Source organism: Coenobita brevimanus, chromosome 61 (assembly GCF_032717465.1).
Source record: "Coenobita brevimanus isolate Jiangsu-jjx chromosome 61, ASM3271746v2, whole genome shotgun sequence".
NCBI classification, from domain to species: domain Eukaryota; kingdom Metazoa; phylum Arthropoda; class Malacostraca; order Decapoda; family Coenobitidae; genus Coenobita; species Coenobita brevimanus.
The window spans coordinates 7358395-7502573 of record NC_137014.1 but is presented as its reverse complement, the minus strand read 5'-3'; the positions used below and the strand labels follow the sequence as shown (position 1 = coordinate 7502573).

Below are 144179 nucleotides of genomic sequence, written 5' to 3'. Positions count from 1 at the left end.
TCGTGGGACGGGGTGAGATGGGGCTCGAACCTGTGCTAGAGGGTACAAGGCATTGCGGTTCCCAGGCTGCCACTTCCGCCCAATAGAGAGGGGCCCGAACCTGAGAGTAGTGCCCCCGGAGGCTGCCCTGTCAATGGGTGTATAATGGAGGGACAGTTACAGTGCCAAGGCAGGCTTGGAGGGTGTCACTGTAGCTGTCCTGGCAGGGTGTCCCGAGGCCACTGTCACAGCCACTGGTCAAGGCTGGTGGGCTAGGGGTCCCAGATCCATTACCTGGACCTGGGACTGTGCAGTGAGTGAGGCCTATGCCATGTCTCTCCTCTTTATTATTTTTGCTGATAATGACCAAGTTAAAGAATGAAATTCAAGGCAAGCCTGAGGACACTAAATCACCCTGGGGGATCAGAGAGGCATCGTGGGATGTTGAAAGTTTGAGGGGTAGAGCGGGGGAAGTGGTTGAGACATTGAGTAGGAGGTGGGTAGATGTGAGATGTGTGCGAGAAGTCCGGTTTAGGAGTGGATCAGCCAGAAAGATTGCTGGGAGAGATTGTTACTATAAGTTGTTCTGGCAGGATAGGACAGACGAACATGGTGGTGTGGGTGTCTTGGCTGGGGAAAAATGGGTGGAAGATGTCATGAATGTTATGAGAGTAAGTGATAGGATAATAGTAGTGAAACTTTTGCTGGGTGGGAAAATGGTTGTATTTATATCAGCGTATGCCTCATAGGCAGGCTTGGATAGATTTTGGGATGACTTAGTACGTGTAGTAAGTGGTATGGAGGATGATGAGATTGTAGTTTTGGAAGGGGACTTAAGTGGTCATATAGGTGAAGCAACTCAAGGATATGAAGGAGTACATGGGGGATGTGCATATGGCACAAGAAATGAGGGAGGGGAAAGGATACTCGAGTTTGGGGAGGCAATGAACAAGATTGTGTGCAACACACATTTTAGGAAAAGAGAGAGTAGGTTGATTAAATACGAGTCAGGGGAAAATGGCAGCCAGATAGACTATTTCCTGGTCAGGGGGGCTGATAGGATGTTAGTGAGGGATATTAAAGTTATAGGGAGCGAGGATTGTGTGCAGCAACACAAGCTAATGATATGTGATATGGTGCTTATGGAGCGGGTGATGAAAAAGAGAACCTAGGCACGTAGGAAGATAATACGGAGGCAGAAAAACTAAGCAGTAAGGGATGCCTTCTATAGCGGGATGAGGAGAGTGGTGGATGAACAGGGAGGCGTTGATATAAGTGTTGATGAACGGAACAGATCCCTCAACAGCAACCTCTTGAGAGTTACTGATTCAGTACGTCGATGGACAAGAGGCCCACCAAGACATAAAGGAACTTGGTGATGGGATGAGGGCGTAGAAGCTGCAGTTAAGGAGAAAAGAAGACTCCTCCGGGAATGGAAGAAGGATGGTAAATGAGAAGAATACTTGGTTGCCATGCGTAGGGCTAGGAAAGAGGTTTACAGGGCCAAGTCTGAGTCCCAAGGACTTTTAATTGATAACTTAAATCGAGTGGAAAGGAACACTATGATATTTAAGTTAGCAAATCAGCTAAAGAGGGAGAATACGGATATCATAGGTGAGCAGTGTGTGAAGAATGATGAAGGAAGGGTAGTGGTGAACAGTGGGAATATGAAAGACGTAGGGAGAGAGCATTGCAGCTGGTTGATGAATCAGGAGTTTGACTGGGACGTGGAAGGTTTGGAGCCAGCAGATCCAGTGTTTGGCCCTTGACCTTTGATTGACGCTGCTACTGTGAGCAGGGCAATAGGCAGGATGGAGGTGGGGAAGGCAGCGGCTGTGTCTGGTTTGAGTGCTGAAATGTTGAAAGCCTCAGTAAATATAGGAGCCAGGTTAGTCGCTGACATGATAAATACGATTGTTGGAACTTAGTAGTCACCATTTATATATATGTAACTCGTTAATCTTGTAATAGGTGAGTCTTGAGTTTTGGTTAAAGTTATTTTGGTAATTGAAGAGCAGGAGGAGTTAAAGATGAATACAGGGAGTTGATCTTGATTTATTATCTTCAAAGAAAGTCTAAGTTGAGCAGCGTATGTATTACAAGGGACTTAATATACTAACTAAGTCTAGTTGGACCCCTCTTCTTATTCACTCTCTCCACTACCTGCCGGTTCTGTGGCCAGTCCCTGTCTGAGCTCTGATTCCTACATTCTCGTTTAGCAGGGGCCGCGTCACGTGTGCTATACTGTTGTTGAAATGTTCTAAAAGCCTGTGTTTGTGTATGTGTGTATATGTGTGTGTGGTCGCGAGGCGCTGTTTGTGGGCTATTGTGCTGATGAGAGGCATTCTGGAGAGGTGCTAACGTCATTTCCTTTTGGCCCCTAGGTTTGACATTGACCTAACCTCTAGACTATATATGTATGTTGCTAGCTATTATGTATTAAGATATTTTAGAGTCCTGATACTAGAATATATGAACATGTCATCCCAGATGATTGGCCGAAGAGTATAAATGTGAATGCGTACAAGGGGAAGGGTGATGCCCTGGAAAGAGGAAATTATAAAGGGATAAAACTTTTAGACCCGATAATGGAGGTATTGGAGAGAGTTCTAAAAGGTATGATTAGAGATGAGATGCAGTTTGGATTTATGCCAAGCAAATAGACCACTGATGCCATATTCATTGTTCGACTGCGTCAGGAAAAATATACAGGAAAGAAAAGGGAACTGTACTTTGGTTTTGTTGATCTGGAGAAGACCTTTGACAGAGTCCCTAGAGAGGTGGTGAAGTGGGCAATGAGAAAGTTTGGGACTGAGGGGTGACTGGCTAGGGTGGTTATGGCCATGTATGTGGGTGATCACACCCAGGCAAGGATGAATGGAGATTTGAGTGATGAGTTTTCCGTGAATGTTGGTGTGCATCAGGGGTCAGTTTTGAGCCCTTTGTTGTTTATCATGATACTTGAAGTCCTCTCACGTGACTTTAAAAAGGGACTCCCATGGGAGATGTTGTATGCTGATGATTTAGTGCTGACTGCAGAGAATGAAAGGGAGGCGTAAGAAAGATTTAGGAAGTGGAAAGATGGTATGGGGCACAAGAGTTTAAGAGTAAATGCAGATAATATAAAAGTGATGGTACCTAGGGCTGGGGGTGGTACTGTCAAAGAAGATGGAGAGTGGCCATGTGCAATTTGCCATAAGGGCGTGGGAAGTATTTCTATCTTGTGCAGCGTCCGTGATAAGTGGGTGCATAAGATGTGCAGTGGTATTAAAGGTAGACTGTTAGATAATGATGATTTCATGTGTGCAGTGTGTCGGGGAGAGCATGTGGATATTGCCAGACGTGAAAGGATTGAGCTTGCTGGTGAGTCTCTTCGTGTTTGGATGAGGAATGTTATCTGGAAGACATGTTATGTGCTGGAGGTGGGGATGGAGCTAGCTCTGTGGCTAGAGTGAGGAGTGGTTGGAAGAAGTTCAGGGAGCTGTTGCCTCACCTGACAGTGAGAGGGCTCCCCCTCCGTGCTTGGGATCTTTCTACGCGGCATGTGTTAGGAGTGCAATGCTGTATGGTAGTGAGACCTGGGCAGTAAAGGAAGAGGATATTCGCAGGCTCAAATGTACAGAAATGACAATGATTAGGTGGATGTGAAGTGTGTCCCTGAGTGTGAGGCCTGGGGGGGTTAGGTTTATGATAGAAAAGTTGAGGGGTAGGATGGGACTGGAGTGTATTGATGTGATGAGGAGAGGTAGATTGAGATTGTTTGGGTATGTGGAGAGGATGGGGGATGATAATTGGGCGCATTAAATGAGAATTGTTAATGTTGGGGGCAGGGATGCGAGAGGTAGACCGACAGACCTGGGACAAGGTCATTGAGTGTGACCGCAGGGATAAGGGACTGAATAAGGAAGCTGCCAGAGATCGTGCAGCATGGAAAGCCGCCATTAGGTGACCAAGACCGACGCATGCAAGCATGTGGGAGCCTCCAAAAACGAAACGATCTTTAAAATGTTCTTGTGCAACATAAGGCAGTGTTCAGAATTTTGTGTATCAAATAAACAAACTGTACTTGCCATGACAAATAGACATATTAATCTTACGATGACGGAAACACTCGTTGTGGGAAAACAAGACATTTGTGCATGGTTCATTCTGTATCTTCTAATAATAGCAGTTAATTGGCTGCCTTAATCACTATATAGCTAACAATGTACTTTTAGCTTACTTATGTGACAGCCTCCTGTGGTGCTGCACCCAAGTTTGGGCCCCTGTACCATATTATATACAAATGGGAGCAGCAACCGGTCAGCTGCATGTCTTGTACCCTCTAGCACTGGAGGGACAACCAGACCAGCAGACTGCTAAGGTCCCTCAGTGAAAGAGGGACTACAACTCTCCTCCCATCAGGCGTTGCCACCTATTAATGTTGAGAGAGCCTGTGTCTTTACTGATGCACCAGGTTATAAGGTCAACCACCCTGGCGTGGCAAATGGTTTCCTAGACTACAAGAAAACATTTGGCTGGTCACTCAGTATTATGAGTCACCTGAAAGTTGTACTACATTTGGTGGCCACACTCACATACCGTATGTGTGCTCCTGTGGGATAATAACTTCGATGGATGATGGCAGCTAACCATGTACTACTTTTAATACCTCAGATAATAGTAAGCATTCATTCACACAAGGGTATGGTGCTATATGGAGGTGAGCAATGCCATCTATTGTGCACAAGTTGACTGCTGGTTCTCAGGGAACAGACTATCTAGTCTATGCCTAAATTCAGAAAATAAAATGACAGGTAGATGCTTTAGGTAAGTTATGATTATATGTATTGCTGCAGAGGTTTGCTGAGGTGTAGCAGAGGCTTATCAACTTGACGAAGTGTAACCTGAAAGTCTGAGCTAATTACAAAAAAAGGGAAGACTAAAATATCATTGCTAAAGTTTAGCATTATTGTGTGAGTTGGGACAGAGACTGTCAGGTGTGAAAGGATTGTTCTTGCTGGCGAGTCTCGTGAATGTGTGGAAGAACCTTGATATCTGGGGGACATGTTGCGTTGGAGGTGGGGCTGGAGTTAGCTCTACGGCTAGGGTAAAGAGTGGTTGGAGGAAGTTCAGGGAGCTGTTGCCATTCCTGACAGCGCACAGGCCCTCCCTTCATGCTAAGGGATCTTTATACGAGTATGCTGCATGCGTTAGGAGTGTAATGTTGTGTGGTAGTGACACCTGGGTTGTACAGTAAAGGAACAGGATATTCATAAGCTCAAACGTAAGGAAATGACAATGATTAGACAAATGTGTAGTGTGTCCTTGATTGCGTTGCTTGGGGGAGGGGGCTAGGTTTTTGATTGAATGGTTGAGAGCAAGGATGAGACTGGAATGTAGCAGTGCTGTGATGAGGAGGGGCAGATTGAGATTGTCTGCACATGAAGAGAGAATGGAGGATGACAACTAAGTGTGGAAAGCGAGAAGTGTGAACGGCGGGGGTGGGCCTACGAGAGGCAGACCGAAAAATGAGTGTGACCTCAATGATATGGGACTGAACAGGGAGGCTACCAAAGACTAAGCTGCGTGGGAAGCCGCCATTAGGTGACCAAGGCTGACGTATGCAAGCATGTTTCAGCCTTTATGAACGATAAGAAACAATACGATCATCTGTTGTATGATTGTGCTACACATTCTAGAGTTTAAGTGTTTCATTTTTCTAACTGCCTAGCTAACCTGTTATGTACAGAAAAATAATCGAGACACAAGCATTCTCTTCCAAATTATTATAATAAACTTCAATATACAGTAGTCTCTCAATTATCTCTTGTCACAATATCCAGCCCAACGCAATAACCAGCGAAATTAGGCAATATCCGGCTCAGAAATGAGAAGCCATTGGCTGTACAACGCATTTTTCAGCGGTGACACGAGACCCAATTGGCAGGCGGGCAGACTCTGTGACACGCCAGCCAATCACAATGCGCAGCTGGAGTGGCCCACCCAACACGCCAAGCTTACCACAGCTATCTCATTCTCTCCCATGGACGCCATATAGAGGACATATCGTGCGTTGTGCATTTGTGACCCACATGGTGGCTACCCCTAGTGCTGTGACTTAGCCTGTGGCCCCCTGCGGAAGAGGAATAATCCCCGAGCTAGACCTCATTAGATCATAAATTATAGCCCTGCTAGGGTGACATGAGAGTGCTACCCCTGTAAAGGACCAAACCGAAACTTAACAAATTAATCACTGGTCTGACCAGGATTTGAACTCAGGCCCTGGTGCCTCATACGCGTGCACGTTACCACTGAGCCAAAGAGAGGATCCACGCTTTGCCTCCAAGCAACGCGGACTTTCATATACCCCATTAGATCACTCTTTTTTACCTCTGGTGATTAATTTGGTCAGTTTCAAACACACGTGGTAGCATAGCACACTGGAGGCCACCACTGGGGGGAGCTCGCGAACCACACACAGACAGCTCATCCCCAGGATGTGGACTAGAATGCTGCCAGCTAACCAACAACACGTCATTGTCCTCTGAGCCTTGCCTCACATCCCACACTGCTGCCAACCAATGTAAAGGACCAAACCGAAACTTAACAAATTAATATTGGTCTGGCCGGGAATTGAACTCGGCCCTCGCGCCTCATACGCGCGCACGTTACACTGAGCCAAAGAGAGCATTCCTGCTTTGCCTCAAGGCAACGCGGGCTTTAATATACCCCATTACACCCCTTCCAGCACGGCAGCCACCCGGGCGAGGCTCGAACTCTTGACCACACAGTTTTGAGCCTGACACCCAACCACTGAGCCACTGTCCTCCCCTGTGGTCCCCTGAGCCTCATTCGTTGCTGTAGTGCTGTGACTTTCCTTGTGGCCCTTCAGTGCTCAGTGCCCTAGGGCTCTGACTACTGTTTAGTGAGGACATACCTGTGCATTGTGCATTTGTGACCCAGACAGTGGGTACCTCCCCACCCCCGTGTTGTGACTTTGCCTGTGCCTGAGGTGGAGCTGGAATGATCTTTGTGGAAGCAATTTGCCATGGGACTATGTGCACTGTAATACTCTACCCTCCATCAATACCAGCACTAGGTGAGTACAGTATAATTATGATTATATGATGTACTGTATTACTGTACTATATGTATTGTATCAGTATTGTCTTTTATGCTTGATTTTAATCTTTTAATCATGGGTTATATTGTTGGAAGGTTTTTAGGACTGAGGATCAAGACGGATAGCTTAGGGTAGCGGCATATTATCCTGCTCAATGCCGAATGGATAGCCGACTGGGGGTACCGACGGAATACCCGGCATTTTGCAATATCTGGCCCGAGGAGGGGGGAGGGGATGATTTACGCCGGATACCTGAGAGATTACTGTACCTTCTTACATACTTATCTGAAATAACATTCATCACATGTACCTTAATGTTGTGTATATAGATCTCTAAATAATTATAAAAAATATGTAGCACTCTCCAATATAGGTCTGCAACGGCATGCAGGTACTGTTGCTCTGGCATGTGATCTAGGCTGTTTTTCACACTCAGATAATTGGAAAGCTGCATCATGCTGGTTGGTCAATAATCAGCTGACCTCCAGTATACAACAAAATGAAATAATATTACTGAGGGAAAATTCTGAAGCCAAGGTGTTGCAGTAGTAGTAAGGTGGATGAAGAATATATGAGATAGAGTCAAAGTTTCTTCCTGACTAGTTTCGCTGTAAAGTTTAATCAGAGGAATGATGGATTAGGTTCGTTCGAAGATTTTCCTCCCCTATAGATGGGACCAGGCCATATATTAGCCCAGTTGGTGGGTTATGGGCTGAGAGTAGTTGTTTGTTGTCTTTTTTTTTTTTTTTTTTTTAAGTTGGAGGGGGAGTGCTACGCACGACTTCAATGAGAGTGGGAAGGTGGGAGGTGGCAACAACTGTGGCGGCAGTGTTTCTAAAGCCCCGTCCACACGAGCGGGCAATGCCCGCGGTCACAAGCGAGCAGTTTGCCTGTTGACGGGCTCACTGCTTGTGCCCGCGGGCACAAGCGGTGAGCCTGTCAACAGGCAAACTGCTCGCTTGTGCCCGCGGGCATTGCCCGCTTGTGTGGACGGGGCTTTAGTGTGCTTTCAGGTTTGGCTGCAGTGTGGGACCGAGGGATGTCGGGGTTTGGGTATAGGGAGCTTGTTCTGATGCGGGAAGTGGCTGGACAGCGGAGGAGGTAATGTAGGAGTGGGTAGGGTGTGATCATTTTGCAGTGTGTGCATTCAGTGGTGGGGTCGTCATCTGTGGTGATAAGGTTACTTCGGCACATGTATCCCAGGCCAAGACGGTGTAGGCGCGTAAGTGTTTTGTTGTCAGTGAATCTGGTAATTTTTAGTGGCTTGTATTGTGTGGCCATGGCAAACCACGTGGCAGAAGGTGAGCCCAGTTGTACAGGCAATTGGTGATCTTCGCGGTTGAGAGCGAGCGCCTTCTGTTTTATGGTGCACTTGATATGGCTTAGACTAATTGAAATGTTGATGATGATGTGAGGGTGTTCAATGGCGCTCTTTGCGATCTTGTCGGCTTTTTCATTTCCAGCAATACCAACATGGCTGGGGACCCAGTGACTGGTGATTGATCCTCCAGTGTCATGGATTTTTTTGGGCGGTGACTAGGATGTCAGAGATTAATTGGATGTTGTCGGTATGGTGGGATCGTCATAGCGTGTGGATAGCAGTTGCAGAGTCTGTGTGGATGATGACTGTGGATGCAGGGGCGTTGGCAAGGGCATCTGAAAGGGCGGCTGAGATGGCAGTCAGTTCGGCCTGTAGAGTGGAGGCTCCGTTGGTGATGCTAAAGCCGCATGTTCTGTCTCCGCATACGAAGGCAGCACTGGCTCTCGATGCAGCAACGGAGCCGTCAGTGTAGTAGGTGGTGGAGTTCAGTGGAGTGAGTAGGGCTATACGCTGGAGGCCCTCCTGACGGAGCTGTTGGGTGGGAGTTTGGGCTTTGGTTGGTGAGTGAGGGAGAAGGAGATTTAACAATGGGGTGTTCCACGGTGGTTGTGGATGGTAGGACGAGTTGGGTGTGTCGGAGGCTTGTGTAATGAACGGGTTGAGTTCAAAGATGTGAATGGCACGTGCAGCAGAGTGTACCCAGTTGTTGGATAGTACCTCGGGGTGAAGGTTGGATGCGGCTCTGAGCCGTGCCAGGAGAGGAAGAGGGGATGAGATGTAGGCAAGTTTGGCAGCGAGGCCTGCGACTTTTGCTTGTATGCGGAGGTGTAGGGATCATGGATTAGGTGAAATCTGGCATTTTTATATCCTAGCCCAGGATCCAGGTCCCGGGTTAGGTGACAAGGCTGCTCACTGATTGGTCCCTGTCTTGATACCCTGAAGGTTTCATGTTGATAGCTCAAGCCGTTCATGAGATATAATGGGAACACACACACACACACACACACACACACACACACACACACAGAAAGGCAGGCAAAAACATTATCGTTCCGCCTTCTAAAGGCAGACTATAATAAGTGGCTGAATGGCACAATTTTAAATTGTGTTGGGGTCAGTCTGACCTCACATGGCTTACAAAGGGTTAAATAAAGCCGATAAAGTTCACCTAGCGAGGCTCGGATCAGGACATCACCAGCCGTCTTCAATTACCAGCTTTGATTTGGATCAGGTAATAACACAGATGACGCTTGCACCTCTTGCAGAATAGGTCCATGCAACATAACCTGCATTATGAAGCACTGCATACCACATGCCACGCTCAACTGCAAACACAGCATCATTAGTGTACGGAACCAATGAGATGACTCCACAGGGGTAGCTGCTTACCTGCTGTCAATGGATCTACTGGGCCAGGCATGACGGGGGTTGAACAACAATTAAAAACAACAACAACAACAACAACAACAACATACACCACATGTCACGTACCAGTTCTCCTTACCACGTTACAGACTCAACCAACCTGTTTTGTCATGCCCATCCCCCTGTTTGTGGGTTCCTAGAAGGGAACAAGGCATCAGAGTTGATGATGATGATGAATCTCATCACATCCAAGAACACAGAGGCTTTCTCAACGACTGAGTTCGATCTTTAAATGAGAGGCGGAAGCTGGGCAGAGCAGGCAGAAGTTAAGAAAGAACTCAAGTCCAAAGGAGAAACTCATATTTAAGGAGAAAATGTATGCCCTGGAAATTCAAGGGGCAAAGACAACGAAGTGGCGATTGTGGTGCAGTGTCAGAAGTGTATTTCAGTGTTGTGCGCTGTGGTTGCCCGTTTTTCCATGAATTACAGAGTTGGAGTGGATTAATAATACACTGAAAGCAATGATGGTTGCCTACCAAACAATCACAATGCCATCATGAAACAGCATTCAATGGCACTAGGGACTGATTCCACCTACATACTGAGTTGCAAGCTGCCAGCCAACAGAGATGACATAGACAATGTCCCTAATGAGGTATCACATGCAAGGAAGTACATAGATCCCTTAGTTATCATGCCAAATTGTTATCAAACATGGTGCGTGATAATGAAACTGCATGATAACTAATACACAGAATCTATGGGATTTATCCTAAATGGTACCAGACACCCCAAGTACAAGCCCAAATTGTTCCTTTTACGACAGCTTAGACCCACTAAATACATAAATACTGTTAAGTACCAGAAAAACACACAGGCATGGTTTCGTTCACAGAAAGTGATGAAAACGGCACAATAAGGAAGAAACACATATTATCACAGAGAGACCTGAGGTTGCTTGAGGTATGGGTACAGAGTTAGTGGCCTTCATCACCTGGGATTAATTCCTCAAGTCGGGCCTCATCTATGAATCCCTCAAAACCATCAGAAACCACACACACTGCATCGTCATTGTCAGCAAAGTGTGCGGTAACATTTTTTTTTTTTCCAAAAAATGCGCAATAATGGTAGGAATGCAGATTTTTGCTGACACTGATTGCAAAATTCGCTATGGCCAAGGGATCACTGTACATCAAAACTGCCATTCTATCGTCTATTGCTGGCTCAGTTGAGCACTTGGTCATTTTCACTAGGCATTCTGTAGACAACAGCCCAGTCTTTGCTAGCTAAACACTTCATGTTCACCATGCATTCTGTAAACAACAGCCCAGTCTTGGCTAGTTGAGCACCTGGTCATGTTCACTATATATGCATTCTCTAGACCACAGCCCAGCCTTTGTCAGCCCCAGAAAACTCTCGAATACAGCAAATGGCAGTCCTTGGGGAAAATTCTGGAGAGAGAGTGAATTTTGGGTGATGGACAAGTGCCACGTTTTCATCTCGTGAAAGTCAGTCCTTAGCCTGAGATTCTTACCTCCCTCGAGGACTGGCCAATTTTTGAGGGCTACCTCTTCTGTCTCCGGTAATTTTCCTTTGGAAAGATCCGTTTTGTGTCTCGGCTTCAAAGACAATGAAATTTTTCCCCAGCTCTGCTACCTGAGGCAGTGCTTCTCCTAGATGGTGGAGGTCTTCTGCCTCTCCTCCCAGCTCCTGCAGGGTTAAACTGTGGTCAAATCTCAGGTTATATGCATGAAATTCAGGGGATCCCTGCGTAAGAAAATGATCCTAGATCAATCGTGTTACCTGATGGGCACATTATGTCATTCCCATTCTCTACTGCTTCACTTACCAACAGTTTGGGTGTGATGCCCTAACCTGTAGGAACATGGTCTAATGTTCCTGCTGCAATCGGTTCCACCCATTTCATCCCTCCTCTGGTGGAGAGTCTAATGGGGACCTCTACTGTTCTGCAGTGGCACCCATACCGTTACTTCCTGCTCTTGCCTCAGCTATCGTGAAGCTTATGCCATCTAGTATACTATAGCACTAGCCGTGTGTGTGTGTGTGTGTGTGTGTGTGTGTGTGTGTGTGTGTGTGTGTGTGTGTTTTGGGCAGCCGAAACTATACATTCAAATCGCACCAAAATTGGCACAAAAATCGCAAAAAATCGCTGATGTAAAAAAAAACTTTGTCCCATCACGATTGAAAAACTTTTACTATATTTAATGAGCAATCACATTCTGACCAAAAAACGCCGCTCCAGGCGCCCGGCATAGGATCTCCGTTGAATTTTTTGCCCATAGGTATAACTAAAATAAACTACAGCAGCACGAGAGCCCTCTGCAGGAGCAAGTGCGAGGGGCCCAAAGGGCCCACGAGCACTTGTCTAATATACTATAGCACTAGTCGTGTGTGTGTGTGTGTGTGTGTGTGTGTGTGTGTGTGTGTGTATATTTTGGGCAGCCGAAACTACACATTCAAATCGCACCAAAATTGGCACAAAAATCGCGAAATATGCGCTGATGTGAAAAAACTTGGTCCCATCATGATTGAAAAACTTTTACTATATTTAATGAGCGATCACATTTTGACCAAAAACACCGCTCCCGGCGCCCGTCATAGGATCACCGTAGAATTTTTTGACACAGCTATAACTAAAATATATTATAGCAGCACGAGAGCCCTCTGCAGGAGCAAGTGCGAAGGGCCCGAAGGGCCCACGAGCACTTGTCCACACTGTGGTCATGGATGACCCCATCTCCCTGGACATGTCAACATCAAGTTAAAATATCTCAACGCAATATCCCTTGCAGTCTCCCCCCACCCCTCCCACAACATCAGTACCTCAGCATTTTCTGGTTCTCCCCTTTAATAAGGTCACCCAGTGCATGATGCATGAGGGATTCACCTTCACTGATGTTACTTTCAACCAGTTTTCTGGTCTGCAAGATCTAGTGGACATGAAAGACGGTAAGACTAACTACATCATATATACTGTAATATCTCCAGCCTGTCCTCTCCTTCGTTTGTGGTACTCCACCCTGAACCTGTTCCCAAGCATCTTCATATTTCAAATCCTCACTCCTGGCCCTCTCACCATGCCAGTCAACTTTTCTCTCTCTTACTGGTTCCACCACCTCATGGTTCCCTTCTCGGCACCTGCTTCTGGTGCAGATTGCCATCCCTTTTCTCACTTGTCTGTGTTGTCCTCTCACAGTGCCTGGTAGAGCTCTCTCAGCTCCAGAGTTTGTCTCAGTTCTTTGCATCTTGGAGGATACCTTGTCACAGTATCTGAGTGGTTTGCCACTCCTAGACAGCTGCACTTGCCTCTTTCCGTTCTTGCTTTCTGTCTTCTCCTGGGAGTAATGGCTTGTCTACCCTTCAACCAATTCATGTTTTAGAATACAGTACTCGCTCCATCTTGTGTAGGATGCATGAGTTACAACTTGCAATTAAAGACCTCTTTTCCTACGGTTGTTAGTCACTGTGAGACCTGACCTTCCCCCGACCTATACCTCTCCGTCCAAGGATATCACATCTTCCATGTATACTGTTTAGGCAGTGGGGTGGCCTGGTGATTGTGGTTTCGAATAACATTCCTTGCTCCTAATTTTGACTTATCAGCCCTCAAAATTGTCATGAACTTTCTAGTTGTCTACTTCTGTTTTTTGGCAGGCGGAATCATAGGGGCAATGGGTTACAACTCTTATTAAGATGCGACCCTGGAGGCATTCCTCCACTACCAGGACTATCTGCAGCCCCTTTGGCTCCTCACTGAGACTCTGGTGTTTCTTGTGGGTCCATGATTCACCCAGGTCAGTCAGTCTTCCACATCCTCCTGGAGAGTTCCTGTTTCACCCTCCTCACCCCTGCTGGCTTGCAATCTTGTTCGGATCCTCACACTGGTCATCCTTCCACTCTCAACCTCTGTATGGAGGATCCTCCCTTGCAGGATGCAGCTGTAGTACCGTAACAGGGTCAAACCTTGAGCATGACCACTAACTCCCCAGGCCTGTCGCCTCCTCTGCCTTTTCCCAGGCCTTGTGACCCTGCTGATGGCCTGTTCTGGATTAATGGTGGCTTGTTCTGCAGCCCTTGGCTGCCTTCTCAACCAGTCAATGATGCCTCTGGATGATCAGGCAACTGTCTTTTCCGGCTCCCTCGTAAAGGTTGGTCAGTAAATTTTCAGGCTCTAATTGGGATGCTGTGTAGACCACCTCCATCCCATGGTGGCCTGACAGTTGCACCTGCGTTCGAGTCAGGCCCTCTCCCTGGAGCAATGGGTAATGCAACCCCTGTCTCCTCTTCAAGGTCCACCATCAACATCAGGAGGCTAAGTACAGTATAAGTAGACTACTATTTCCACAAGATACTCTGCCTAATCAGTAGCCCTTTACCCTTCGCTGTCCTTTTCCAGCTCTACTGTACATCTTGAATCTGAAGCTATGTCACCTCTATGAGTTGGCGCTCCACTTTTCACTTGTATTCCCTGTTGAGAGATGTATTACACTTCTTTCAATGCATGGAAGAAGGACCCAAACGCAAGGAGCCCGCAAACCATTCCTTCCAAGAAGAAAAAACAAAAACAATACAAAAGAGCTAAATTCAATATCCTTTCATTTCGAGATACGTGGACACACTGCATTTGAAAGGCTGGAGATCATAGGAAGCAGGAAATACAAACCGAGGGAGATAGTTCCAGAGTTGACCTGTTGCATAAATGAAGGATTGGGAGTAACGGTTAACTCTTGCATTAGAGAGTTGGACAGAAAAGGGATGAGAGTTTGCTGCTGGACGGGTGCTACGTGCCCGTCGTAGAAGTGGAGGAAGGCAAGCAGACAGTTCAGAGTAGCAGTGACCATTGAAGCAGCAATAGAAGAGAGACGAAGATGCAACAATGCGACAAAGAGACAGAGGTTGAAGGGAGCCAGTAAGAGGAAGAGAGTTAATGAGACGAGAAGCCTTTGACTCAACCCTATTGAGAAGAGCCGTATGTGGGGAGCCTCCCGACACATGAGAGTTGTACTCTACACAGGGGTGAATAAAACCTGTGTATAAAGTCAACAACTGCGCAGGGGTAAAGACGGTACTGAGTTGGCTTAGCACACCTAATCTCATGGAAGTAGATTTTACAAGAGATGTAATATGATCTTTCCAAGATAAATCCCGAGAGAATGAAGCCCCAAGTATGATTAAGGATGATGCAGGATTGAGCTGGATATTAATAAACATCAGTGGGTACTCCTGTGGAAGATTCTGTTGGGTTGATAGGTGTAAGTCTTTGATGCATTAAAAGCAAGATTAATTTTACCCAGTCAGAGATACGGGCCAAGTCAGACATTGGGTGTGCCATAGCCTCATCCCTTCTTTGTTGAAGTAACTGCTGGGATGGAAGTTGCAGGAACTGAATGGAAAGGTGAAGGGTGGAATCATCAGTGTATGAGTGGATAGGGTTAGATGTACAGTTTAGAAGGTCACTGATGAGTAACAGGAAGAGAGTTGGTGATAAGACTGAGCCCTGAGGAACCGCACTGTTGATGGATCTAGGAGAAGAATGGTGGCCATCTACAACAGCAGCTATAGAACTACCAGAAAGGAAGCTATAGATGAAGGCACAGATAGAAGTATAGAAACCGTAAGAGGGCAGTTTGGAAATTAAAGATTTATGTCAGACTCGATCAAAAGCCTTTGAGATGTCAAGTGCAATGGCAAAGCTTTCGCCAAAGTCCCAAAAGGAGGATGACCAGGAGTCTGAAACGCAGGTGAGAAGACTGGCAGTGAAGCGTCCCTAAAGGAATCCATACTGACGATCAGAAAGAAGGTTGTAATAGGAAAAGTGCTTTAAAATTTTTCTGTTAAGAATAGACTTGAAAACTTTTGAGACATTGGATGTTAAAGCAATTGGACGATAGTTAGAGGGTTGGGAATGGTCACCCTTCTCTGAGACTGGCTGAATGAGGGCACACTTCCAGCAAGGAAAGGTGCAAGCTGACAGACAAAGGCAAAAGAGTGTACCTAGGCAGGGTGTAAGCACAGATGCACAGTTCTTGAGGACAACAGGAGGGGCCCCACCAGGCCCGTGTGCTTTGTTAGTACTGAGGCCAATGATGGCAGAAATACATCAACTGAAGAAATTTTAATGTCAGCCATGAGGAAGTCAGAGGGGTGGAAGTGATGGAGGAACAGCACCGGAATCGTCTAAGGTGTAATTGGAGAAGAAAGTCTGAGCAAAGAGATCTGCCAAATCAGTAGGAGAAATAGCTACAGAGCCATCAGAGTAGAAAAGAGGAGGGAAGGATGATGAAGTAAAGTCGTTAGAAAAGTTTTGGCAAGGGGCCACAAGGAGCGGGAAGAATTCAAATTGGAGAGTTGAGAGCATTTAGTACGGATGAAATTATTTTTAGCATAGCGAAATGGGAGAAATGGCGTTCCCCCGAGCTAGACCCTGTATTGGATCATATAGCCCCGCTAGGTTGCAGGAGCGTGCTACCACTCCCGGCATGGCAGTCCCGGGCGAGGCTCGAACTCGCAATCCCCGATTACGAGCTTGATGCTCTACCACTGAGCCACCGGGCTCCCTTAGCATAGCGAAGAACAGACTTAGCATGATTCCGGGCAGAAATAAAAAAAAAGATGTGATTCAAGGATGGGTTGGCTCTGGTCCCTTTTATAGGTCCTCTCCTTGTTGTGGACAGCATTAGAATTAAGTGTGATTAAGCCAAGGCTTTCTTGCATTAGTGAAAGGATATAAGAAATGAATGTATGTTTCCATGCCCGAGAGAATAAATTCTGTAATGTGCGAGGCACACTCAGATGGCTCCCGGCCATGGAAGCAATAATCATTCCAGGGAAAATAAAAGTACTGCCTGGGGGCCTCCCAATCAGCAACTCCAAAGTGCCACAACTGATGTTTCTTTGGAAGGTCCATAGGCCATACTGGAGCGATAGGATAGATTAAGCTAATAAGGTTGTGACCAGAGCAGCGCAACGCAACGGAGAGGGAAGATTAACAGTGTATAAGCAGAAGGTTTAATTGTAAGGAAGAGGTGAAGTATGTTGGAACTCTCTCCAAGATGGTCAGGGATACAGGTAAGGTGCTGTACAAGCTGCACTAGGTCATTATATAAAAGATGTAGGCTTGTTCACCAGGTGGATCAGTGAAAGACGAGGAGAGTCAAAGGTGGTACTTAACACTGAAATCTCCTAGAATGGGTATTTCAGAGAAAGAAGAAACCGGTAAGATGTATTCCATCGTAGATGTAAGATAGTCGAAAGAATTTTTCATAATCAGTAGAATTAGGGGATAAGTAAACAGCATGGATATATTTAGTCAGAGATTGAGATGAGAGCCGATCCCAGAGAGTAGAGAATTCAGAAGAATACTTGCTGCCCTTCAGAACAAGGTTGACGACCTTGGCCTATTCTTCCAGTCACAGCTCCCTGTTCCTCTCGCTGTGTCTAGTCATCTCCAGCAGGTCATCCTGGAGGAAATCTGTTCTTTTCCACAGGAGGGATTGTTCTCCCCGTCCTCTTCTGGGTTTGGCTGTACGCCGTGTTCAGTCCAGAGAGGAAAAAGTACTGACTTGGACCTGGTCCCAAAAGAGTTCCTCACACACCTTCCCCCATCCTTTCAACTGTTTATCAACAATAATCTCTGTAGGAGTTTCTTGCTCCTTGGAAGGAGTACCTCCTCCTCCCATGCCTAGAAAAGACTCTTCCTTACCCCCTCCCACAAAACCGTTGTGTTCCTGTCTCCTGTGGAGAAGGTGCTCAAACATGTGGTCTATTGATGCCAAATGTGGTGGCTCTAATGTTTTGGCCACCTGAAGGAGGATCAGTGTAGGTTCAAGCCTGGTCAGTGAACTACAGATGCCCTCCTCCAGCATGAAAACCAAATTAGTCTCTCTTCCTACCACCACTGTTTCCTTCTGGTAGCCATCATTGATATCCAATATGCATCTCATGTCACAGTACTGTACAAACTCTGTGCTGTGGCTGTGATAGGCTTTGTCCTGGCTTGGGTGCAGAGCCTCCTCACTGATCATGTGTTCTCGGTGTCTCTAGAATGCATCCTTTCATACTGGAGGGGTGTGCCTCAGGGCTCTGACCTTAGAACTTTTCCTTTTCAACATACTACTACCCAATATTCAACAACCATTGGAGTTTCCCTCCAGGTATATGCGAATGATTTCTTCCTCCTCTGCAGCAGGACACAACTGGAGATGCTCCATCCAACATCAGAAAGATAGATGACATCTTTGTTGACAGGACCTGGGTATGGGGAATGGTAGAATGTCCTGATATGCTTCACACTGAGAAAGCTCTCCACAATCTCGAGGATTAGGACTGCTGCCACCCCGCTCCCTCAGTAGACTAGGTTTACTTTTCTTGGTTTGCATGGTGAGACCAATCTTTACCCAGGTAGTTCCTTGCATGATCATGATCATAATTCATGTGGAAAATAATTCATGTGGTGCCGAGACGGAAAACTGTCTAAGTGGTGACGTGCCTGCATCATGGGTGAGAGCTAGGTGGGAATATATATATATATATATATATATATATATATATGGAGACTCTGTGGTACAGTGGTAGAGTGTGCATTTATATATATATATATATATGGAGCCTCTGTGGTACAGTGGTAGAGTGTGCGTTTCGTACACGGGTGAGCCAGGGTTCGCGCCCCGCCAGGGTAATAAACTTTGGGAGTGTTCACCCGGCCACGTACTGCATTGAGGGACACAAGGGGTGCTGTGGCTGAACCAGTGTCGCTTACTATAAAAAGTATGCTTGCACCCAGTCAGCTTGCGCGGGCCGATAACATTTGGTTCACAGACTACACACACATCCAAAGCCACTCCAACACTACAGTTACACTTACAAGCACTTCTCGTCCTACATACAATCTCTACCAGACAGCCTAAGCCACTTGGTAGAGATATATTGGCTGTATCGTCCCGACTTCAGTCGGGATAGGCCGGTCCTGCAATGGATACTCAAGCGGCTGATGATCGCCCATAAGATTATTCCCTCCATGAAGAAATAAAGATAATAAAGAGCCAAATTCAAGATATGTTCATTTTGAGGTGCCAGAACACACTCGTTTTGTTCGTTTCACTTTTAAAGGCTCCAACATGCTTGCATGCGTCGGCCTTGGTCACCTAATGGCGGCTCTCCATGCTGCACGATCTATTGCAGCCTCCCTGCTCAGTCCCTTAACCCTGAGGTCACACGTAATGACCTCGTTCCATGTCTTTCTCGGTCTACCCCTCATAACCCCACCACCAGTATTAACACTTCTCACCTTCCTCACCCAATTATCATCACCCATCCTCTCTACATGGCCAAACCATCTCAACCTACCTCTCCTCATCACAACACCAATACACTCCAGTCCCATCCTACCTCTCAACTCTTCCATCGTGAACCCAGCCCCCCCAGACCTTGCACGCAGGGACGCACTACACATCCACCTAATCATTGTCATTTCTGTACGTCTGAGCCGGCGAATATCCTCCTCCTTTACGGGCCAGGTCTCACTACCATACAGCATTACACTCCTAACACATGCTGCATAGCCTACAAAGACCCCTTAGCACATAGGGAGAGTCCTGTCAATGTCAGGAGAGGCAACAGCTCCCTGAACTTCTTCCAACCACATCTCACCCTAGCCACAGAGCTAGTTCCAGCCCCACCTCCAGCACACATGTCTCCCAAATAACAAAACTCTTCTACACACTCAAGAGATTCACCAGCAAGTTCAATCCTTTCTTGCCTGACAATCTCCACCAGCTCTCCCTGACACGCCGTACACATAAAATCAGAATTGTCTCGCAGTCTACTTCTACTACCACTACATCTCTTGTGCACCCATTTATCACAAACACCGCACAAGATGGAATTACTTCCCACACCCTTGTGGCAAACTGCAAATGGCCACTCTCCCTCGTCTTTGACAGTACCGCCACCAACCCTAGATATCATCACTTTTGTTTTATCTGCATTTACCCTTAAGCCCTTGTGCCCCATACCATCTCTCCACTTCCTAAACTTTTCCTCCGCCTCCTATTCGTTCTCTGCAATCAACACCAAATCATCAGCATACAACATCTCCCATGGGAGTCCGTTTCTAAAGTCACGTAATAGGGCTTCAAGTACCATGAAAAATAACAAGGGACTCAAAACTGACCCCTGATGCAAACCAACATTCACAGAAACTCATCACTCAAATCTCCATACACTCCTACCTGGGTGCGAGCACCCACATACACAGCCATAACCACCCTAACCAGCCACTCCTCCAAGCCAAGCTTTCTCATTGCCCACTTCACCACCTCTCCAGGGACTCTGCCAAAGGCCTTTTCCAAATCAACAAAAACAAAATACAGATCCCTTCTCCTACCAATATATTTTTCCTGAAGCTGTCGAACAATGAATGTGGCATCAGTGGTCCCCCTACCTGGCATAAATCCAAACTTCATCTCATCAATATTCACTATTTCTCTAGTCATACCTTCTAAAACTCTCTCTGTTACCTTCATTATCTGATCTAAAAGCTTTATACCTCTATAATTTCCTCTTTCCAGGGCATCACCCTTCCTTTTATACACATTTACAATCACACTCTTCAGCCAATCATCTGGGACAACACACTCATAAATAATCATATTTATCAGGTCAGTGGCTAACCTCACCCCTATATCTCTTGCGGCCATCAACATCTCGACAGTCAACCCAGACACACCCGCTGCCTTCCCCACCCTCATCCTGCCTATTGCCTCACTCACAGCAGCAGCATCAATCAAAGGCCATGGGCCAAACACCAGATCTGCTGGCTCCGTACCTTCCCTGTCCCAGACAAACTACTCATTCAACAACCGGCTATAATGCTCTCTCCATGCATCTTTAATATCCTCACTGTTCACCATTACCCTTCCTTCATCATTCTTTACACACTGCTCATCTATAATATCTCGATTATCCCTCTTCATCTGATTAGCCACCTTAAATATCATATTTTTCCTTTGTCCAAGATTAGATTATCAGGTAAAAGTCTCTGTGACTCAGACTTCGCCCTGTATACCTCTCTTCTATCCCTACGCTTGGCAGTCAAGTATTCCTCCTTGCTATCACCCTTCTTCCATTCCCGCAAAAGCCTTTTTTTCTCCTTAACTGCAGCTTCTACACCCTCATCCAACCACCATGTTACTTTATGTCTTGGTGGGCCTCATGTCCAACCACATGTTACATCAGTAACTCTCAAGAGATTGTTCTTGAGGGCTCTGTACTGTTCATTAACTCCTCTGTCTACGGTTCCCTGTTCAGCCACCACTCTCCTCATCTCACTATAGAAGGCATCCCTTACTACTTGGTTTTCCAGCTTCCATATTTTCCTCCTAGGTACATAATTTCTCTTTTTCATCACTTGTTCTTTAAGCACCATATCACAAATCAATAGTTTGTGCTGCTGCACACACTCCTCACTTCCTATAACTTCAACATCCTTCACTAACCTCCTATCAGCCCTCCTAACCAGAAAAAAATCTATCTGACTGCTATTTTCCCCAGACTCATACGTAATTAACCTACTCTCTCTTTTCCTAAAATGTGCGTTGCAAATGATCATGTCCGTTGCCTCCCCAAACTCGAATATCCTTTCCCCTTCCGCATTCCTTATATCATACGCACATCGCCCACGTACTCCTTCATAACTGTGTGCTGCTTCACCTACATGCGTTTAAAAAACTGGAGGTCATATGTAGTAGGAAATACAGATGTAGAAAGACAGTTCCAGAGTTGGCCTGTAGCATACACGAAAGACTGGGAGTAACAGTTAAGTCTTGCATTTGAGTCGGACAGAAAATGGATGAGAGTCTGCTGATAGATGGGTGTTAAGTACCCATCGTACTGATGGTGGGAATAGGGATGTCCAGCTCAGAGGTGCAGTGACTAATGAAGTAGAGATAGAAAAGATATAAAGATGTAACAGTGTGGCAGAAAGAAAGGGGGCCAATAAGAGATGGGGAGTTAATAAAACAAATAGCCTCTGACTCCACCTTCTTAAGAAGAGCTGTATCTGGGGAACCTCCCCACCCATAAGAGCTGTACTCTACACAGGTATGAATAAAACCCCTTTATAAAGTTAACAACTGTGCAGATGTAAAGATGGCATGCAGTTGGGTTACACAGATTTAAAAATCATCCCAAGTCAAAGTGTGCCAAAATTATCCACAACAAGGTCTGTGCATTTCAAATCTAAATAACAATTTCTATTTTTTAACCTTTAAAGTAACAAAAACTGATTTTATGAGTCAAAAGTAAAATAAACTCAATGAATGTTCCTAGCAGGTAATTGCTGGGTGCCAACCAGGTAATAAAAAACAAAGACTACATCAGGTAATGTCTATGTGCTAAAATTATCCTAAATAGGATCTATGTATTACTGTTCAAAACAACTGATGAACCTTAGGATAAAACCCTTTACAGTAGACCATCATTTTATGATCAAATTTATGTGATTATTGCATTTTATAGTGCAATTCCCAAATTCTGAAATGATTGGACTCAGGAAGCTTTCGGATAATACAATTTTTTGGAAAACTGAAAAACTACACGTCCCTTGCCATACCTTTCAGCAATGGCTGTACTCATACTACAATTTATTATCCCATATGAATGGTTTCACTGATTTTTTTTTTTTTTTAGGCCTCCTATGTATATCACTCCACGTCCAACATCCTACTGCCCAAGCAGACACATATATATTATCCTATGAGTGAACAATAATAATAAATGCAGTTCTCAAGACCAAATTATGCTGTACAGTATCATCAAATCATGAAAGAGCACATCAGTAATACACTGGTTGCCACTGTGCTGGTACACCCACCTGTTGCAGCTGAAATCAGCTAAAATTTGTGTTCAGTGATTTTAAGTTATCAGATCTCAAGATATTTTTCACCCTGATATGCTGATATGTTAGTGGTTGAAATGATATTTTCGTTCAGCATTTCAGGGCTGAGATTTTCACTGGCCACTAATTTCGCAAATTCGTGCAAATTTTTTTTTTGTGGCATCCTTGTCATCACACATTTTTCCCCGAAATGCCTTCATGCACTTTATTGCGCGACGCTATTTAAATCTGTTCAGTCAGCCAATGGAACATTCACTAATAAGTGATATTACGATAAGCTGTTTTGAAATTCCTTGGCTCTCTCAATCAGTAAAGGTCTGAAATTAGCAGTTCTGTCACTCCTACGCTGCTTAAACCATTCAAATAGCACTTGGTCAACGCAGGCACATTTATGTTCACCTCAATTTTTCACTGATTCTGTATTTTTGCATGCAGCATTAAATTTCCATATTCTTTCATGCTGTTTCTTCATGTCACACACAACTGTAGTTCCAAACCCATACTCATCTCATATCTTGCTTGCTGCAACATCTCTGTCCAGTTTCTTTTGAATTTCCATTTTTTCTGTGATATTTAGCATTCTGTGTTTTCTTTTCTTATTACTGCAATCACTATCATCATTACTACACTTCTTTAAAGACAGTTTTCTAGGTTTAAGTGTGCAAGTTTTGGACTGAAAAATGGTGGGTTTGTCCACAGTGGCAAAACAAAGAATGAGGAGAGTACCCACGTATATGACAGGTCAAGTAAGGCCGGCCTAGCCAAGCTTGTGGGCTAGCTTGGGGACATGTGTGACTTGCTCTATAGCTAAGCTCATGAGCTAGCTTAGGCTAGTGCTTGTTCCATGTTATCTTACAAACTCTTCTAAAGAATAGTGGCACTTGCCAAAGCTAGCTCACGACCTAGGCTAAACAATGAGTCAATGTGACTACCACAGCACTTTGTAAGCATGATGGTAACACGAAGTTAAAAAACATGATTTTTTGAGGCTGCAACAATTTCCCTCTCCCTCTTGATAATAAATGGACTTGAAAATTTTTTCAGAAAACTGGTGTTTTTGGAAATTTGGTATCTGGATTTTGGGAATCACACTGTAGCACCATTTTTTCATGCCATGATTTTTTTTTCGCTTATATGATCAATAGAATGACCAATTTCTTGTTATACAATAATTTTTCCTGATTGTATGATTACTACAACAACAAATTCAGTATATGATCATGCATTATACGACTGGTTTCAAGAGGGAATCTCAGTTGTAAAATGAGAGCATGTTGTATTTCAACAACCCAAGTAAAGTAGTGATCATTGGCTACAGCACATGCTAAGTGCCCCCCCGTGGCCTTTTATGACTAGATTCGCTAAGCAGGGAAATAATTTTGATGTTCAAACATTGGCCTGTTAGGACTTTGTTCATGTGTAACATCTGTGTGCATATCTCGCATATGTGCATTCAGCAAATGTTCATGAACACAATCATTCGAGTAACAGTCCACAGGTATATATGAGGTAGTGTAAACGAAGGAGAGAGGACAGAAAGTTTGGGAAGGCAATATGAGGGATTGCATTCCTAATACTTGCAAGCAGATGGTTTTATAACACCAGCCAATTTATAACTACCTTTGAAAACTAGCCCCATTTAGCTGAGAATACTCACATGCTGGAGGAGGTTAACACATACCTGGGAGATGACAAAAGACTATTACATAACTTGGTATTACAGATATATGAAGAAAATTGCCTGACAATTGCTAAATGAAATTATAATAATCACAGCCTCTGCTTGGTAATGTTAGATGTACCTGATGAAGAGTAATAGAATGTAAAAGCAGAAGGCCAAGACAGTTGAGAAGAATAAAGCATTAAGTGGCTGAATAAGATAAGAGACAATTGGTAAAGCAATATATACAGTAAACTCTCAATTCCCCATCATCGCAATATCAGGGCCAACACAGTATCAGGTGCTGCTGCCTCAGCTCTATTAAAGCAATATCTGGCGAAATTATGCAATATCCTGCACTGAAACAGGACGTAACTGGCAGTTCTATGCAATATCCAGCATCTGAGGTGTATCAACCGGCTCGTAAACGGTAGCCAACCGGCACTGTATTACTAGTTTTATAATTGCTTTTTTGTATTTCATGCTTAATTTTCATCTTTTACTCATGGAAAAGTTATTAGGATAGTGGGTTGAGACAGAACAAAGCAATATCCAGCTCACTGCTGAATATTGAGCCGATGGAGGATACAGTAGCTACTGTGCAACATCCAGCGTGGGGCTCGGATGAATTACGCCATATAATTGAGAGTTTACTGTATACAGTACTCAACAGACCATCCTGATTTAATTCTGAATTCTGTTAATCTCAGTTTCTAGTATGGTAAACTCTCAGTTATCTGTCGTTGCAATATCCGGTCCAACACAATATCTGGCGCTGTTGCCTCGGCTCTATTAAAGCAATATCTGGCAAAATTATGCAAAATCTGGAACCGAAATAGCAAATAACCGACGATTCTATGCAATATCGGAATGCGAAGCATATCAATTGCTCGTATCCTGCAGCCAACTGGAGCCTGGGAAAAACCCACAATGCATCTTCCAATGAGAACGCCTGCAACAAGCCAGCCAATCAGAATTCGCTGCAGGAGAAGCCCCAGCACAGGAAGCCTACACTCTCCATCTCTCACAGCTCGTTCCGTGAAGATGTATCTATGTACTCTGCTCTTGTGACTGTGTGTCAGCAAAACCTTAGTGCTAAGACTTACTCAGTGGCCTCCCATGCATTGCTTGCTGTTGTACAGCTTGTGGCCTCTCAGTGATTCGTGTCCTAGTGCTCTACTGTGATTCTGAAATTACTGTACACGTAATTATTTCCACTGGACCACATGGGATTAAGTGCACTGAACTGTACTGCATGGTGTACAATACCCTCCATAGATGCCAACACGATAGTCATGGCGTGCAACTCTGAGGTTGTTATTATCATGCCCTGGCAACCTACCCCTCAACAGTGTGTCTGATTTTGTGTATGAGACGCATGTGATTCAAGTATATGTTCGTGAATAATAATATTCTTGTATGATATATTCATGCATAATAACATTTGTGTATAATATGAGATGAAATCAGATGCACTTTTGAATGGCAGGTTGTCAGGGTACGATAATGACAACCTCAGAGTTGTGTGCTGTGACTATAGGTGTGTACATAGTACACTATGTACTGTATTACTCTACTGAACCAATACTGTATTGTTTCATTCGTGTCATGTTTAAAGGCTCCAACATGATTGCACGCATCGGCCTTGGTTACCTAATGGTGGCACTCCATGCTGCTCGATCTCTGACAGCTTCCCTATTCAGTCCCTCATCCCCAAGCTCATGCTCAATGACTTCATCCCAGGTCTTTCTCGGTCTACCTCTTGCAATCCTACCCCTAACGTTAACACTTCTCCCTTTCTGCACCCAATTATCATCCCCTATCCTCTCCACACGCCCAAACCATCTCAATCTACCTCTCCTCACCACAACACCATTACACTTCAGTCCCATCCTACCTTTCAACTCATCCATCATAAACCTAGCCCCCTCCTCCTCCCCCAGGCCTCACACTCAGGGACACGCTGCACATCCACCTACTCACTGTCATTTCTGTATAATTGAGCCTGAGAATATCCTCTTCCTTCACTGCTAAGGTCTCACTACCATACAGCATTACACTCCTAACACATGCCACATACAAAGATCCCTTAGCACGGAGGGAAAGACCTCTCAATCTCAGGAGTGGCAACAGTTCCCTGGACTTCTTCCAACCACTCCTCACTCTAGCCACAGAGCTAGCCCCAGCCCCATCTCCAGCACATAACATGTCTCCCAAATTACAAAACTCTTTACCACACTCAAGAGACTCACCAGCAAGAACAATCCTTTCATGCCTGACAACCTCCACATGCTCTGCCCGACAGCACACCGCACATATGAAATCAGCATTATCTCACAGTCTACTTCTACTACCATTACATCTCTTCTGCACCCACTTATCATACACATCGCACAAGATGGAATTACTTCCCATGCCCTTGTGGCAACTTGCATATGGCCACTCTCCCTCTTCTTTGACAGTACTGCCACTAGCCCTAGATACTATCACTTATGTTTTATCTGCTTATACTCTTAGGCCCTTGTGCCTCATACCATCTCCCCACTTCCTATGTCTTTCCTCCACCTCCCTTTCATTCTCTACAATCAACACCAGATCATCAGCATACAACATCTCCCACAGGAGTCCATTTCTGAAGACACGTGAGAAGGCTTCAAGTACCATGATAAACAATAAGGGGTTAAAACTGATCCCTGATGCACACCAACATTCTTGGAAAACTCATCACTCAAATCTCCATTCACCCTTACCTGGGTGCGAGCACCCACATACATAGCTATAACCACCCCAACCAGCCACTTCTCAGCCCCATGCTTTCTCATTGTCCACTTCACCACCTCTCTAAGGACTCTGTCAAGGGCCTTCTCCAAACCAACAAAAACAAAGTACAGATCCCTTTTCTTTCCCATATATTTTACCTGAAGCTGTCAAACAATGAATATGGCATCAGTGGTCCTTTTGTCTGGCATAAACCCAAACTACATCTCATCAATATTTACTCTTTCTCTAGTCATACCTTCTAGAACTCTCTCCATTACCTTCATTAGCTGGTCTAAGAGCCTTATGCCTCTATTAATTTCCTCTTTTCAGGGCATCACCCTGCCCCTTGTACACATTTACAATTACACTCTTCAGCCAATCATCTGGGACAACACACTCATATGTAACTGTATTTATCAGGTCAGTAACTAACCTGACTCCTATATTCACTGAGGCTTTCAACATTTCAACAGTCAACCCAGACACATCTGCTGCCTTCCCCAACTGCATCCTGCCTATTGCCCTGTTCACAGTAGGTGCATCAATCAAAGGCCAAGGGCCAAACACTGGATCTGCTGGCTCCAAACCTTCCACATCCTGGTCAAACTCTACATTCAACAACTGGTTATAATGCTCTCTCCGGGCATCTTTAACATCCCCACTGTTCATCACTACCTTTCCTTCATCATTCTTCACACACTGCTCATCTATGATATCCCTGTTTTTCCCTCTTCATCAGATTTGCCACCTTAAACATATTCCTCCTTTCCACACTATTTAGGTTATTAAGTAAGGTATCATATTTTGTTTAATTCCAACTTTTACTCATGGGAAAGTTTTACGAGTAGCGGGTCATGAAAAGCAAGATGATTACATCCATTGAAAAAAAAAAAAGGCATGCTTTTCAATGATGAACGGTGTGTGGTACCCGTACGGTTTTCTACCTAACGAACTGACTCTAACTACCATTGAGCTTGCAACATGTTACAGTATTTTGGGAAGTTCTTTATGTTAAATGGTACTCACAATTACATGGGAAAATAAAATAAAGAATTAAATCTTGAGCATTTTTTGGTGAACTGATAATTTGGAAAGCAGTGTTGTATAGTAGAATTATCATGACTCCCTTGCTCAAAATTATGCAAACGACCACAGCCCACCAATTTATTTTTTACCTGACTGTCATCACTCTTCCCCTCACTTGCCACTGAGCTGTTTTGCATATAATACAGTAAATGCATATGAACTGCAAGGAAAAATAAAGAAATAAATCTTGAGCATGTATCAGAGAACTGATGATTAGGAAAGAAGTGCTGTCAAGTTGAATCATCACGACTCCCATGCTCACAGTTAGGTATAGGGCCTCGGCCGGCAATTTATACCTTGCCTGACTGCCGTACTCCACCCCTCACTCACCACTCAGCTGGTCTACAGATAATACAGTACATATGTATGTATTGCAAGCACAGTAATTTTATCCAAAAAAATGAAACCTTCCTTCCTAATAGCTAGATTTTATCTTCTCTGCCAGTGCAAATGCATTCTAAGATGACGTATAAATTCATCTTAGAATGCATACACAACTAAGCAAGGGAGTCATGATAATTCTACTGTACAACACTTCTTTCCTAATCACCAGTTCACCAATAAATGCTCAAGATTTATTTCTTTAGTTTATTATTCCATGTTTTATGAATAACAAATAATGTTTATCAAAATAAACTTATCCTGTGCATTGTGCACTCCTGCAAGGCACTGCAATCATGTGTGTTATGTCTATGGGCTGTGTTTAAAAGGAGGTAATGTTTCAAATGGAATTCTTTGAGTAGCCTTGGATATGAATGGTATTGTATATACCACAATCAAATGGCCTATGTATCAGAGTATATATCAGATGTCTGGGAAAAATAAGTGACTGGGAAAGCAAACTCCCCAAGCTTCCCAGTTAACTGTGATTGTCCTGTACAGTATTACTGTACTGTATCAATACTGTGTTGTATTTTATGCTTAGCTTTCATCTTTTACTCATGAGAAAGTTTTTAGGATAGAGGGTCGAGATGAATCGTAATGCAATATCCTATTTGACGCTGGATGCTGAGCCAAATGGGGGGGTACTATGCAACATCCGGAGTTTGCTTTAACTGGCGTTGGGCTCGGCTGAATTACAAAGGATAATTGAGAGTTTGTTGTACAGTGTCAGAAAGTTTCACAGTTTCTCCAATTCAGCATGTTCATGTTTCTGATGATATCAGTGATGAGTCAATATTACTTCTAACTGATCCATACATCTTTACTACAACACTGTTTCCTACATCCAGTCATCTATGATCCCCAATACAATGATAACAACCCCCATAGCTTTGTTATCAACTTGTGCAATAATTGCTGTTAACTTAAAGTTCCATAATAAATCTATCTAATTTACATACATAACTCCAACCTTATTCCAATATACCAACTGCTGTTGATGTTTGAATTCACAGTAAGTCACTTCCATCTGACAAATGACAAAATTCAGCCACATATATACTAGTCTGTTGACTACTCTCTCTCTCTACCGGATACTGTAATGATTTTTCTCAGACTTTATAGTAACCTACAATCACAAAAGTAACGGTTTTTGCCACTCAATATTCTCTTAAAGTTGCTAACCATTTACTAGATATCAGTGGCTGCTTCTAGCTTCTGTTGATCTGCACTGAACATGACCAGCTCTTGCTGACCTATTAACTCTATCACTAGCTCCTATTGATTTCTGCAACCAGTATATGTAGCAGGTGGAGATGCTCCGGGCCAAGTAGAGGTGTGAGGTGGCGAGTGAGAGTGGCCAGAGCAGCAGTGTCATGACTCTGACATGCCAGCACCAGTGACGGTAAAAGCACAACCAGGCCTGGTGCCTCACATGAAACTGTGAAAAAGGAAGTATCCTGCAGTCACATATTTGCAGTTAAGGAGATATGGAAATGAGGTTTCACGGACAGCAACTGCATATCGACCCACTGTACATTATGGCAGTAGTCAATACTGGGACTAAGTTAGGAAATGCTGTAATGTTAGTGGATACAGAAAAAATGCTGCTACAAAAGAAGTATGACTGGAAAAAATGAAAACTTTGTCAGGAGAGGACCTCCCTCAGTTGGGGGGACCTTCTCCTGACATTACAGTATTTAAGTGTCACGCTGAACTACAAACATTTTAAGATTAATTTACCATCAGATCAAAAAATGATTCCTTAATATTACTGCATCCATCCATACATACATACATACCTCATCTAATCCTGTCTTGCCCCATGAGGAGCATGGGGGCCTGGTGCTGGGCAAGTTGGTCCTGACATTTAAGATGAGAGTGACCAGCTTCACTCATCCCTGAGTGGCATTACGTGAGCAACAAACCTCAACCACCCCTTGAATATAAACTGACACAAGCTCAATCCAGCTGGAGCACCTTCATTACCCACTAAACCACCAGGCACCACAGTCTGGTTATATGGTTACCACCCAAAGTAGTACAGTAAATGGTTTCCTGGTCTAAAGGAAACCATAAGGCTTGTCACTCAGTGTAGTCGCCCGTAGACAGAAGGAAGCGGAAGGAAAGAAGGATGTAAGAGGAAGGAAGGAAAGAAGGAAGGAAGAGAGGAAAGGACAGCCAGCAAATGTAAATAAATAATTATCATACTCCTAACCAAGTTTTTCATACTAATATACAGAAAAGTACGTGTACAGGCAATTCCCGTTATCTGTATGACTCATATCCTAATTTTCACTCATCCAAATCACCTTTTTTTAGCACCAATTCCCTACATCGGAATCAGCAATCCCATTTATTTAAATTCCCAATATGAAAAAATGTCCCCTACAAAGAATTTTTCAGCTACACAAACATGAAGAGCTTCCTGGCCAACCTCATGGCAAGTAAGCCTGTTCTGTATGTTGTCTGGTAGTTGCATATCCCAGCTTTTGCTTAACTATCCATCATATTCCATTTGTTTATCATGTTCCATCCACAGTCTCCCTTGCACCCACCACCTTTGTGGAAGGCTGTACAGTAATCGCCGGTTTATCCATCATAACTCAGCTAAGGAACTGTTGGATAAAGCACTTTTTACAAGGGATTAAAACCCTATACATGTCTCCCTGTCAATAAGAAAGACCCATCTTAAAGCTGATTTTCCAATGGTCACCTTTATACTGTTTGCTTGTTTATAAAGATTCCAACATGTTTGCATGCACTGACCTTGGACACCAGATGGTGACTCTCCATGCTGCTCAAACTCTGGCTGCCTATCTATTCAGTCCCTTATCACTAAGGTCACACTCTATTACCATGTCCCAGGTCTTTTTCAGTTTGCTTCTCATAACCCTACCCCTGACATTTACACTTCTCACCTTCTCCTCCAAACTGTCATCCTCCATCCTCTCCATGTGTCCAAATCTTCTCAATCTACCCCAAATCATCACAGCACCAAAACATTTAAGTCTCATCCTTCCTCTCTTCAGTTTTCACTTTGCATTCAAGGACACACTACACGTCCATCTAATCATTGTCACTTTTGTATGTTTGAGCCTACAAATATCCTCTTCCTTTACTGCCTAGGTCTCACTACAATACAGCAGTACAATCCTAACACATGCCACATACAAGGATCCCTCACCATGGAAGGAGAGCTCTCTCAATGCTAGGAGAGGCAACAGCTCCCTGAACTTCTTCCAACCACTCCTTACCCTAGCCACAAACATGGGTGTCTGGAGGGGGGGGGGCAAGGGGGGGCACCTGCCCCCCTTTAGAATTTGACGGCTTCAGTTCTTGTTCAAGGATGATTGAGTGATTCGAGTCGATTCATGCATTCTGTCACTGTGCATTTGATGTAAGTCATGTAACTCATGTAAGTCAGTAGAACCTCTTTGATCCGGACCGCTTTAATCCGGATTTGTTAATTCGGACAAAATTTAAAAATAATAAGCTCCAAAAATATGTTGAAAGTAATTCTAAAGTCATTTTCAGTATTGGCGCGGAAAGCGATTGTCATTCGTTTAGTCTCGGATCACGCTAGGTCGCAACATGGGCGCCTGTTTAAACACACACTAGCATTCGTTCCATCAACTAGTTCCCAACCATTTACATTTTTACGCTGTATTTCAAAAGTTAATCCTCCTTACCATGCCCCTTAATGCAAGTGTAGCTTCTGCAATGAATAAAGGTGTTAAAAGGAGGAGTTTGCTTACACAAAAATGGGTCAGAATATTCTGCAGTGTTTAGTGATTACTGTAGGTTAATTTTTGTACTTAAATGTGCTTTACTTGTACATCAAACATTAGCTTCTTGCCCATATGGGCGTTATCAATATGCCAAAGATGACAATGTATTTTTTGCCTACATAAGTTTTATTTTTGTTCCAAATATTACAGTTAATTAATTAATTTATTTTTTTGCCTACACGGGCCTTAGTTACTTACAACAATTTAAAATGTAGGCTAGTTTCTTGTCATGGCCTTACCTGTAAATTATGCAATACAAAACTATCGTACACGATTAGTTTTGTTATTTTAGTATCCTTTCATCTTTTGCAGTTACGTAGGGTTGACATATGCCACATATGTTAATAGTTAACAAACATACCATATGCTGATAGTTTTTGGTATGAACTGGAGATTACCCTGATGGTCCGGACAATCTGCTAATTCGGACAACCCTTCCCCCCATATAGTCCGAATGAGAGAGGTTCTACAGTATATGCCTATGCCTATTTGGAGTGCGTGTATTTTGATATAATGGCACATACAGTAAGACCTCACTATAACGGACTAATTGGGGCCCAAAACATTCTGAAAAATGTGAAATTCCGATAAAAGCGACATCCGGACTTCCCCCTGCTAATCCAGACTTTTTCCGATATCAGACATAAGTCTGGGTTGCATGAACAGTTTTTAAACTGTTTTGACTACCATTGTTAGTGGTAGGTGGTGGCGACCATCATCCACTCACTTGATGTAGGGCTGCCTACTTCCTCCTTAGCATTTATCATTCTTTTTCTATGCCTGCCCTCCTCTCTTCCTATTTCTCCCATCTTTCCTGTCAGTTCTTATTGCTTTTCTTTCCTTTACAGGTGGCTTTACATTGAGTGACAAGCCAAATGGTTTCCTGTAAGCCAAGAAACCATTTACAACGCTGGGTGGTAACCATATAACTAAACCATTCGTGCTCCCTACGTGTCAACAAGTGGGTTGGTGGAGGGTTAGTGCCCCTCCCCGTAAAACAAATAACTTAAAAGTCAAATGGCCACCCCTTACGGGATTATGACGTCTGGCAAGAGATAGATAGATAGATAGACTACCACTGTGGTACTGTACTGTGTTATAACTTTATTACATTAATCAAATGGTATAATACTGTATATATAATAATACTGTACTGTACACTGATAAACATGTCTTTTATTTACCTTATTGTGGTGAACATAGCTGAAGTGGTTAGGCAGTCTAGACTGCTTCTGGCTTCATCGGACTTTTTCCAATACATAGGAATTTAGTCTGGTAGCTCCTCGAGTCCGATAAAAGCGAATTCCGGTCTATTGAAGTCCGTTATATCGAGGTTTTACTGTATGTGTATAATTTCTTTTATTTTGCCCCCTCTTACAAAAAATCCTGCGGACACCCCTGGCCACAAAGCTAGCTCTAGCTCCACCTCCAGCACATACCATGGCCCCTATATAACAAAACTCCTCCACACACTCAAGAGATTCCAGCATGACCTATCATTTCACATTTGTCTGTCTCTACATGCTCTCATTGACACACTGCACACACAAAACCACCATTATTTTGCAACCTACCTCTAACACTCCTACATCTCTCATGCCCCCACTTATCACAAACACTGCACAATATGGAGATACTTCCCTCACCCCTGTGGAAAACTGCACATGGCCACATTACCTCTGCTCTGACAGTACCACCACCAACCTCAGATGTCATCAGTTTTGCTTTATCTGCAATTATTCTCAAACCTCTGTGCCCCATTCCATCTCTCCACTTCCTAAACCTTTCCTCTGCTTCCCTTTCACTTTCTACACGCAATATCTTCCAACGGAGTACATTTCAGAAGTCACATGAGAGAGTTTCAGGAACCATGTACTGGGGGGAAGATTAAACTCACACATAACCCTGTACAGTATGACCACTGAATGTAAACCGATACAACCCATGTGTTACTGACTATATCTGAATTAAGTTGCAGGTGTTATGCTTCTTTAAGTGTGTAACTGACTGGTTATGTACAGGGATGGGGATGACATAACATATTATTACCCTGTTCAGTAACTCCACTGGATATAACCCCATATAACAGCGTTACTGAGTGTTATCCAAATTCTGTTGCAGGTCTTGTGCCTCTGTAAGTGTGTAATTATGACTGGATACCAGTGTGTACCTGTAAGGCAGGTGACTTAAGGCATATATTCTTAACCCTCTATGGCCACCTGACATCCATCCATATACTGTACCTAGGCTGCTTCCCTCAAAGAAAGGGGGGTTGCGGAGACAGGACGACACACTCTCAATTTACTCATCCACACACACACATTTATTAGTATCTTAGCTCCAACGGGAGAAGGGACACATCCTCGCTGCACCACACGGCATGAGGGTCAACTGCGCAGTACAATCAGCCACATTCACAGCAGGGCCCGACAGCAGAGCTGGTTTACCCCTGCCACATCATAATGGACCCATCCCCATACCTGCACCTGACCTGATCAGCTGATCAGACCAAATGCAGGAGAATATCTCCTCACAGCCGCATCACCATTTATTCATTCACAATTTCACTCCAATCATTCCTACCATGCACAGCCACTCTACCCTGCTCTGAAGACATCCCTCTCGCATTTAACGCTCTCTTCACACTGTCCACCCATCCTATTCGTGGTCTTCCTCTCAGCCTTACACCTCTCACATCAGATCCAAATATCTTTTTCACCAATTGTGCTTCATCCATTCTCTCCATATGCCCAAACCATTGCAACACTCTCTGCTCAACCCGATCAGCCATCTCCCGAACAACTCCAGTTCTCCTTCGCACTTCATCATTTCTCACTCGATCCATACGCATCACTCCACACAACTCCTCAGACACCTCATCTCCATCACATTCAAACTCTTCTTCTCTGCTACACCCATATTCCATGTTTCAGCCCCACATAATGCAGTCGGTACCACTACACCCTCATACAGCCTTCTCTTTACATCCATTCTAAGTGAACAACATTTAAACACTTTTTTCATTCTTCCCGGCACCTTTCCTACTTCATTCATTCTAAACTTCACTACTACACCTATTCTTCCATTCACAGCAACATGCGACCCTAAACACATAAAACTCTACCTCCTCAAGCAACTCAACATTCAAAACTATATTCATCCTCCTACCATCTACCAACCTCATATACTTCATGACTATACTCTTATTCTCATTTACTCTCAATTTCCTCCTTTCACACACCCTTCCAAACTCCTCTACCAACAGTCTCAATCTCTCTTACGAATCACCCATCAGTGCAGGATCATCCGCAAACAGCAGCTGATTCAGATTCCACTCTCAACCATCGGCATTCACCAGACTCAAACCTCCACCTAACACTCTCACATTCACCTCCCTTACAACACCATCCATATAAATATTAAACAACCAAGGCGACATCACACATCAATGCCGCAGCACCACTCTCACAGGAAACCAATCACTCACAGTATTTCCCACTCTAACACACATTCTACTATTTACATAAAAACTTTTTACTCCTTTTAACAACCTACCATCAAGTCCATACAATCTCAAAACAGTCCACAAAGCCTCCCTATCAATTCTATCATACACTTTCTCTAAACCAGTGTTTCTTAAAGTGTGGTCCAGGGACCCCCAGGGGTCCGTGGAACATTCCAAGGGGTCCACAGGCTAATCTGAGTATCAGATAAAACATATAATAGTACCTGAAAACAATTTAACAACTTCGTAGAATGCAGTGATATTTTTTATTTGGCAACTCTGTACTGGCAGCTGCCTGGCCGCGGGCCCGCCACATGCCATAATTATAGCCTACAAACACCTTTAAACTCAAGAGGTAGGGTTGGAGGGATATCTACTAATAATTAAAGATCCGCCACATGATTAGTTTTAATAAAAGGGGTACGCTGCATGAGAAAGTTTAAGAACCACTACTCTAAATCCTCGAATGCCCAAAACACATCCTTACCTTTTGCCTAATACTTTTCACACACGTCTCACAGCAAACACCTGATCCATGCATGCCCTTCTTCTCCTAAAGCCACACTCCTCATCACCAATCACTCCCTCTGTACCCTTTCTAACTCACTAAATTAACACTCTACCATATGCCTTACCTACAACACTCAACAGATTTATAACCCTAAAGCTAGTACCTTCATACTTATCACCCTTACCTTTATAAAACTGAACCACAAAAGCACCTGCCCCATCAATCAGCACCATATGGCTCACAAAACACACATTCAGTAATCTTATTAACCACTCAACAACAGTCGCTCCATCACCTGACATAACCCCATATACCCCACAGGTTATTAGAGTTTGAATTCTGATGCAATATTGTGCTGCTGGATGTGAGTAATGAGTACAGTAGAACCCCTCTAACTCAGCCCTCATGTTACTCAGACAAAAATTATGAGCAGACAATTTGGTGTAACTCGGACAAGTACAAGTTATATGAAATATATACAGTACTGGTAATTGGTGTGTGACTCGGACAACCAAGAACTAGATTGCAGATACAGTACGTGTTTAAAGTGAATTATTTTCTACTGATTTGTTTTTTACAGGCAAGATTAGGAAGTACAGGAATGATGTTGTCCAAATAGACTTGGTCCCTAGACATAAGCCTGTTCCCAAGACATAAATAAAGTACCTGCCTATCCAAGAAAAAACAAAAATCTTTGAGAAGATAAACAAAAAGGGGCATCTCCATCCCAAAGTATGACTGAATATGAGAATCCAAAATAGTGTGTCTTTAGTATAAGGAGTGCTAAAGACAAATCTCTGAACAGTGAAGCAATAGGCAGGATCCAGGTGGGGAAGGCAGCAGGTGTCTCCGGGTTGACTGCTGAAATGCTGAAAGCCTCAGGAAATATTGGAGTCAGGTTAGTCACTGACCTGATAAATACAATTACATATGAAGAGTGTAAATGTAAATGTGTACAAGGGGAAGGGTGATGCCCTGGAAAGAGGAAATTATAGAGGCAAAAAGCTTTTATACCAGATAATGAAAGTAATGGAGAGAGTTCTAGAAGGTATGACTAGAGAAAAAGTGAATACTGATGAGCTGCAGTTGATTTTATGTTAGGCAAAGGGATCACTGATGCCATATTCATTGTTCAACAGCTTCAGGGAAAATATAGAGGAAAGAAAAGGGAACTGTTCTTTGTTTTTGTTGATTTGGAGAAGGCCTCTGACAGAGTCCCTAGAGCAGTGGTGAGGTGAGCAATGAGAAAGCTTGGGATCAAGGAGTGGCTGGTTAGGAACATTATGGGTATGTATGCTGTATGTGGGTGCTCATACCCAGGCAAGGGTGAATGGAGATTTGAATGATGAGTTTTCCGTGAATGTCGGTGTGCATCAGGGGTCAGTCTTGAGCCCCTTGTTGTTTATCATGGTACTTGAAGCCCTCTCACTTGACTTCAGAAATGGACTCCCGTGGGAGATGTTGTATGCTGATGATTTGGTGCTGGTTGCAGAGAATGAAATGGAGGAGGAGGAGGAAGAAAGATTCAGGAAGTGGAGAGATGGTGTGGGGCACAAGGGCATAAGAGTAAATGCAGATAAAACAAAAGTGATTGTATTTAGGGCTGGGGGCGGTACTGTCAAAGAGGGAGAGTGGCCATGTGAAGTGTTTGTGACAAGTAGGAGCATAAGGGATGTAGTGATATTAGAGGCAGACTGCGAGATAATGCTAATTTCACGTGTGCAGCATGTCGGGGAGAGCATGTGGATAATGCCAGGTGTGAAAGGATTGAACTTGCTAGTGAGTCTCTTGAGTGTGTGGAAGAGTTTTATTATTTGGGAGACATGTTATGTGCTGGCTAGTGTGAGGAGTGGTTGGAAGAAGTTCAGGGAGCTGTTGCCTCTCCTGACATTGAGAGGGCCCTCCCTCTCTGCTAAAGGATCTTCGTATGCGGCATGTGTAACGCTGTATGGCAGAGAGGCTTGGGCAGTAAAGGAAGAGGATATTCACAGGCTCAAATGTACAGAAATCGCAATGATTAGGTGGAAGTGCAATGCATCCTTGAATGCAAGGCCTGGGGGGGGGGGGGCTAGGTTTGCAATGGAAGAGTTGAGAGGCAGGATGGGACTGGAGTGCATTGGTGTTATGATGAAGGTAGATTGAGATGGTTTGGGCATGTGGAGAGGATGGGGAATGATAATTGCATGCAGAAAGTGAGAAGTGTTAATGTTGGGGGTAGGGTAGTAAGAGGTAGATCGAAAAAGACCCGGGACGAGGTCACTGAGTGTGACCTTAGGGTTAAGGACTTAATAGGGAAGCTTCCAGAGATTGAGCAGCATGGAGAGCCACCATTAGGCAAACCAAGGCTGACACATGCAAGCATGTTGGAGCCTTCAAAAACACTAAACAGTGCAGTCAAGTCTGGTGTTAGCAGTGAACAGTAAATAGTAAGGCAATTTATTACGAAAATTTAGATAACGCTGTTTATAAAAGGTACCTATAACAACATTATGTGGGTGTTGGAGTTACAAGCAATTTAGATGAGGTTGTTCATAAATGAGACCTACAACAACATTCAGTGGGTGGTGAAGTTAGAGGCACTGAAATTTAATTTATGCAGCTGCTAAGCATCTGGCAAAACATATAAAATATGAAGGTTTCGAAGCTAGTGTTGGGTGGTTATTTAAATTTAGATAATGACGCACACTGTGAATCATAATTTAAGGTGAACAAAACACTTTTTGAGAATACTGTATCTGAAGTTTATTTGCAACCACTTAGAAAATCTCCTAACTCAGAGAGCCTTCCCCCTCCAATAGTCTGAGTTAGAAGGGTTCTACTATACTTGGAGGGGAGGCTGACTAAAGTTAAATAAGGGTAAACCTTTACTGCCACTTGACATAACCCCATACAACCTCTTTGGTATCCGAGAAATCATTATCCAAAATACATTAAGTTAACTTAACCCCTTCGGATAACGAGGGTTGCCCGTACTGTGTGTATAAAACTTATTAGACCAATGAAGAGCAACCTACCATGAAGCTTCTGAATATCTGGAGAAGTCCAAGAGTACTTCTCCAAGAGTTGAGCATGAGGGGGCTTGGTTTGCTGTGGCAATGGCTGGAGGGTCAACAGGATCAGCACACTGGAGATCTCACACCTGTTGACACACCAAAATGTTCACTATGCTCTTTTCACTTTCACTTATTCAATTTTTTCCCTTTTGCAGTTATATTTCACATACGCTACCTCAATGGTATGTTGGGTTCTACATTCTTTTGAAAACAATTCTTCACAAATACCACCATAAATTATTTTAGTGCTGTACAGCATACCCTCGTTTTGTGCATGTTCCATATGCACAAAACATGTTTTCCATGGCATTCTCAACCTCTAACCCAACCTGTTTTGCAAGGTGGCAGCACATTTTGCAAGGCAACTACAGTAGCTGATTGACATGCAATTCTTCACTAATGACATTCAAAATACCCACCTCTGATGAATCTGAGGAGTGACTATCAGGGCTCTGAGGCCTAGTCTTAGCCTTTGAGGGGTCAGAGGTGAGTTACTACTCACTTATTGGTGAGCTGAAATTCCAATTTTTGGCAACTTATTACCAGCAAAGAATTTCACTCAAATTAGGAAAGGCCTCTCATACTGATGGGATATACTAACCCATCAAGCACCAACCCAAATTACTGTAAAATTTTTTGTGCACCCAGGACCGGCCATTTTTGGCATTTTGAGTTTTTACTAGAAACTTATCCCATATCAATAGTTAATCAAGAAAAACACTGTCTTAGCACTTATTGAAGTTGTTATGTAGTCCAGGCAGTCAGGGGTGGGGCCACTCTGTTGATCAGCTGTGTGTCTGAATGTCCTGCCACTTGAGCTGATGTGGTTATGCCACAGTCACCCACAGTGATACAGGGTGTAGGTGATGATGACAACAGCCGACGGAGCATAATGCCACCACATAATGTCACTTTCATTATATAATGCTGTATTATTGTTTGTGAAAGTCGGACTGTTCAATTAAGTCATGTAACAGTGGTGGTAGCGATATGTGTGGTGACACCGCGAGTAACTCGAGCCATTGCCATGGATACCGCCACGCTCTGACTGGGAGAAGTGGCGTGGTGGTGGTGGTGGTGGAGACATGCCACCATCTTAACCCTCATATGGCTGTTTCATGGACAAAACAATTTCATGTTTCCTGCTGGAACAGCATTGGCACTTCCATTTCAACACTACCACCATCGTCACCATCACTGTGCCTAGCGTGAGGGCAAGTGGGTGTGCTACCTGAATGCGTGGGGAGAACTGGCTCCTCGTAATCCTCAAAATCCTCCTCCTCAGGCTCAAACTCCTCTACTGAAGATTCCACACTATCCTCAGAAGTACTGCCTTGTTCTTGGAGCATTCCCAAGGCCTCGGGAGTGAAAATGGAGGCTTTGTACGAGTGGCGTGCTGGGTCAGAGCTCGGCATCTTGTCACTCGTGGGATGCAGAAAGCATACAAACATCTACTGTATTGTGCATGAGTACCAAGCGGGTGGCAGGAGCGGGATGCAAATTACTGTTTAATGTGTCAAAGCCATCTGAAGGCTTACACCATGAATACTTCCCACGTAGGAACCCCGTGTCGCAAAAAAATCCAGAAATTTCCTTGAACGTTTATTAGCCGTCATTTGTCCATCAAGCACATACAATTTGGACGGCTAACAGTCATCGTTAGTACTTAGAGGGTTAATGATGTGTGTAACTCTTCCACATTGAAAAGTCTCTTTCTATGTGAATATAATCATCATGGTACATGCTGATGTTAGGTATAAAATTAACCCTAGGGTACTAAATTTGGGTATAATATACCCGACGCCTATGACGTCATTCACGTTACACAGTGATCCTGCCAAGCCAGTGTGCTGGGACCCTCAGTACCCTCAGGGTTCTTCAAGTGCTCAAGGAGGTAGGTCACGTCGCACTGTTGCTTAGCTGGGAAATGTCCATAGTGATTGGTTTGGGTATAGTGTACCCGAGTTTAGTGATAACCGATCAGTGACATACACTCAATCCTTGTAAATCGCGTGATTATAAAACAAGGATTTGTAAATCACGGCTAAGTGGCTGTCAGACTGCCGGCACCCTTAAATCACTGTTAAGTCATGAAAATCGCGGATCTAGGCACTGAAGTGGGCCTTTTCCGAGGAAAATCGTAAACCACGGCATTCAATTTGAAAATTGCGACCCAACAACCAATCACCACCCGTCCCTGGTGGTAAGTGTGCATACTAGTGCCGCAGATTTAATGAGAAACATCAGGAACTCATCACCCACTATTCTGCCCGGGTTAGGGCAGAAGCTGAGCCTGAACCACAGCCTGGCCCTTCACACACTGAGGACGTGGATGACGTAGCATCTGTCATCTCTGAGGCAGACTTTGAGGGCTTCCTGAGGGAGGAAGAGGAGCTGGAGAAGGGAGAACAGCATGAGGGAGCACCCCCTCCTCATGCTGAGAGGTTCTAAGTTCTTCCCAACACCACCCCACTCCATTTACTTAAGCAATATCGTCATAGGATTAAGGTGAGATCCCTTAACACTGTTATTTCTATTATATACATGCACTGAATATTCTTAAATTTGTATGTTTGTGTTTGATGGTGCCTAGATAGGTGTAGGTAGGGTGCTAAGGGGGGTGGTTGGCCAAAGTCCAGACCCAAATTCATTTTTCACATAAGAGTTATTATTTATAAACCGCGGAATTTGGAAATTGCGGCAGTGGTCCAGACCCAAATTGCCGCGATTCACTGATTGAATGTACAGTACTTGGGTATATTATACATGGGTTTGGTGCTAATAACCCCCCTGCAGCAGAGCCAGAAGTGCTTGGAGGGGTTTGGGGGAGTTTGGGGTAATTTGGTGTTTTTTTTGTGTGTGTGTGAATTTTTCCCAAAAATCTGGTGACAGTTTTACAGTGCTGGATGTTTTTTCTTAACTTCCCTAAAATACCTCATTTATAGTAATTGTTACTAACAGTTTAGGTAATATTAAGATGCCTTAAATTTAGTGTGTAAGTGATAGCTTTAATAAATTTGCATATTTACTCTTTGTTTTTTTCCAAACTCGGGTATAATATACCCATGTTTAGTGCTTTTGTTACAAAAATCAAAGTTTAGTAGTCCAGGGTTAAAAATGACATCCCTAACCTTAATGGTGATGGTAAACTGTGATGGTAAACCAGTCTTTTAATTGGGTGGGTAGGCCAGTCTCTTAATTGGGCAGGCAGGCCAATCTCTTAACTGGGCAGGCAGGCCAATCTCTTAATTGGGCAGAAAGGCCGGTCTTTTAGCTTGGTAGGTAAGTCAGTCTCTCAACTGGGTAAGTAGGCTAGTCAGTCTCAAGTGGTTAGGTATACCAGTCTCATAACTACTGTACTTTAAATTGATAGCATATTTGTTATTCTACCCTTGCTGTATCTTTATTTTATTATTCTTAATGGGTGACTTTTCAAAATTAAGGGATAGATCGAGTCTTTACTGAGCCTTTCACTGCTTGAATGCTCTCCTTAAAGGAATATAAAAGTTTGGTTATAGCAAAAATAACCTAAATTGTCACCAAACTGAAGGAATTAACTGTCCAGATATGCCAGAAAATATGGGAATAACCAAAATATCAGAGCAACATTGTAAAAATTAACAGTCTGCTAGATATATTACACTAAGCAATGTTGGGTCTGGTTAGTACTTGGATGGGTGACCGCCTGGGAACACCAGATGCTGTTAGCATAACGTTCTCCCTACGTGTCAAGTGGGGTTGGTAGAGGATTAGTGCCCCTCCCTGTAAAACAATTAACTCTAAGCCCTTGGCCACCCCGGTTGGGATACATGGCGTCTGGCAATGAATGAATGAATGGATGAATTTCTTTTTGTAAGTTAACTTTCTCTGGCACTGAAGAGGTAATACTGTACTTCACAATAAACTTTCACATTATATACTGCATATGATTTTTTTTTTTTTTTTTTTTTAATGCGAGGAAGAAGGAACCAAAGGCCATGAGCCCGTAGTAACAGTTCCCTCCAAGAGAAAAACAAAATACAATAGAGAGCCAAATTCAAGATCCGATCATTTTGAGATGCCAGGACACACTACGTTTGAAAGACTGGAGATCATAGGCAGCAGGAAATACAGACAAAGGGAGACAGTTCCAGAGCTGACCTGTTGCATAAATGAAAGACTGGGAGTAACGGTTAACTCTTGCATTAGAGAGTTGGACAGAAAAGGGATGAGAGTTTGCTGCCAGACGGGTCCTACGCGCCCGTCATAGAGGTGGAGGAATGCAAGCAGACAGTTCAGAGGAGCAGTGACCATTAAAGTAGCCATAGAAAAGAGATAAAGATGCAACAGTGCGGCGAAGAGACAGAGGTTGAAGGGAGTCAGGAAGAGGAGGAGAGTTAATGAGACGAAAAGCCTTTGACTCCACCCTATTGAGAAGAGCTGTATGTGGGGAGCCTCCCCACACATGAGAGTTGTACTCCACACAGGGGCGGATAAAACCCCTGTATAGAGTCAACAATTGTGCAGGGGTAAAGAAAGAGTGGAGTCGGCTTAGCACACCCAATCTCTTGGAAGCAGATTTTACAAGAGATGTAATATGGTCTTTCCAAGATAAGTCCCGAGTAAATGAAACCCCAAGCATGTTCAAGGATGATGCAGGATTAAGCTGAATATTATTAAACATTAGTGGGTATACCTGTGGAAGATTTTGTCGGGTTGATAGGTGTAAGAACTGAGTCTTAGATGCATTAAAGACAAACATATTATTTTTACCCCAGTCAGAGATATGAGCCAAGTCAGACATTAGGTGTGCCATAGCCTCATCCCTTGTTTCTTGAAGTAACTGTTGAGATGGGCGTTGTGGGAACCGAATGGAAAGGTGAAGGGTGGAGTCATCAGCGTATGAGTGGATAGGGTTAGATGTACAGCTTAGAAGATCATTGATGAATAAAAGGAAGAGAGTTGGTGATAGGACAGAGCCCTGAGGAACACCACTGTTGATAGATCTAGGAGAAGAACGATGGCCGTCTACAACAGCGGCTATAGAATGACCAGAAAGGAAGCTAGCGATGAAGGCACTGATAGAAGGATAGAAACTGTAGGAGGGCAGTTTGGAAATTAAAGATTTATGCCAGACTCGATCAAAAGCCTTTGAGATGTCAAGTGCAATGGCAAAGCTTTCGCCAAAGTCCCGAAAGGAGGATGACCAGGAGTCTGAAAGGTAGGTGAGAAGATCGCCAGTGGAGCATCCCTGACGGAACCCATACTGACGATCGGAAAGAAGGTTGTGAAAGGAAAGATGCCTTAAAATTTTTCTATTAAGAATTGACTCGAAAACTTTTGAAATACAGGACGTTAAAGCAATTGGACGATAGTTGGAGGGTTGGGAGTGGTCACCCTTCTTTGGGACTGGCTGAATGAGAGCAAACTTCCAGCAAGAAGGAAAGGTACAAGTTGACAGACAAAGGCGAAATAGTTTGCCTAGGCAGGGTGTAAGCACAGAAGCACAGCTCTTGAGAACAACAGGAGGGATCCCATCAGGCCCATATGCCTTGTTAGTACTGAGGCCAGTGATGGCAGAAAATACATCAACTGAAGAAATTTTAATGTCAGCCATGAGGAAGTCAGAGGGGGGAAGTGATGGAGGAACAGCACCGGAATCGTCTAAGGTGGAATTGGAGGAGAAAGTCTGTGCGAAGAGATCTGCTTTATCAGTAGAAGAAATAGCTACAGAACCATCAGAGTAGAAAAGAGGAGGGAAGGATGATGAGGTAAAGTTGTTAGAAAGATTTTTGGCAAGGTGCCAGAAGGAGCGGGAAGAATTCGAGTTGGAGAGTTGAGAGCATTTAGTACGGATGAAATTATTTTTAGTAGGGCGAAGAACAGACTTAGCACGATTCCGGGCAGAAACGTAAAGATTATGTGATTCAGGGGTGGGTTGGCTCCGGTACCTTTTGTAGGCCTTCTCCTTGTTGCGGACAGCATTAGAACAAGCGTGATTAAATCAAGGCTTTCTTGCATTAGTCAAAGGATATGAGAAAGGAATGTATGCTTCCATGCCCGAGAGAATAACCTCCGTAATGCGCAAGGCACACTCAGATGGCTCACGGCCATGGAAGCAATAATCATTCCAGGGAAAATCAAAGAAGTACTGCCTGAGGGCCTCCCAGTCCGCGGCTCCAAAATGCCACAGACAACGTTTCCCTGGAGGGTCCACAGGCCGTACCGGAGTGATAGGACAGGTTAAGGTAATAAGGTTGTGATCGGAGGAGCCCAACGGAGAGAAAAGATTAACAGAGTAAGCAGAAGGATTAGTTGTGAGGAAGAGGTCAAGTATGTTGGAGCTCTCTCCAAGGCGGTCAGGGATACGGGTAGGGTGCTGTACAAGCTGCTCTAGGTCATTAAGGATAGAAAAGATGTAGACTTGTTCACCAGGTGGATCCGTGAAAGGAGAGGAGAGCCAAAGGTGGTGGTGAACATTGAAATCTCCAAGAATGGAGATTTCAGAGAAAGGAGAAATGGACAGAATGTGTTCCATCGTAGAAGTAAGATAGTCGAAGAATTTTTGATAGTCAGTAGAATTAGGGGATAAGTAAACAGCACAGATATATTTAGTCAGAGAATGACAGGAAAGCCGAAGCCAGAGTGTGGAGAATTCAGAAGAATCAAGTTCAGGAACACGAGAGCAAGATAAGTCATTGCGTATGTATACACAACAGCCACCTTTGGCTTTGAAATGAGTATAGAGAAAGTAGGAGGATACAGAAAAGGGTTTGCTGTCAGTTGCCTCAGACAGCTGAGTCTCCGTTAGAAAAAGAAGGTGAGGTTTAGAGGAGGAGAGGTGGTGCTCAACAGAGCGAAAGTTAGATGAAAGGCCGCGAATGTTGCAGAAATGAAGAAGAAGAGAGTCAGACTGTGGTTCCAGGCACCTCGAGTCGTCACCGGGAGAGGGGCAGATGGCGGGGGCATTTATGGTCCCCCCCCCTGGGGACTCCGAGGCTGGGTGAATTGACGCCATTTTGGTGAATTTTGAATAGGAAGTGTAGTGTGTACAGTGCATGTAGTTTGGTGATGATAGTTTGAGAAACTTGTACTGGAGAGCATGCTGGCCTACTCTCTGTGTAACTGAGACACTGAAAAAGTTCAGCAAAGGGGGATGGTCAGGAACTAGTCCTGAGGGCTGATGAAACGGGAGCTCCAGCACTCCCTGTCATCAGCTTTCCATCCACCTCGGGAGTACTGCCCTGCTCGACTGGTGCTACAGTCTACTCCTCTAGAATGTCAGTATCCAAGCTACAATTCAATGAACAATAAATCCATATTATAAGCCCTTCATCCGACATTCTCTATTACTGTACTGCTAAGAACTTATTAACCCCTTAACCGCGGGGCATCACTTTCGTGACGCTTGGGAGCAAGGGATCATACCGCAGGGCGACGCTTTTGTGATTCTGTGTTATTCTGAATTCGCCCGGGCTTTGAAGTGGTGGCTTGTATCATCTATTGGTACTGCCAATGTCCAACACTAGTCAGCACTCCTAATCTCATCTGTATTCCCATCCATTGTTGACAATTTAGCCATTTCTCCCCGTTCTTGACTCCCCTCCCTACCTCCCCTCCATTACCCTATCCTCTTGCCTGCCCGGCCGTGCCACGCTAAGTAAATCTTCCCTGGAATTTTTCACTGATTTCATCCATTGAAATAAGCCCTATGCCCTATTCTTATACCAAATAATATATACAAGAAAGAAATAAGGTAAGTGAGAGTGCCATACCCCTAGAATTGGCTAATTATCACCTGACAACACCTCACGTGCACTCGTTCGCTAATTTTCGCTGTTTATTTCCCCTTGAAATATGCTGTATAATCTATTTTCGTAATTAAAATATATATAAGAAAGGAAGGGAGAAGCCTTAGTGATATTTATATTCACCTGGAACTACCTAATTATTGCAGGCCACCACACTGTATTCTACGCTAAGTAAATCTTCCCTGGAATTTTCCACTGATTTCATCCATTGAAATAAGCCCTATGCCCTATTCTTATACCAAATAATATATATAAAAAAGAAATAAGGTAAGTGATAGTGCCATACAACTGGAATTGGCTAATTATCACCTGATAACACCTCATGTGCACTCGTTCGCTAATTTTCGCCGTTTATTTCCCCTTGAAATATGCCGTATAATCTATTTTCGTAATAAATATACATATAAGGAGGGAAGGGAGAAGCCTAAGTGACATTTACATTCACCTGGAACTACCTAATTTATTATGTATTGTCTTGGTTTCCTGCCAATCATTTCATTGCTATATATTAGAAGGTCTCATAGGGCTGAAGTTGGTAGTATTGCACCTACCCTAGCCATGCGGCAGGAGGCCACCACTATCAGTTCACTGTCATCTTTGAAAGTGGGAGTATGTCTGATTTGCTCCTGCTAACTTCAGCCGCTATATAGCCCCATGCAAGGGGCCCTGTGACCTTTACCCCCTACTAAACCTCGTGTGGAAAGAGGTAAAGGGCTGACAAGTGATAGACAGTGACTATGATCTTTTTATTGAGTAAAACAGTGCAAGTGGAATTGTAAATAAAGTGTAAATAATGTGTAAACAGCAAGAAAGCAATGAATGTAAATATAAGTGAACAGTGGAAAATAGTTTTATAAGTTACTTCAAGTGACAGTGCATAACACAGTGTAAATAAAATAGAAATGTAAATAATGTAAATAAAGTAGAGAACGTAAATAGAAATGTAAATGAGTGGTATTATAAGAATACGAGTATATATACTAGGAGTAATGAAAGTGAAAGTTTCACTCTAGCATGTATGAATACTATGAGTTATGAGAGTGAAGGTGAAAGTGACATTCACTCTCAGTGCTAGTATACAGGACAAGAAAGTGAATGCTAAGTTCATTCAATCATTCATTGCCAGACGCCATGTATCCCAACCGGGGTGGCCAAGGGCTTAGAGTTAATTGTTTTACAGGGAGGGGCACTAATCCTCCACCAACCCCACTTGACAAGTAGGGATACCAACAGCATCTGGTGTTCCCAGGCGGTCACCCATCCAAGTACTAACCACCCAGGCGGTCACCCATCCAAGTACTAACCAGACCCAATGTTGCTTAACTTCGCTGATCGGATGGGAAGCGGTGTACTCAACGTCGTATGGCCGCTGGCTACGTATTTTACTGAAAGAATTTACTGAAAGAAATTGAATCCTTACAGTGACAATAAACTACTATTACTGAAGGAAATTTATGAATAAAGACTGTAGATATATATATGTGTCATATAGTAACAGAAATATAAACTGTGAGTGTTTTTATGAATAACAGACAACACTAGCGGAGAACGATCGGAAGTGGGATGGTCATATGCCCTCGTAATTTTAATTGCTTTCACAGTGTTTATTTTTGGGAGTATGGATTCCAAACTATTTGAGAATCACAGATTAGTGTTTCTAGTGATAATATCAGGCTGTGGTAATCATATTACAAGTTGTCGGGAAGTGTAAAGTGGAGACTTCGTTACCCAACTTCAGAGGTCTCCACAAGTTCTACGGTACATGACGAAGGCTCAACAAACACCCAAGGAGAAAGCTGAAGGTATGTGCCATAAGTATATGTGATTTTAATATTCTAGGACTAATAACTGATTTTTGGCAAATATTTTTAGAGAGTCTGTCGGATCGCGAATATGCCCGCGGGAGCCACAAGTCAAAGCAAAACAAGCCCGCGGTGTAAGGGTTATATATATATATATATAAAAAAAAAAAAAAAAAAAAACTGCTTAATATAGTTTCATTGTTACCAATGACAAATGATTTGCCAGTTTAATTTAATCTACATTTACAATTATGTGATAAAAAGCTGAGATATTTCTGAACACAACTCTTACTTATAACACAAACTGCCTGCATAAGACCGGAATGAAGCAACTGAAGGGATAAAAATACAAGCAGTGCTCATTAGAAGTCAGCATGTGTTCCAAAATGTCACATCTTCTTCCATAAACTGGTACAGTACCTTGTATTGCAAATAAGACACTGGGAAATCAACTATATGGTGAAAAAATTAACAGGCAGTTTTTCTGTAATTTACCTTAGCTTTCACAAGAAATGAGAACTTTCAAAACACGGATTTATATTAAGGATCCACCGAGCTCTACTGACCTGGCAAGAATATCCTGATATGCCCCAGTGAGAGGTCGGTCCCCTGTCACTTTCTCCACAAGGGCAATCATCTGGGTGAAGGTCATCAGGGCACCATGGAGGTCACCTGAAAGAATACAAGAGGATCTCATATAAGTTGTTCATTTGTTTCAAAATACAGGGTGGCTCATATATATTGCGCTCTACTACTTTGAGTTTGCGTACTGAGTTTGCTGGTGTAAGAAGTACAAATATTTTGGTTGCTTTTTGGACTTTCTGATCAACCAAAAGATCAACAAATTAAAAAAAAATAAATAAACCAAAAAATAAAAAAATAAAATAAAGGGGGGGGGGGTATTGGAAATACCTAGAAGGTATAAGAAGGGAAAGAGTGAATCTGATGAAGTGAGTTTGGGTTTGCACCAGGCAAAGGGATTACTGATGCAATATTTACTATTCAACAGCTTCAGGAAAAATATGTTGGAAGGAAGAGAGATCTGTACCTTGTTGTTGACCTGGTGATAGTTTCTGACAGAATGCCCAAGGAGCACATGATATGGGGAATGAGAAAGCTTAATTATAATAATAATTTTAATTGGTTTGGCATATACAATCAGAGTGACCCAACAAATATTGAACATGTGCTTATAAGTACCAGCCATGCTGGAAACCAACCAAGGATAACCCAACATGGCCTCTGCAGCATATTTCCATTGGGGAACTTCTTATGGGATCAGGAATAGCTGGGGACAAGGGGGAATAGTTGGTCTTATTTTAAAGGCTATTATATCTTACGTTATATTAATTTGCAAGCACAAGAATTTACAGTAATAAATAAAGAATATTAGTATGTTGGTTGCATACTTAAAACTAACACTGACTCCGAAGTGTCTAGTAGCTGGTTAGAGTGGTTATGATACTCGTAACATACAAGGGTGCTCACACCCAGATGAGTGAATGGTATGAGTAAGATGAATTTTTGTGAATGTAGGCATGCATCAAAAGTTAGTTTTAAGCCCCCTCTTTATCATGGTGCTTAAAGCTCTCATGTGACATCAGAGCTGGACTCCAACGGGAGATGCTGGAAGTTCAGGACTTGGTGTCAATTATGGCGGATGAGATGGCAGCAGATGAAAGATTTACAAAGTGGAAAGATGGAATGGGGTACAAGGGTAAGAGAGTAAAGGTAGATAAAGGAAAAGTGAGGATATCTAGGGCAGGTGGTGGTAATGTCAAACCAGGAGTGTGGACATGTGCAGTTTGCCATTAGGGAGTGGGAAGTAACTGTTTTGTGCAATGTTTGTGATAAGTGGGTGTAGTCATATAAGAGATGTAGGCTAGTGGAACTCTAGGAACGCTGCAAAATAATGTTCATTTTGTATATGTGGTATACAGGAGAGCATGCAGAAGCAGAAAGGTGCGAAAGGATTAATCTTGTTGGAGTCTCTTAAGTGTGTGGAGGAGCTTTGTTACTGTATTTAGGGGACATGGTATGTGCTGGAGGTGGGTCTGGAGCGTGCTGAGCAGCATAGGTAAGAAGTTGTTGCAGGAGCCTGCTCAGTAGCAAAGGTAAGGAGTTGTTGCTGGAGCTTGTCCAGTAGCAAAGGTAAGGAGTTGTTACTGGAGCTTGTCCAGTAGCAGGGGTATGGAGTTGTTGCTGGAGCTTGCTCAGTAGCAATGGTAAAGAGGTGTTGCTGAGCTTGTTCAGTGGCAACGGTAAGGAGTTGTTGGAAGAAGTTCTGGGAGTTGTCCTTCCTGACACTGATAGTGTTCTTCTCCCATATTAAAGGGTTCTTGTATGCAGCACGTTTAGGAGTATGAAGCTGTGCGAGGTAGGATAGAAAAGTACCTGACCACATTTTTTTTCTCGTAAACCAGTAGGAGCACGAGGAAGCGACTCAAGGGGAGCATGACCTTGCATTGTTGTAAGCATGCTCGAATATGTTTAGCGCTGTCGCTTAGCCCAGTCGCTGCCGAGCAGTGTGTTCTGAGAAGGCGTTCTTGCTTGCTGCATTTTCATTTTGTGAGTGAGTGAACTGAGCAATGTTACTATATCAAATTTTGCCAAAAACTTGGATACGCACAATCTGAAACTAAAGTTATGGCCCAAGAAGGCATGGCAGGTTCAGAGCAAGATGAAGCTCATAGTGACTTTTTTTTTTTTTTTTTTTTTTTTTTTTAAATCAGGGTGCTGTTCAGTAGAAGTACACTCCAGAAGGCCAAACAATCAATAAAGAATACTACCTAGGAATTCTTCATTGCTAATTTAGGGAGCTGTTTCCTCTCCTAACATTGAGAGGGCTCTCCCTCTGTGCTAAGGGATCTTTGTACAGTATGTGGCATATGCTGGAAGTGTAATGCTGTAAGGCAGTGAGACTTGGGCAGTAAAGGAAGAAGATATTTGCAGGCTCAACTGTACAGAAATGATAATGATTAGGCAGTTGTGTAGTGCATCCTTGAATGTGAGGCCTGGGAGGGGGCTAGGTTTATGATGGAAGAGTTAAGAGGAAGGATGTGACTGGAGTGTATCGATGTTGTGATGAGGACAGGTAGACTGAGATGGCCTGGGTATGTGGAGAGGATGGGGGATGGCAACTCGGTGCAGAGAGTGAGAAGTATTAATGTTGGGGGTAGGGCTGTGAGACACAGACTGAAAAAGACCTGGGATGAGGTCATAGAGTGTGACCTCAGGATAAAGGACTGAATAGGGAGGCTGGGAAAGATCAACCAGCATGGAGAGATGGCAACAGGTAACCAAGGCCGACACAAGCAAGCATGTTGGGGTCTTTATAAATGAAAAAAAAATAAACAAAACTATGAACTGCAGTATGCCGCAAGAGACGCAAAATGTGGGAGGCGGAGGACTGACAGCTCCATCAAGACAATGCTCCAGCCCATTCATCCCACCTCATCCAGGATTTTTTGGCCAAACATATGATCACTCAGGTTTGGCAGGCTCCCTGTTCTCCTAACATAGCTCTCTGCAACTTTGGGCTACTTCCTAAAATCAAGATGCTACTGAAGGGTTTGACATCTGAGAACACACCTGAGGTACAGACAAATGTGATGAAGATCTTGTTGGCAATCCCAAAAACTGGCTTTACAAAATGTTTCCAGCAATGGAGAGGCTACTGGACTAAGTATGTTGCATCCCAATAGGCATACTTTGAAGGGGATTAAAGTCTGAACTTAGTAAGTAACCTTGATTTTGTTTCACCTGCTAAAGGTTGTATACTTTTCAATCAGACCTTGTACTGTAGTATGACTTGGTCAGTAAATGAGATGTTACTTGTAAGCTCGAAAGTACAGAGATGAGAATGATCAGATGGATTTTCGTGCATTCTTGAAAGACAGGCCTGAGGAGGTTGTGATTGCAAATGAGGAATGAGAGGAAGGTTTAGACTTGAATAAGTCAGTGTTGTGATGAGAAGGTGGTAGACTGAGATGGTTTGGGAACGTGAAGAGGATAAATGGCAACTATGTGCAGAGGGTGAGAGGTATGAATGCTGAGCATGGAGTTGCAAAAGGAAAACTGGAAAAGGCTTGGGACAAGGTCACAGAGTGTGAACTCAGAGATCCATCCATCCATCATCCAATCCTACATTGCCCCATGAGGAGCATAGGAGCCCAGGGCTAGGCAAGTTGGTCCTGATATTTAAGATGAGAGCGACCAGCCTCACTCATCCCTGCGTGGCATTATGTGAGCAATAAACCCCAACCACCCCTTAGATATAAACCTTCACCAGCTCAATCCGATTGGAATGCCGTAATTACCCACTAAACCACCAGGCGCCAAAATCTGGTTATATGGTTACCACCCAAGGTAGTAAATGGTTTCCTGGTCTACAGGAAAACATTTGGTCTGTCACTCAGTGTACAGTCACCCACAGGCAGAAGGAAGAGGAAAGAATGAAGCGATAAAGGACTGAAAAAAAGGCTGCAAGAGACTGAGCAGCTTAGAGAGCTGCCATTGAGTAACCAAGGTTGATGCAAGAAGGCATGTTGGAGTCTTTATAAACTGGAGAGGTAGGACACAATATATGAATCATAGTGCAACTTCTTCCATGATCCCATGGGAGCTTGGGCCCCTGTCACTTGCTCCGTCAATAATGTCATCTAGGTGTTCGTCATAATATCACGAAGGTCACCTGCAAAAATACAGGCAAACGTCATTACACAGTTCTCAGTATAAGTAGCCTTTCCTGACATCCTGTTGTATGGAGGGTTATGGAGTCGGAGTTGTGAAGTTGTCTGTTTTTGGTTGGAGTCAGAGTCTGTAAATTCCCACAACTCTGACTCCAAGCTTTTTGGTTCTGAAATGGTATCAGTCATATCTTTTCAATACACTATTCAGTTTATTTTACAACCATGTATAATGATTTATTTGTTATTATGCAAGCACAATAAATAGAGAAAGTGGTGATGAGAAATAGGGAGGTAAGTGTGGAAGTTAAGAAGTCACTGCATGATAGTACTGTGATCCCTACCCTGACGTATGGAAGTAAGGCGTGGACCTTGCTAGAGGGGAACAAGTCAAGAGTGAGAGCAGTGGAAATGAGTTACCTGAGAGGAGCTTGTGGGGTGATTTGGAGGGACAAGCTGACAAATGAAGATTTGAAAGAATGTTGTGGGGTGGATGTGGATGTGACTGAGAAATACACTGAGGTGGTTTGGACATGTGGAGAGAAAGGAGAATGAAAGACTGACTAAGAGGGTGTATGTAGGTGAAGTGAAGGGAGGGAGAGGGAGGAGGAGACCGAGGATGAGGTGGAGGGATGGAGTTAAGAGGTATACGAGGAAGGGGGGAGTGAGTTGGGGGGAGGGCAGTCAAATGGCAGGTGATAAGAGCGACTTGGAGGAGTTTTGTATGCGGCCACCCTTTGTTGGATTAGGGCGTCGGGCTATAGATAGATAGACAGAAAATACAGATTCAAGAATTGCATCTATCAATATTCATGAACATTACCGGTATTCATTTACCTGCATAATGTCCATGTGCCGTATTATTAGTACAGTATATGCCTAACTCGGAGTCGGAGTCGGGAAATACAGCTATTATCATCGACTCCACAACCCTGGTTGTATGTTGTTAAATCTTCAGTAAATTGTACAAAACCTGCCTATTAATTACTTCATTCTGATGGTTTTACTTTATTCTCACTACCCAATGATGGATCTATCTAACACAGGAGAGACTGTTTAGACTGGTGTTATCAGATGCAGCCTACATGACACCTTCAACATGAAAGATCTTTTCCTAACCTGAATGAAATTGTTTGGAGGTATAGTAAGAATATATATAAATATATATATATACACACTCAATCCTCATAAATCGTGGCAATTTGGGTCTCGACCACTGCCGCGATTTACAAATTCCGTGGTTTATAAATAATAACTCTTATGTGAAAAATGAATTTGGGTCTGGAATTTGGCCAACCACCCCCAACAACACCCTACCTACACATATCTAGGCATCATCAAACACAAACATACAAATTTAGGAATATTCAGCGCATGTATTTAATAGAAATAAGCTATGTTAAGGGATCTCACCTTAATCCTATGATGAAATTGCTTAAGCGAATGGAGTGGGGTGTGTTGGGAAGAACTTAGAACCTCTCAGCACTTGTTCTTCCCAAACTCTTTCGCCAGCTTTGAAAACTTCTTTCCCCTCTGAACACGACGAATGAGCTCCAAACGTTGACTGTACAACAACTGCGGCATCTTCTTGACGCCATACTGTTTAGAGCGCTTCACTGGGGGGTCGGGAGGGGCCATGGCAGGTAGGAGGCAGGGGGAAGTTGCACAAAAAAGGCAGTTAGCTCTCGTACTCCACAGCGACGGTCTGTAGTGTGCGAACTGGTGGTACAAGAACAACAACAACATGGCGGCATCAGTATGCACATATGCCACCAGGGATGTGCAGTGATTGGTTGTTGGGTCGCAATTTTCAATTTGAATGCGCGGTTTACAATTCTCCTCGGAAAAGGCCCACTTTGGTGCCTAGGTCTGCGATTTTCGTGACTTAACAGCGATTTAAGGGTGCCGGCAGTCTGATAGCCACTTAGCATTGATTTACGAATCCGTGATTTATAAACACGCGATTTATGAGGATTGAGTTATATCTATCTATCTATATCATCTCTCATCTCATCAGCCATTTGAGTGTCCACTGCAGGACCGGCCTATCCCGACCGAAGTGGGGATGATACAGCCAATGTGTCTCTACCAAGTGGCTTAGGCTGTCTGGTAGAGATTGTACGTAGGGTGAGAAGTGCTTGTAAGTGTAACTGTAGTGTTGGAGTGGCTTTGGATGTGTGTGTAGTCTGTGAACCAAGTGTAATTGGCCTGCGCAAGCAGACCGGGTGCAAGCATACTTTACAGTATGCGACACTGCTTCAACCACAGCACCCCTTGTGTCTGCCAATGCAGTAGGTGGCCAGGAGAAAGCTCCCAAAGTTTATTACCTTGGCAGGGCGCGAACCCTCGCTCTCCAGTGTATGAAAACGCACACTTTACCACTGTACCCCAGAGGCTCCATATAAATATATATATATATATATATATATATATATATATATAATGGATTAAGACACTAAGTTCCAGTGCTCCTCATGAGGTTGATTTAGTAGCTTCTGTTCATTTACCGGAGCAACTTTATGCTGTTGTTCCTCTACCCTAGTCTGTCTGGCCATGCAGACCCACTGACCACAAGCATGCACTTGCCTTCCTATCAAAAGCTGTTGTATTTCAGAACTCATCCCTTACTTGTAACAGAGACTGCCTGTGAGTCAGTAATACCTGTAGCATATTTGCAAAGAAAAAAAAATATATTGGGCAGGTGGTTTGGTCTGTGAACATACAGCCATCATTCTCGGGACTTGAAAAATGTGTGGATGAGTGTCTGGCTAACTTCATCTGGGATGCTGTTCATAATTTTCCATTAATCATGCTTTTGCTCTCCTTGTTTTCTTGGCCTGATCACATCCTATCAAAAGGTGGGAAAAAAAAAAAAAAAAAAAAAGGTCATCATTGCTATCGTCACTGTCACAGTCATCATCGCTGATAATGATGATGATGATGATTCAAAATATAAAAGTTTTTTCTAAACAAGTATCTATAGCCAGATGCCATAATCCTGCAAGGGATGGTCATTCGTCTTCTGAGTTAGTGGTTTCACAGGAAGGGGCACTAACCTTACAACCACCCAACTACTGACAAATAGGGAACATGTATGGTTTGGCTATATGGTTACCACCCAGCAATGTAAATGGTTTCCTGGCTTACGAGAAACCATTTGGCTTGTCACTTGTAAAGCCACCTGAAATGGAAAGAAGAGTAATAAAAGGAGACAAGAAAGATGGAAAAATTAGGAAGAGAGGGCAGACACAGAAAATAAACGATACAGGTGAAGGAGAAAGTAGGCAGCACTACATCAAATGAGAGAATGATAGTCACCACCATCTAAGACAACTGCTTCTGTACAATGAAGGAAACTGATAAAGCTGCTTTAAATGAAGAACTCCAATTTTATTACTAGGCCATTTTACTGCCATTTATATCTATATCTATCTATCTATCTATCTATATATATATATATATAGATAGATAGATAGACAGATAGACAGATAGATAGATTTAGATATATAGCCTATGGGTGACTTTACACTCCCTCTTCTTTCTTTCTTTCCTTCATTCTTTCCTCTTCCCTCTGCCTGTGGGTGATGCTACACTGAGCGACAAGCCAAATGGTTTCCGTACACCAGGAAACCATTTACTACACTGGGTGGTAACCATATAACCAAATTATGGCACCTGGTGGTTTAGTGAGTAATTAAGGTTCCCAACTGGATTGAGCCGGTGCAGGTTTATATCCATGGGGTGGTTGAGGTTTACTGCTCATGTAATGCCACTCAGGGATGAGTGAGGCTGGTCACTCTCATCATAAATGTCAATACCATCTTGCCTAGTCCCGGGCTCCTACGCTCCTCATGGGGAAATACAGGACTGGACGATGAATGAATGAATGAAATATATATGTATACCGTATATACATATATACATATACGGTATACTCACACAGTGTGCGAGAGATTGGGCGGTGCACAAGCTTGCGCACTGGGAATTCGCGTACTAGGAATACATAATCTTATGGGAATAATTACATATGGGCGGTACCCCCTCATACCTGGACATTTTTTGGCCCTTAGAGACATAATAAAGGTCATATGTTTCAGACATTATACTAAAGCTATAGCTACAATAACAAAAATATGGGTAGTCACTTTAACAACGGTAGACAACAGGCCTGATGACCTTAAATAACAGGGGTTCCGAGGCGCGGCAACACTTACAGCGCCGCACTCCCCACCGCACCAACACTTCCCTCTGCAGACTCCTCTTGATCACCTTCCCCAGGAGCATCAAAGTCACTCACTTCGGCCATAAACCCTTCAAAGTCCAATGCTGACACTTCTGACATTGCATCCTCTTCATCCTCAACAGGAACAGGAGCAGACGATGTCGCTGGTTCCGCAATTTCACCAACTTGAGCTCGCTGTTTGTAGCTTGTTATGAGCGTCTGTCTTCTCCTGTTTATTTCTTCCCTGTGCCTGTCTGTGTAGAAACGGAAGAATTTGTCGATACCAACCAGAAGTTCCTCCGTTCTTAGGTTACTCACTTCCTGTTCCTTCACCTCTTCCTTGAGCTTATCCATGGCAGCAAGGATCTTGCTAATGTTTGACATACACAGCTCAGACCTGCCTTCCATCACGCTAGGCTGCTCAACTTGACTCTCTCTGGCGTCGGGTTCTGCGTCAGCCTCGTCTATCCGCTGCAACACTTCCTCGGGAGGCTGGTCCTCAGTAGCAGTGTGCACTTCTTGTATGTCCGCCAATGTAACATCCTCGAAACCTGGTACAGCTTGTGCTGCTGTCAATGTTGCTGCCTCAGCCTCGGCCAGTGGTTGAATGGCCATCTCCTGGGTGATGCATAAGTGAGGCACGAGCATTCGCCACGCATGGTTCACCGTTGCAGGTGTAATCTGGTGCCAGGATTGTATGAGAAATTCAACTGTGTCCTTCACCGTAAAGTTACGCCAAAATGCCCCAACAGTCATGGCATCTGTAGCAGGTCGGGATACAGGTGCTGGTGGAGATGGAACGGGAGCAGATGCCTCATCAAGGTCTTCGTCGTGATCTTCTTGTAGGGCATGAAGCTCCACTTATGTGTCGGTCTTCCTGCGTAGGTAGTCATACACTTGCTTATGGTAGAAATGCTTCACTGTGGCGATTAGTTCTTGATCCAGAGGCTGCACTAGTGACGTCGTGCGGGGCGGCAGAAACACAAAACGACAATCCTTATGAAGATCTTCAAGGTATGGAGGGTGACTTGGTGCATTATCAAGCACAAGGAGCATCTTAAATGGAATGCCCAGTTACTGACACTTGGCCCTGGCATCAGGGACACACCGCCTCGTTAACCAGTCTGCCATAATGTTACCGGTCATCCAACCATTTGCGGACTTGTACCAATACACACCACTTGCATCCATGTTCGTGAGGTTTTTGTAGCACCTTGGGTGTGAAGCTGTGTGTACAACAACTGGCCTCATCTTGTAGCTCCCAGACAGGTTTACAGTGAACATTACCATCATCTTGCACTTCTGGAGCTTGCGACCATGGGCTTGTTTCTGTCTTTTAGCGATGTAAGTTGATTTGGGCATGGCCTTGTAATATAACGACGTTTCATCAATGTTGTAGATCTGGTCCTTGGTGTACTGTCCCTCTTCAATAATCACTTGAAATATCGCAGGATAGTCTCTCTCGGCCAGCTCATCGGCAGAGGCACGTTCACCAGACACTTTCACGTAACGGAGTTCCTTGCGCTTCAGAAAACGGTCCACCCATCCAACCGATGCCCTGAATGGTTTTTCCAATTTTAAAATGCGAGATGCTGCCTTGTAAAAGAGCTGGGCTTGGTTCCGAATAAATCTTCCATTCAGTGGAACACCTTCCTTTTCTTTCCTCATTATGAAGGTGGCAAGATAGCGCTCCATTAGTATAATAGCACGATTTCCCACCCGCGAATGGCCGCCTAGGTCAGAGGCACCGTACGACTTCACTACAGCCTTTATGGTTTCACGGTTCTTCCACACAGTTCTCACTGTAGATTCAGCCAGTCCCAGGGTTCTCCCGATACCAGTGTTTCCTTGACCCTCCTCCTTCATCTTAATGATCTTTAACTTGGTGGCGTGCATCAGAGGTTTCTTAACTCTTGGGGTTGGAGCCATGGTGCGCCGAAGTACAGGCAGCACAAAAAACACCACACGTTGTACACAACAGGTTAGCTGTAGAGAGCGGATCCGCATAGTGCACGAGCCAGGACTGTTATGGCGCGCCCGCTCCCTTGTACCCCAAGCTGTGCAGTAGAATGGCCGGGAATTTCTGCGCATCAACATGACGACACGTGACGCGCTGTGTGAGGGGTGGTCGTGCACTAGTAGAAAATGGCATTTTTGAGCCACTCCTTGCCTCTGCCTCGCGTTCGGTGCGGTAAACTTGCGCATTGAAGGGTTTTTGGTTATGATTTTTGGTCACTCGCGCACAATGCGAATCGCACACTGCGATGACGCGCACTGTGCGAACCTAGTGTGTATATATATATATAAATATATATATATATATATATATAAATATATATATATATATGAGGCGTCTAGAACCAAAGGGGCATCGGCGCCAAAATGTACTTTGAGTTATGATGCTTTAAAGTTGTGTTTATGGCAACGTCATAACCAGAAGGCAATAAACAAACCTTTCATACATCAAAATGATCATCAGCGCCTATGCTCTACATGTAAAGCCAAAAAAACAAAACAATAATAACCGTAACCACAAAATAGGCAGTAAACCAAACCCCCAATTTATACGTGGGCATAATAACATATTGTAGGGATTTAAAAACATAGCAGAAAAAACATCAACAAATGTATTAATGTACAAAACTTTATTAACTGAAGATTCCAGTTCACTTAATATTAATAAACGAATAATTATTCCTGTAATTTCACGTTTTTGACAACTAAAACTGAAATCAATGCAGTTATCATTTTTCCTCTACCATAATAGATTGAAATAATTACACTAAAAAAAAAAAGTAGTGTAGTTTTTTTCATTCATTCATTGCCAGACGCCATGTATCCCAGACGGGGTGGCCAAGGGCTTAGAGTTAATTGTTTTTACAGGGAGGGGCACTAATCCTCCACCAACCCCACTTGACGTAGGGATGCCAACAGCATCTGGTGTTCCGAGGCGGTCACTCATCCAAGTACTAACCAGACCCAACGTTGCTTAACTTCGCTGATCGAATGGGAAGCAGTGTACTCAACGTGGTATGGCCGTTAGCCAATGACCCCCTTAAAATTTTATTCCTGCTTTCTCCAGATAATTTTAATAATACGACAAACACTTCAGACCAGAGAGGTTAGATAAAGCCACTAACTCCTGCACTAATATAAAGTAGGTCCTTCCAAGGCTGAATGAAACAGTCTGGTGGAAGCCTGATTAAAATGAGATAAATATTTTCAATAGTAAAGGAATTATGACCAAAAATAAATGTCAAATAAAAAGCGGTCTCTAACCAGTAAAGGATCTTACTCTCACAAAACACCATACTTCCTCATACTCGCCCCTACCAATATGGTGTTTTTAATTAAATATTGTGAGGATTCGAACCAGCGCTTGCAACTGCGTGAGTACAGCAGCTTACCAAGCGAGCCATTTAGTGTAGTGCTTAAGTAAATTGAGAAGGGGTAGTGGGGGATTAAATGGTGGGGTCGTCATCTAGGAGATCGACATCCAACTCTGCCTCCTCGGTGCCATGCCCCCTCCCGCTGTCTCCCCTCACCACTCTCTTTTCCTCTTCCTTTCTACCTTTTTCCACTTCTCCACACACTTCTGACACTTATGAGAGGTTATAGGCACCACCTCCTCACTGTAACTATGTGATGAACTCATCTTGTCACCCCCCTTTCAACCCCAATAACAACAGCTCATCTTGTCACCAATAATCCACAATAAATGGGGTAAAAATCCAATACGTAATAATTATACACCTCAGTGAACACGGGAGGGAAGCCTCACCGGCACACCGGGCGGGCCACACGCTTGCTGATTGGCTGCTCTGGGGGAGTGGCAGAGAGTGAGAATGCTGATTGGTTTGGGCTGTGTGGCTTAGATGCCTGCCTGCTCTGATTTGTTCGCCCGGCAGCATGGACAAACCCACGTGACTTTGAGCCCCTCTACCACTGTCCAGAAGGCTGAATCTTGTATGGCAACCAGTGCTGTCACTGAGAAGAGGGTTAAGCCTGTTGTCTCCCCTACCTAACTCAAAACTAGTATATTGGTGGGGATGCCCCTTTGGCTCTAGACGCCTCATATATATATATATATATATATATATATATATATATATATATATTTCATCTCATCAGCCATTTGAATGTCCACTGCAGGACCGGCCTATCCCTACCAAAGTGGGGACGATACAGCCAATGTATCTCTACCAAGTGGCTTAGGCTGTCTGGTAGAGATTGTATGTAGGGTGAGAAGTGCTTGTAAGTGTAACTGTAGTGTTGTAGTGGCTTTGGATGTGTGTGTAGTCTGTGTAGTCTGTGAACCAAGTGTAATCGGCCCGCGCAAGCCGATTGGATGCAAGCATACTTTATAGTATATATATATATATATATACAGTATATACAGTACCCTCATGTCCAAGATGGTAATATTGTCACCTAAGGGTCCCGGCTAAGATGAAAAACGTTTTGGACCAACACAAGACGTTATGGAAAAAATTAATATTGTCATAAAATCCTCAAAAAGTGCCCTTAAAAACATCAATCTAGACCTATTTTGGCACTATACCAAATTTCCTCACCTTTAAAGTGTGTGTTTTTGAGCTTATCTCCAGCTTAGTATCCTGAGGTAGATGGCAGCATTTCAAGGGGTTAGCAGACGGTTTCCTAGGCATGGTTACATAAGGTGAGGCAATAACCTAGGAGCAAACGCTGAGTGCAACAAGTAGTAAGTATGTCCACGATGCTCTGGTGAGACAAAAGCTAGCTCCGCTCGCTCATCATGTGACCAGATGCCAATACAACATTTTATTGGACAACATCTCAACCACGTCACTCTCCTGGGCGTGGGAACCGTATTGGACCTGGTGAGACCGTTATAGGCATATTCTCCTCAGATTTGGGCCGTTATGAACCACTGGTTCCGTATTGGACATATGCAACCGTATTACAGCAATATTTTGTTTTATTATTTATGGTCTCCGTCTTGGATGCGAAACGTCATGGACAAACCCATCTTAGACGCGAGGGTACTGTACATGTATGTAAATGTATACATATGTGTATATGTATATATATATATATATATATATATATATATATACAGTTATATATATATATACTGTATATGAAGAGAGAAAGACAGAGAGACAGAGAAAGGAAACTTTTAATGAGGATTTACTGTCATACCATAAGTTCTCTTTTTTCTAAAGTTTACTAATCTTAACAATTCCACTTATAAAATTAGACATCAATTAGTGAATGATAAAAGTCGCTTAGTTTCGTGTAAAAAACATGGTCTGCACTGACTGCATATTAGAGGTATGTGCCAATTCTTGGTAAACTGCATCACTGATATATTCCTGTTGGTATGTGGATCAGTTCTGCTTCTCCTATGCCAGCATAGTGTACAGGTACTGAATCAACTGCTGCACTTTATAAGCATATAATTAATGCATGTTCGGCAAAAGGGAGCAGACTGTAGCACCAGTTGGGTGGGGCGGTACTCCAAAGGTGGATGGAAAGCTATGACAGGGAAAGCTGGAGCTCACATTTCATCAGCCCTCGGGACTAGCTCCTGAACATCCCCTCTTTGCTGAAATTTTTCAGTGTTTCAGTAACACAAAGAGTAAGCCAGAGAGCTCTTCAAGACAAGTTTCTCTAACTGTCAACACTAAACTGAACACACATTACACACTTCACTTCCTATTAAAAAAGAAAGAAAGAAAGAAAAAAGAAAAGGATTCACTAACCAAGCCTCAGACTCCCCAAGGGAGGGGGACCATCAAAGCCCCAACCATCAACTCCTCTCCTGGTGACGACCCAGTGAGATGCCTGGAACCACTGTCTCACTCACTTCTTTTTAATTTCCACAACATTCATGGCCTTTCCTCTAACTTTCTCTCTGTTGAGCACCAACTCTCCTCCGATAAATCTCACTTTCTTTTCCTAACCGAGACTCAACTGTCTGAGGCGACTGATAGCTATCCTTTCTCTGTATCCTCCTGGCTTCTCTATACTCATTTCAAAGCCAAAGGTGGCTGTTGTGTACTATACACTATATGTACGCACTGACATATCTTACTTTCGTGTTCCTGAACTTTCAGAATTCTCTACTCTCTGGCTTCGGCTATCCTAACATTCTCTGACTAAATATATCTGTGTTGTTTACTTATATCCTAATTCTACTGACTATGAAACATTCTTCGACTATCATACCTCTAAGATGGAACACATTCTATCCATTTCTTTTTTCTCTGAAATCTCCATTCTACGAGATTTCAATGTTCACCAACATCTTTGGCTCTCCTCTCCTTTCATTGATCCACCTGGTGAACAAGCCTACATCATTTCTATCCTTAATGACCTGGAGCAGCTTGTACAGTATCCTATCTGTGTCCCTCACTGCCTTGGAGAAGGTTCCAACATACTTGACCTCTTCCGTACAATTAATCCCTCTGCTAATGCTATTAATCTTTCCTCTCTGTTGGGCTCCTCCGATCTCAACCTTATCACCCTACCCTGTCTTATCGCTCCAGTAGTCTGTGGACCCTCCAAAGAAGCGTCATTGTGGCACTTCGGAGCTGCTGATTGGGAGGCCCTAAGGCAGTACTTCTTTGATTTTCCCTGGAATGATTACTGTTTCAACGGCCGAAAGCCATCTGAGTGTGCCTTGCACATTATGGAGGTTATTCTTTCAGGCATGGAAACATACTTTCCTTTTTATATCCTTTGACTAATGCAGAGAAACCTTGGTTTAATCACACTTGTTCTAATGCTGTCCACAACAAGGAAAAGGCCTACAATGGATACCGGAGCCAACCCACTCCTGAATCTCATCTCTTATATGTTTCTGTCCAGAATCGTGCCAAGTCTGTTCTTTGCTCTGCTAAAAATAATTTCATTCGTACTAAATGTAAAACGAAGGTAATGTAAGAAAATGTTCTGGAAAGAGGTAAAGAGAGTCTGACAGGGTGATAAAGAAGTCGAGGTGTGAAAGATAAAAATGTTAGATTGCTAGTGGAAAAGGAAGAAAAAGTGAGCAGATGAAGAAAACACTTTAATAAATTGTTGAACAAAGAATATAAAAGGAACGTGAGTATAAGAGGCTGGGGAATGACTGGGAGAAGGAGGGAGGTGAGAACAGAGGAAGAAAAGAGTAGGATGGAAGTGGTGGAAGTAATGAAGAAAGTCAAAATGGGGAAAGCCCCAGGAATTGATGGAATGTGTGGTGAAATGCTAAAGCATGGGGGTGAGATAGTAGCAGAATGGATATGGAGGATGTGCAGATTGGCCTGGGAGGAAGGTAGCATCCCAGAGGATTGGAAGTCAGATATAATTATTCCCATGTACAAAGGAAAAAGGGAAAGAGAAGTGTGTGGTAATCATAGGGGCATTAGTCTTCTTACTGGAATGGGAAATGTATATGGTAGGATAATTATTGACAGAGTTGGGGATATAACAGAGGAATTAGTTGGTGAAGAACAGGGAGGTTTTAGGAAGGGAAGAGGTTGTGTACATCAGATATTCATTCTTATGACTATAGTGGAAAAGCTTCTTGAGAAGGGAAAGAAGTTGTATGCGGCCTTCATGGATTTGGAGAAAGCATATGACAGGATGGATAGGGAAAGAATGTGGGAAGTATTAAACCCTACATGCCGGGGGTTTTCCGATTTCACACGCTCCTCTCTATGGGGGATTCCTGATTCTGGAAAAAATACTGTACCCTTGCTTCAAACCCTAATATCTGCCAAACAGCTAGAGAAAAAAATTAGAGATACATAAGACTCATCAACTCTTTCTCTTTCAAATGAAGTATCCCCACGTCTCCAGGGGGTCCCGTTTATGAGTAAGGATAAGTTAAAATTCAAAGGGTGGCGGGAAGACGCTTGCAGCTAAACATGTCAACCGGCATTGCTCCCGCCCAAAATCGTGATGGCTATACACATCAACCGGCACATAGGAGATAAGAATATATGGAGTAAACAGGAAGTTGCTGAATGCCGTGAAGAGGTTGTATGAGGGGGCTAAGGCTGCAGGGTGTGTGGATAGTGAACTAAGTGAATTTTTTTATTTGAATGTTGGATTGAAACTGGGATATGTCCCCATGGCAGTTCAATCTGTATAAATATGGGGTTCTAAAAGGGCAGTGGATGTTGGAGTGACCCTAATGAGAGAGGGCAGTTACTATTGTACGCAGATGATACCGTATTGTTAAGTGAAGATGAAGGGGAACTGCAAGACCTGGTGTGAATTTGGGAGTGTGTAAGAAACAGAATATAAAGGTGAATGTAGGGAAGAGTAAAGTTATGGTCTCTGAGAGAAATGAAGCTACTGAATGTACGGTGAGGCTGGATGATGAGGAAATGAAAAATGTGAATGCGTTTAAGTACTAGCGTAGTGTGATGTGTAAGGATGGAAGTTTAGAGGGTGAAGTGCTTGAAAGGGTACAACAGGGAAGAAACGCTGCTGGTTCTTTGAAAGCAGTGATATGGAAGGGGGAAGTGAGCATGGAAGTAAAAAAGTCACTGCATGACAATATTGTGATACCAACCCTAATGTATGGAGGTAAAGCTTGGACCTTGTTGGAAGGATACAAGAGTGAGAGCAGTGAAAATAAGAGGAGCATGTGGAGTTATGTGGAGAGACAGATTGACAAATAAGGAGGTGAATGAACATTGTGGTGTGGATGTGATAGAAAAAGTTAGGAGAAATACACTGAGGTGATTTGGCCATGTGGAGAGGATGGACAGCGAGAGACTAATGAGAAGAGTGTATGCAAGTGAGGTGGAGGGGTGGAAAGGGAGGAGGAGGAGGAGGAGGGCAAGGATGAGATAAAGGGATGGAGAGGTATATGAGAGAGGGGTGTGTGAGCTGGGGCAGTGAAATGCCATTGGACAGGGCAACATGGAGGCAATTTGTCTATGGCCACCCTGTACAGGACTGAGGCATCTGGCAATAGACAGACTAAATGCTCTGAAATCTTCAACTCAAATTCTTCCTGCTCCTTTTGGCACCTTGCCAAAAACCTTTCTAATAACTTCATCATCCTTCCCTCCTCTTTTCTACTCAAATGGCTCTGTACCTATTTCTTCCACTGATAAGGTAGAACTCTTCGCTCAGACTTTCTCATCGAATTCCATCACTTCCCCCCTCAGACTTCCTCATGGTTGACATTAAAATTTCTTCAATTGATATATTTTCTTCCATCAATGGCATCAGTACTAAAATGGCAAATGGACCTGATGGGACCTCTCCTGTTGTCCTCAAGAACTGCTTCTGTGCTTACACCCTGCCTAGGTAAACTCTTTTGCCTTTGTCTATCAACTTGTACTTTTCCTTTTTGTTAGAAGTTTGCTCTCATTCAGCCTGTTTCAAAGAGGAGTGACCATTTCCAGCCCTCTAACTATCGCTCAATTGCTTTAACAACCTGTGTTTCAAAAGTTTTTGAGTCAATCCTTGGCAAAAAAAAATTTAAACCATCTTTCCTATCACAGACTTCAGTCTGATCATAAGTATGGGTTCTGTCAGGGATGCTCCACTTGCATCTTCTCACCTACCTTTCAGACTCCTGGTCATCCTTCTTTTGGGACTTAGGCAAAAGCTTTGCCACTGAATTTGACATCTCAAAGGCTTTCAATCGAGTCTGATGTAAACTTTCAATTTCCAAAAATGCCCTTTTATGGTTCCTATCCTTCTATCTGTGCCTTTATCTCTAGCTTCCTTTCTGGTCATTCTATAGCTGCTGTTGTAGACGGCCACCGTTCTTCTCCTAGAGCTATCAATAGCGGTGTTCCTCAGGGCTCTCTTCCACTTTTTCATCAATGACCTTCTAAGCTGTACATCTAACTCTATTTCCTCATATGCAGATAACTCCACCCTTCGCCATTCCATCTGCTTCCCGCAATGTCCGTCTCAGCAGTTACTTCAACAAACATGGATTGAGGCTATAGCACACCAACTGTCCGACCTGGCTCATATCTCTGATTGGGGTAAAAATAATCTTGTTTTTAATGCATCAAAAACCCAGTTCTTACATCTATCAACCTGACAAAATCTTCCACAGGAGTACCCTCTACTCTTTAACAATATCCAGTTCAATCTTGCATCATCTTTAATCTGTGGATTGTGAGCCACAGCTTAAGCTGGGAAGCATCGAACTGTGAGCCACAGCTCAGGCTGTATTGGCTGTGTATCACTGTTAACTACTCCACCCCTACACAAACTTACACATGGTGCTACGCAAAGACGGAGAGAGAGAGAGAGAGATTTTTTTTCTTTTCACCAGATAATGCCTTGGATGTTTACTTTCATGTTTATAAAAAAAAAAAAAAAGGTTTTTTTTTTTCGTTTTCTCACTACTCCCTTACGTAAACTTACGCATGACCCTACGCAAAGATGGAGAGAGAGAGATTATTTTCTTTTTCACCAGATGATGCCCTGGATGTTTATCTTCAAGTCTGTAAAAAAAAAAAAAATAATAAAATAATAATAATTTCTTCATTTTTTGCACACCATGGGGTGGGATAAAAAAAGGAAATTGCACCACCCACGGGATAAACATACTTGGAGTTTCATTCTCTTGGGATTTAACTTGGAAAGAACATTTTACCCCTCTTATGAAATCTGTTTCCAAGAGACTGGGTATGCTAAGCTGACTCTGTGCTTTCTTTACCCCTGCACAGCTGTTGACTTTATACATGGGTTTTATTTGCCCCTGAGCAGAGTATAACTCTCATGTAAGGGAAGGCTCCCCACATACAGCTCTTCTCAACAAGGTGGAGTCAAAGGCTTTTCACCTCATTGACTCTCCTCCTCTCACTAGCTCTCTTCCACCTCTGTCTCTTCACCACAATGTTGCATCTTTATCTCTTTTCTATCACTACTTTAATGGTCATTGCTCCTCTGAACTGTCTGCCCGCATCCCTCGGTGGGGGTGTAGCACGTGGCAACAAACGCTCATCCCTTTTCTGTCCAACTCTTTCATCTATCTCTCTACCTATTGCCAGACGCCTCAATCCCATTTGGGGTGGCCACAAACAAATCGCCTCCACGTCACCCTGTCCCCCGCCATTTCACCGCACTGCTCCAATCTCACACCCCCCTCTCTCATATACCTCTCCACCCCATCCCTCCATCTCATCCTCGGCCTCCCCCTCCCTCTTCCCCCCTCCACCTCACTCACATACACTCTCTTCGTCAGTCTTTCACCTTCCATCCTCTCCACATGACCAAACCACCTCAGTGTGTTCCTCATAACGCTTCCTATCGCATCCACATCCACACCACAATGCTCCTTTATATCCTCATTCGTCAGCCTGTCTCTCCATGTGACTCCACAGGCCCCTCTTAAATAACTCATTTCCACTGCTCTCACTCTTGACTTGTGTCCTTCCAACAACGTCCAAGCTTCACTTCCATACGTTAGAGTTGGTATCACAATACTGTCATGTAGTAACTTTTTCAATACCATGCTCACTTCCCTGTTTCTTATCACTGCTTTCAAGGAACCAGCAACCTTTCTTCCCTGCTCTTTCATGTGAGTATTAATTGTTACTCCCAGCCCTTCGTGTATGCAAGAGGTCAACTCTGGAACTGTCTCCCTCTATCCGTATTTCCTCTTGCTTATCATCTCCAGTCTTTCAAATGAAGTGTGTCCAGGCATCTCAAATGAACGGTTCTTGAATTTGGCTCTCTGTTGATTTTTTATTTTCTCTTGGAGAGAACAATTTACAAGCCCCGGGCATCGGGTTCCTTCTTCTTTGCATTTGAAAAAAAAAAAAAAAAAAAAAAATTGCTGACTGAACACTCCCACTTGTACACAACACTCCCAGAAATAAGGGTATGGGTGTACATGATAAGGCAGAATGCAAATCATGAAAGATGTGCAATAAGAAGGTGAGCAGACAATCCGAGTTGCAGAGCATGGGCTTAGATAGTATGGGCAAGTGGGGAGAACGGGTGTGAATATGGTGCTGAAAAGTGTGCATCTGAGCAAGTTTCAAGGTGTCATAAGCCACGAAGGTGGAAGGTGGACAGATATGATAACTGAAAGAATGAGAAAGCAAGGTATGGAAGGTGATGAGGCTAGGGAACTGAAAACTCAATACAGTATCCAAAAAACTTTCCTTAACATAACCGATTCATATAGAGGATGATTTCCCCCTGAGGGTAGGGGTTTTTTTCAAGAATACTCCCCCAGTATCCCTGCTTGTCGTAAAAGGCGACTAAAAGGGTTGGCGGAGGGTTAGTGCCCCTCCCCGGAAAACAACTAACTAAAAAAACAAACAATAAGCCTCGGACAAGGACTGACCAAACGATGACGACCAAGGACCGGACAAAGGACATTGTAATTGGAACCTGGAATGTAAGGGGAGCGAATGATGAGGTGAAAGAGAGAGAGAGATTGTCCAGGTGCTTGAGGATGTGAAAGTGGATGTATGTGGAATAACTGAAACAAAATGGAGAGGAGAAAGTGTGAGAGAATGGGAGTATGGATGGGGTATATATGCAGGAGTAGGTGAGAATGAGAGGGCAAAGGAAGGAGTATGTATAGTTGTGAGTAAAAGATGGAAGAAGAGCATAAGACAGTATGGATCAGTTGGGTCAAGGATTGTGTGGGTAAAGTTGAAAGTTGGAATACAAATGTGGGCGATTGTGTGTGTGTACTGTATGCGCCAACGCAAGATCGTGCTAGAAGAGTGAGAGAAGAGTTCTGGACAAATGTGGAAGTGTGCATGGAAAAGTTTGGAAGGAATGAGAGAGTGTTTTTGATTGGTGATATGAATGGTAAAGTTGGTAATGTGAAGGTGGATGGAATAGTTGGTGAGTGGGGTGTGCCTGCTGAGATAGATGAGAATGGGAGTGCGTTAGTGGACATTTGTGCTGGGAGGGGGTTGGTGATAGCCAATACCCTCTTCAGGCATAAAATGATCCACAGGTATACATGGCGAGTGATGAGAAGGGTGGGTGGTGAACTGAATGAAAGGAAGGCAATGATTGATTATGTGTGTGTGGATGAAAGGATGCGAAGATGTGTAAAGGATGCAAGAGTGTATAGAGGTTGGGGGAGTGGACTTTCTGACCACTACTTGGTGGTGGCCAGAATTAGGATGCAAGTAAGATGGAGGAATAGAAGAAGGGAAAGACGAGAGGAAGGAGTAGTTGCAAGGAGAGTGGAGAGGTTACAAGAGGATGAGAAAAAGGCAGAGTATAAGAGAGAAGTAGAGGAACGATTGGGCAAATATGAATTGGAGCAGATGGGAGACATGGAAGGTGTGTGTAAGATATTTACAGAAGAAATATGTGCAGCATGTGATGTGGTGTGTGGAAGGAAGAGAAGACGGAGGGGGGTGCAAGGAACAGCGTGGTGGACTGAAGAGGTGAAACAGGCTGTGGCACAAAAGAAGAAAGCATACAATGAATGGATGAGAAATAGGGGCGTGGAAGAAGTTGAGAGGCGGAAGAGAGAGTTATATGTGGAAAGAAGGAGAGAGGTGAAAAGATTAGTAAGAGAGAGTAAGAAGAGAGTGGATGAGGAATTTGGAAGGAATTTGAGTGTAAAGTGGAGGGACTGTAAGAAAATGTTCTGGAGAGAAGTGAAAAGAGTAAGACAGGGTGGAAGTGAAGTTAGAAGGGGAGTGAAAGGTAAAAATGGTAGATTACTAGTGGAGAAGGGAGAAAAAGTGAACAGATGGAGAGAACACTTTAAGGAATTGTTGAATGTAGAGGATGGAAGTAATGCGAGTATAAGTGGCTGGGGAATGGCTGGGAGAAGGAGGGAGGTGAGAAGACAGGAAGAAATCAGTAGGATAGAAGTTGTGGAAGCAATGAAGAAAGTTAAATCGGGGAAAGCCCCAGGAATTGATGGAGTGTGTGGTGAAATGCTGAAGCATGGGGGAGAGATAGTAGTAGAATGGATGTGGAAGATGTGCAGATTGGCCTGGGAGGAAGGTAAAGTCCCGGAGGATTGGAAGTCAGGTATAATTATTCCCTTGTACAAAGGAAAAGGGGAAAAAGAAGTGTGTGGTAATCATAGGGGCATTTGTCTTCTTAGTATAAGAGGAAAAATGTATGGTAGGATACTTATAGACAGAGTTAGAGAAAGAACAGAGAAATTAGTTGGAGAAGAACAGGGAGGCTTTAGGAAGGGAAGAGGTTGTGTAGATCAGATATTCATTCTTAGATCTTTAGTGGAAAAGTTTCTAGAGAAGGGAAAGAAGTTGTATGCAGCTTTCATGGATTTGGAGAAAGCATATGACAGGGTGGATAGACAAGGATTGTGGAAAGTGTTAAGAATATATGGAGTAGATGGGAAGTTGTTGAATGCTGTGAAGAGTATGTACGATGGTGCGAAGGCTGTAGTGTGTGTGGATGGTGAACTAAGTGAATTTTTCTCTTTGAAAGTTGGGTTGAAACAGGGATGTGTCATGTCTCCATGGTTGTTCAATCTGTACATGGATGGGGTAATAAAAGAGGTACAAGGTAGGGTAGTGGATGTTGGAGTGGCCCTGGTGAGAGAGGATAGTGTTTGGAAACTCCCTGTACTGTTGTTTGCAGATGATACTGTGTTGTTGAGTGAAGATGAAGGGGAGCTGCAAGGCTTGGTGGATGAGTTTGAGAGAGTGTGTAAGAAACGGAACCTAAAGGTGAATGTAGGGAAGAGTAAAGTGATGGTCTTTGAGAGAGGTGAAGTTAGTGAATGTACAGCGAGGTTGGATGGTGAGGAATTGGAAAATGTGAGTACGTTTAAGTATTTGGGTAGTGTGATGAGTAAGGATGGAGGTTTGGAGGGTGAAGTGCTTGAAAGGGTACAGCAGGGAAGAAAGGTTGCTGGTTCCTTGAAAGCATTGATAAGAAACAGGGAAGTGAGCATGGAAGTGAAAAAGTTACTACATGACAGTATTGTGATACCAACTCTAACGTACGGAAGTGAAGCTTGGACATTGTTGGAAGGACACAAGTCAAGAGTGAGAGCAGTGGAAATGAGTTATTTAAGAGGAGCCTGTGGAGTCACGTGGAGAGACAGGCTGACAAATGAGGATATAAAGAAGCGTTGTGGTGTGAATGTGGATGTGATAGGAAGCGTTATGAGGAACACACTGAGGTGGTTTGGCCATGTGGAGAGGATGGAGGGTGAAAGACTGACGAAGAGAGCGTATGTGAGTGAGGTGGAGGGGGGAAGAGGGAGGGGGAGGCTGAGGATGAGATGGAGGGATGGGGTGGAGAGGTATATGCGAGAGGGGGGTGTGAGTTGGGAGCAGGGCAGTGAAATGGCGGGGGACAGGGCGACTTGGAGGCGATTTGTTTGTGGCCACCCCAAACGGGATTGAGGCGTCTGGTAATAGATAGATAGATAGATTTCCTTAATAATTTCCCCCAATTTTTAATGCTTTAAACCAATTTAATGCCGCTGTTTTATGTTTTACATCTACACAGCAATGTTTGCCACGGGGAAGCACATACTGTACAGTAAACTCTCATCTGTCCATCGTCACAGTATCCATCACAATGCAATATTCAGCGATGCTGGCTCAGTTCTATTAACCCTGAAAAGACAGGCATTGGAATGTTTTGACATATGCTCAGGACAGGCATAATAGGGGGGTACGATATGGTGGGGGATTTGTTGTAGGTGGTGGTGGGGGGAGGGAGGGGTGGTGGGGATTGTCAGGTGGTGTGGGGGGGTGGGCTGGATGGTTAGGGGAGGCAGGGTGTGGGTGGTAGGGTGGGGGTGGGGGTATTGGGTGGGGGGTGGGATGTGAGGGGTGGGGAGGGGGTTGGTTGGTCGGTAGAAGGGTGGGGGAGTGGGTAGAAAATCGGGGTGGTGGTGGGGGGTTGGAAAGGTGGGGTTGTTATGGGGTTGGAGAGGTGGGGTTGTTATGGGGGTGGAGGGGGTTTGGGGGATGGGGATGTAAGGGTGGTGTGTAAGGGGAGGTAAGGGGTTGGGAGTTGGGGGTGGTGGGGGTAGGTTATGGGGGGCAGGGGGTGGGGGTGGTGGGGGGATTGCGAGGGAGTAGGAGGTGGTTGGGGGGATGGTGGGGGCATGAGGAGTGGTTAGTGGGGGGTTGGGGGTGGACAGGGTGGGAGTTAGGGCTGGTAAGGGGCTGTGGGAAGGGTTGGGGGGACTGTGGAGGGACTTGGGGAGGCTGTGGGGATTTGGGGATGGGGGATAAGGGGAGGTGGGGTGGCAGCAGGGGGGTCAGGGTGGGGGGGTGGGGATGGGGTGCATGGGGATGGTGTGTGGGTGTGGTGGTAGGGGGATTGGGTGGGTGGGGTGGGAGTGGGGGGCAGGGGGGACGTGACTGCATATGCAGACACCCGTCTTTCTGCCCCTTGTACCCTCGGACAGCATATGCGGACACCTGTCTTTTAGGGGTTAAAGCAATATCCAGCGCCAAAATGGGACGTAACTGGCGGTTCTATGCAAAATCCAGCGCTAACGGGTATCAACCAGCTCGTAATTGGTACCCAACCGGCATGTATTACTGTATTTCTGTACTGTATCATTACTTTATTGCATTTTATGCTTAATTTTTAACTTTTACTCATGGCAAAGTTTTCATGATATAGGGTCAAGACAGACAGTAATGCAATATCTGGTGTGATGCTAAATGTTGAGCCAATGGAGGGTTACTATGCAATATTTGATGTTTCACATTATTCAGAACAGGGCTTGGCTGAATTACAATGGATAAATGAGAGCTTACTGTACAATCATGCCTTAGTATTCGATGGGATTATGCCAAGTGAACACTCATCACATATCAATTTTATCGCATGGCGAGGTCGATATAACAAGGGTTCAATGGGGATACAGGCCACTTAACCTAAAATCTCAAAAAACCTTATCATACTGGCCTTGCCCTTGGTGCTCCCATATCACCATACTTTTCCCTATGGGTAGCGTCCTTGCCAGACATGATTTTCAAGTTACAAGTTTAAGTACAGTACTTCACACACACGTTATCACTCCATTTTATACTGCACACTGAACATTTCACTGCTCGCTGGCACTATTATTTGGCAACAGGAAATAACTCAAAGTCAAATGGCATCTGGCAATAGATAGATAGATAGAACAGTGGTTTAATGGCTTTGCATGCACGAAACAAAACGAGAGAGAAAATCACAGCGAATGTAAACACTGCAGCCATCTTAGTTCAAACATCTGACTACTGGCTTACATGAGAGGTAACGTGTACACACAGGACTGTTGCATGTGGCCACCACAATTATCACATAACCGAATTTTGCCGTCATTATCGCAAAACTGTGTACAGTATAGCGTTTGGTTCATCGTTGTATCAATTTAGCATATGTACCAAACTAACATATACTGAGATCTGACTGTATGTAGTCTACTGTAGTTTGGGTCACAGAGAACTTTTTGTGGGGATGTACAAGTTGGGCAAGAGATTTGTTTAACCCCTTAACCACGGGGCGTCACTTTCGTGACGCTTGGGAGCAAGGGATCGTACCGCGGGGCGTCGCTTTTGTGATTCTGTGTTATTTTGAATTCACCCGGGCTTCCAAGCGGGGGCTTGTATCATCTATCAGTACTGCCAATGTCCAACACTAGTCAGCACTCCTAATCTCATCTGTACTCCCATCCATTGTTGACAATTTAGCCATTTCTCCCCGTTCTTGACTCCCCTCCCTACCCCTCCTCCATTACCCTATCCTCTCGCCTGCCCGGCCGTGCTACGCTAAGTAAATCTTCCCTGGAATTTTTCACTGATTTCATCCATTGAAATAAGCCCTATATCCTATTCTTATAACAAATAATATATACAAGAAAGAAATAAGGTAAGTGAGAGTGCTATACACCTGGAATTGGCTAATCATCACCTGACAACACCTCACGTGCACTCGTTCGCTAATTTTCGCTGTTTTTTTCCCCTTGAAATACGCCGTATAATCTATTTTCGTAATAAATATACATGTAAGGAGGGAAGGGAGAAGCCTAAGTGATATTTACATTCACCTGGAACTACCTAATTTATAATGTATTGTCTAGATTTCCTGCCAATCATATCAGTGCTAGACAAAGCTGTTTCAAGATATAACATTGGTAGCTCTGAATATATATCTCCTGAGTAGGCCTCTAATCTATTTTCGTAATAAATATACATGTAAGGAGGGAAGGGAGAAGCCTAAGTGATATTTACATTCACCTGGAACTACCAAATTTATAATGTATTGTCTAGATTTCCTGCCAATCATATCAGTGCTAGACTTAGCTGTTTCAAGAACCAATATTGGTAACTCTGAATAACCCCTAAAGCAGGCCTCCATGCTGGCCCTCCGTTATCAGTTTACTCTCATCTTCCGAAGCGAGAGTACGTATGTTTCTTCTTGCTGACTTCAAGGCCTTTTTTCACCCCCATGCAAATGGCCCTGTGACCTTTACCCCCTACTAAACCTCGTGTGGAAAGAGGTAAAGGGCTGACAATTGATAAAAGAGTGACTACGATCTTTCTATTGAGTAAAACAGTGCAAGTGGATTTGTAAATAATGTGTAAATAATGTGTAAACAGCAAGTGAAAGTAATGAATGTATATATACGTGAACAATGGAAAATAGTTTTATAAGTTATTTCAAGTGACAGTGCACAACAATGTAAATAAAATAGAAATGTAAATAACGTAAATAAAATAGAGAACGTAAATAGAAATGTAAATGAGTAGTATTATAAGAATACGAGTATATACCCTAGGAGTAATGAAAGTGAAAGTTTCACTCTAGGATGTCTGAATGCTATGAGTTATGAGAGTGAAGATGAAAGTGACATTCACTCTCAATGCCAGTATACAGGACGAGAAAGTGAATGCTACGTATTTTACTGAAAGAAATTGAATCCCTACAGTGACAATAAACTAATACTACTGAAGGAAACTTATGGATAAAGACTGTAGATATATATAAGTGTTATATAGTAATAGGAATATAAAGTGTGAGGGGTTTTATGAATAATAAATGACAGAGTAACAAAAGCGAACTAGTGCCAGTGCGACGATCAGACGCGCTCGTAATTTCCATTGCTTTCACAGTGTTTTTTTTTTTTGAGTATGGATCCCAAACTACTTGAAAATTGTAGAATAGTGTTTATAGTGTTTGTATCTGGCTGTGGTAATCATATTACGGGTTGTCGGGAAGTGTACAGTGGAGACTTCGTTACCCTACTTCAGATGTCTCCACAAGTCCTACGGTAACCGACGAAGGCTCAACAATCATTCCAGGAGAAAGCTGAAGGTATGTGCCATAAGCATATGTAATTTTAATATTCTAGGACTAATAACTGATTTTTGGCAAATATTTTTTGAGAGTCTGTCGGAGCCCAAATAACCCCGCGGCACACGCAAGTCATTGGTAAACAAGCCCGCGGTGTAGGGGTTAACACATTATGGATGTTATAACATGTTAAATGGGACTGTATACCTGTACTTGGATTCAGTATGCACGAAAGCCTAAGGTAACCTCTAAGTTAGAGTCAATGTCTACCAGTATTGGCCAACTAAACAGTGCTGCCTGGAGCAGCTTTGCTTCATACACTGCATTCTTAACCCCTTAACTGCGGGTGTCATTCCACAATGACACTGAAAAAACTGGACCAAACCGCAGGTGTCATTCTAGAATGTTTGTGAATATTTTGAATACCGCGCATTTTTAATGCACGCCAATTGTTTCAAGGGAGCGTAGCTATTACGTTCTTTCATTCCTGCCGACCCCCCACCTCCCTCCTCCAACCCCCCAGCCCCCCCTACCCCCGCCCAAACATGCATCAGTCTGTCCAGCTTTGTGAGTGACAATGGCGCTGACGTGGCAGTGAAGTGCGGGCAATTACAGTGCCTTTTATCTGCCTCAGTGAACACAAAGTGGGTGTTTATCGTATGTGCAGTGTTCATATATGTTTATAGTGTTATTATCAGATTGTGGTTGGCATTTGGCATTTGGTAATGGAGTGTGGGGCGAAAAATAGTAATTTTAGATCGCTCACTTCTAATGGCACTGCCTGTCCAGTGAAATTCCACGAAGTCATGAAACCTACATCATTGCAAAGCTGAAGGTTAGTGCTTTCTAATGGTACCTTATTTTTTGCTCTAGCTTTATTCTGTGCAGAGTTATAAAGGTTTAAAATTTGTTTACATTTTGGCTGAAACCCCCATGGGGGGGGGGGGAGTTGGGTCAAAACAATGCCCGCGGTTAAATGGTTAAAAGGAAAAGCATCACCTTAATTAGGACGCCGTTGAAATATGTTTCACTCTGACATAGTCTGGAAAACACAAATACCTGTAACATATAAATCTAGTCTCTACTAATTAGCACAACAGTATGAAGTCCCACACTGAAGGAGGACTGATTGTTTTACATATGACCGGTTACTCATTGCTGATTCCACTGGTGAAATACAAAAACTTTCTTCCACTAACCAAGTTCTATTTTGCATGATGCAATATAGCCAAGGCAAGTGAGATGGTGTGAAGGTGAGCCACTATGGAGGTCTGCAGCGGAGCGTAGATAAGTTAATGCCTCCGATGGCCGCCCCAGTGATCGTAGTGCCTGCAAGCATAATCAAACCACACTGTATTACTGTCTAGTTTGTGCACAATTTTTGTACAAAAGCAGCTCAAAGATGAAATAAGCTTTCAAATATTTATTACATAGTAATATGTGCTGGAAGTCAGGTAAATGTTGGTTATAAGTTCATTATAAAAACACAAATACCTACACCAATAATACTTAACTGTAGCTGCTGCTGCTATACAAGTACTATACTGCACAAAATTGTTTTTAATCCTCCCTCATTCACGTCACATATATACAGTACTGGCTAACATAAACCTGTGACTGAGCCAAGTATAAGACAAAAGCTACTGCAGGGTTGGAAAAAAAAAAAAAAAAAAGTGTCATGACTTATGGCAAGACAGAGATTTAAATCATGTCATAAATGTCACACACATCATAACTGTCATAAATTTGTAAAACCAAAAATGTTCAAAAATACATATAAAATGCATGCATTTGAAAAGCCATGAAAATTCACCAGTAAATATAGCTCTGTTTCAAGTTATGTCCCCAAAATCTGTAGAGTAAGTGTCAGATTAACGTTGTAACCAATACGATCTGCCAAACTGATATACTGTAAAGCCAATTCATGCAGTTTTTCTGGCACTGGACTGATACTGATTTTTACTGTCAATATTGGCATGTTGGATATGGATGGAAGAAACATTACTGTGCCTTTATTTACCATTCTGTTCACTGCTTAGCCTGATTCTGTGAAAGTGTTGTTACCCTGACAAAGATTTCTTGCTAATAAAGAAGTCTTACTAAAAAAGCATTGAAGAAAAAAATTAATAAAGGTCAAAACCAGTGAGGTGAGAATGAGGTATAATGGGCCTACTGTACTGGGAGTGTGCAAGTGTCGTGGCCATGTGAGCTTATGTATGGTAATGGCTTGCTGTACGTGCAGGTTGTCGACATAAGCACAAACTGCCCACAATCATCAGCTCTTACATTTTTTATTTAGTTGCAATATTTAGTAGCTCTTCTCAGTGTAGTGCTTAGAAGTAGACTGTAGCACCAGTCAATCAGGGCTGTACTTCTAAGGTGGAAAGCTGATGACAGGGAGAGCTGAAGCTCCCGTTTCATCCGCCCTCTGGGCTAGCTCCTGACCATCCCCCTATGCTGAACTTTCAGTGTTTCAGCAACACTCTCTCCAATACAAGTTCCCCTGTCAACATCAACCTACGTGCACAATACATACTACACTTCCTATTCAAAAATCAACAAAATTAGCATCCATTCACCAAGCTTCACAGTCACCAGGGGAAGAGGGGAAGGGGACCATCAAAGCCCCCACCATCTGCCCCTCTCACAGTGACAACCAAGCAAGATGCCTGGAACCTCTGTCTGACTCATCACTTCATTTCTACAACATTCACAGCCTCTCCTCAAACTTTCTCTCTGTTGAACATCACCTCTCCAAACACCTTGCCTTTTCCTCACTGATACTCAGCTGTCTGAGGTCACTGAGAGCAAACTCATGCTGTATCCTCCTACTTTCTCTATGCTCATTTCAAAGACAAAGGTGGCTGTTGTGTACACGTGCGCAACGACATATCTTACTCCTGTGTTCCTGAACTTTAATCTGCAGAATTCTCTACTCTCTGGCTTTGGCTATCCTGTCACTCTCTGACTAAATATATCTGAATTGTTTACTTATCCCCTAATTTTACTGAATTTGAAAAATTCTTTGACTATCATACTTCTAAGATGGAACACATCGTATCAATCTCTTCTCTGTAATCTCCATACTAGGTGATTTCAATGTTCACCACCACCTTTGGCTATCCTCTCCTTTCATTGATCCACCTGGTGAACACGCCTACATCTTTTCTATCCTTAATGACTTAAAGCAGCTTGTACAGCATCATACCTGTATCCCTGCCTGCCTTGGAGAGAGTTCAAACATACTTGACCTCTTCCTTACATCTAACCCATCTGTTTACGCTGTTAATCTTTTCTATCCATTGGGCTCCTCTGATCATAACCTTATTAACTTAACCTGTCCTGTCACTCCAATATGGCCACTAGATCTTCCCAAGAAGTGGCAGCTGTGGCACTTTGGAGATGCTGACTGGGAGGCCCTTGCACAGTATTTCTTTGATTTTCCCTGGAATGATTATTGCTTCCATGGCCAAGAGCCATCTGAGTGTGCCTTCTGCATCACGGAGGTTATTCTCTTGGGCATGGAAGAATATATTCCTTTTTCATAGCCTATGAAAAATGCAAAAAAAAGAAAAACCTTGGTTTAATCACACTTGTTCTAATGTTGTACACAACAAGGAGAAGGCCTACACAAGGTACCTGAGCCAACCACCCCAGAATCTCATCTCTTTTATGTCTCTGCCCAGAGTCATGCTAAGTCTGTTCTTCGCTCTGATAAAAATAATTTCATTCGTACTAATGCTCTGAACTCTCCACCTCAAATTCTTTCTGCTCCTTGTGGCACTTTGTCAAAAACCTTTCTAACAATTTTACCTCATCATCTTTCCCTCCTCTTTTCCACTCTGATGGCTCTGAAGCTATTTCTTCTACTGATAAAGCAGACCCCTTTGCACAAACCTTCTCTTCCAATTCCACTTTAGACAACTCCAGTGCTGTTCCTCCACCACTTCCCTCCTGTGAGTTCCTTGTGGCTGACATTAAAATTTCTTCAACTTATGGATTTTCTGCCATCACCTGCCTCAATTCTAACTAGGGTTATGGGCCTTACGGGGTCCTTCCTGTTGTCCTCAAGAAATGTGCTTCTGTGCTTACACCCTGCCTAGGTAAACTCTTTTGCATCTGCCTGTCAACTCCTTCTTGCTGGAAGTTTGCTTTCATTCAGCATGTCCCAAAGAAGGGTGGCCATTCCCAGCCTTGTATCACCCAATTACTTTAACATCCTGTATTTCAAAAATTTTTGAATCTATCCTTAACAAAAAAAAAAAATTTTTAAGCACCTTTCGTAACACAACGTTCTTTAGATCATAAGTATGGGTTCCGCCAAGGACACCCCACTGGCGATCTTCTTACCTACCTTTCAGACTCCTGGTCATCCTACTTTCAGGACTTTGGCGAAAGCTTTGCCATTGCACCTGACATCTCAAAGGCTTTCGATCGTGTGTGACATAAATCTTTAATTTCCAAACAGCCCTCTTATGGTTTCTATCTTTCATCTGTGCCTTCATCTCTAGCCTCCTCTCTGATCATTCTATAGCTGCTGTTGTAGACGACCACAGCTTTTCTCTTATGGCTATCAATAATGGTGTTCCTCAAGGCTCTGTTTTATCACCAACTGTTTTCTATTCATCAATGATCTTCTAAGCTGTGCATGTAACCCTATCCACTCATATGCTGATGATTCCACCCTTCACCTTTCCATTCGCTGCCCGCAGTGCCCATCTCAGCAGGTACTTCAACAAACAAGGGATGAGGCTATGGGACACTTAATGTCTGACTTGGCTCATATTTCTGATTGGGGTGAAAGTAATCTTCTTGTTTTCAATGCATCAAAAACTCAGTTCTTACATCTTTTAACCTGACAAAATCTTCCACAGGAATATCCTTTAATTTTCAAAAATATCCAACTGAATCCTGCATCATTTTTAAACCAACCTGGAGTTTCATTCTCTCAGGATTTATCTTGGAAAGATCGTATTACCTCTCTTATAAAATCTGACTCCAAGAGATAGGTGTGCTAAGCTGATTCTGTGCCTTTTTTACCCCAGCACAGCTGTTGACTTTATACACAGGTTTTATTCACCCTTGTGTAGGGTACAACTCTCGTGTGTGAGGAGGCTCCTCACATACAGCTGTTCTCAACAAGGTGAGGTCAAAAGCTTTTCGTTTCATTAACTCTCTTCCTCTTACTGGCTCCCTTCAACCTCTATCTCTTCGCTGCAGTGTTGTATCTCTATCTCTTTTCTATCACCACTTCAATGGTCCCTGCTCCTCTGAATTGTCTACTTTCATCCCTTCACCACTATGGTAGATACATAGCATCTGTCTAGTAATAAGCTCTCATCTCTTTTTCTATCCAGCTCTCTAGTGCAAGAGTTAACTGTTATTCCCAGTCCTTCGTGTATGCAACTGGCTAACTCTGGAAGTGTCTCCCTCTGTCTGCATTTCCTACTGCCCATGATCTTCAGTCTTTCAAATGCAGTTGTCCAGGCATCTCAAAATGAACGGATCTTGAATTTGGCTCTCTGTTATCTAGCTTTTGTTTTTTCTTGGAGAGAATAATCTTGCAGGCTCTTGGTTTTTGGTTCCTTCTTTCTTGCATTAAAAAAAAAAAAAGTTTTAATAAAGAAGTGATTTACTGCATGTAATAAAGGGATGAATGACATTTGGTAACTTCATTTAAGCTCAGTTTCTACAACAAAACAATCCTTCAGGTGAAGAAAGAACTGCATATTAATCTTGCCACAGCTTCTTTACAACTTATACAGTACAGTACAATGTTTGCAACTTTGCACTCAAATATAAAATAATAATAAAAGAAAGACTGTAAACTGAGGACGGTGTGCATGTAAACATGATTGTGAGTTAGTGACTAGTGCATGTGCACATAAATAATGCCAGGCATGGCAGGAGACACTGTGCACAAAAAGCATTTCTCTCTTAAACCTGAGAATCTTCAACACTGAGTTTTTCAAGGTTGAATAAAGATATACTTGACCAAATCAAGTCTTAAAATAGAGTACAGTATAGATAGGCATGATATGCTTAGTGTGTCAAATGCGAGCAACTACACTACACTACCCTACTGTACCACTGTAGACAACTGTAGGAAGATATAAATGGAGTCAGTTAAGAATGACTGATTTTAGCACTCATAAGTGTAATGTAATTGAGATGGGCATAAGAAAGAGAATACCAAACTGGGATTACAAAATGGGAAATAAAGATATCAACAGAGCTAATCAGGAGAAGGACTTGGGGGCACCGTAATAATACTGCTGGAATTATTGTCAGAGAAGCATATAAATAACTAGTGGAGCATATAATCTACTGATAAACATAAGAATGGCAGTTAATTATATAAGTGAGGAAATGCAAAGTAAATTGATAATGACAATAGTGACACCAAGATTGGAATATGCTGAGGTGGTGTGGTTTATATAAACATTAAATAAATTAGAAAACGTGCAAAGAGTGGCAACAAAAATGATACCAAGTTTATGTGATTTGCAGTATGAAGAGAGACTGGAAAGGTTCAATCTGACTACATAACAGGAATGAAGAGAAAGAGAAGATATGTTAATGATGTATAAATATACACAGTTAACATGGATAAAGATGATTATATCATAATGGATGAGAGGAGAATGAGATGACAGTTTTAAATTAGATAACAAATTGCTCAGGTAATGTAAAAAAAAAATATAGCTTTCCAAATAGAAGTACAGTATAACTATCTATCTATCTATCTACTGCCAGATGCCTCAATCCCGTTTGGGGTGGCCACAAACAAATCGCCTCCAAGTCGCCCTGTCCCCCGCCATTTCACTCCCCTGCTCCCAACTCACACCCCCCTCTCTCATATACCTCTCCACCCCATCTCTCCATCTCATCCTCGGCCTCCCCCTCCCTCTTTCCCCCTCCACCTCACTCACATACACTCTCTTCATCAGTCTTTGACCCTCCATCCTCTCCACATGGCCAAACCACCTCAGTGTGTTCTTCATAACGCTTCCTATCACATCCACATCCACATCCACACCACAACGCTCCTTTATATCCTCATTCGTCAGCCTGTCTCTCCATGTGACTCCACAGGCTCCTCTTAAATAACTCATTTCCACGGCTCTCACTCTTGACTTGTGTCCTTCCAACAACGTCCAAGCTTCACTTCCGTACGTTAGAGTTGGTATCACAATACTGTCATGTAGTAACTTTTTCACTTCCATGCTCACTTCCCTGTTTCTTATCACTGCTTTCAAAGAACCAGTAACCTTTCTTCCCTGCTGTACCCTTTCAAGCACTTCACCCTCCAAACCTCCATCCTTACTCATCACACTACCCAAGTACTTAAACGTACTCACATTTTCCAATTCCTCACCATCCAACCTCACTGTACATTCACTGACTTCACCTCTCTCAAAGACCATCACTTTACTCTTCCCTACATTCACTTTTAGATTCCGTTTCTTACACACTCTCTCAAACTCATCCACCAAGCCTTGCAGCTCCCCTTCATCTTCACTCAACAACACGGTATCATCTGCAAACAACAGTACAGGGAGTTTCCAAACACTATCCTCTCTCACCAGGGCCACTCCAACATCCACTACCCTACCTTGTACCTCTTTTATTACCCCATCCATGTACAGATTGAACAACCATGGAGACATGACATGACACAACCATGGAGACATGACTAAATGGAATAATTTGGATGAACAGAGTGGTTTGTGCAAAGAATATCCATGCTTTCAAAGCAAAGTTGGATAATTATATATATCACTGGAGGCAGGACAGCATGAGCTTAGGTCAAATCTATAGAACACAAATAGGTAAATACTTAGCCATTCATCCTTTAATTCCAGGAATGCAGTTTTAACTGTGATATATATAAGAGACAATCCTTGACCACTAACAAGCACAGTCTAATCTCACGGATTAAAGGCGTATTTTTACCACTGTGCAGTGACTCTGTAGGTTGGTCTGGCATGTAGTCGGCAAATGATCATGAGGTTACATATTTTTATGCACAATTACCTCTGCCAATGAAGTTGGAGGAGGTTATGTATTCACCAACATTTGTATGTTTGTTTGTCTGTCCACATGATACCTCCAAAAGTTCTCAATGAATTTAAATGAAATTTTGTGGAAGGGTGGGCTATGGGCCAAGAAAGAATTGATTAAATTTTGAGGCGGATCCAGCTCCGGATCTGGAGTATCCTGCACAATATCTCCAAGAGTTCTCAATGAATTTGAATAGAATTTTGTGAAAGGGTGCACCATGGGCCAAGAAAGAATTGAATAAATTTTGGGGCTGATCTAGAGACAGATTCTTTGTACCCTGCATAATATCTCCAAAAGGTCATTATGAATTTCAATAAAATTTTGTGGAAGAGTAGGCCATTGGTCAAGGAACAACTGCTTAAATCTGGGGGCAGATCCAGATCCTATGTATTCCATACAATATCTCCATGGATCTGGATCTGGATTTTTTTTTAATGGCAATGGCATTGGTGGAGGTATGCACTCTCTGAGTGCTTTCTAGTTACTGTTTAATTTTATGGCTAATGACCAGATGGCCAAGACTTTACGAATTTTAAAGGATAAACGCTGTGTTTCATTATCTGGGTAATGACTGTACATTTCCATATGCTATGCATTTAATATACAGTACTGTAACAGACAAATGTAAGGATGAACCCAAACTGTTTTATAGATTTGTCAATGGCAAATTGAAACAAAAGGAAGGAATCACCAAACTGAAAGTAGATGGAGAGGTCTATAAAGATGCGGCAATGCAAGCTGAAATAATGAACAAACATTTCCAGTCAGTTTTCACCAATGAGAGTGAGTTTGTGGAAGGGAAGGGTGTGACTAGAAATGTAGTGATGAATGATATAAAAGTGGATGTACAGGAAGTGTATAAATTACTGGAAACTCAAGATGTAAGGAAAGCCCCAGGACCAGATGGAATCTCTAATTGGGTACTGAAGGAATGTAGAGAACAACTGGCGGATAACATTTATGGTTTAATTGTGTGTTCTCTGGAAGAGGGGAAAGTGCCTCAAGAATGGAAAAAGGCAAATGTGGTACCAATTCATAAGGGAGGAAACAAGGAAGAACCCATGAATTATAGACCAGTGTCCCTAACCAGCATGGTTGGAAAATTGTGTGAGAGAATCCTGAAAGATAGATGGATGAAATATCTGGAAGAGATGAATATTTTGGCTGATAGTCAGTTTGGATTCAGAAGTGGAAAGTCATGTGTTTCCAATCTGTTGAGCTTTTACTCAAGAGCAACTGATGTGCTACAGGAGAGAGATGGTTGGATGGATTGTGTGTATTTAGATTTGGAAAAGGCCTTTGACAAGATACCCCACAAGAGACTATTGTGGAAACTAGAGCACAGAGGATGACTGAAGGGAAATCTCCTGGAATGGATGAGAGACTTTCTGAGAGACAGACAAATGAGAACAGTAATAAGGGACAGGATGTCTGGATGGAGAGAAGTAACAAGTGGAGTCCCCCAGGGGTCTGTGTTGGTGCCAGTAATGTTCCTGATTTACGTTATTGATATGGTAGAGGGAGTGAACAGTTATGCAAGTCTGTTTGCTGATGATGCAAAGATCCTGAGAAGGGTAGAGGCAGAGAAGGACTGTAAAATGCTGCAGGAAGATCTGGATAGGATACATGATTGGAGCCAGAAGCGGGAAATGAAATGCAATGCAATGCAAAGAAGCACTTCATCCTCCAAACCTCCATCCTTACTCATCACACTACCCAAGTACTTAAACGTACTCACATTTTCCAATTCCTCACCATCCAGCCTCGCTGTACATTCACTGACTTCACCTCTCTCAAAGACCATCACTTTACTCTTCCCTACATTCACCTTTAGATTCTGTTTCTTACACACTCTCCCAAACTCATCCACCAAGCCTTGCAGCTCTCCTTCGTCTTCACTCAACAACACAGTATCATCTGCAAACAATAGTACAGGGAGTTTCCAAACACTACCCTCTCTCACCAGGGTCACTCCAACATCCACTACCCTACCTTGTACCTGTCTTATTACCCCCATCCGCGTACAGACTGACCAGCCATGGAGACATGACACATCCCTGTTTCAACTCAACCTTCAAAGAGAAAAATTCACTCAGTTCATCATCCACACGCACTGCAGCCTTAGCACCATCATACACTTCCAAGAAAACATGAAACACCAACAACGTATATGACACACCAAGTCACCAACACTGCATCTACTATTTCTCTATCACCCATGCATCAATAAAAGTTCTGAAATGAGGAGTTTCCCTCCATTCTTTTTTGTTAATCTTTATGAACAACTATATAAAGATGAAAAACTCGGTTCCTTTATTTTCGTTATCTGTTCCGTAAGTTGAGAAAAGGCAAAAATAAACAGATGGAGCACATAAAACTTACATAGATAATGTACAGTAACTAATATACATTTGTAAAGGAACTTGTTTGAAATAAATGTTTTGGAGAGGATACCAGAGTTTTTGTAACATCACCATACACACATACTGACATCAATACATTATGCAGGTTAGTATAAAAGACAGAAATATGCTTCTTCAACTAATCGGCCCTAATTCATCGGTCAAAAGGCCGATTACTGATTAATTGGCAAAGTGGCTGATTAGGCTGATTACCGATTACCTGTTGATTAACCCAATCCTAGCAAAAACATCACTTATATTGGTTTAAATGTCTTAATAACCTTTCAAAATATAACCACCAGTGAAGTACAGTAATCATTTAATTGGTTCTTCAGAATGAAAATGCAAATTTACAAGTTAACAGAACTATAATATTCTGATGTAGTTTAACAAACTGTATTGTATCTGTCTACTGCCAGATGCCTGAATCCTGCAAGCGGTGGCCACAAATAAATTGCCTCCTTGTTGCCTTGTCCCCTGCCATTTTGCTGTTCTCCCCCCCCAGCTCATGCACCCCTCTCTCATTAGATATCACATCTGTAATTCTATTTCCATCCCCCCATAGCAATGGCTGTTGCAATATTATCAGCATATTTGGTGGTACCTTGGACTGCCATCGCTGGCAGGGTAGGGCTAGCAGCAAAGGGCCTTTCTGGTCACAATGAAGCAACTGTGCTGAGAGCGGTTATTGCAAACATTAATGCTTATCAGGGTAGAAGTGCGGGTTCAGTATAATAGAGTATTTCACTAACATCCGGTCTTAGTACCAATCTGAATTCTGTTCACTTTTTTCTCGAATCTGTATCCCCTTTACCCCTGTTCCTCACAGAAACTCAGATCTCTCCCTCTACTGATATATCCTTGTTTAGTTTTCCTGGTTACCATCTCCTCACAAATTTCCATAACACGGGTGGCACCTACTGTTATATCAGATCAGAATGTGCAGTTGACATTATTTTGAACTTCACTTCAGCTAACTTTGATTATTCATTATACAAAGCAAACTGCCTAAATATTACCAAATATATTTGTATAGTTTATTGCTCCCCCCATGCTTCTTCAGAACCCAACTTATCTGACTCCATAACCACACAGTTGACCCACCTTAACCTCGCCCTTTCCACGGAACTTATCACTTTGGGCGATTTGAATGTCCATAACGGAGAGTGGTTATTGCATTTTACCAGGGCTGACAACTGGTCTGGAATGCGAGCTGTTTGCTGAATCATTTAATCTCATGCAATTAGTAAAACAATCAACCAGAATACCAGATAATTCCGACCATGGTGCCTATCTCTAGGACCTACTCCTGACAAATAATTCAGATCAATACAGGATACAGAGGTTCCATCACCACCTGGATCCTCCAACCACAATCTCATCAAAGCCTCATCAGCCAGTTTCCCAAAACCTCCCCATTCTGAATCAGTCAGGGTGACCAGATGGCACTTTGATGGGGCAGACTGGGATGGATTTAGAAATCATCTTCCTGTTATTCCATGGCAGTCTTTCTTCTCCACTGACATCAATTCTACCCAGTTCCACATTAATGACTTAATATAAGCTGGTATGGAATTGTTCACACCCATTCACCACGCTGCTTGATTTCTGGAAGCCTCCTTATGCAGTCCCTTATCCCTGAGGTCACACTCTATGACCCCGCCCCAGGTATTTTTTGGGCTGCCTCTCGCAACCCCACCCCCAACGTTCACACTTCTCACTTTCTGCACCCAATTATCATCCCCCATCCTCTCCACATGCCCAAACCATCTCAATCTACCTCTCCTCATCACAACACGAATACACTCCAGCCCCATTCTTCCTCTTAATTCTTCGTAAACCTAACCCCCTCAGGCACTGCACATCCACCTAATCACTGTCATTTCTGTACATTTGAGCCTGCGAATATCCTCTTCCTTTACTGCCAAGGTCTCACTACCATACAGCATTACACTCCTAACATGCTACATACAGTACAAAGATATCTTAGCACGGAGGGACAGCCCTCTCAATATCAGGAGAGGTAACAGCTCCCTGAACTTCTTCCAACCACTCCTCACTTTAACCACAGTACACAACATGTCTCCCAATACCCGAACTCTTCCACACACTCAAGAGACTCACCTGCAAGATCAGTCCTATTACAGTATGTCTATCTACACATGCTCTTCTTGACAGCACACATGAAATCAGCTCAGCATTATCTCGCAGTCTACCTCTGATACCACAGAATCTCTTATGCACCCACCTATCACAAACACCGTACAAGCTATGAGAACTCTATCAGTTCTAATTATGAATATCTCTGATGGGTGGACTGGGGTGGGGGCTTGTAGTAAGATGTTCTGATGGAGGAGGTGTATTGTCCTACATGTGAACTGGGTACAGGTGTGTAGATGTGTCTTCAATGCTAGTGATGGATGTCTGGAGGTGGGATGTTGTTGAAGAGGGTCTAATAATGCTTGTGTGGCAATTATTATTACTGTTATGTTTGGCTATGTCATATAATGACAGACATGCTGTGATTTACTACAGACTGCTGCATAAAATCTTGTACCTCTCATATCAAGATATTGTCTAGTGGGGTGGATTTAAATTACAAAGTAAAAACTAAGCTCTTAGTGTGGTACTGGTGCAGCCACTGATGATGCATTGAGCGCTTATGTATGGTCTGCAAGGTGTCGTAGCGAGTGTTATATAAGAATGGGACCCATGCTGAGAGTCGTAAGACATCACTTATTTAATGCAGTTTTCTACAATAGGGTGGCTGTTTCTTTTTGTTGCTCAAAGTCTGTCCCTGTAGGTGCCCTGAGAATAGAGCCTAATGGAACTTCATCAAAGAAGTTTTGTGTTCATGATGACTTACTCTATAGTATAATGTGTCTGTCTACATGACAAGTAATTGGCAAGGCAAAATTTAGTGACGTTCTCCATGCCCGTGTTGTAGAATTTGCTGATTAGTTTGTGGCTGGCAATGGCATCAAAGACTAATGTCTATTATTGTAAGAACAACATAGTGTGCAGCTCATGCAGAGTTGATGCCATCGGATGTGTTGTGTGAGGTTGGTTAGTGATGTGTTTGCGGAGTGCACTGCTCTAAATCAGTGATGTAAGGGAGTAAGGGGGACATGACATGTGACTCTGTCACGAATAAGACATTACGTTATCCTGAATGGGATGCTATGTACTGTAGTGTTATGGGTCTTTACGATGAAGGGTGAATTGGCACCTTCCCCACCCTCCCCCCTACATACTAGAAATGTTACAATATGCTTAACAGCAGGTGCTGATGCTTGTGCGGGCATGGAAGCCATGTAACTGAAAATGTTCCACATTGTAGACACTAACCAGCCCTGTGCTTGGATTTTTTTTTTTTCTTGATAATGTTAGGTGACTTAGTGATGGAGGTTATCCTGTGGTCAAATGGAAAGGACTGCCTATACAGCAAAGATTGTTTTTGGATTCAGTGTGAGTTGCTGTAAGGTGACTTATGTTTGCATAGTGGTCCACAAATATGTCTGCTTATTGTTTGTACAAGATGTGTTAGATGTTGTAGGTGATGGCAACATGGATCTCAAAGAAGCTTCTTTGTGATATAATGATACTGTTAAGAGTTCTGTACAGTCAAAAGCAGTCAGTGGAGTGGCTGTCTGTTTTAAGTAAGGCTTTTCAGTTTTTTTTTTTTTTCCTGTCAATTTTGTTATTTAACTGACGGACTTTGTGATGGTGTTTTGTGTACCTCGGAGAGGGAAGCTGTGTTGGAGTGACTTGCATTGTTTTCTGAGGTGAACAATCTCTGGTGTAACACTGGGGTTGTGGTGTCTTTCCTTGTGTGGAATATGGTGTTTCTCTGATTTAAGAATGATGGTGCTAAATTTCAAAATGTGCCTGTCAAGCTGGTGATGGGTGTGTTGTTAAGTATGCTGAGGTGTTATTCTGTTTCACTGATGAATGTTATCATCCACTTTCTTGTTGTCTGTGAATGTGATGTGTCATTGCACTGGCTTGGAGTGTGTGTTCCTGTGGCAATAATGACAGAGAGGTGATCTGAAAGGAGTCTGGGCTCCATTCATCAGGTGGTGGTGTGTGAAAGTGTGGGACAACAGAATGTGATGAGGTGGAGCAGACTGTGTTGTGTGGGACGTAGGTCTATTATAAGTTGCCACTGAGAACGTACTGCACTATTGTTAAGCTGTGATGTAATATCAAGGCCTTGGTATCTGCTTTACTTGTGATCATACCAAGCAATATTTTTAGCATTAAAATCTCCAATAATGACAGAATGTCTGTGTTAGAGGCATGTGCTGAGGGCTGTACTGCCTTGGTAGGCATGGGAGGTTTCAGGGGTTAAAAATTTCGATCTCTTGTTTATGACCAGAGTTGGTAACGAGTGACTGTATTTTTAATATGGCAACATTCTGGTGGTGGCTGTGCTGTCTGTGTTTTTTTTTCTAGTGGATGGATGTATGAATGCAAGTGATGAGGCTTCCTCCATCGCCATCAGTTTTGTCAGAGTGGGTGCATGATTAGTGTCTGACGTGTGGAGTAGTTGTGTGTGCATGTGGGCTTTGTTTCATCTAGAATGCAATGTGTATGTTGTGCTTGTGAAGAAGGTCTTCAGTTTATGAAGTTTTGGAATAAAGGATTTGAACATTTAGTTGCAATATGCTTATACTGTGTGTTTGAGGTAGTGTGGACCTAGTGTGGGTCTGTGTTATTTGTGTAGTGTTTGTATGCTGGGACTGAGTTGTGTTGGCAGTAGCTGTGTGAGTAGGTAGGCTTTTGGAAGAGGTGGGGGAATTGTGTTTGGTGTGGCAGTGAGAGTGATTGTGGATGTACTGCCCTTGTCACATACCCAAGTGCTGTGGTGGTGTTTGACATTTGCAAGTGCAGTGCATGTTGTGTGGATTCTTTCTCTTCAAGAACTGCACTGAACAAATCAACATGTTTGTTTAGTGCTAGTTATGTGCAAGGAGCAAACTAAGCAACTATAATGTCAGAGGCCTAGGATTGTTCTCAGTGTCTTTGGGAGAGACGGTGGCTCAATCAGTAGTGATGTGACCCGTAGTCCTACTGGCTCCAGGTTCAAATCCCTGCTGGGGCAGAGAATAGTTTAACCCATGCCGTCCCGGCGATGTGAATTAATGCGGCAACATTGCAAGGTCCCTAATTTGCACAATTTTCAATTTTCGCGAGTGATTTTTGGCACGTATACACGGGACACCTTCCTCTATTCTTCTACAAGATGCCAAGCAGGAACAATGCCTTACACTGCATAACCTCTCTCCCCCCCCCTGCACGCCAGTGTCTCGACAATTCACCTGTTACCAGTGACCTGGCCAATAAAGACATTCAGGGCCAGAGTGATTCCCCAATCAATGTTAATCTGGAGGACAAAGATTAGAGGAAGAAACAGTCAGAAATGATGATCAGGTAATGTGGGAAAAAAAAGGTCATGAATGGTGATGAGTTAGTGAGTGAAACAATGCTTATAATGCCTATATTACTGTTTGAAAACCAATATACTCTTGTACTACATACAAATTCGTACCAAGTAAATAAATAAATACTGTTTATGAGTGGATAAAATAGTTACCCTCCCATAGAACTCGTTTTCTTTGGTGCCAGCCTGTTAGAAAACCCAGTCAGGTATGGAAGTACTCGCACCTAAATCCGGTATTTTAAACCTCAGGTGAGCGATTTCTCTATGAATTTTCGATGTTTCTCACCAAAAGCGGATGTTTGAGCCAAAAAAAAAAAAAAAGCTCCAAAAATGTCGGGATGGGGCGGGTTAAGGATTTGAATTCATAAAATCAGACTTTACTGATCTAAGAGAAGACCCACCGACATGTCATAAAAATACGCCATGTACAGTACCCTCGCGTCCAGCACGGTAATATTGTCATGCATGGGTCACGTGTTGGACCAAAAACGTGTTGGACTAACAATAGAGCTTATGGGGAAAAATGAATTATGTCAGCAACCCTCGGAAAAGTCACCCTAAATACCTACCATATACCTATACATATATTGGTACTATTGTAATTATAATAAATGGTACTGTGCTATGAATGATAACTAACCTTTTAGGATAGTGTTGGTGGGCTTGCTGGGAATGGAAGGTGGTATCCAAGGCTGTCGTTAGTCCTACTGGGTCCCCTGAGGATGGCTGCTGGTGTCACTAGCGGGTAATGGCTGTTGTTCCTCCTCAACCTCCCTCATAAATCCTTCGAAATCAAACCTCCCTCATAAATCCTTCGAAATCACACTCAGAATCACTATCTTCGTCCACAGCCATGGAAGGTCCTGCTTCTGCCTGTCCTAGCACTGTAATCCTCGGGAAAGTGCATGCTTCTCACACTGTTGCCAGAGCCCCGTCTTGTGACTGTGGAAAGTGATGCTGTCACTGACTCGGTAGAGAATAAGGAGAAGCAACTTTGTTTATAAACTGGTACGCACGCCAATGAGAAGGGTTTCAAAACGATTGATATTTATTCTAAAATATTAATATGTATTCAGTGTCAGGCTAAATGTTCAATGCTGTAGTACGATACATTCTCTGTCGAGTCGCCTGGGTTTTGGTCACACTGTTTTCCCTGTCGTATGCTCAGCAGGAATCCATCCAGATGAATTCCAAATGCCCGTGGTATTGTCGGCAATTTTACCACGTTACTGTTCCGATTTACCATCGTATCCTCGGCAAACCTGCTATGAAGTGCCGTGTGATAGCCTTTGGCTTCCAGGATCTTGTCTTAAGTTTTTTATTATGATCACGTTGGCTTCATTCATGTTGTAGGCCTTGGCAATGTCAATTTTCCTCTCCCCTTTCTTCTTCCTCTCGATGCTTTCTAGCTTGGTGGCCTGAGGGAGGTGCCGACGCTTCTTGGGGTTCTCAGAAGGCTTCCTAGGCATCGTGAGCAGGGTAAAATGCAGTAACAAGGGCAGAAAATGCAGCAAGAAAAAAGCACCTTCCAATACAATTATGCGACTGAGTGGCGCTGTGGCGGGAGAAATGTAAACAAAACATCACGTGACACCAGAAGCGTTTTTAATTGGGCGGCATCACGATCACGTCACGATAGCAGGCGGGGAAGGCTACTTGATCAGAAGTTTTTCATTAGCTATCATCATCATGGGAATGTCCAGTATGACCGTGTTGGACCGGGGGTGATCGTGCTAGAGTGAACTCTGTGGATTTCGCCCACTTCTCGGAGCTCTGTGTGTGTTATGCTAACACACTCGTGTTGCTGTAATTAAATCGTATTAAATAATACTAATTAATTGCTCTCCGTGCTGGACCCGAATCGTGCTGGACTAACGCGTGTTGGACGCGAGGGTACTGTAATATCAATACACAGGTCCTGTATTTGACAGTTCTAGCTTGTATTCAATATGGACGGTGGGTGTTATTGCTGAAACGGTGACATGTAGAGGTGTATGGTAAGTATGAGGACTACTGGACCTTGGGAGTAGGCTGTGAAGCCTATGCCCAGTCACACACACACACACACACACACACACACATGGAAAATATTATACAGTAATAAGAAAAGATCTGAATGAAGAAGAAAGAGAAGTTTTAAAATCATTAAAGGAACAAGTAAAGGAAAAAAATGATAAGAGGACAGAGTAAGAACGTAATGCTTTTTTTTGGAGAGTATTGGATATGAAAGTAAGGAAATGGTATTTAAGGAAATAGAAGTGAAGGAAACTAAGGGGGATGGTTGTGAAAGCTCAGAAGTTGAGGAAGTGGTACGGACAGAGAGTAGGAGAGAAGAGGGTATTAAAAACGTCAAAAATAATTTGAAGGTGATATATACTAATGTTGATGGTTTCATATCGACAAGGATCGAAATTAACGATTTCTTGAGAGAACATGAACCTGATGTCTTGTGCTTTGTAGAAACCAAATTAAGAGAAGATAATGATGTTCATTTGGGAGATGGTAAATACAAACTGTGGAGAAAAGACAGAAAAGAAAAAAAGGGAGGAGGAGTGATGATAGCAGTGAAGAACAACATAAATGTAGTTACTGTGGAAATGGGAGAAGGCAGGGCTGAAGTGATATATATGAAATTAGAAACTGGAGAGAATGTTAAGAGAGATATGGTGGTAGTGTATGTTCCCCCAAAGACGAGAGCATGGAAGGATGACGAATACCATGAGATGTTGTCAGATATGGCTAGCTATTTGCAAAAAATAATTGAGAAAAGCAATAATATAATTTTGGTGGGTGACTTTAATTGTAAAGAGGTGAACTGGGAGGAATGGTACTCGGGAGGCGGCGAGGATTCGTGGGGCACTATGTTATTAAACATAATAATGAATGATGTGATGACGCAATGGGTCAGAGAAGAGACATGGTTTCGAGGTAAGGACACACCAGCAAGGTTAGATTTACTGTTCACCAAAGAACCCGATGTAACAGAATCATTGGAATATCTCTGTCCTTTGGGAAAAAGTGATCACGTGGTCATTGAGTTCCAGATGTTAATAGGAAACGTCGAACCAAGAGACGAGCTTCATAGACAGGGAAGATACGACTTTGGGAAAGCAAATTTAACAGGATTGAGAAACTTTTTTGAAAATGCGGATTGGAGAAAATTCAGAGAAACAAGAGAGATACAGAGGAAGTGGGATATCTTTCTAGACCTCCATAATTTGGGAGTGGAAAAATTTGTACCAAGAGTAAGAGGGAAAGAAAACAGGAAAAAGGAGTGGTTTAATAGAAGGTGTATGATAGCAAAAAAAGAGAGAGATAAGGCGTGGAACAATTGGAGAAAGAGAGGTAACAACAGAACAAAGGAAGAATATAAAAGAACAAGAAATGAATACAGAAGAATACGTAGAGAAGAAGAAAGGAATTTTGAAAAAGGTATAATTGACAAATGCAAGGATGAACCCAAACTGTTTTATAGATCTGTTAATGGCAAACTGAAACAAAAGGAAGGAATCACCAAACTGAAAGTAGTAGGAGAGGTCTTTAAGGATGCGGCAATGCAAGCAGAAATAATGAACAAACGTTTCCAGTCAGTTTTCACTAAAGAAAAAGAGCTTGTGGAAGGGGAGGGAGTGATTAGAAATGTTCCGGTGATGAAAGATATAAAAGTGGAGGTACAGGAAGTGTATAAATTACTGGAAACTCAAGATGTAAGGAAAGCCCCAGGACCTGATTGAATTTCTAATTGGGTACTGAAGGAATGCGGAGAACAACTGGCGGATAAAATTCACAGCTTAATCGTATGCTCACTGGAAGAGGGGAAAGTGCCAAAAGAATGGAAGAGGGCAAATGTGGTACCAATTTACAAGGGAGGAAACAGGGAAGAACCCCTGAATTATAGACCAGTGTCTCTAATCAGCATGGTCGCAAAATTGTGTGAGAGAATCCTGAAAGACAGATGGATAAAATATCTAGAAGAAATGAATATTTTGGCTGAATGTCAGTTTGGATTCAGAAGTGGAAGGTCATGTGTTTCTAACTTGTTGAGCTTTTACTCAAGAGCGATTGATGTGGTACAGGAGAGAGATGGTTGGGTGGATTGTGTGTACTTAGACTTAGAGAAGGCCTTTGACAAGGTACCTCATAAGAGACTAATGTGGAAACTAGAATATATAGGAGGACTAAAGGGGAAACTTCTGGAATGGATGAGAGACTTTTTGAGAGACAGACAAACGAGGACAGTAATAAAGGAAAAGATGTCTGGATGGAGGGAAGTAACAAGTGGAGTCCCTCAAGGCTCAGTGTTGGCGCCAGTAATGTTCCTGATTTACGTAAATGATATGGTAGATGGAGTGAACAGTTATGCAAGTCTGTTTGCTGATGATGTAAAGATCTTGAGGAAGATAGAGGTTGAGGAGGATTGTAAAATACTCCAGGAGGATTTGGATAGGATACACAATTGGAGCCGGATGTGGGAAATGAAATTTAATGTAAAGAAATGTAAAATATTGGAAATGGGTAAAAGTACCAGGAGACCATCACTGAATTATTTTTTGGGTAATGAATTAATCACAAAAAAGAGAGAAGAGAAAGATTTGGGAGTGCTGGTCCAAGATAGATTGTCACCAGAAAAGCACATTAACAAGATAGTTGGAGAGACTTATAAACTTTTGACTAACATAAGAGTAGCATTTCATTATATGGATAAGGAAATGATGAAAAAATTGATAGTGGCCATGATCCGCCCCAGGTTAGAATATGCAGCGGTAGTGTGGTCCCCACACAAAAAGAAAGATATAAACAAGATTGAAAGAATACAAAGAACAGCAACCAAGATGGTCCCCAGTCTGACAGACCTGTCATACAGAGAGAGGCTGGAAAAACTGGATTTGCCTTCGTTAGAGGAAGGGAGAAAGAGGGGAGACATGATTGCGATGTTCAGGACCATGGTGGGAGTAGATAAAATTGACAAAGAAGATCTGTTTGTATGGGATAAGAGAGCAACAAGAGGACACGGAATGAAATTGAAAAAGTCAAGCTGCTTGAAGGATATCAAGAAATATAGCTTTCCTTGCAGAAGTATAGACTTATGGAATAGTCTGGACAAAGAGATCGTCCAGTCTAAAAACTTAAACGAGTTTAAAGCTAAATTCGACTTATTGAGAAACAGCGACGGAAACCCACGAACATAGTACATTCCGTGTATATCACAATTAGGTATATTAGGTAAATACTTAAATATTTGGAACGACTTAGACAAAGAGGTGGTGCATGAGAAAAACATTCATGTGTGTAAAGGCAGACTTGATAAATGTGGATATGGAGACAGGACAACACGAGCATTGCTCAATTCCTGTATACTACAAATAGGTAAATACACACACACACAGACACACACACACACACACAGACACACAGACACACACACACACACACACACACACACACAAAGCGAGGAGGGGAGAAATGACCACCAGACATTCATTTCCCTTTCCTTAAATAATGGCATATGGAGCAGCTCCCTCCATGAGGGAGATGATGCCCTGCCAGTCTGACCAAGGTCCTCATTGTACGATGCTCGGCAGGTTAAGGAGGTTTGCTCCTAGGGAGAAGTCACAGCTGTTCCTCATCCCCTGTGATGCATAGTGCACCCATGAATAGGCAGGCTCTCCTACAGCGCCAGGAAAAATGGTTACTTAGGAAAGTGTCAAATTAATTTTATGCTGATTTCTTTTAAACTACGGTACAGCTGTTTACCTAAATTTGGCAATTCTGTTTAGAGAAGCAACCTTCTGTCCTACTCGGAACCTGATTATTATAGCAAGACTCTGGCAAGAAGCAATGGTATACAGTACTTCAAAGTCAAAAGTATACCAAGACAATTCATCTCCAAGTCCTGGTTTTTCTGACAATTCTTAAGCTTACTTCCAGAATATATGTCTCACAATGTAGTTTGCTAACTTTACAAAGTAGACTGCATAAAACTGACTCAGTAAAAGAAAGAATTCTTTGAACTTTGTAGTCCTACTGAAAAGAATAAAGTGACAGCATGCACAGTGATGCTGAATGGTCAGTACTACCAGTGGAGTATATGAGTGCCTTCAAATATTTAAGTAATACGATGAGCTAGGATGGGGATTGAGAGGATGAAGAGCAAGAAAACGTGCAGTGCAGCAGGCAAAGAAAGTTCCAAGTACACTAAGGGCAATGATAAGGAGGTGAACATGAAAGTAACAAACTCAATCCATGTAAGTGGCATTATTGTGTTCTCCATTCTAATGTGTGAAACGTTGAAAGGATATATGTCACAAGTAAGAGGAGTGGAAATGAGCTATTTGAGATAAGTATTAACCTGCAGAGACAGACAGACAAATCAGGATGTAATGGAGCACTGTGATGTTGATGCGTATGTGCTGGACAAAGTTAGAAATGCTATGAGATGCTTTTGCTATGTGGAGGGAATGGAGAATGAGAGATTCACTAAGAGAGTGCAAGAAAGTGAGATGGAGGGCAGGACTGGCCTTAGGAGTTACAGGGCCCAATTGGGAACATTATTGGTAGGGCCCCAGGTTCACAGCCAAGGCCTGTAGAATCACAGAGATATAAATAAAGTCTATTATAGACTTTATATCTCTATGGTAGAATGGAAAGCAATCAAAATGTGCACTTAAAAAGTGCATGTGAGTTAATGGCCCAAATAGATATAAGCTATATTTTAAAACTGCATACATGTAAGTCTACCGGTAAACAAACGTGTAGATGACCGAAAAGTACACAGTTCTCTGTAAAACCTGTAATGTGGTGTTAGGTGTATGTTGCAATGGTTTGTTGTGTGTACCTGACAGGACTAGATTAGATCAGGTCTACCCTACCCCCTTAGTGTGGGGCCCCCTTAGGCACAGGGCCCAACTGGGAGCAACTGGGAGAGCCAGTGGCAGAATTAGTAGAGAGGCAGTCTGCAGTCCTAATGGATCCAGGTTCGAATCCTGGTTGGGGCAGGGAACAGTTTAAGGATCTGAATTTCATAAAAAGGCAGACTTTTCTGATCTACCAGATGACCCACCAACATGTCATAAAAGTACCCCCTCTAATACCAGTACACCAGTCCTGTATGAGACAGCCCTAGCATGTATTCAATATGGATGGTGGGTGTTAGCACCGAAGTGGTGACATGTGGAGATGTAGGAGAACTACTGGAACTTAGGGACAGACCCTGATGCCTTTGCCCAAAGTTGGACACGGGTGGGTGGAAGACTTAAGGCCGTCCTTGGTGGAAGGGAAGAGGGAGAGGGGAAACCATGGATGAAAATCCCTCACTTTTTTCAAAAGACATCACCTTCCTGGAGTGTTTGGCAGATGGAAGTACCATTGTGACAAATGCCAGCAGAAGGCATGAGGCCAAAATAACATGCAGAAGGATGGGGATGACAACAAAAATGTGACAAACTCAATGTTGCTGTGGGGCAATACAGGACTGGAGAGAGAGCACACAGCAGTGACCCTGGGAAAGAGGGGAGGGACTGACACACTGCCATCCACTATGGGAGGAGATCTATCTATCTATCTATCTACTGCCAGACGCCTCAATCCAGTTTGGGGTGGCCACAAACAAATCATCTTCACGTCACCCTGTCCCCCGCCATTTCACTGCCCTGCTCCCAACTCACACCCCCCTCTCTCATATACTTCTCCAGGAAGAAAAATGAGTGTGAGATGTATTAAGAAGGAGCGATAAACATAATGCAGTTATATTTAATAATATGAAATAAAAACAAGACAGGGACAAACAGATAACATATTAGAAACAAGCCAAATTTGGCAACATCAAGGGAGGTGTTTTGGTGATGAGACTCATGGCAGCATTTTGGTGGTGAGATTCATGGCACTGAATTATTTTGCTGGAGGAACTCCCAACAAAGTGCACATATTTCAATTTTGGGAGGTCGTGTGGAATCTTTAAAATTTAGCCGTATTTGGTGTGACGGATATTGAACCAGCCAGATGATGGGCTGACAGATAACAGGGAGTTTACTAGATTAGTGTTGTGATGAGAGGTAAATTGAGATGGTTCAGGCATACTGACAGAATGGTATATGTAAATCAAAGAAGGCATTTTTCTGTTAATAACTGTACAAATGTTATGCGTTACTGGTACACTGAATTCTCCTTACTTCCTTAAGTACATTACTGTATACTGTATAGCTACATAATGTTAGTTTTTTTGTGTATTATTTTAAGAAAATATATACGTATTTTAATAAAACTTTTTGTGGAATTAGTCATTTTTGGCATTCATAACACACTGTGTTAAAAACTGTTGATTACCTTCACCAATGAACTTGGAGGAGGTCTGTCTGTCTACAAGATAACTTCAAATGTTCTCAATGAATTTTACTGAAATTCTGTGGAAGAACAGGCCATGGGATCCGGATCCAGATCTTGCAATGGCACTGGTGGAGGTATGCACTCTCTGTGTGCTTTCTAGTTTAAATCACACTTTAATCGCTGCACTTAAATCATGTCAACCCTGAGTCATAAGCTTTCACCAAATCCAATAATATAACAGACTGTACAGTTCTCATTCTTTACAAAATTTCACTCATGCATACTAAATTCTTACAGGACTTTACTGCAATGTATTCCACTCACCTGACCGAGTTCAACAGCAAGAGAAGCAGCCAGGGCAGGTTTCTTTTGATCGGTGTAGAGCTGGATAGCATGCTGGAAACAGCTGATGGCTGTCATGAGGTGTTCACTGAAGCTGGGACAGTGCAAGTGCTGGTTTACTGTCTCTGCCTGAAATACAAATGATGGTAAACATCACTTGGGACGCATATTACCTTACATAACATACTAAAGTTATTAGCAGGCTGTAGCACTAACCAATCAGGGCAGTACTGCCAAGGATGATGGGAATGATGGTGACAGGGAGAGCTGGAAGTTCCATTTCACTAGCCCTCAGGATACCCTGACCATCCCCCTTTACTGACATTTTTCAGTGTGACACTAACATGGAGTGTGGCCTATCATACTCTCCCAAACACTTCTCTCAATCTTATGCACTACTGTGCATGTGCTTTAAATACTGCACCACACAATGTACTGCATTACACCACAGAGGTTGGTGCCAGCATGGGTACATGGCCAGAAAACTTTACACACACTACTTAGTGGCAGACCCGGGGATAGGCATGGTACGGGCCCCATGTGCATTTTAGGGACCAGGGTGGGATGGGGCTCTGATTTGTACCACAGGGTACAGGACTTAATGGTTCCCAGGCTGCTGCTTAAGGTCAATAGAGAGGGGCCTGAACCTGGAAATAACACCTCAGGAGGCTTCCCAATCAGTGATCCCAAAATAGAAGGAAAGTTACTGTGCCACGGTGCGCCTGGAAGGTGCCCTTGTAGCTGTCCTGGCAGGATGCCCCGAGGCCACTACCACAGCCACTAGCTAAGGTTGGTGGGCAGTGCATCCTTGGTCCCATGCCTGGACACTCTGTGTGGGCGGGCAGGGCTTGTGGTCTGTCTCCTCCTATACTTGTATTTACCCGACATGACAAAAATGAAAAGCAAAATCATTAAAAGCAAGCCTTTGGAAATCAAATCACCTAAGAGATTCAGAGCAGTATCATGGATTGTGGGCAATCTGAAGGGTAGAGGGTGGGGGAGGGGGAGTGGTAGAGAAAGAATAGGAGTGTGGATGTCTGTTGCTTACAAAAATGTTGGTGTGCACCAGGAGTCAGTCTTAAGCCCTTTATTGTTTGTCATAGTGCTTGAAGCTCTCTTTTATATGACTTCAGAAATGGACTTCCATGGGACATGTTGTATGCCAATGACTTGGTGGTGATTGCAGAGAATGAAATAGAGATGAATAAATAATTTGGGAAATGGAGAGACAGAATGGGGTAAAAGGGTCTGAGAAGTGCAGATAAAACAAAAGTGATGACATCTAGGGCTGGTGGCAGTACTGTTAACTCTATCCTGTGAAGGGTGGAGCGTAAATTCTGGCTGTGTACGTAACCCTCGCTCGAGAGCTTTCAGAACAGTCATGTAGAGATATTTTTTTTCTAACGCTTGTAGGAAAGTTAATATTCATCACAGAAAGGCCACTCTGGTCTCATTTTGAAGGTGAAAAGTTTTGCTCTGTCGTTCATTATCCAAAAAGACAATACAGTATATACAAAATAAAATGCAAATAAAAGTGAGTAGAAGTTAGCTGACATGCTAAAGTTTTACACTGTTCTTAAAAAAAAAAAAAAAAAAAAAAAAAAAAAAGTAATGATATTTTTTGCTTCAGTACGTAGCAGAATGAATTTCCTTTCCAATAATGCATTATTTCTTGTATTTTCTTAAATAATAATGCCACATATATATGTGAGAAAAAGGAGCATAAGTGTTCGGTGGGAGGTCAAGAGGTGTACATCCTACCTGTGAGGAACCTCACACCACACTGAGCCAAGCAAACCAAGTGAGCACGCATGCCCCAGCTGTGGTAGGCGTAGCTCCACCCACTTTTGCCCCTCATCCAACAAAAATGACGATTCCCTAAAAATTTCTTTAAAGATTACATCGGATGACGGGCAAAGTCGTCATACTGACGTCAGAGGTTGACAAACGCATGACAACCCAGGTCGTCACTGGTATGTCTAAGGGTTAATGCAGAGGAAGTGTGGCCACGAGCAGTTTGCCACAAGAATGTGGGAAGTGACTCCCTCTTGAGCAGTGTTTGTGATAAGTGGGTGCATAACAGATGTAGTGGTATTAGAGGCAGTGTATGAAATGAAGATGATATAATGTGTGTGGTGCATCTGGGAGAGTAAGTAGAGATTGACAGGTGTGAAAGGATTGATCTTGCTGGAGAATCTCTTGAGTGTGTGAAGGAGTTCTGGTCTTTGGGGGGCGTATTATATGCTGGAGGTGGGGCTGGACCTGACACTGTGGAAAGGGCAAGGAGTGGTTGGAAGAAGTTCAGGGAGCTGTTGCCTCTACTAACACAGAGTTCTCCCTCTGTGCTAAGGGATTTTTGTATGCGGCATGTGTTAGGAGTGTGAACCTGTATGGTAGTGAGATTTGGGCAGTAAAGGAAGAGGATATGCATAGGCTCAAATGAAGCGAAATGTCCATGATTAGATGGATGTGTAGTGTGCCCTTGAATAGAAGGCATGGAATTGGGGGGGTAGTGTTATGATGGATAAGTTCACAGGAAGGATGGGACTGGAATATACTGTTGCTGTGATGAAGAGGGGTAGATGAGATGTTTTGGGCATGTTAAGGGGATGAAGAATTACAACTGAATGTGGAGGGGGAGAAGTGTGAACATCAGGGGTAGGGTCGTGAAAGGCAGACCAAAAAAGACCTGGGAAGAGGTCAGAGTGTGACCTCAGGAATAAGGGACTAACTGTGGAGGCTGCCAGAGATCAAGCGGTGTGGAGAGTTGCCATTAGGTGACCAAGGCTGATGCATGTATGCATGCTGCAACCTTCGTAAATGATAAAAAATAGCACAACACTACTAGGCACACAAAACAATCACCATATAAGTGTTTTCACAGACCCTTTCTGACAACATCCCACCTCTTGACATTCCAACACCACCAATGAAGAAATACTTACTAAATATGCAGTACTCATTTACTGTATTTTGTGAAAGAATACAGTAGTCAACTGTTCTGTGGAGTTAACTTCTGTAGAAGTGTTACCTGTTATGATCAAATTAAAACTGCCAATAAAGCTGATTATTAAGCAACAAGTTTTCACTCGAATTAAAATAATGCAGTCAAGTTCTTTTTCGAGGAGTTATATGCATGAACAATACCTGTGAACAAATTATATGTCTATAGTGTTGATTACTAAGTCTTCAAACTTCAGTTATGTGACCCATGACCCTCTTCCTCATTCTACAGGCCTCAGAATCTAACAGATTTTTCCACAGGATACATAAGAACATTACAGTATTTTCTCTGCTGTGATTCTCCATCAACATACCACCTGAAGGGTTGATATTCATGAATGAAAAGATGAACTCCCTTTTGTAACTGAGATTTGTTTTTGTAGGAAGGACAAAAGGAGTGTAGAATATTCCAGTCTCTTGTTCTTTCCACAACAAAGTAAATTTCAGTTACTAAATGAAAATTATCAAGAGGTATAATTTATTTTAACAGGTAGGACAAGGAGAGGGAAATGCTGATTCTTGGCATGTCTCTTGCACTAAATGCACACAAACTGTAAATCTATGTCAATGAGCTAAATCTAAGTTTGCTAGTGAATCATGTCCTAGGAATGTACTCATCTCTACTGCACTGGAGAAGGGTCCATTATGTATACAGTAATAAATATATATATATATATATATATATATATATATATATACTGTATACTGTATAATATCTATCAATTCTCTTGTTAATCTAGAAAATACAAAATACTAAATTCCCTGGTATAAAATTTGTCTGAAACACTAGCAGGAAATGGGGCTCTAAAGGGGTAATGGGGTCAAGTCCTGAAGAGCTCGTCTCCAGGTGATTTTACCCTTATCATCTGAGCCTTTCACACATGTTTTCTGGGTCCCACAAAATGTGCTGGTGGAGTTCTTCCTCTTTATTTCCTTCCCTTCATAATGTACTGTATTTCTAAATATCTTGGTACATTAAAGTTACTCTGCATTACCCAGTCAAAAAACAGCTACTCAACAAGCTACACAGCCAAATACTGTTTCTGTGCTGACCTTAAGGAAAAAACGCGCAGCCTGAGTGAGCGCAGCAACCTCAGTGGTGGGGTTGGCGAGGGACTGCTCACACCTCCCAACAGCAACACAGCACAGCCCAGCCTGTGCCCATGCCTCCCCTTCACTCAAGTCACGTGCTAGCTGACCTGCAAAAGGTTGTGATCTCAAACTGTCATGAACGTAAGAACTTTCGGGTGCTTCTCCATAAAACAGAAAAATGTGCTGGAGGGCTGTGTCCAGATAAACAGGAATACTGATTCAGTTAATGGGTTTTGTTGCAAAGAAAAAAGGCAATTTTAAAAAGTGAAAATCTGGACAGCCTACAGTATAAGTCATTTGGATTCTTGGGTAGCCTGTACTGTAAACAAAACATGGCTTGGTAATGACAATATCCAGTAAATAATTCCTGAATTTAATGACATTCATTAATCTCTTTCTAATAATAACCTGCTATAAGTAGATAATTGTGCTGAGACTAGGATAACTCCCTTGCAGTGAAAGGTTTACAATATATGACTAGCTCATCATCATCATCTCCTATGCCTTACTCTCTCCTGGGACCTCACAGACAGATGGTTATGACAGATGGCTCTAGGCTACCACCTTACACATCCTTCTCACGTCGTACAAACTCCTCTTTCTCTTCCTACTTTTTCTTCAGTGTATTTTTCCAATCTCTTCTTCCATATTAGATCATCATCATCATTTCCCATATCTTGCTCCCTCCTGGGACCTCCCAGACAGGAGATGGTCATGACAGAAGCACCTCTAGGCTACCTTATTCTTACACACTCTTCTCACTCTTTCACACACTCCTCTTTCTCTTCCTACTCTTTTTTCAATGGATTTTTCCACTCTCTTCCACATTAGCTCATCATCACCAACTCCTATGCCTTGCTCCCTCCTGGGACCTCCCACACTGGAGATGGTCATGACAGAAGTGCCTCTAAGCTACCTTATCCTTAAACACCTTTCTCACTCTCTCACACATTCCTCTTTCTCTTCCTACTCTTTTTTCAGTATATTTTCCACTCTTTTTCCATGTCACATAAAATCTTCTTCTACCAACAGTGCCCTCTGTCTCACTTTCAAATGCTTTCTTTGGCACTCCATCTACAGTATTTGCATTCTTTGTATAGGTCCATAACATATTAATGCATTACTCCTTGGCCACTCAGCAGTTCCACATCTCATTCCTATATTTTTTCTCCCATTTCATAATTTCACTATTACTTACACTCCACCCTCCCCATTCCTACAGTTGTTCTAAGAAAGGTCATTTCAACAATTTGCAAACTGGACCTCCCATACCAGTAAGACACACTCGTGCAGAGTTCTCTTAACTTCAATGCTAACTTTACTACCCTTCAAAATATACAGTAAATGAACTCTTCAATTAGTCTCCTCCCCTGAAGTAATCTATCCTTAACCTGCTACCATCACATAATTATACCGAGCTTATGGTCTTAGGAAAAATCCCTGCACTGAGAGGTTTACAATCAATGACCTATTACTATCAGATAAGAAGAATTCCTTCTTAAGAAGAATTCCTTCTTAAGAAGAATTCCTTGCAATGAAAGTTTTGTGGTCAATGGTCTACTACAGTCAGATAATTATACTGATCGTAGGAAAAATTCCTTGCAGTGAAAGGCTGCAATAAATGACCTACTACCATTAGATAATTATAGTACGGTATACCAATTTTATTCAAAATCTCATGCGATGAATGATTTACAGTCAATCTCCATTAAAATGTTCACTGTAGTGAAAAGTCTGCATTTCATTCTTGCTAATAGTCATCAAAGGATTATTTCAGCTTGGGACAGATCCCACAAAGTGAACAGGACAAAGTGAACAGGTTAAAGCAATGGATAGTTAATAACTAAGACTTATGCAAATATCAAAGCTTTAATACAGTGTTGTTCAAACTTTTTTTCCTACTGTACCCCCAGTTACCTTCTTCTACCATTAAGTACCCCCATGACTAATTAAACTCAACTGTTGGAAGGACAATGCAAATTACAGTGGGCTCGCACAGTGCGCGATTCGCCCTGTGCACGAGTGACCAAAAATCATAACCAAAAACCCTTTAATGCGCAAGTTTACCACACAGAACGCGAGGCAGAGGCAAGGAGTGGCTCAAAAATGCCATTTTCTACTAGTGCGCGACCACCCCTCACACAGCGCGTCACGTGTCGTCATGTTGATGCACCAGACAGAGTCAAGTTGAGCAGCCTAGTGTGATGGAAGGCAGGACTGAGCTGTGTATGTCAAACATTAGCAAGATCCTTGCTGCCGTGGATAAGCTCAAGGAAGAGGTGAAGGAACAGGAAGTGAGCAACCTAAGAACGGAGGAACTTCTGGTTGGTATCAACAAACTCTTCCGTTTCTACACAGACAGGCACAGGGAAGAGATAAACAGGAGAAGACAGACGCTGATAACAAGCTACACACAGCGGGCTCGAGTTGGTGAAATAGCGGAACCAGCGACAACGTCTGCTCCTGTTCCTGTTGAGGATGAAGAGGATGCAATGTCAGAAATGTCAGCATTGGACTTTGAAGGGTTTATGGCCGAAGTGAGTGACTTGGATGCTCCTGGGGAAGGTGATCAAGAGGAGTCTGCAGAGGGAAGTGTTGGTGCGGTGGGGAGTGCAGCGCTGTAAGTGTTGCCGCGCCTCGGAACCCCTGTTATTTAAGGTCATCAGGCCTGTTGTCTACTGTTGTTAAGGTGACTACCCATATTTTTGCTATTGTAGCTATAGCTTTAGTACAATGTCTGAAACATATGACCTTTATTATGTCTCTAAGGGCCAAAAAATGTCCAGGTATGAGGGGGTACCGCCCATATGTAATTATTCCCATAAGATTATGTATTCCTAGTACGCGAATTCCCAGTGCACGAGCTCGTGCGCCGCCCAATCTCTCGCGCACTGTGCAAGCCCACTGTATATTAAAACTTCGCAATATCTGAGAGCTGGACAATAAATTATAATCAAATATACTAAGAGAGAAAGATTAACAAAATACTGTAACATAAAAATGCTTGAAAATTGCTTACAACTCAATGTGAAAAGTTGGGTTGATGTTCCCTGATTATTTTTGCCATTCTGGGTGGTAGAGAGACTACTGCAGTGATCAGGCTTTGTTCCAAGTTTACAGTTAGTTTGTTTCTCAGTTTTGACTTGATAATGCTCATCGGAAAGAAGATGCTTCACAAAGGTAGGCAGACCCAAAGGGCAGAAGGTTTTCCAAACCCCTCTTTCCTAGGTCAGGGTGCTCCTTCTTTACACAGCCCCAAAACCACGTGAGGCCATGGTCTGGACACACTTCTAACAGTGCTTCCTGAAGGCAAATGGGAAGCTTCTTCATCTATCTATCTATCTATCTATTGCCAGACGCCATAATCCCGTAAGCTTCTTCATATTATTTAAAAATAGAAAGAATGGATTTCTAACCCAAGCCAGCTGTACAGATCTCTCATACATGTCCGGAAAGTAAGATTTTATGCACAAATAAAGTAGGTCAAATGTTCCACAGGAATTGGTTTCACAGTCTCTCTCTCATTATTGTTACTGAAAATAAGCATCTGACTGAGGAAAACACATAAAATTTCCCCCTAAGCATATCTCCTTCCACAACTCTAGTCTCTTTTGAAAACCACCAGCTTTATAAGTGGAGAATGTTTGTATCATTGCCCTGCATATACAAATTTAACTCATTCAGTTTGCTAAATATGTCTGCATGATATGCCAGTCATGTAAGCTAAGTACATTTTCAAAAAATGTGGCAAGAGGAGATCTACGTTTTGATAAAAATGAACCTACTTCATCATGCAACTCAAACGACCTGACGAGTACCCTCCCTCTCGATAGCCAGCACACCTTTGTGTGCAGTAACAGCTCTGTGTGCTTAGACCCTGTGCTTTCGCAGTCTATGGAACAGACGAGCATTTAGTGACAATGCCAACGGCCATACCACGTTGAGTACACCGCTTCCCGTCCGATCAGCGAAGTTAAGCAACGTTGGGTCTGGTTAGTACTTGGATGGGTGACCGCCTGGGAACACCAGATGCTGTTGGCATCCCTACGTGTCAAGTGGGGTTGGTGGAGGATTAGTGCCCCTCCCTGTAAAACAATTAACTCTAAGCCGTTGGCCACCCCATTTGAGATACATGGTGTCTGGCAATGAATGAAAGAATGAACTTTATAAAGTTGATTACTGTACGTTGATGCTGTCATTCAATATTCAAGCAACTCTGAACTCATTTTTTATTGGATGCTAATGATTCTCTGTGAATGATGCAATGAGTCCACTCCACATCAGGATTTTCCTTCTTAATCCATACAACGCGTCCCTTCACTTTCCGATCATGGATGCAGCAGTGTCTGTACACATGCTAATGCAAGATTTCCAACTATGCCCTTGTTCAGAGAAGTACTGATTTATGACATTGAAAATGGCTTCCCCAGTTGTGTGTTCTTCTAATATTTGCAAAAAAGTACATGTTCATTTACATCATCTCCATCAATGCATCTCACAAATGAGACAAGTTGAGCCTGTCCGCTGATGTTAGTCGATTTGTCAAACTGAAGTGAAAAAGACTGGCTTGTTTCACAACTTGATCAATAATATCTGTACTCATTTCATTTACCCTTCATGAAATGTGTTTGGAAAAGAACAGCCTATAGTTGGTGGGCTGCCTTTTTATTTAGCATTTTTTTCTGCCACCACAACTGCAGCTGGCAACATCAGTTCCTCAGCTATGTTACATGGCTTTTTAGTTTTAGCAACAAATAACGATACAGTTAATGATGTTGTGCAGGCTTTCTTAACTGTTGTCTGGAAAATCTTAAAATCAGAACATTTTCATTGAAAGAACTCTACCGGTTAGCCAACATGACATTGATGTTTTGTGCTAAGGTGATGTTGGAGTTGAGCTGGCTCCATACTGCTGTTGGCCAACCTCTCCCCACAAAAGAAGCACAAAGCTTCTGGAGGATCAGAATTCATAGAAGTAAATCCAAAAAACATAAATCTTCCTTGAAATGCCAATATTTAGGTAGGTTTGTTTTCTTTTTCTTAACACCTGCCTGATTTCCTTCACTTGTATTGGTGCTGTTGCTGCTACAGCTATCATGTATTAACCATCTACCCATATTTTTTGCTGTTAAAGAAATAACTGTGTTTGTAAGCTAACGTGTGAATTTGAAAGAGATGTTCACATTTTCACTCCTAATACGAAACTGAGCAAGAATGACGAACAGAGTTAAGCACGGTTCCCGAACGCATTCTGTCCCGTTTCATCTCCTTCCTCCCTTCTCCCATCTCCTCTCAAGTTCTTTCTCACTCATTTCAATTCTTCTTCTGTTCTCTTGTCATTCAATTAAATTGGAAACTGCATGAGTGTTGTGGTTATTCATCTAATGTATTCTATATTCTTAAACAATCACCTATGCACACATACATATGCTTAGTAAAGTTGCTGACCCAAGAGGCCATAATATGACCCATGTGATACAGTTTGAAGAAAAAAAAAATATATTTTTTTTTATTGTCTCACGTACCCCTCTGAACACTGCTGCAAACCCCCAGGGGTACATGTACCAGTACTCCAGTATGAACAACACTGCTTTAATATAAACAATAAGAGAGCTATTGGTACATGCCTGTCTTCTGATACTGGTACATGCCTGTCCTTTGATAATTGTACCAAACCTCTATTACTGTCACCCTAACTACTCTTTACCAAGAATAAAGGGTAATGAATGTTCTTATAAACTTCTGTTAAAATGAAAGAACATAATAAATCAGTGAATATCAGAACTGTCCCAGCAGCTATGTATTCCCGGCATTTAAAAAAAAAAGGCTAAAGTTACAGGCTACAAGTGGGCCAATAACAACTCTTAGATCTGTGTGAAACATTGGACTCAGTCTATCATTACCATACCAAATTCTTCACTGGCTTCCGCTACATTTGGCTTACGAAGGAATCGTCTGAAAGAGACAAAATAAACACAATTCAGAATATGCTGTAATGCTACACTATAAAATTACACTGAAAATTTTTTTGCATTGAACCAAGGACCAACTAAAGGACATCCATTAAAGATCTTCAAACAGCAATCAAGACTTAATCTAAGAAAATACTCTTCCTCAGTGGGTAGTAGATGTATGGAACAACCTGCCAGAGGATGCAGTTTTAGCTAAAACAACAAACAGTTTTAGGGAAAAGACTGGGAGGTTATTGAAGCATTTGGGGGGGGGGGGAGCAATGTGAGAGCCAGCAAAGGCTCCCTGCCCCAGTTCTAAACTGTCTGCCTGTGGAGTGGTTGCATCCCCAGGTATATATAAGTTCATGGTAAGTTCATACCCGGAACCCCTTTATGCCTTTCATAATTTACACAGTATTGCAATAGATGAGTTATGTTATTTCATTGCAAGCTAAGATGCAATCAGATCTTGCCAACATACAGGCACTTTCCTGACACTAGAAAACCATAAGCTTTAAAATGCACCCACAGTTCTCTTTACAGGTTCTTGGATAATACTGGTTATGCCAGGAGAATACAGATTCCGCATCAATCTGCAATAATCAAACAGCTACCGGTACCAACCATTAATATAAAATACCAGGTATCTACTGGTGTTTGTTTTAGCTATTGTGACCAAAGCTCATCAGGTTACGAACATGATGGCAACTGCCCCATCTTTACTTATTTTAGCTACATTTTATAATGTACAGTGCATGGGCAGGCATGCAGGGCACTTGCTAACTGCCGATGGTTGTGAGCCATTTGGCTCCTACGGTTTCAGATTTATGAGCCAAATAAATTTGTAGTAGCCAAACTGACTACGGGCCGAACTATTTTACGAGCAATAAATATACTGGTATTTATTTATTTACACAGTGTGATGATTAGAATCATATAATGATATTCACAATGGCGACAAGGAATGACTTTATAATCGATCACAACATGCTTTTTTGTTCATTTAATTAAGATTAACTTATTTCGTAGTTTACTGGATTTTCAAGTAGGATAGAAGTTGTGAAAGCAATGAAGAAAGTTAAATTGGGGAAAGCCCCAGGAATTGACGGAGTGTGTGGTGAAAAGCTGAAGCACGGGGGATAGTAATAAAATGGATGTGGAAGATGTGCAGATTGGCCTGGGAGGAAGGTAAAGTCCCGGAGGATTGGAAGTCAGGTATAATTATTCCCTTGTACAAAGGAAAAAGGGAAAAAGAAGTGTGTGGTAATCATAGGGGCATTTGTCTTCTTGGTACAGTATAATAGGAAAAGTGTATGGTAGGATACTAATTGACAGAGTTAGAGAAAGAACAGAGGAAATAGTTGGAGAAGAACAGGGAGGCTTTAGGAAGGGAAGTGGTTGTGTAGATCAGGTATTCATTCTTAGATCTTTAGTGGAAACGTTACTAGAGAAGGGAAAGAAGTTGTATGCGGCTTTCATGGATTTGGAGAAAGCATATGACAGGGTGGATAGACAAGGATTGTGGAAAGTATTACGAATATATGGTGTAGATGGGAAGGCGTTGAATGTTGTGAAGAGTATGTATGAGTGCTAAGGCTGCAGTGCGTGTGGATGGTGAACTGAATGAATTTTTCTCTTTGAAGGTTGGGTTGAAACAGGGATGTGTCATGTCTCCATGGTTGTTCAACCTGTACATGGATGGAGTAATAAAACAGGTACAAGGTAGGGTAGTGGATGTTGGAGTGGCCCTGGTGAGAGAGGGTAGTGTTTGGAAACTCTCTGTACTATTGTTTGCAGATGATTCTGTGTTGTTGAGTGAATACGAAGGGGAGCTGCAAGGCTTGGTGGATGAGTTTGGGAGAGTGTGTAAGAAACAGAATCTAAAGGTGAATGTAGGGGAGATTAAAATGATGGTCTCTGAGAGAGGTGAAGTCAGTGAATGTACAGTGAGGTTGGATGGCGAGGAATTGGAAAATGTGAGTGCGTTTAAGTACTTGGGTAGTGTGATGAGTAAGGATGGAGGTTTGGAGTGTGAAGTGCTTGAAAGGGTACAGGAGGGAAGAAAGGTTGCTGGATCCTTGAAAGCAGTGATAAGAAACTGAGAAGTGAGCATGGAAGTGAAAAAGTTACTACATGACAGTACCAGTATTGTGATACCAACTCTAACGTATGAGTGTAAAGCTTGGACGTTGTTGGAAGGGCACAAGTCAAGAGTGAGAGCACTTGAAATGAGTTATTTAAGAGGAGCCTGTGGAGTCACATGGAGAGACAGGCTGACAAATGAGGATCTAAAGGAGCGTTGTGGTGTGGATGTGATAGGAAGCGTTAGGAGGAATACACTGAGGTGATTTGGCCATGTGGAGAGGATGGAGGGTGAAAGACTGACGAAGAGAGTGTATGTGAGTGAGGTGGAAGATGGGAGAGGGAGAGGGAGGCCAAGGATGAGATGGAGGGATGGGGTGGAGAAGTATATGAGAGGGGGGGGGGTGAGTTGGGAGCAAGGCAATGAAAAAACGGGGGACAGGGCGATGTGGAGGTGATTTGTTTGTGGTCACCCTGAATGGTATTGAGGCATCTGGCAATAGATAGACAGAGATAGATAGATGTATTTTCTCCTCGCCAAAAGACGACTTGTATGTCAAATTTGTTCGCTGAAGGGAAAAAATACGGGTACTCGCATATGTGAGCTGTGGCTCGCCAAACAAGAGCCCTGACATGCTGTAGTATATGGGAAAATGGCATGATAAAGTAAAACAAAAATTAAAACCCCATCTAGAAATGTGAGAAGGGTCAAGAATTGAAAACCTAGGCTAAGTTTTGCTAAGTCCAGGTTCAAACTGGCTACTCTATAGTCCAAACATAGGTAATCTTCAGATCTTGGTCATTTTTCATTTCAGATCTGAACATTCTTTGGTTCTAACCTGGGCACTGTCAATCCTTCCCTAACTTACACATTTTTGTCTGGATCCTGGTTGTGTCTGAAGGGTCATCTATGGCACAATACTGTACAAACTACTCATAAAAGGACCTACTCTTGGTGATATCACCAAATATTTCAGTTCTCATTTTGGTATTCTTTGCCTTGGCATTCTTTGATCTTAACTTGTGGATTCAACGGCCATAATCTTAAGTGTTTTAAAACCTTTGGTACAATCTCATCAAGTTCAATTTTTGGAAAATTTGAGTGGATATCCAGATTTTATCTACCTTATCATATAATAATAATAATAATAATAATAATAATCTATCTATCTATCTATCTATTGCCAGACACCATAATTCCGCAAAGGGTGGCCATTTGACACTGAGCTAGTTGTTTTACAGGGAGGGGCACCAACCCTCCACCAACCCACTTGTTGCACGTAGGGAGCACTTATATATGGTTTGGTTATATGGTTACCACCCAGCGTTGTAAATGGTTTCTTGGCTAACAGGAAACCATTTGGCTTGTCACTCAATGTAAAGCCACCTGTAAAGGAAAGAAAAGGAATAGGAAGTGACAGGAAAGATAGGAGAAATAGGAGAGGAGGGCAGGCACAGAAAAAGAATGATAAAAGCTACGGAAGTAGGCAGCACTACATCAAGTGAGTGGATGATGGTCGCCACCACCTACCACATATTATCCATCCATCCATTGCCAGACGCCATGTATCCCAGACGGGGTGGCCAAGGGCTAAGAGTTAACTGTTTTACAGGGAGGGGCACTAATCCTCCATCAACCCCACTCACATATTATAATAATAATAATAATAATAATAATAACATCCATCCATCCATCATCCGATCCTATGTTACCCCATGAGGAGCGTAGGAGCCCAGGATTAGGGATGTTGGTCCTGACATTTAAAATGAGAGTGACCAGCCTCACTCATCCCTGAGTGGCATCATGTGAGCAATAACCTCAACCACTCCTTGGATATAAACCTTCACTGGCTCAATCCAACTGGAGCCCCTTAAATACCCACTAAACCACCAGGCACCAAAATTTGGTTATATGGTTACCACCCAGCATAGTAAATGGTTTCCTGGTGTACAGGAAACCATTTGGCTTGTCACTCAGTGTACAGTCACCCACAGGCAGAAGAAGAGGAAAGAATGAAGAAGAAAGACAAAAGAGGAAGTGTAAAGTCACCTGTAGGCAGAAGGAAAAGGAAAGAATGAAATAAAGAAAGACAGAAGAGGAAGGAAGGAAAGGAGGGAGGAGAGGAAACGACAGACTCCTGTGAGCAGCACAACATCGAGTGAGTGGATGGTGAGTACCCCCTCCTACTTCCAATAATAACAATAGTAATAATAATCTGGACCTCCTTTCCCACCTTGGGGCAGGGCAAGGAGTAGCAATGTCTGGAATAATAATAATGATGATGATAATAATCTGGTCTTTTCACTAAAGCGCCAGTTCTTCCATTGGGAATCACAAGAGCTCGACACAAAATTGTGAAACACCATAATCGAAATGTGAATTATTTTAATGAATAATGCCTAATATGGGAAAAATAAAAACTTTTCTACACTATCACTAAGCCACAAAAACATACTAAAATCTATGACGAGTTAAAACGTCCAATATAAATAAGGACACTACACCGGTTTCCAAGTAAAAGGATAATGATGTAATTATGGACCTTAAAATACTTTAGAAATGGATGAAAACCTCTTACTTTTTTAATTTTGAGGAAATATTTCGATATTGAATAAGGTAATCATTTCCAACAACCGCAGACGACTCCATCCTTGTTCCAATTGTGTCAGACTTGTCATTAATGGATATTAGTTTACCCTCTTTATCAAAAAATAAAAAAAATGTCGGAATGAATGAAGATTAATAGATGACAAAAATAATTTTTAGTGGGTTAAGATTAGCTGCAGATATTATATACAAGAAAGATAATTATTTTATAAGACTATGTTATATGAGCGTCAGTGAAGGACATAAACAAATTACAAGCCAAAGTTCAGTGTTGTGTGTAATTCATCATTTTACAGTGAGTACATAAACGTTTCACAGTATACCAGTCTCTAGTGGATATTGAGGGCATTTGGAAGATTTAAGTCACTGTGTAGTAATGAAAATAATATACGAGATAGTGGCTCAGCTATTGTCTTGAAGCGGCTGACATTTTGTGTGCATTATTTGTGCGTCCCTTTCTGTATCCAAGTGTCCATTATAACCATGGGATCTATAAGCATATTATCAAGTATATTATTAATTTATTATTAAGCTGTGTCATAGAAGTTGTAAGGTAGGTCTGAAAAAGTAGAAGCCATCAATCGTGAGACAGGAGCTGCTGGACAGAAGGCAACAACAACAAGGGTACTGTAAATCTTTACATTCCAATTTCCAGTTAAAATATGATGAAAGTGATGCATATTTCCAGATCTCCAATTGGAATGAAGTGTTGACATGATCCTTTGTTATTTTGGACTGGTCAGTTTACGGTAGTTCACATCACTCAATTTCACACAATTTTTTTTCTGGTCGAGTTGAGTGTGATTTGATTGAATTTGAGCTTTTTTCTTTGGGGGGGGGGAAACACTCATTTTGGAGATTAGCCTCCCCAAGGCCATATCCAAAACAAGTGACTTTGGACAAAAAATGAGGGGAAAAGCACTTAGATCACACTAAAACAACCAGAACAGCACATTTTGAACCTAATTTGACCCAACCAACCCAATGCAACCTAACTTAACCTAGCCGAACCCAACTCAACCCAACCCAACCCAACCCAACCAAACCTAACCTGACCTTACCTTACCTTAAATACTGGTCTTGTCTGTAGTGTAGTTCACATCCACACTTTATAGCTACACCTAAGGGAAGAAGGCAGCTACTCACTGATACTCAGAAGGTTCCCTGGAAGAAGCCCTAGGGGGCCTGTGGTTCCAGTATGTCAGCCTGAACTCCTGATTGTTTTTTGGTTGTGTGTAGTGTTAATCTGTGCTTTGTTATTATATTTCTGGTCCTGGTGTTTCCAAAATTTGTGTAGCTTCAACTGAGTCAACACTCACCACCCACTCTGGCAGCTCATCCCAATTAACAATACGGTTGGGAACTTTCTCATGCCCAGCCTAGCTCTTGACTTGTAGATTTTCTTAGTGTTCCCCCATGTAGTGTAGTGTTGCATTCCCTCGGTTTAAAGAGACCCTCGGTGCAATTGCTGTCGTTTATACCAGTGATGATTTTATAGGTTTCAGTTTGGTTGCCCTGGGATCTCCTGTATGCTAGTGTGGGTGGATTTAGCTTCCTCAGTCTTTCTTCGTAGGGAAGGACTTTAAGGCTAGGCACCAACTTCATTGCTCTATGCTGTACATTCTCCACAACCTCTATGTCCTTGACAAGGTGGGGACACCATACCTGATTGGCATATTCCAGATGCAGCCTTACCAAAGCTGTAAATAATGGCTTGAAGACTGCTGGTTCTAGGTGAACAATTGATCTTCTTATGAACCCCACAATTTTATTTGCCTTGTTGATTTTCTCAGATAGATGGTCGGAGAATGCAAGCTTGTCATCAGTGACCACACTGATATCCTTTTCCGCTCCGGTCCTGTCAGTGCCAGTGTACATCTTGTATCCCTTGTCCTCAAAAGGAGTCCTTCCTGTTCTCATGTACCTGCTCTTCTGTGGGTGAAAACCTAAGAGCCACTTTTCCGTCCATCCCCTGAGTTCATCCAGGCCCTCCTGCAACTTGGTACAATCCTCCATGCTCTGTATCTTCCTTAAATCTTGGTGTCATCTGCATACAGAAATACCTTGCTGCCATGCCTGACTGCTTCTGGTAGATCATTGATGAACATGACAAAGAGCAAGGGTCCCAACACTGAGCCTGTGGGACGCCACTTGATACGTTCCTCCAGTCTGATGCCTCGCCATTCACCATCATCCTGTCAAGAAGCTCTGGATCCACTTCAATACCTTATTGCCAATCTTATAGCTGGATACTTTTTCAAGCAGTTGTTTGTGAGGTACTCAGTCAAAAGCCTTCATGAAATCCAAGTAGACCACATCCACAGCCAGCCCACTGTCAATAGCCTCAGTCCATGCATCAAGCACCTTGATGAGTTGTAGCACTGTTGATCAACCAGAAATGAAGCCAAACTGCTTATTACTGAATAGCTTGTTCTCTTTCATATGTGAAATTATTTCCTCCCTCAACTGTGACTCCATCATTTTGCAAAACACACTTGTCAGGCTGACTGGTCTATAGTTTCCTGGATCACATTTGTCCCCTTTCTTGAAATTGGCTGTGAAGTGAGCAGTTTTCCAGTCCTCTGGTACCTCACCCTCCTGCAATGAGCTACTGTACAGTATCCTTAGGGGCTCCATCAATTGTTCTATCAACTCCTTGATTATTGTAGGGTGTATCCCATCTGGTCCAGGTGATTTATTTTTCTTAAGCCTTTGTAGAACCTTCCTTATTTTGTCGTGTACTTTCTGTGTGGTCCCACCTCGGTACATCTCTTGTGGTACCATAGCGGGCGGTGAATCTCCATCTGGTTCTTTAATGAAGACCCCTGCAAATTGCTCCGAAAGTACATCACCCTTTTCTTTGTCACTTGTTGCCTTTTCAGATTTTCCCATATCCTTAAATAGATCACCAATGCGAGATTTAGTTCTGGTCTTTGACATTACATACCGGTACTTCCAGAACACTTTTGGATTTTCATTCACATATTTTGCTACTTCTTTCTCCTTAATTTTCACTGCATTTCTCGTTTGTCGTCTAACCTGGCTGTTCAGCCTTCTGTACTCCTTCTCGAGATCCCTGTCCATTCCACGTATATCATTCTTTTGCCTTATTTCCTTAACCCTTTCCCACAATCGCTACTTTCTCTTAATTTTTGACCATAGTGGAGGGTTAGTGCCCCTCCCCGCAAAACAAATAACTCAAAGTCAATGGCCACCCCTTATGGGATTATGGCATCTGGCAACAGGTAGATAGTTGCCTATTCATTGGCAACTTTTCATTCGTTCTTTTTATCATCTTTTTAACACCAACACTGTTTCTTGAGTACGCCCTCCTCCACGACTTCTTGTAGCTTGCTGATAAATTTCCTCCACTCAAGTTTTGTGTTTTCATCCTGAGACAGATATTGTGTCCAGTCTATATCAAGTCGCCTTTTCATTAATTGATAGTCTGCCTTTTCATACCTATAGATCTGCCTTTTGCTATTATCCTCCAGGTCCTGGATATCTATGCTGCAAAGAATTCAAGCATGATCGCTTTTCCCAAGTGGACTATCTACATTGATCTCCTTGACTATTGATTCTTCATTGCTAAATACCGGTAACAGATCAAGGGTATTGCCTGTATCATTTCCTCTTATCCTAGTTATGTTGCTAATATGATGGGTGAGAAAACAGTGTCGCACCTTCTTGAAGAATAGGGTGTTGAACTCCGTAGCTCCAGTTTCCGATGTGCAGTTACTCCACCTGATGTGAGGAAGGTTAAAATCTCCTACGAATAATTTATATTGCACATTCATATCACTTATTTCCTGGATCAGTCGGAGCAAGCTGTTGTTATTTTCCATGTCACTGTTGGGGCTTCTGTAGATAGAGGTGATTAGTAATTTCCCACCACAGCATTACAACCTCAACACAACAGTACTCACAATATTTGGTCTTCAGTTCTATTACGTTGAATCCTATACCTTTCTTAATATAGATAATCAGCCCCCTCCTTGTTTCATTGTGCAGGTTTTGTTCAACAATCTCATATCCATCCAAAGTATATTCTGCTGTAGTTCCTTTGTACCTGTAGTTTTTTGGCTTCACTTCCTGTAGAGTGATAATCTGTGGTGGTTTATCCATATCCTCCAGCCTGTACCTCAACTCAAGTGTTTTGTCTAAACTAAATGTATCAACATTACTGAACATAATAAATATATCCTTATTATTTACACTGTGCCAACGGCCATACCACGTTGAGTACACCGCTTCCCGTCTGATCAGCGAAGTTAAGCAACGTTGGGTCTGGTTAGTACTTGGATGGGTGACCGCCTGGGAACACTAGATGCTGATGGCATCCCTACGTGTCAAGTGGGGTTGGTGGAGGATTAGTGCCCCTCCCTGTAAAACAATTTACTCTAAGCCATTGGCCACCCCGTCTGGGATACATGGCGTCTGGCAATGAATTTACACAGTTTACATTATCCTGTGATTTCACAATGGGACTCATTTCTCTCCTCAAATACCAGGATCCTTTTGTGGTTCTCGTTTCCTGGCTTCTGCTGGTATGGTCTTGTTTGGCTGCCCTTGATTCCCAGTCTCTGCTGTGGTCTTGTATGGCTACCCTTGATTCCCGGTCTCTGCTGTAGTCCTGTTTGGTGGTCGTGGAGTTTTGCGCTCTGTTGGGTTTTGAGGCTCCTTGGCTTTCACAGTCCTTTGTCTCCATGGTGGCCCTACCACTGTGTGCCTTCCCTTCCCTACAGTGTGCAAGTTTCTATAGAGCTGTCTCATGCTCCCAATGTCACCATGATGGCGTAGGAAATTCACAGTCTTTAGTATTCTTTAAAAAAGATGAGTGATGCCCTCTTATTCCATCAGGATATACTCACTACAAGAGGAAGCCATCATACAGCTGACTGAAGTAAGGGATATTTGAAATTTGAGGATGTGCACATGATGTCAGCGATTTGATTGGCTTGCCTTTTGGCTGATTTTAATATCATTGTCCATGAGGTCCAGGCATGTGTAGTAGTCATGTGATGTCACGCCTGGGAGCGGCCCATGGCAGGGGGAAAGAGCTCCACTTAAGTTAGAAATTAAGGGGTAATCTGAGGTTATTAATTACTGTATATAATTTTCATGCCAAGTATACATTTCTGAGAACAAAATTGTAGTGGAATAGATTCAGAATAACGTGGTTGTGTTAGATTTCCTGGATCAAATGATGTGAACTGCCAAAAATTGACTTATTTTTTATAAATTAGTGTATATTGTTGGCTTTAATGAAGTGTCTGTCTATTTATCTATATAGGCTATCTGTCTATTTATTTATCTGTTTGTCTATCTGTCTATTGCCCGACGCCTTGATCCCATATGGGGTGGCCAGAAAAATCATTTTATTGCCCTGTCCCCTGCCATTTCACTGCCCTCTCCCTAGCTCACATTCCCCTCTCTCATATAGCCTACCTCTCCACTCCATACCTCCATCTCATCCTCAGCCTTTCCCCACCCTAAAAATACAAACATGAAGTCTTATTGAAATGACATTTTAGAAATGTTCTTAAATAGTGGGTTCTGTTACAGTATTGTACTTCATACTGTGTACACCCGTGGGAAAGGGGGGGGGAGAAAATACTTCCCCAGTATCCCTGCTTGTTATAAGAGGTGACTAAAAGGGGCCATTTTGTCTCCAGTCTTTCTCCTTACTGTGCTCTTTTGTCCAACCTCCCTTCTTGATATTTTTGTATTTCTTTTGCCCTTTATTTTCCCTTTACTCCTACAGTGCTATATAGCCATATTATGGCCTGGTGCTAATTCATCATTAGTTCTTCCTTCATATTGCGTAGCTATACCCTATCTTAGGTTTTGCGGAACATGAAGTTTTTTTTTTATTTAAACATTCATTTCTTTTGCTTCGTTTTTAGAGGCTCCAGCATGCTGTCATGCATTGGCCTTGGTTACCTAATGGTGGCTCTCCATGCTGCTTGATCCCTGACAGCTTTCCTATTTGGTTCCTTATCCCAGAGGTCACACTCAGTGACTTCATCCCGGGTCTATTTCGGTTTACCTGTCACAACCCTATCCCTAACGTTAACACTTCTAACTTTCTGCACCCTGTTTTCATCCCCCATCCTCTCCTCATGCCCAAACCATCTCAGTCTTCCCCTCCTCATCACAACACCATTACACTGCAGTCCCATCCTTCCTTTCAACTCCTCCATTGTAAACCTGGCCCCCCCAGGCGTAACACTCAAGGACGCACTCCACATCCACCTCATCATTGTCATTTCTGTACATCTGAGCCTGTGAATATCCTCCTCCTTTACTGCCCATGTGTCACTACCATACAGCATTACATTCCTAACACATGCTGCATACAAAGATCCCTTAGCACTCTTCCATCATAAACCTAGTCTCCCCAGGCCTCACACTCTGGGACGCATTGCACATCCACCTAATCATTGTCATTTCTGCACGTTTGAGCCTGTGAATATCCTTTTCCTCTTCTGCCCTGGTCTCACAACCAAACAGGATTACATTGCTAATGCATGCTGCAAATGAAGATCCTGTAGCATGGAGGGAGAGCCCTCTCAGTGTCAGGAGAGGCAACAGCTTCCTGAATTCCTTCCGACCATTCCTCACTCTAGCCACAGAGCTAGCTCCAGCCCCACCTCCAGCACATAACATGTCTTCCAAATAACAAAACCTCCCACACACTCAAGAGACTCACCAGCAAGATCAATCCTTTCACGCCTGACAATCTCTACATGCTCTCACCGACGCATCACACATATGAAATCAGCATTATCTCGCAGTCTGCGTCTAATACCATTACATCTCTTTTGCACCTACTTATCACAAACACTGCAAAAGATGGAATTGCTTCCCACACCCTTGTAGTTGATTGCACAGGGCCACTCTCCCCCTTCTTTGACAGTACTGTACTGCCATCAGCTTAATATACCATCACTTTTGTTTTTTCTACATTTACTTTAAGTCCTTGTGCCCCATACCATCTCTCCACTTCCTAAGTATTTCCATTGTCTCCCTTTCATTTTCTGCAGTCAACACCAAATCAGCATACAACATCTCCCATGGGTGTCCATCTCTGAAGCCATGTGAGAGGGCTGAAGAGTCACACCATCGTGACCCTGAAATAGAATACAAAAACCCACACTGGCAGACCAAAAAAAGAAGTATTTCCAAATAGTTTCGGCAACAGTTGTTGCCCTCTTCAGTGGATCTCAAAATAAGCCATACATCACAGTTGTATATGTGTCAGATCTTAGCTTTAAGATCAATAGTAAAGAATAAACCCATTAGTAACAAAACTGTAGGGGTATACAAAATTCCATGTAGAGACTGTGATTTGGCTTATATTGGTGAAACTGGAAGGGATTTGGACACTTACATTAAGGAACACAGGTATGCTTGTAAGATAGGCAACATAAATAACACAGTGTATGTTCACTCATCAGAAAACAACCATAGAATTGACTGGAATTCTAGCAAAATTTTGTACAAATATAGTCCATCCATCCATCCATCATCCAGTCCTACATTGCCCCATGAGGAGCATAGGAGCCCAGGGCTAGGCAGTTGGTCCCGACATTTAAGATGAGAGTGACCAGCCTCACTCATCCCTGAGTGGCATTACATGAGCAATCAACCCCAACTACCCCTTGGATATAAACCTCCACCAACTCAATCCGATTGGAGTGCAATAATTACCCACCAAGCCACCAGGCGCCAATATTTGGTTATATGGTTACCACCGAGCGTAGTAAATGGTTTCCTGGTGTTCAGGAAACCATTTGGCTTGTCACTTAATGTAGAGTCACCCACAGGCAGAAGGAAGAGGAAAAAATGAAGGAAAGAAAGACAGAAGAGGGAGTGTAAAGTCACCCGTAGGCAGAAGGACAAGGAAGGAATGAAGGAAAGAAAGACAGAAGAGGATGGAAGGAAAGAAGGATGGAGGAGAGGAAAGGGCAGACACCCAACAGCAGCACTACATCGAGTGAGTGGATGGTGAGCGCCCCCACCCACCAATATAGTAATTATAAGAAACATAGGATAGACGAACCTGTATGTATAGGGAGATATAATAATTTTAATCATAATGAAGGAATATATAGATTAGATCCAGTGATGAGAGGATTAGTGGCCAGGTCCCTGCTGCCCCTAGTAATCCCTCACTCAGGTCGGTGACAGAGTAGAGGGAGAGTCAGGTGAAGTCACATCAGGTGTGGTTGGGAAAGTGTGGGTACCCTGCACAGAAACAGCTTCTCAGTATTTGTATGTACCACTCTTGGTCTGTAGATCTTCTGAAGAGGGTGCCAGCAGTCACCGAAATTGTTTGGAAATACAGTACATCTTTTTCCATCTGCCAGTGTGGGTTTTTGTATCCATGTGAGAGGGCTTCAAGTACCATACCATGATAAACAATAAGGGACTCAAGACTGATCTCTGATGCACACCAACATTCATGGAAAACTCATCATTCAAATCTCCTTTCACCCTCACCTCGGTGCGAACTGCCATATACTGTTCATAGCCATACCAGTAACCACCCTAACCAGCCACTTCTTGATCCCAAGCAATCTCATTGCCCATTCTAGGGACTCTGTCAAAGGCCATCCCCAGATCAACAGAAACAAAGTACAGTTTCCTTTTCTTTCCTGTATATTTATCCTGAAGCTGTTGAACATTGCATATTGCATCAGTTGTCCCTTTGCCTGGCATCAACCCAAACTGCATCACATTATTATTCACTCCATGTCTAATCATACCTTCTAGAACTCCCTCCATCATCTTCATTATCTGGTCCAAAAGCTTTATGCCATAATAATTTCCTCCTTCTAGGGGATCACCGTTACCCCTGTACACATTTGCAATTACACTCTTCAAGCAATCATCGGGGAGAACACACTCATATATATAAGCGTATGGTATTTATCGAGTCATTGACTAACCCCATTCCTATATCTCCTGAGGCTTTCAGCATTTCAGCAGTCAAGTCAGACACACCTGCTGCCTTCCCCACCTGCATCCTGCATATTGCCCTGCTCACAGTGGCAGCATAAATCAAAGGCGTAGGGCATAATGCAGGCTCTGCTGGCCAAACATGGGGTCTATTACTGGGTTTCTGTTAATATTACTAATACTTCCAGTTGTTCTCTATTATATTATTATTTTTGTTACTTTTGTTGTCATCTGTTATTATTACTTGATGATCTCTTAGTATTACGGTACCCTTACTGTTAATATACCATTTATGATAACGGTAGTTTATTAAAATGAAAATGGTTATAGGCTAATGTTCATTATTGTTGGGAAGCTGAATGGTAGTTTATTTCATAGAAAATGGTTATAATTTTCACTGTCGTTGGAGGCTGTTCCATGGAATGCACAAGCATGTTTAGATCATCTGATGGCCAGGTGGTTGCTCTCGATTCTGCACGGTCTCCTGTGGTGTACCTGCAGCATGGAAAGCTGCCAATAGGTAACCAGGGTGAGAAGGTTGTTTTGACTGACAATGGTAACCAGTACCGTATTGATATTTGTTTCAAGCAGATCACCACAATTTCAAGGACTGTATATAGCCAATGAGGTACTGTATTATATTTTATTGAAAGAAAAATTTATCACATTTAAATTCTTGGAAACATCATATTCATATTTCAGAAATTAAAGAGCTTCTGCTTAGTTCAAGTTTTTGTGTATATAGCCTAATGCTGTATTTAATATTCCTGAAGGAAAAGCACCACACTACATATTTGTGGAAAAATGTCACACCAACTGTTACGACCTACAGGTAACCAAGGTGAGAAGGCTATTTTGACTGACTGTGGTAACCAGTATTGATACATGTTTCATACAAATTATTACAATTTCAAGAACAGTATATAGCTAATGAGAAACAGTATTACAGTATATATGGTTGTTGTTGTTGTACTGGGTAGGAGATGCAGTTGCCAGATAGTACTGTCTTAAATAATTATCAATAGGTTGACAATGCATGTATGGTATAATTTATTTTGTTGACACCTAAAACTGAAGAAGTGTCTGTAATAAGAAAGTAATATACAGTTATCTATTACTTTGCCCTCTGTTACTATTACTCCTACAGCCAGAAATTTGTAATCTGTTACTATTACTTTGAAAACTCAGTAATAGTCTATAACTATTACTATGACATATTACTATCGTCCCATTTCTGCTGCAGGCTCCAAACCTTCCCTGTCCCAGTCAAACTGTTCATTCAACAACTAGTTATACTGCTGTCTCCAGGTGTCTTTAATATGCCCACTGTTCACCACTGCCTTTCCTTAATCATTCTTCACAAACACTGCTCACCAATGATGTGTTTTCCTTCGTCATCTGATTTGCCACCTTAAATATCGCATTCTTCCATTCCAGACTATTTAGGTTAAGTAAAACTCTCTGAGACTCAGACTTAGCCCTGTAAACCTCTTTTCTAGCCCTACACTTGGCAACCAGGCATTCCTCACCACCACTTTTCTATTCCCAGGAAAGCCTTTATTTCTCCTTAACTGTAGCTTCTACATCCTCATCCCACCAGCAAATTACTTTATGTCTTGGAGGGGCCCCCTTGTCCATCCACACTGAATCAGTAACTCTCAGGAGGTTGTTCTTCAGAGCTCTGTAATGTTCATTAACACTTCTGTCAACGGTTCCCTTTTCAGCCCTCACTCTACTCATTTTGCTATAGAAGGCATCCCTTTCTCTTGGTTTTTCAGCTTTCCTCCAAGGTACATATGTCCTCTTTTTCTTCACCTGCACCTTAAGCAAAATGTCATATAGCTGTCAGTAACTTGTGTTGCTGCACACACTCCTCACTCCCTATAACTTTAATATCCCTCACTAACCTCGTATCAGCCCTCCTGACCAGGAAATAGTCTATCTGGCTGCTATTCCCCCCCCCCCCAAACTTGTTTGTTGGCCTAAGCAACCTAATCTCTCTTCTCCTAAAATGTATGTTGCACACAATCATGTTCACTGTCTCCCCAAGCTCAAGTATCCTTTTCCCTTCTTCATTTCTTGTACGGTACCATATGCACATTCCCCATGTAGCTGCTACTTCATATTCTTGAGCGCTTCACCTATGTGACAGTTCAAGTCCTTTTCCAAAACTACAGTCTCATCTTCCCCCATACCACTTCAAACACATAATAAGTCTTTGCAGAATCTATTCTTCTCATCCTCATCCAGGCCTGCTTGTGGAGCATATGCTGATGTAGCCTAAATGAAAACATTATCCGATGGAACAAAATTTTCACTACTAGCTATTATCTGTTCACTTATTCCCATTACATTAATGATATATTCCACCCATTTCTCCTTAACCAACACATCCACACCACCATATCAATCTGCCCTACCCTGCCTAAATAACTTATAGCCTAATTGCCAAGCATTATTTTGCTAATATATCATGTTTCAGTGGATGGTTCCTGTATGATGTAAAATTTGCTTTATGATTGCACCTTTCTTCACTACCACAAGGTCTTGTGATGGTTACTGCACACTTCTACATTAACAAAAGCTTTCAACACATTATACTGTTTTGGTGCAAGATTTACGTGATGCATATTTTAGTTTGCATACCGTCAAGGGGGTTACAATTATAGGAGGTCTGGGAGGCTTTGCCCCCCCATTAGGATTCAGCTCCTCCAGGTAGGTGTCCACTGCTATATATGGTTTTTAAATTATGTTCATTTGAGTTTGTTTATTGAGCTCACATCCTGTCTAGTCAGCGGGATTAACAGTAAACCCACTGTCTAGAGCGGCCACTGTAATCACAAAGTAGGTACAGTATAAATATTGTGTGTTCGCTTCAATATTTTTTGCAAACATAAGGGGAGCTTACATTAACAAATGGTAAAAATTTAATGACAGGGACTTTCTTTCATAATTATTGATTCATTTATGGCACCCAGATTCGGCAGAAATATCATTTAGAGTATGAAGCTAAAGATCACATTCATTCTTGACACCCAAATTCTGTGAAAATAATATTACTCAAGAGCATGAAGTTAGATTTGTTGACATCAGCCATGGCGTACTATAGAGGGCAATGTGGACCTGAACTCATTCATCTTCAAATAGTTCAGGTTGGGTAGGCTAATTTAAGTTAGGTTTGGTTGCATTTGGTTAGGTTAGGTTATTTTAGGTTAGGGCATAATAAGTTAGGCTCTTAGGGAGGGGTGATTGATGACGGAGTGACTTTGGAGCCGAATGAACCTAAATGTCTGACATAGCAGCTGGCTGCTTGCCACGGTGTGCATGTAAAACTGTTGGCTTTTTAGTTGATATCTTCAAACTTATGCATTTTTACATATTTTTAAAGCTTCACATTGATAATTACATAGAGTGACAAGCTTAATGGTTTCTTGTAAACTAGGAAACCATTTTTATCACTGGATGGTAACCATATTATCAATCCACACATGTTCCCTATGTGTCAATAAGTGGGTTGGCTTACCTGGTGTACTCACCTGGTTGGCTACCCCAAGTTTCAGCAGTCAGATTCTAATGTCAAGACAATACAGATGGTCAGTCCAGAGCTTCAAGCTTGCCAGCACACTAATGAACAAACCACAACGAAAGTACAGTACTACCATGTATTATTGACAGAAATGTGTGCCATTTGCAGATTGTTTATATTATATACCAAGATAAAAGAATTGTGAAACTTTGTTATTGAAAATTGTTTAGGTTGGTAGTCGGGTATTAGAGAATTCTCTTTTGTAGGGTGTTTGGTGTGTGTGTACTGCATCAGTCAATAGCCTATAGGAGAATACATTGTAATACCCCTCCAAGGGACAGGTGAAGACCCCTTTTGAAAGGTTCAGTAGTATTAGTGTTTACAACACTGTCTGGCAAAGAGTTCCAATGATAAATGCACCTTACACTAAAAAGTCTATGTCTGCATTCCGTTGATGTGTGGGGTTTGGCTACTTTAAACCTATGGCCTTTAGTGCTAGTTTTTGGAGAGATAGTGAAGAGATCCGATGGGACAAAGACAGATAGGTTGTGGAAGATTCGTCAACAGTTTCTAGGGTCTGCTTTAAACAGCCTGCCTTGCACAAAATATAAATGAAGAGTTCAGGTCATCAGCAAAACTCAGTTCAGAAAGGCTTTCTGTTTATTTTGTCTAATGATGCTGTACTGACTCAAGAAGGCTTAAGTCACCTAAGTAGCTAGTGCTCCAGACTCTGGACCCAAACTCTAGCAGAGGTCTGACTTTTCTTGAGGGTTACCATGAGATCACTTGAACAACACAGTGTGGATCTAAGTTCGTTGTGAGCCAGTCCTGCTGCTTTATTAACTGAAATTTTTATGTGGGCCTTAAACTTTAATGAGTTATCCAGGGTTCCCAGATCTCTATGACTGTCTACCATGGGTAGATCTGAGGTATTGTACCTGTAATTGATAATAGTGATGAGGGCCTACAGCAGTCCAGTCAGCAGTGCCTCACTGGCATTGCAATATCACACACTTGTGGAGATTGAAGTTGAGACTCCATGATTCAGCTACCCTGTATTCTAAGTCTTTATCTTTTTGACATGAGCTTAATCCCAGAGCTAAGGAGAAGGTAGAATCATGATGTATCTTTAAGTACAGCTCAAGATCATCAGCAAAGAGTTTAAACTTTGGTCTAATCTATGATGGTAGGTGATTGACAAAAGTGAGAAAAAGCAAAGGGCCTAGGACAGAGCCTTGTGGGACACTGCTTTGAACCTCTCTAGAGGAACTGCAAGTTCCAGATGCTGACACCTTTCATTGTTCGGCCAGTGAAGAAGTCTGAGATCCAGTTAAGCAAGGAACCACCAACCCCCAACAGTCTCAGTTTGTCAGTGAGGACAGTGTGGCTAAGAACATCAAAGACCTTGCTGAAATCAAACAGAACTACATCATCGACAAAACCTGAGTTTAGCCACAGAGTCACATCATTGTACACTAACAGGAGTTGATCATCAACTGTTCTGCCCTGACAAAATCCAAGTTGGTCATTTGACATAATTATGTAAGAATAAAAGAATTCATATACTGTAATGCATTAGCTATAATTCTTTCCAAGGTTTTGCAGCAGACTGAGGTAAGACTGATTGGCCTGTAGTTTAGGGGAACAAAATGAGATCATCTCTTGAATATTGGAAAACAGTACTGTACTGTACAAGTAATTTCAGATCATATCCAGTCTTCAGGTGGTCTGCCTTATGCTAAGGATTTCAGGAATATTATGTGCAGTGGGATGGCCAAAATTGGGCATGACTTGAGGAGGCAAGGGTGTAGTCTGTCAGGGCCCATGCTGGTGTTAGTGTTGAGGGTGGCCAGCCTATTCCTCACATCATTGAGAGAAACAGTTACATTATTGATAGTATCTTCAGGCAGTTGGTGTGGGAAGGGGGTACTTGATTCATGGGTTGTATAAACCTAACAGATGTTGTCTGCAAATAGCTCTGCCATTTTACCACAGTCAGCAGTTAAATCACCATTATCCAGCTTGAGGGGACCTACAGATGATACACCAGCTTCTTTGCTTCATATGTAACTACTGATGTATTGGTTTGGAAGAATATTTCATTTTACCAGTCTAGGATCTCTCAAAATCTATTTGGAAGTACACAAGATAGTTGCAGTACCTATCATTGATGTGATTACCTGTACATTGTTCCAGTGCAAGAAGAGCCCATGGGGAGTGCCTTCCATGAGTAATTTGACTCTGCTTGTTTGCTTGCCATGCATTTTTTTGTCTTGTCTTGAGAGACTTGGGTGGGGATCTAGAGTTATACAGGTATGTATTGGTCAGGGGCAACTGGTACATTCCAGTTGACCAAGTGGGACAAACTGGACTTAAGCCTAGAGAACATTGAGTCCTCAGAGATGTTTTGAAAATCAAAATCCTAGTCAGTGTTGTGTAGCAACGAATTTATTCTCTTGTATTTACCTTGATGCCAGGAATATATAACCTGACAGTTGTAGCTTACTTCAATACCAGTTTGGAGATAATATTGAAAGCTTAAAGGACAGTTGCCACATCTAGAAAAATTACCCAGAACTTCAACGTCTCCCACCCTATCACTCTCAGAAGTTAAGACCAAATCTAAGATATTACCAGAGCATACAAACATTAGGGTCAGTACCTACTGATGAAGACCCAGAGATATGAAACAGTCCATGGATAGTTGATGAAAGGGAGGATAACTCCCAGACATGTGCTCACTTTGTTGCAGACCATCAGGGGTTAATTTCAATCTTCCATGATCATTAGCTGCTTCTTTTGAGAGACAGAAAATCAAGAGGAATTCTGCTAATTCAGTAGTCAAGATGGCTGTTGGAAGGTTGGTGATATACTGTCACAACATTCAAGTTAAGTAATATACTATCACTACATACAAGTTAAATTCTATTAGGTGTATAACATAGACACTACAATTGACTTTCAGAGAAACATAGTTTATACAGTTGTTCACACAAATACAGACTCCGTGTTTGCGAGTGTCACCTGAAGTATCAATCTGAACAGTATTGTACCAGTTAATAGAAACGGAAGAACTAGGAATCTCAGAAGGGTTAGTGTCCCTTCCCATTAAACCACTAACTCAAACAGCCACCCCTTATGGTGGCTATAGACAGTAAATTTTATGCATGGGATCTCTCCTGCAGTTTCACCATTATTGTTTGAAAGTAAAATATTAATCACTTGTGATGTATCTAGTACTGTCCTAAAATTATTTTAATTAAGAATGTGGGTCTATAAGAAAACAGCACAGATTGCTGTGTCACTGTCATCTTGTTTTACCATTATTCAGAAATTAAACTAGGCTGCTTAACACTGATTCATTATTTTTAATTACCGTGCCAGACTTTAGTGTCAGTGAAGGGCAGTAAGAAACAAGTTTAACATATGACTTATTTTTTTGTGGTATGGTATTTTAAGATCATTTAAAGAGATGAAAATAAAATCTCAAGTTCCAGATTATGGAGATGAAAATAAAATCTTTGTTCCTTATTGGATCAGTGATGGGTTTTGATGGGAATTATGTCAGAATAAATTTTGACCAATTTTGACAACAGTATTGAATATGAAGAATGTCGCCAAAACAAGAAATCAGCTGATCATATGGTCATATGTTTCACTCCATTATTTCATGCTGTGTTAGCTGTGCCATTCATACATCTTGGTTCATGTCCACTTAACTAATTACCTCACCACAGGAGCTTATGTGGTAAATGTACGGGTTAGTTTAAGCAACAGAAAGACCTTAACGGTTCACTTCTTGTTACAGTCTGTTTTCCTCATTTTTCTGAATATTTTTATGGTGGTAAATGATTGTTTTGTGGTAATTTTTATGTCCGTCTAGTTTTTATTTATGTTTTATTTCCTCAACATGTGTTGTTTCCTAGGCGTAATGGTGGTCACTTGCCTAAAATTATGCACTTGAATAGAAATTAATTTGGTTTTCCATTTTAGCATGCCTGGTTAAGTTACCATTGGTAAGAGTTGGTTAGTTTAGGTTAGGTCAGCTTAGATTATATAATTTATTTTTGGTTAGGTTAGGATATATTTTGTTAGGTTACAAGTCTAGATAGATAATCTTCATTTTGTTACATATTAGGTAACGTGGGGTCTGATGGACCGTTTCGTTCGTTTCGTTTCGTTTCGTTTTTAAAGGCTCCACGGAAAAAAAAAAAAAAAAAAAAAACTTGCGTTTGAGATATTTCAAAATGCTTCAATACACAAATAATTCAACCCCTTATCTTTAAATAGGGCCAGAAAAAATAAAGTTTAATTGAAAAAATATATATTTTTTTAAAGTTTATACAAAAATTATTAAATTTTAGGTATGCAAATTTAAAATTAAATCTTGCAAAATTGAAAAGTAATATCATGATTCCTTGGGTGGCCTGCAGTAGACCGATGTTGGGACCTTCTGTATACAAAAGGAGAAAGAGAGCAAATTGAAATAAAAAAAATCACAAGAGGGCTCAACTAAGTTACATTATAGGTAATCTGGGGGTCTAATATACCCCAATGGCTCTATAGAGCAAAATCAGAGCCAGATACAGCTATGACCCCATCATCCCCACAAAGAGCATCACTAGGCAGGAAGGTAATGAGACGGACAGATCTGTAGACCTTATGCTCATATTTTTAAAAATCAAATTTCGGCGACTAGGGTTTCTGAGAACCCACATTACCTGTCTAGGTTTAGGCTAGGCAAGGATAGATTATAAATATGTAAGGTTAGGTTAGTACAGTTATAGTAATAAATTTTGGTTGATTTGTGTGTTTACGGATATGATTTTTAAGACCTGCTGTTATGCCTGTGGAACAAACATGAGTGAATCAGAATTAATATTGATAAAAACAAGAGGGAGAACAAAGTCAGCAGTAAACAATCATTTACCATCATAAAAATTAATAGAAAAATATGGAAAACAAACTGGGAAAAGAGGAAGTGAGTCAGTAGGGTATTGCTGGTGCTTAAACTAAACCGTATGTTAATCACCTATATTTCACCTGTGGAGTCGACACACTGTGTGTATGTTTACATTCTGGAGAAATCAGTACAGTACAGTATTAGCCCAAGTACCTCATGAGCAACATTGACTAATCTTGACTTTCTTGTCCAAGGTTAAATTTCGTATTGATGTTCGATGCTTGTGAAAATGGGTACAGTATCGACATGATAGTCGGTACTGTACTGTAGATGATACTAAGATTAGGCTAGTCAAATATCTTTACAGTATCATGAAAACCTGCCTCAGATACTGCTATTCAGCTTTCTTCATGCCATGTGAAAATCAGTATTTTTAATATTCCACAGTAAGTGAAAATAAATACAGGTACAGGTTTACCCTGGTTTAATAATGCAGTTAGTTAAGTAAAAACCCATCGTTAGGCTGGATATCGTATCTCGGGGTACATTTAACATGTAAAGTATAGGGATGCGTCTTTGAGCCTTGAGTTTCCCACCAACCAAGTCTTAAACCCATGCAAATGAGTTGAAAAACAAGTTTAAAGCCAATCTAAATGACCTAACAGCTGTAAAAAAAAAAGCTAATCTAAGCCTAACACCTGCAAATAACTTACTAAACCCAACAAATAAAATCTGAAAATCATCAAATATGTCTGGAAAAAATCAAGCTAGTAAACTGTACCACAAAATGACAATGTTCACCCCACCTGTTGCTAAAACACATTAATCTAAGTCTAAAAACAGTTTATAAATCAAACTAAACTTACAATTTTAGTTTAATATGTCATGAAAATCGGTTTTAAAAAATCAAAACCCATCGTTAAACTGGGGTGTGGCCATTGCTAGGCAGGGTATGGTGGTATGCCGGGGTATCGCATCTACAGGTATCATATATCGAGGTATATAAGTATATATTGTGTGTGTGTGTGTGTGTGTATTTCCCAGTTTGTAGTATACAGGAATTGAGCTAAGCTTGTGTTGTTACATCTCCATATCTACATTTATCAAGTCTGGTTTTAAACATATGAATGTTTTTTGCCTACACCACCTCCTCATCTAAGTCATTCCAAGCACCTATGCTTCTGTTCGGGAAACTGAACCTTTTAAGAACATTAAGATATCTACTATTCCTCAACTTGAAGTCATCACCTGTTGTTCTTCCATTGTCCAACACAAAAAGATCCTCTCTGTCCACCTTTTCCAGTTCTTTTATGCAGTGCTGGTAACTTCAGTTTTTCCATTCTCTCCTCGTAGGTCAGTACCTTTAAGCATGGTATCATCCTTGTAGCCATCCGTTGAATTCTCTCCAGTTTATCAATATTCTTTTTCTAATGAGGTGACCCTACCACAGCTGCATGCTCTAGTCTTCGTCTTATCTTGGTCACTGTCAACTCCCTAAGCATTTCCTCATCCATATAATTAAAGCCACTGTCATGTTGATCAGTAATTCATAAGTGCCTGCGATGATTCTGTTTATATGCTCTTTTGGTGACAAGCCATCCTTAATAATCACTCCCAAGTCCTTCTCATCTTTTTTTTTTTACTAATTATCTCATTGCCCATTTTATATGTCAGATGTGTCTTTTTTTCACTGACTCCCACATGACATTTCTTGGCACTGAAATCCATTTTCCAGGTCTGGCTCCAGCTGTGGAGTTTATCCAAGTCCTCTTGCAGTTCTTTCCAACTATCAGTACATATAATATGTTTCATGATTGTAGCATCATGTGCAAACATACTCATGTAACTATTAAAACCATCTGGCAAATCATGTATACATATTAGAACCATACTGGGGCAAAGACAGAGCCCTGTGGTACTCTACTGGTCACATTTTTCCATTGTGAAGCCTTGTCCCTTATAGGTCATTCTGTTAAATGCTTTCTTGAGATCTAGATAGACACAATCTACCTACCCCTCTCCCTCTATCTCTCTCTTGTATGGCATCTGTTACCCTACTATCTATCTATCTATCTATTGCCAGATGCCTTAATCCCTTATACGGGGTGGCCACAAATAAATCGCCTCCATGTCACCCTGTCTCCTGCCATTTCACTGCCCTGCTCCCAATTCACACCCCATTCTCTCATATGCCTCTCCACTCCATCCCTCCATCTCATCTTTGGCCTTCCTCTCCCTCTCTCCCCCTCCACCTCACTCACATACACTCTCCTCATCAGTCTCTCACTCTCCATCCTCTCCATATGGCCAAACCACCTCAGTGTGTTTCTCCTAATGCTTCCTGTCACATCCACATCCACACCACAATGCTCCTTCACATCCTCATTTGTCAGTCTGTCCCTCTATGTGACTCCACAGGCTCCTCTCAGATAACTCATTTCCACTGCTCTCAACTCTTGACTTGTGTCTCTCCAACAACGTCCAAGCTTCACATCCATACGTCAGAGTTGGTATCACAATACTGTCACATAATAACTTTTTCACTTCCATGCTCACTTCCCTGTTTCTTATCATTGCCTTCAAGGAACCAGCAACTTTTCTTCCTTGTTGTACCCTTTCAAGCACTTCACCCTCCAAACTTCCATCCTCACTCATCATACTATGCAAGTACTTAAACATACTCACATTTTCCATTTCCTCATCATCCAGCGTCACTGTACATTGACTTCACCTCTCTCAAAGACCATAACTTTACTTTTCCCTACATTCACCTTTAAATTCCATTTCTCACACACTCTCCCAAACCCATCCACCAAGCCTTGCAGCTCCCCTTCATCTTCACTTAACAACACAGTATCATCTGCAAACAACAGTACAGGGAGTTTCCAAACACTGCCCTCTCTCATTAGGGCCACTCCAACATCCACTGCCCTACCTTGTATCTCTTTTATAACCTCATCCATATACAATTGAACAACCATGGAGACATGACACATCTTTGTTTCAACCCAACCTTCAAATAGAAAGACTCACTCAGTTCACTATCCACACTCACTGCAGCCTTAGCACCCTCATACATACTCTTCACAACTTTCAACAACTTCCCATCTACTCCATATATTCTTAATACTTTCCACAATCCTTGTCTATCCACCCTGTCATATGCTTTCTCCAAATCCATGAAGGCATTATTCAACTTCTTTCTCGTCTCTAGACACTTTTCCACTAAAGATCTAAGCATGAATATCTGGTCTACACAACCTCTTCCCTTCCTAAAGCCTCCCTGTTCTTCTCCAACTAATTCCTGTGTTATTTCCGCAACTGTCAATAAGTATCCTACCGTATACTTTTCCTATTACACTAAGAAGACAAATGGCCCTATGATTACCACACACTTCTTTTTCCCCTTTTCCTTTGTACAAGGGAATACTTATACCTGGCCTCCAATCATCTGGGACTTTACCTTCCTCCCGGGCCAATCTGCACATCTTCCACGTCCATTCTACTACTATCTCTCCCCCATGCTTCAGGATTTCACCACACACTCCATCAATTCCTGGGACATTCCCCATTTTGACTTTCTTCAGTGCATCCACAACTTCCATCCTACTGATTCCTTCCTGTCTTCTCACCTCCCTCCTTCTCCCAGCTGTTCCCCAGCCACTTATACTTGCATTTCTTTCATTCTGTGTGTTCAACAATTCATTAAAGTGTTCTCTCCATCTGCTCACTTTTTCTCCCTTCTCCACTAGTAATCAGCCATTTTTATCTTTCACTCCTCTACTAACTTCATTGCCACCCTGTCTGACTGTCTTTATCTCTTTCCAGATCATTTTCTTACATTCCCTCCACTTTACACTCAAATTCCTTCCAAATTCCTCGTCCACTCACTTCTTACTCTCTCTTACTAATTTTTTCACTTCTCTCTTCCTTTCTACATATAACTCTCTCTTCCATCTCTCAACTTTTTCCAGTCCCCTATTTCTCATCCATTCATTATATGCTTTCTTCTTTTGTGCCACAGCCTGTCTCACCTCTTCATTCCACCATGCTGTTTCTTGCACCCTCTTTCATCTTCTCATCACCCCACACACCACCTCACATGCTGCACATATTTCCTTTGTGAATACCTTGCACACACCTTCCATGTCCCCCATCTGCTCCAATTCATATTTACCCAATCATTCCTCCACTTCTCTCTTATATTCTGCCTTTTTCTCATCCTTTTGTAACTTTTCCACTCTTCTTACATCTACTCCTTCCTCCCGTCCTTCCCTTCTTCTATTTCTCCATTTTACTTGGACCTTGATTCTGACCACCATTTGGTGGTGGTCAGAAAGTCTGCTCCCCCAACCTCTGTATGCTCTTGATCCATTACACATCTTCGCATCCTTTCATCCACACACATAATCAGTCATTGTCTTCCTTCATTCAGTTCACCATCCACCCTTCTCGTCACTCGCCATGTACACCTGTGGATCATTTTGTGCCTGAAGAGGGTATTCTACTACTACACATCTTCGCATCCTTTCATCCACACACATAATCAGTCATTGTCTTCCTTCATTCAGTTCACCATCCACCCTTCTCGTCACTCGCCATGTACACCTGTGGATCATTTTGTGCCTGAAGAGGGTATTGGCTATCACCAACCCCCTCCTGGCACAAATGTGTACTAAAGCACTGCCATTCTCATCTGTCTCAGCAGGCACACCCTACTCACCAACTACTCCATCCTCCTTCACATTCCATACTTTACCATTCATATCACCAATCAAAAACACACTCTCATTCCTTTCGAACTTTTCCATGCACACTTCCACGTTTGTCCAGAACTCTTCTCTCACTCTGCTTGCACAATCTTGTGTTGGCGCATACATGCACACAATCGCCCACATTTGTAGTCCAACTTTCAGTCTTACCCACACAACCCTTGACCCAACTGATCTATACTCTCTTATATTCTCCTTCCATCTGTTACTCACAACAATAGACACTCCTTCTTTTGCCCTCTCGTTCTCACCTACTCCTGCACATATCCCCCATCCCGACTCCCATTCTCTCACACTCTCACCTTGCCATTTAGTTTCAGTTAATCCACATACATCCTCATTCGCACCCTTAAGCACCTGGACAATCTCTCAGTCTTTCACCTCATCATTTGCGCCCCTTACATTCCAGGTCGCTCTCCGTATCGTGTCCTTTGTACGGTCCTTAGTCGTCATCTTTTGATCAGTCCTGGACCGAGGCTTCTTGTTCGTATTTTTAGGTACAGTAGTTGTTTTCTGGGGAGGAGCACTAACCCTCTGCCAACCCACTTACTGTCACTTAGGGAACACTTCTTGGTTGGTTATAAGGTTACCACCCGGCATTGTAAATGATTTCCTGGTTTACAGGAAATCATTTGGCTTGCCATTCGATGTAGGGCTACCCTAAAAACAGGGTCCACTACACTATGTGGGTGGATGATGGGCGCCCCCACCTACTACATTATCCTCGTTATCGTGGGTTCCATTTCAGGTTCATTAAATTTCTCTTCCAACACATAGACTGACTGGAGCTTGTTGGTCATTAGTTTGCACAAATCTTTTTCTCTTTTGTGAGTTTCATCTCCATCTCTCAATCACATCATACTACCCTTAACATTCGTTTCACCATTTCCAAACCTATGAAATAGCTTTTTTTTTTTTTTTTTTTTTTTTACAATATCTTTTTCACATTTCCTTCGTTCCTCTGTGCGCACTCTTACATATTCATTTCTTACCCTCATGTATATCTCCCAAGCCCTTTCACTATACCTTCTTCCCACTTTATTCCATGCTCTGTTTCTTGCCACAAGTGTCATTCTACACATATTGTTAAACCATTCTTTCTTCATTACCATTCCTGTGGAGAAGCTTGGGACATAATTACTAACTTCTGATTTATATACATTTGTCAGAAACTCATATTTCTTATCAACATTTGTGATCGCATTCATTTTGCTCCAGTCTATACTTTAGAGAAGTTCCATAAGGAAGCAAAGTCTGCCTTTCCGTAACTGTACTGGTATCTATTTTCTCTGTGTTTTTCACCTGATCTCCTTCCCTTACTCCCACCACTTCCATCTCAGTAACCAGATGATCACTTTTACCAAAGGGGCATTGGTAGGTTATGTTCTTCACATCATTTTGGTCCTTTGTGAATAGCAGGTCCAGCCTTGATGGTTCATTGTCTCTAATTCTTGTATATCTTTAATTAACTGAGTTAACTTGTGTTCCATTACCATTTCCATCATTTTAATTCCCCATGATTCCTCATTGTTCCCAGCATCCATATTTTCCCAATCAACTTCTTTACAGTTTAAATCCTCCATAATTATTGTTTTATTTCGTCTTTCAATTAACATCATTGTAATGGATTCTCTTATCGACTGTTCATAATCTTCTTTTGTCCACACCCTAGTTTGGGAGGGCATATAAAATTATGTTACTGTACATCTAATTTTTTTTTCTCCATAGCAGTCCTCAATTTTCATTCCCAAAAGTTCAGCCATGGCATTTTCAATTTCTATCTTTTTTGTTTTTAAGTCAGTACGGTATGGGTTAGAACCATCACACCTCCCCCAAACTTTCCCTCTCTATCCTTCCTTCACACATTATAGTTGTTCCATCCAAATTATTTTGTATCAATATCCTTGGGCAATTTGGTCTTCACCAAGCAAATAATTTCAGGTTGCTTTTCATTTATATAGTCAGTAATTTCATCTTTCTTAGATAATAATCCATATACATTACTACACATGATTTTTAGATTTACTGACCCAGTTTTGTCTTGACTCATTCTTCTCTTCTTCATGTTCACAACCGTCCCTTTTGTGTGCTTCACTTCTAGTTCCGCACATACCACATCCTTACTCTCATATCCATCACTGTCAAAAAAAAAAAAATTCTTACATTCTTCCTCAGTCCTCCAGTCATTTTTTTTTTTTTTTTTACTTATTCCCTCAGAGATTTTAAAACTTCTCTTTCTTCTTCAGTCAGATCTTTTCTTATTATAATATTTTCCATCCCTGCTTCTTTACCTACTTTCCAGGTCACTTTAACCCCTACACCGTGGGCATGTTTGCCGATGTTTTGCATGTGCCACGGGGTTATTCGAGCTCCGACAGACTCTCAAAAAATATTTGCCAAAAATCAGTTATTAGTCCTAGAATATTAAAATTACATATGCTTATGGCACATACCTTCAGCTTTCTCCTGGAATGTTTGTTGAGCCTTCGTCAGTTACCGTAGGACTTGTGGAGACCTCTGAAGTTGGGTAACGAAGTCTCCACTTCACACTTCCCGACAACCTGTAATATGATTACCACAGCCAGATATTAACACTATAAACACTACTCTATGATTTCCAAGTAGTTTGGGATCCATACTCCAAAAAAAAAAACACTGTGAAAGCAATGAAAATTATGAGCGCATCTGACCGTCGCACTTGCGCTAGTTCGCTCTTGGTACTCTGTCATTTATTATTCATAAAACCCCTCACACTTTATATTTCTATTACTATATAACACTTATATATATCTACAGTCTTTATCCATGAGTTTCCTTCAGTAGTATTAGTTTATTGTCACTGTAGGGATTCAATTTCTTTCAGTAAAATTCGTAGCATTCACTTTCTCGTCCTGTATACTAGCATTTAGAGTGAATGTCACTTTCATCTTCACTCTCATAACTCATAGTATTCAGACATGCTAGAGTGAAACTTTCACTTTCATTACTCCTAGGGTATATACTCGTATTCTTATAATACTACTCATTTAAATTTCTATTTACGTTCTCTATTTTATTTACGTTATTTACATTTCTATTTTATTTACACTGTGTTATGCACTGTCACTTGAAGTAACTTATACAACTATTTTCCATTGTTCACGTATATTTACATTCATTACTTTCACTTGCTGTTTACACATTATTTACAATTCCACTTGCACTGTTTTACTCAATAGAAAGATCGTAGTCACTCTTTTATCAATTGTCAGCCCTTTACCTCTTTCCACACGAGGTTTAGTAGGGGGTAAAGGTCACAGGGCCCTTTGCATGGGGGTGAAAAGGTCCCTGAAGTCAGCAAGAGGAAACAGACGTACCTCCACTTCGAAAGATGAGAGTGAACTGATAAGGGAGGGCCGGGTGGAGGCCTACTTAGGGGATATTCAGTACTACCAACGTTAGCTCTTGAAACAGCTATGTATAGCACTGAAATGATTGGCAGGAAATCTAGACAATACATTATAAATTAGGTAGTTCCAGGTGAATGTAAATATCACTTAGGCTTCTCCCTTCCCTCCTTATATGTATATTTATTATGAAAATAGATTATACGGCATATTTCAAGGGGAAAAAAACAGCGAAAATTACCGAACGAGTGCATGTGAGGTGTTGTCAGGTGATAATTAGCCAATTCCAGGTGTATGGCACTCTCACTTACCTTATTTCTTTCTTGTATATATTATTTGGTATAAGAATAGGGCATAGGGCTTATTTTAATGGATGAAATCAGTGAAAAATTCCAGGGAAGATTTACTTAGCGTAGCACGGCCGGGCAGGCGAGAGGATAGGGTAATGGAGGGGGGGTAGGGAGGGGAGTCAAGAACGGGGAGAAATGGCTAAATTGTCAACAATGGATGGGAGTACAGATGAGATTAGGAGTGCTGACTAGTGTTGGACATTGGCAGTACTGATAGATGATACAAGCCCCCACTTGGAAGCCCGGGTGAATTCAAAATAACACAGAATCACAAAAGCGATGCCCTGCGGTATGATCCCTTGCTCCCAAGCGTCACGAAAGTGACGCCCCGCGGTTAAGGGGTTAAGTATGTCATTTACTACACTTTGTGATGACAACTTAATTCTCATTGATCTTGCCTCTCACTTCTTATGTGGCCTTATCCTCATTACTTCTTCAATTTCTTTTTCCCATTTGCTTCCTTCTGGTCTGATCTTGCCCAATATTTTCCTCACTTGATTCAAGTCTCTTTTGAGTTTCACTGATCAAACCTTTTCTTCCTCCTCCTTGTACCCAGATATTATTACACCTGTTCATTTCCTCAGTTTCTCTTATTATTTTCTCTTTCATCTTCAATATTTTCACTACATTTTTTTTTGCATTTTTTTTTCCTTGTTTTTTTCCCTTCCTGAATGATTTCCCTTAAACTAACCACTTCTTTCTGTTCTTCTTCCACATGTGCCCATCTTGCCTTTTGCTCTGCTAACACACAACTCACCTCCGTTTTATTACTGCTTTCTTCTAATTTTCTCCTTAATTCAATATTTTCTTATTTCAAAATCTCAGTCTCTTGGTTTGCTTTTTCATTGGTCTGTAAATATTTTCTTATTTCAAAATCTCAGTCTCCTGGTTTGCTTTTTCATTGGTCTGTATCAGACATTGTATAGTGTTTTTGGTCATTTCAGATATGTTTCTTGATACTCGATCCTCCAAGGTCATTTCTAGCTCGCAAATTCTCATAATCAACGTTTTAATTACTGTATTTCGCGGAGGGAGAGGGTGAGGTAGACCGAGGATGAGGTGGAGGGATGGAGTTGAGAGGTATATGAGGGAGGGGGGGGTGAGCTGGGGGGAGGGTAGTCAAATGGTGGGTGACAGAGTGACATGGAGGCATTTTGTCTGCGGCCACCCTTTGCGGGATTAGGGCGTCGGGCTATAGATAGATAGATAGAATAGATTTCGCGGCATGTAAGACGCACTTTTTTGTCTCAAAGTTACCTTAAAATATCCCCATGCGTCTTGCACGCTAGACTAAGGCAGGTTAGTTTGGCTCCATTGAGAAGAAACTCTTATAAAGATGATCATCTCACTGCTTAGCAACCACAGGTGTTTTCTACAGTATGCAGACTTGATTTTATTTTAAAAAATAATATACACTAATGTGTATATGCAGCAGATTTAAGAAACACGCGAGATCAGAAACACACAAAACTTTCGCGGGTTTGTTTACAGCTCAGCTGGCTAACATCGTGAAGATATTTAGCGGTTTAGCAATTTTACAGTTTAGGATCCGCACTATTCCAGCAAGCTGACGTACATGATCACTGGTGAACTGTCTGCTAACCTTCTGAAAGGCAATCATGACCACTTTGCTTGCCATCCATTCACTAACTAGCAAAGCAATCATACTGGAGAGATGCTGGCTAGTGAAACTGCCAAGTCATCAAAACAGACTTTTGTCACGTAGGGAAATTCAGTAACCCTAATTAGGTCAGTTACTTTTGTGACATTTTGTGAGTGTATATATGCAACAGATATTAAAACACGCAAG

General features: G+C 42.3%; 3 protein-coding genes, 3 non-coding genes and 1 pseudogene across 6 annotated transcripts; 2 read left to right on the top strand and 5 right to left on the bottom strand.

The window, feature by feature from the left end:
- Positions 1 to 27936: 27936 nt before the first annotated feature.
- On the bottom strand, positions 27937 to 116510 carry LOC145403617 (40-kDa huntingtin-associated protein-like). Its single transcript, XM_080275293.1, has 8 exons — positions 116440 to 116510; positions 111736 to 111782; positions 105789 to 105934; positions 101715 to 101861; positions 78359 to 78488; positions 49592 to 49697; positions 39395 to 39519; positions 27937 to 30014 (listed from the first exon to the last, which is right to left on the bottom strand). Exons 1-8 carry the CDS (start codon positions 116508 to 116510, stop codon positions 29845 to 29847), a joined length of 942 nt encoding a protein of 313 aa, XP_080131419.1. The 3' UTR covers positions 27937 to 29844.
- On the bottom strand, positions 48448 to 48597 carry LOC145403841 (5S ribosomal RNA; annotated as a pseudogene).
- Positions 60861 to 60979, bottom strand: LOC145403901 (5S ribosomal RNA). The gene has a single exon (XR_013898093.1). It is a non-coding gene; the product is annotated as a 5S ribosomal RNA (ribosomal RNA).
- Positions 109750 to 109868, top strand: LOC145403868 (5S ribosomal RNA). Its single transcript, XR_013898063.1, has one exon. It is a non-coding gene; the product is annotated as a 5S ribosomal RNA (ribosomal RNA).
- Positions 116511 to 117836: 1326 nt separating the features above from the next.
- Positions 117837 to 118484, bottom strand: LOC145403599 (uncharacterized). Its single transcript, XM_080275275.1, has one exon. It carries the CDS (start codon positions 118482 to 118484, stop codon positions 117837 to 117839), a length of 648 nt encoding a protein of 215 aa, XP_080131401.1.
- Positions 118485 to 118856: 372 nt separating this feature from the next.
- On the bottom strand, positions 118857 to 119552 carry LOC145403597 (uncharacterized). The gene has a single exon (XM_080275273.1). The coding sequence runs from the start codon at positions 119550 to 119552 to the stop codon at positions 118857 to 118859; it is 696 nt and encodes a 231-aa protein (XP_080131399.1).
- Positions 119553 to 120688: 1136 nt separating this feature from the next.
- LOC145403877 (5S ribosomal RNA) lies at positions 120689 to 120807 on the top strand. Its single transcript, XR_013898070.1, has one exon. It is a non-coding gene; the product is annotated as a 5S ribosomal RNA (ribosomal RNA).
- The last annotated feature ends 23372 nt before the right edge of the window (positions 120808 to 144179 follow it).

Excerpts from the sequence above, each read along its gene's own strand:
- LOC145403617 (XM_080275293.1), bottom strand. The coding sequence starts at position 116,510 with ATGGAGTCGTCTGCGGTTGTTGGAAATGATTACCTTATTCAATATCGA. Across the intron at positions 105,935-111,735 it reads GGAAGCCAGTGAAGAATTTG|GTCAGCTAGCACGTGACTTG; the intron begins GTATGGTAATGA and ends AACCTTTTGCAG. Across the intron at positions 30,015-39,394 it reads AGATATTCAGAAGCTTCATG|TTTCATGTGAGGCACCAGGC; the intron begins GTAGGTTGCTCT and ends CCTTTTTCACAG.
- LOC145403597 (XM_080275273.1), bottom strand. The coding sequence starts at position 119,552 with ATGGACAGGGATCTCGAGAAGGAGTACAGAAGGCTGAACAGCCAGGTT.
- LOC145403599 (XM_080275275.1), bottom strand. The coding sequence starts at position 118,484 with ATGGAGGATTGTACCAAGTTGCAGGAGGGCCTGGATGAACTCAGGGGA.